The sequence below is a fragment of the Punica granatum genome, chromosome 4, assembly GCF_007655135.1.
Source record: "Punica granatum isolate Tunisia-2019 chromosome 4, ASM765513v2, whole genome shotgun sequence".
Taxonomy (NCBI): Eukaryota; Viridiplantae; Streptophyta; class Magnoliopsida; order Myrtales; family Lythraceae; genus Punica; species Punica granatum.
The window spans coordinates 38,675,211-38,793,158 of record NC_045130.1 but is presented as its reverse complement, the minus strand read 5'-3'; the positions used below and the strand labels follow the sequence as shown (position 1 = coordinate 38,793,158).

The following is a 117,948-nucleotide window of genomic DNA, read 5'->3' as shown; positions in this document are numbered from 1 at the left end:
CAAAACTTTTTGTACCATTTCGTTACATCCTAATAAAGTTTTGTATCCATTTGTTACATCTTAATAAAGTTTTGTACCAATTTGTTACATGTTAATAAGGTTATGTACCCATTTGTTATATCATGCTCAAAGTTTTCAGCCACGTGTCATAAGACTTGCCACGTCACGTGTCACGTCAGAAATTCTTAACGGCGTCGACATAAATTGACGGATTGTACTTGATTGAAACAATTTGATAAGTTTTGTATCAAATTGTTACAAAAAAAAAATTTTGTACCGTCCGCGTTATAACTTAAAAGCTTTTGTATCATTGAAGTAATTTTCCCAGTGAGCTATGCATACACCTGTGTTGGAAGTTCTTGCATTGTCGAAGCACTTGTTCTTCCTCCTATCTTGTGTTTCATCTGCCTGGTTGTTTCTCAATAAAGCATAGAACTTTTATCCTTTTTATTTTGGCTGAATACATCGAACTTTATCTAATTTGGCCAACTGTCCATTGTCCTTTTCATTAATGCGCATCCCCAGTGGGAAAGAAGAGAGTTGTGAATGTTCTCTTGCTCAACATCTTGTTCTTTTCTATCCGATGAGACTCTGATAACGACGAAGGAAATTATGCCCGAAATATGCTAGATCTCTTCCTTCGATGGGCATGGGGAATTCCCGATGCCAGCACAACCGAGTGCGTCTTTCCGCGTCGTGCGAGCATGCCTCCACCTTGCCCATGCACACACCCTCGACGCGCTCGCACAACGCCTACCAATCTAGTTCGATCCCCTGCGCCCTTGCGTTGAAATTGCGAACATAGTTTGCTCCTTCATCGTTCCCCTTTTCCCATTGCAGGAAATAACTGACAAGAAAGCAATCTGAATCCCAAACGACCACAATCGAGACAGGAAACACTTCTCTGCTACCTCTTTGAACTCCAAACACTGAGGACCGACCCTCCCTCCACGAAAAATCACAGGCGACAACTCCGACGAACGGAGCATGGCCCTGCCCACCCGCCACGGGAGTCATTTGCACGGTCACACCTCTGACCGGAGAATGGGCCCACCCCACCCTCCGCTGTGGCAACTAACCAGCCACCGGGGCAACACGCACTCTTCCTTAAACTCTCTTTTACATTTATATGCATTCACAAATGGGTTCCTGGCATGAACAAACCTTTCAAGTGGCACTAGGACCGTCCCAAAAACGCCATATTGATTTTGTCGGATATGTTCGACTCGTCTGTCCTCTTGGGACTCGGCTCCTCGAGCCTTCCCTAGGACGGCTGCGCATGCCAACCGGCAATCGGGGAAAGTACAACTATGCGGTCCCCAGTCACAGTCTAACCGCTCCAGCGTGGCGATGACCGAACTCCCGGAATTGAGTGTCCCACACGCGCGGCACCCCATGGGTTGCGCGCTGGATGAGAGAACTTCCCATGGGTCCACCTTACTTTTTTTACCACATATTCCACCATATAATCACCTAATACATCATTCTCTTTGTCATCCTTCACAGGGAAGCGCCGACTACAGGCAAAGAGCGATGTGCGGGTTCACACTTCCTCGAAAACTCTATCGGGCCCTTCACACTTTTACTTCGATAGGGAAATGGTCTGACCATGAGGTACCCCCCTACGAAGCCGAAGATGAGGACAATCGATCGAATCACTCAGCATCGATGCGACCGTCTTCCTTGAACATCCGACAACTTCAACAGCGTGCACCCTCCAAGAGGCACGCACTGTAAAGAACAGCAAGAAACGATCGGGGACATCGCACCAGGAGCCTGCCACGGGCTAGTTTAACAAATGAAGACCAGGGCATCCCTGTCTAACATTCATACAAGGGCAACATCAGTTGTTTATTCACGGAGCAATCCTACATTTTCTTTTCTTAGACAATAAGGGAGGTTCACTTGTAATGCTTGCAAGGACAAATGACACGAAGTTCGGCTTCCGAGTGCATAAGAGTCAAGCTTCCAAGAAAGCCGGCCCTCACAAAATGGGATTGGATCAATAACATGCGACAAGTCTCCACCTAGTGAAGCACACCAAAGCGGCCTCGGCGATGCAAAGTCGAGGAGTCTCAAACAAAGACACGGGGTACACAACAAGCTCCAGCTGCAAGAAAAAAATAGAGCAAAAAGAAGTGGGAAAAACCCATCAACAAAGAAGAGAAGAGAGAGGGAAAAGAAGAGAAAAGAAAAACCGCCGATAAAAGAAACGGGGCAGTGCCAAGGTTCACCGAAAATACCAACGGCGCTAATCCAATCAACAAACCCCCGACGAAAAGGGAGCAGCAGACACAATCCCTCGACGGAAACAAGACGCAATGCACTCGGAGGTCGAGTCCTTCGAATCATATGCATTTGCAAGCTCGAGAGATGAAAGAAGGTTGAAAACCCCTCTTAGGGGCGGTTTAGGCAAAAGTTAGGGCAAAAGAGAAGCACGACCGGAAACCCCTTGTGGGCGGCCGTGGCAAAAGGAGAGCTCATCCCCTTTAGGTTGAGAGGTACGGCCCCGAAGTGGGTGACCGTAGGAAAAGGAGAGTAAAACGAGAGATAAACGAAACAGTCACCCTAGGCTCTCGCACACTGCGTGGACCAGGGATCCCCAAGGGAATGGCCAGGTTATCTACTCCAACGCGATCCCCGATCGGCTCTTCAACACAACTCAACTTTCTAAGACGGATTCTTTCTCAAGCATAATGGGCAACCGAGCACACCATCCAAGCAGTTTGGCGCAGCCCACACCACGAAAAGACAAAAAGGGGGGTACATCTCGCTACAAACGTGAACCCGTGTATCCTTTTAGTTTGGGACAACGTGCTCCCCGTGATTTCTCTTCTCTCTCTGTCCATAAACAACTCTAAATGGGTAATAGCCACCCTGCAATTGGCTACCACAGAGCCAAAGTTCCAGACATTCCTTTCCGGAAGTCTAATCATAACACTCTGGAATGACTAGATCGAGATCTGATCAAATTTGCATATAACTCTCTCATGCGGGTCACAAACGCAGTTGCCCTGCGCTACCCTGACGAGAAGGGTCCTAAGCTGATGGGCGCGTTGAACAGTCGATAGAGTCGCTAGGGCATCACTAAGGACGTCTTAATATGCCCATGCATGGCCGACAAAAGCCCATGATGGCCTCGCATTGAGGCGTTCGAAAGCGGGATCCAGTCGTATTTGTCAAAGCAAAATTCTTCACGAGTCACCCAGGGGACCCAAAACTGAAGCATCGTGCGTCACAATGACGTTATCTTCATAGCATTGATACGTCCATACATCGTTAGTAACTCACTATGACTTGCTAATGATGTTAGGATCACAGATACCAAGCGGCAAGAACTATGACAGACTCTGATTCCCGGTTTCACAAGATACGTAGGCGCACACTTTCAAAGCTCGAGTTCCTCATCACAAAATGAATCGTGATCCTAACAGCTAGTCCAACCCACAACATCATCACCATTTTGCAGGGCCGAGTCCCATTTTTACTTTCATGCAGGGCCGAGTCCTGTCTTTACTTTTATGCAGGGTCAAGTCCCACCACTACTATTCTGCAGGGCCGTGTCTCATCCTCACTTTTCTGCAGGGCTTTGTCCCATCATTACCATTCTGTAGGGTCGAGTCCCATCTTTATTCTTATGCAAGGCCGAGTTCCATCTTTATTCTTATGTAGGGCCGAGCCCCATCATCACTATTCTGCAGGACTAAGTCCCTTCTTTACTTTTCTGCAGGGCTGAGTCCCGTCTTCACTTTTATGTAGGGCCGAGTCCCATCTTTACTATTCTGAAAGAGCTGAGTCCTATCTTTACTTTTATACAGGGCCAAGTCCCATCACCACTATTCTGCAAGGCCGAGTCTCATCTTTATTCTTATGCAGGGCCGAGTCCCATCATTACTATTCTGTAGGGTCCATGCACTTGCACAATTCTCTCGCACACATCCGAAACAAAAGAACAAGTGGCTACTAGGAGGGAATCAAGACAGTCGTCGGGACACAACGGGGTGCTTCTCATAGTCTTTGGTTGCACCCTCTATCCGAGCACGCAACCAAAGAGGGGCAAGCTGTCAGCACCCAATTTTGGTCCACTGGCTCCAGAGGGGCAAAATCGTCATTTTGCCACCCGTGAGGGAAGTATTTTCGATTAATTACTCGAGTATTCAAGACTTTTCGGAAATAGCGCATTTTCTTAATTTTACACCAATTTTATGATTTTTCAAAAAAATATACTATTTGGGACATTTTTGAATTTCGCATACATTGACGTCAGTTTCCAAAATTCGAGACAAAATTCGAGATTGAAAAATAATTTTACCGCATAATATCGATCAACGAATTTTTCTAAGCACGATGGCGGTCTCGAATTATTTTTCCGACGTCCGATCAAGAAGACGGAATTTTTAATTTGTACGCGCATCGAATTTTAAAAAAAAAAGAAAAGAGAGAAACGGTCAGAAGTCAAAAGTCAGACTTCTGACCGTTGCTGCTATTCCCCATCCCCTGTTCTTCTTCTTCTTCTTTCCTTTCCTTTTTCTTTTTTTCTTTCCTTCCTTCCTTCTTCTTCTCTGTTCGTTCATTTTTTTTTCTTTTTTCATTTTCTTCTTCTCCTTCTTTGCCGGTTGAACTCGAACCTGCCGCCCCTCTGCACACGCCAACCCCACTGCACACGCGCAACGGATTTCGTGCACGCCGACTATCTCTCTCTCTCTCTCTCTCGATTTTTTTCGAACAAAAAACGGCAGCTTGATTTCTTCGGATCTCTCGAGCTCACGGAGGCCCTAAAGAAAAACCCGCAGCTCGGGTGGCTCTCCCTCAGCTCGGACACACAGACAGCAGGTCGGACGGCTCGATTTTTTCGAACTCTCTCAACTCTGGGAACACACGCCAACTCTCTCTCTCTCTCTCTCTCCCCCTTTCTGAAGGAAAACCCGGAGCTCACAGAGGAGAAAACCGGCAGCTCGTTCGACCGAGACTCCTTTAGCTCGTCCACAGACACACACGGCCCGCAGCTCAATTTTTTCGGACGACTCACGCTTTCCCACAGCTCGCTCATTTCGACGAAAAAAGAAAACCTCAGCTTGGACTCTCAGCTCCCCGATCCTATTCCGCTAGCTCGACCCTCACCTCACCGGACTCTCTCCCTCAATTCGACTCTCCCTCAGCTCACACCGCACTCTTGCTCTCGGGCCCGAGCTCGGACCACCCCTCAAATCGTTGCCTTCGGCGGTCCACCCCAGCCCCGGCGATTAACGGTCGTCATCGAGCTTCGTCTGGTCTTTCCCGGCTATTCGCGGACGCACATCGGCCCAGCGGCCCAGTCCAGCAGCAACCCCGCCCGCGGCCAACGGCCCAATCCGGCCCAGCGGCTCAGTTCAAATTCCAGCGGCCCATTCAACCCAGTCTGAATTCCAACGGCCCAGTCCAGCTCAGCCGGCCCAATTCGGCCCAACTAGTCTGGCTCAACTCGTCCAACATTTTTTATTTTTTTTTATTTACAGAATCACCCCTCAACTTCCCGAACTAGGTAAATCTCCTACTTCGTGGCATGTTTAGGGCTCCATTTCTGAATATTAATGTTTGCTTGGATGGATATGATGTGAAATGAGCGTTCTTGGGTTGCGTGGGTGATCAGATTTGTCCCGAAATCAATTTTACAAACTTTCCGTTTTGTTTCATTTCAGTCCTGAGGATGCATTTTTATTTTTTTCAGATCTGCCCAGAATTTAAAAATTCGTTTCAGTCAAGTCCCAGCCATTTTTACCATTTTTCAATCAGTCCTTGAATTGTCCATAATTTTCCAACCAATCCTAGGAACTTTTGAAGTTGTTTCAGTTTAGTCCTGGGGCTATTTTTCACCCTTTTCAGATCTGCCCCGAATTTTAAAATTCGTTTCAGTTGAGTCCCGGCCATTTTTAGCACGTTCCAATCAGTCCCTGAATTTTTCAGGATTTTTAAACCAGTTCCGAAAACTTTTAAAGTTGTTTCAGTTTGGTCCTTGGGGCACTTTTTCACTTTTCAAATCAGCCCGAATTTTCAAATTCGTTTCAAACAAGTCCTGGGATATTTTCAGTAATTCTTACACAGTCCCCAATTTTTCCAAAATTTTCAAATCAGTCCCCTGAAACTTTATCCGAATTTTTAAATCAGTCCCTGTTCTTTTAAAATTGTTCACATCAGTCCCTGGACATTTTCCAATGATATCCAACCCTTTCCTACTTGGATCCCCGACCGACAACGTATGTGACCCATTAAAATATTTTGTTTTCTATAATTATATGTATGCAACATGATAATACGTGCTCTTTGCGTGATTTTCCGCTTCCATAGTCGGTGTCATTTTATCGATTCCGTTAATATTATGTTTGTGTATGTTTGTATGTGTTTATCGTGATCATGGCGGCACCGATTGTGTAAAATATGTATGTTTGTCGTGCTTGACGTGATAATGTGCTCTTGATCCGTGTTTAAGCGCTTTATTTTCCTCGTTTTAATCGAAACCTCACATGAATCGGTTTAATCATGCAAACTCAACCTAAAATTAATTTTTAAATCCCAAGGTGGTCGGGAATTAGGATTCGCATCGAACGGTCCATCAATGATCGGCTCGACGGTCCGAAACCCGCATATTTAGAGCATTTGGTAAAACATTAATTAATTTAATCAATAATTCCACTAACGGGATAATTGGGACGTTCATGCGATTAATTAACTTACTCGGCCCTAATAATTTTGCACGAATTGGTAATAAATTGGTAACACGCGTTGATAAGTTGCAAACATGCGTTGGTGCCCTTCTCAAAACTTGTAAATTTTATAACACTCGAGACACGTGGCTCGATGTGACATGGATGTCTAGGAAGGACTAGCGCGTCTTGACTCGAGGCCTCACTTGATTTCAGGAAACTCAGGTCGGGGCGTGGAAGTTCTTCTTAAATCACTTCCAGATAGATTAATCGGTCATTTGGTTTTTTAGGGTTCTTGACAACCCTGGAAGGTCTAGGGGATCAGTTAGCGCCGGTCACAGGCCGAGGTGGCCCGCGCCGCGTAATCTCTCTTTTCCGAAAGTAATTTTCACCTCAAGGGCAAAATTTTCTATTTGCAACTTAGCGACACCCCTAGTGTTAGAATAAGAGAAACACTACGGTATCATGATAGGGATGGGCTACCTGTCTAAGCGCAGGTTCATCTGCATAGCCCGCTCTATCCGACCGATGAGTTTTTGTTATTCTAGCATAGTCTTGGCTAAGACAAAAACGGGCAATAGCAGGATAGGCATTAGCTTCTAGGATTTACGGGCGGAATCCATGTTCGGTAATAACTTGTAACAACCGTAGTGTCACAACATAGAACAATCATAAAAGCAACCCACAAATACAAGACTTGACAACAGACACCACATCGGAAAATAATGCCAAATGCGAAATACCTTCCCGAGGCGATCCTTGATCGATACACACCCTGTACCCACTTTGTCTGTTTTAGGGTATGATTTGCATGCCAAGATATCCCGGTTAATAATCGGTTAATTCACGTAAATTCGGCAATAACAAAACCTCATTGTTTTGTTTATTTGTGCTCGTCTTGTTCTTGCACTTGTTTGTCATGCGGATCGAGCCCGATCCTTTAGGATACGATCCATAGGGGGTCCAACGCCCCAACCGTAGATCACGAGTCCAATCCCCTAACACTGAGCGCATATCTTAATTTCAATTCAAGTCGTTTTAAACCACACGGTGAGCACGAGTGGAATAATAACCGAATGCGAACCGACCGGGATTCAATTGTTATAATTTGTATTTTATTTGAGAGAACAATGGGAGGGTTTATGTTGTACATTTATTTATATAAGAATCCCGGTCGGAGAGTGGACGGTCAGAGTGTTTCTTCGAATTTACGGTGTCAAAATGCGTAAAATGAGCGAACTCAATTAAGCGGTAATTAAATTAAAGTGGCAAACCTAGACAAGCTAGAGTACCAATAGGGCGTGCGAGATATAGGCTCGCATGTAACAGAACCCCCGACTTCGGAACCTCTGGTTTCGTAGACCATATGCCTTAGCAATTAGGTGTACCCCGTACCCCTAGATCCGGGTAACTTGCCGGCCCTCGACCTTCGGATCGTAAAATGGCAAGTGGTGACTTATTCTCACATGCGTCCGTCGCGCGTCCCCGGGAAGGTGAACATTCCCAAGCCGTGTTGCATAGATGCGCGCATGCGTGCCCCAACGAGATGAAATTCGGGTGCGCACAACAATGATAACTTTTTAATGATTATTTTCTTCTTTTGCAAGATTTCGTTTTATGTGCACAATTGGTGATCGAAAATCGACCTCGATTAATCCAAATTTGAATTGGTTCGACTTTATCAAAGGGTAAATCTTTTTCAATTGTGAATTTTCACCATTTACAAGATAACTTTAATTAAGGAAACTGTGTGACAAACCATGTGAGCCAATATCCGCTTCGATCAAGATTTAATTTGAAATCCCTTAAACAGTTAGTGTCCTCTCCTCATAGATCAAATTAAGGTCAGTAATTTTCTGTCTTTTTCTTTTTTCCTTTTTTTAATAAAACAAAAAATAGTTTAATTTGATAGCTAGGAAGAGTGGGGCCGTATTGTAACCGATAACTATTTCAATTTTCACTGTGTTGCCAAAGGTTTAATTTTTTTAGAAATCCATTGAAAAGATATGGGATAGGATATTCACTCAAACAGATTTCTCTAAATATCTGTTTTCGGTTTGAAAAGTTCCGATTATCTTTTTCTTTTGTTAATGAGAGTAAAGATTATTCTTAATTTTTGGGTTGGGACTAAATCCAGTGACTTGGTTACAAGTTGAATGTGTTCGAAACCCTATGCAGCAAAGACCTCGTGCTTAATTAATTACTGAGCACTAGTGATGCATCGATTCTCTATCATTAGTGATACAAGTATAATAGACGCACAGCAGTCGGACCACGAATTTCGGGAAGGGAATTAACTATCGCACTACACACACGCGCGCACACACACACATATATATATATCAACTATATATGACCGACACGTGACAAAACAACTTATCATCAACTCTGCGGAGTACTCTGGAGTAGGTAAGACACCCCGGCCCCCAACCGCACATCATCAAATTCTCCAGATAGTTTCTCACTGCTTCCATATACTTCTGATCAAATTGTTTTCCAGTCGTTCAAACGGCAGACCGATCGTTCGAAAGCCCAACTGTTTGACAATCATGGACTCCGCATTGATGGAGTATCGCTACGAAGAGCTGGTGCAATCAACAGAACAGTTCAACAAGGACGGGTTTATCGGGAAAACCCAGTTCGGTAAAGTCTACCGGGGAAAACTCGAGTCCCGCAACTCCAGGACGACCTCCAGTCGTAAGGATGAGGTCACCATCAAATTCTGGCGGTGGCCTCAGTTTTTTGCCGAATTTTGTCACTGGGGAGAGTATGCAAGCGACAGGTTAATGATCAAAGTACGTACTCTTTGCTTCTAATTAAATTGATGAATATTTGCTTACCGAAAAAAAAATGATGAGTATTTGATTGCTTCGCAAATTACAAACTTTTTATATACACAGAATGAAAGACTTGTCCACGAAGAGATTAGGTCCCATCCAAGTGTGGCAAAATTGATCGGATACTGTGACGAAGAAGGTCGTGATGTGCTTACTTACGATCTCAGGCCACTCGACAGCGTTTATAACCTCATAACCAAAGGTCGTAGCATCAATCATTTAATTTTCATCGTTCCCTGTTGATATAGAGTGGAATTTAATTACGTTTCATCCACTCTTTGCTTGCAGATAATTTCGGATGGCTACACCGTGTGAAGGTGATTATTCACATGGCATTGTTTATCGAGTACTTGCACGCCCACAATCCACAATACTTAATTCGAAATATAGATGCACGCCACCTCATGGTCGACGAGGTTATTGCTAGTTCTCACCTCACCGATGTTTGATTAGTAGATTTGTTGATTGCTTCCGATCGTGATAGTACTGTATAACCTGAAAACTTTTGATTGTACGAGCAGGGATGCAATCTGAAGGTGTTAGATTTCCGTATGTTTCTTGGTGGAACATTCCAAGATTTGGTGGAAACTCCATTTTATAGGTTTGCATTCGTTGGAAGTTTCGGATACAAGGATTTTCCTACTTTATGTGAGTAGATACATTCATACCTTGAGCACTTTTTTTCTTTCTTTCTTTTCTTCGGTAGATTTGAGCACTTTTTTCTTAATATATACAAGATTTGTACCTGCCCTATGCACGCTTCATACGATTTTTTTTGTTATTTTAAAATTTTTGTTTAAATATATCGATTCTTTTATATAAATTTATAGAAGGTTTATTATTATTATTATTATATATATATATATATATATGCTTTTCATCCGCCAATAATTATATATCTAAAAGAAGTTAAGACCATGTCGGCTCCATATTTTATGTGGCAGATAGATCAAAGGAACTCGGGCCGTGGTCAGACATCTTTGCATTTGTAAAAGAAACTATGATCCTGAAGAAGAAGGGATTTACCATGAGTTACATCTTCATGTATGGGCCGAAGAGCAATATGAATGGAGAATAAAGAGAGTAGGGAGAAACAAGAGGTGTCCGAAATACTCCAAGGTTTCTCTAGTCCACAAAAGTTTGCTATCGAGTAATGGGTTTTCCGGTCGCGATGGCTTTACTCTCGCAAAACTGGCAATGCAGTGTGTGGATAATTCACTTTATGAACTATCCGCTGGACGTCATGGTTCTGATCTAGGCATCGACCATCTGCTTTGCCTTCGCAAGCAATGTGCTTAGTGGGCTTCTTATGTGAAAATTAAAATATAATTATTTGATATTTATAGACTATTATTTAATTTTTGATAGTGCACTTTAATTTGTACTTTTTGAAAAAAATTGATGTCTCTACACGAATCAAGACAATTTTTTATTTTGTTGGAAGGCTTTTAGTGTTGACTCTTATATACACTAATAATTGATTATCATAATTTTATTTAAATTAAAATAAAATATTCAAAAAATAAAAAGATTTTGGAGAACTGGGAGATAATCAATTACCCCCCTTTTCTCTTTGCACTCCCTCTCTCTTTTATCATAGTCCTATTTTCTCTACACTCCCTCTCCTTTTTATCTCTACTAGTTGATACCCACACATTGCGTGGAATTTTTATATAACCGAAATTAGATAATATTTAATGGATATGATGTACAAATGAATATAGATATAAATAAAATGTATGATCAAAAGATAAGTGGATATAATAAATACTAACAATTATAAAAGAAGTATATATTATGATGGCAAACAAATACATAATTTAGTCCTATGGAATGAGAATAACGTATGTATAGAAATTTAATAGTCCTGTAATATTATCCCAATAGGATTAGCTTGTAATAAAAAATAAAAAAATCTTGAAATATGCATCGACGAAACAAAAAAGGGTAATATAATTCATGAGTTAGGACATAGAAAAAAATTATAGCAGTAAAAGATGACTGAAGGAAATGAATTTTTGTCTTGTATTTATAGAAAATTTGGTACATTGAATTTGAAAAATGACTCAAGGAGCTATTTTAAATTATCGCGAAAACTTTTTATTTTTTTCTTAAAAATTAATTTTACATTATTACGTACAAATAGTATAGATGAATAATTTAAGTACATCGAATATGCCACAAACAAAATAACTAAAAATTCAATGATTAAATCGAAAGGTCAATACAATGTGGATTTGGGAGTTTCATTATGAAATGTAAAGTCACTCAACGTGAAGTTAAGGGTTTGCTAACCGAGCTTAGACAGCGTGTCCACCTCGCCCTCTTCGGTTTTTATATATTTTATTATGATAGATAGGTTCATTCTCCCTTTTATATTTCTTTCCTTTTGTTTTGAATCTTATATTTTCCCTTTGTCAGCACCCCATTTTGGCTCATCGGCTCCCAGACAGAGCAACAACAACAACTCCGGTAATAGGCCTCGCACGCACAATAGAACAAGGTCCTGAATACCCAAAAGGAGCCATGGCAAGCAAGGACAGACAGTCACTGAAAGGAGATACATCGAATCAAAGAAAGTTCAAGCTCATCAGACACACGATTCACATCTCCCACTAATTGCCAGAGGGATTCAAGCACCCATACAGAAGGCAAATCAAGGCTCGCTCTCAACGGAACAGAGCATTCAGTGAAGAACGGGCACATCAGAAAACACAGGCACAAATTAGAAGCCTATCCCGAGCACATTCAGGGAATCAACCATAAGGCTTAGGAAAAGCCGAGAACAGTCCAAATGCACGGGCTTAACAGACAGAGCAAGGCTTATTTTGACAGAACAGAGGATGCAGTTGTCTTCAGCACGTCAAATATCTCCATAATTCCCACTGAAGTGCAAGCTACACATTTAAGGGCAAAATGGTCATTTGCCTCCTAGGGGCAAAATGGTCATTTCCTCTATATAGCAAGGGCAAAATGGTCATTTGGCATCAGAAAAAGGTTCCTGGGCCCACTGTTCTGCGAAAACGGCAAAATACGCCAAAACGACCGGCACAGAGCGTAGATGCGTGATCTGCAGACAGAAATGGTCAATTCAATTCTGTTTTACCGGAATGAGCAAAAGTCAACCCTCGACCCTTGGATAGGGGTAGAATAGTCACTCGGCCCGAATAAAATGCAGAACAGGCAAAAGGAGCAGAATAGTGTGCAAACCACTGAATAAGCGTCGGAAACAGTCAATTTCAGTTCAAGGCCTCCGACTCGAGCAAAATTGGCCCGAACTTCACGAGACATATAAAATGTCTCAAAGTACTCAAACACGACAAATTCGGATCAATTCGATTCATTTTACGTGCACATTGATCATTCAATGAACATTCACTAAGCATTCGGTGGAAAAACGTATAATGCACGTAAAACCGCACCATAAATGTCCCAAATTTATTCCTCGAGTCATGTGATTGCTCAAGACAATTCAAGCATTCATGAGAGGCAATTCGAGCGTTTCCAAGAGGACAAAGAGGTCAATATTGGGGTCATTTGATTCGACATACACATACTTCCAAATTGTCTGTCAAACAAATCTCAGATAACAACCGGCATAATCACGTAAACTCGGCGTAAATACACCGTTTGCTTGCATCCATGCATCCACATGCACTTATCAGTTAGCATGCTTTATTTTCTGCATTACTTACCGAATATACATGCCTGTACTTGTCTGTTATTTGCTGAATTCATCGCGGTTCAAGCCTGAACTCATAAGAGACGATTGCATGGGGTCCAACGCCCAAAAAAAATATAATTATCGATCACGGGTCCAACGCCCATGCACACTGAGAGCGCGCAACCCGAGGGCGGCATCAGGTCTTGCCTCGACTCAACGTCCCAATCTTAGTGATGTCTAAGTGGAAAGACAACTCGGATAGGATGAGTGAGTCGTGGTCAAGACATGACTCGGAGCTCGACCCGTCCCACGGCTGTCTCGAGAGTCAAACGACTCTTCTGCTATCCGTCGGTCCGGTCGGACCCGACCCCCAGCTCCATGAGCCCGCGTTGCATTAATTTCGGTTTCGGTCCTTCAAAACTCACGGCATGCATGAGTGGAATATTTGGCTTGATGCAAATTGACCAGGTCCAAAACACTGTACAGCGTCTGTATCTTCATTTATGCAAGCATTTCTGTATTTTCATTCAGTCAATGTAAGGACCCCGGTCGACAAGCAGAAAAGGCCTGAGAGTGCTTACGAATTTACGGTGTCAAAACGGGCAAGGAGTGTCAACTTAACTCACGCGGTGAATAAACAAAAACGGCAAGCCATAGACAAACAGAGTACCGAAAGGGCGTATGGGATATAGGCCCAAACGTAACCGAATTCCCGGATTTGGAACTCAGGTTCCGACAGACCATATGCCTTAGCACCCTAGGTGTATCCATACCCCTAGACCTGGGTACTTACCGGCCCTCGACTCCGAGTCGTAAAATGGTAAGTGGCGACTCCTTCTCACGCGTGTCCGTCACGTGTCCCCCCATGGGAAGGTGGACACTCCCAAGCCGCGCGATCGGCTCGCGCGCATGCGTGCCCCGACGAGAGTCAACATTCGGGTGCGCACAGCTTGGCGACTCCACTGGGGACATTTAGAGAGTTCAGGCTCGATTTCGTTTGTCTGCTTGCTTGTTTATTTACTGCTTTATGCAAATTACTGCTTATCTACTTTATGCACATTTATGCCATTCTGCATCGCACATCATTTAGTCTTAAGTACCTATGGGTCGCGTCCCACGACCGGTAATAGGAAGCCGAGGTTAGATAGGGGTTCCGAGTAAGGGTACGTCGCACGGTTGGACCGTCGATTAAGCCCCCAAAGATCCCCGTCTGATTTCAAGGAATTGATCCCCTTGAGTCGGGGGCCCCCATCCATTGGTAGCACGGTCCTTGTAGGACTAAACCATGCATCTTGCAGGAGCCTTCATATAATCCTTCAACAGGTTCAACATTGGTCCGTCGAGTCGGCCTGCGTGCCACTTCGAGTCTTTTCCATTTTAGAGAGATGAACCTGTACCTTGTATCAAAACATTAAGCCATGGGCATTTATCTTTCTGCACACATGCATCATGCAATTTCCAAAATTAGGATGTCGTTCGCATTGATGAGTCCTAAGTTGATCTTCCTTTCATCTTGGTAAGGGATGTCGCATTCAGTTGCCTGTCCACGCCTCGAAAGAATCACGCCACCTCTCGAGGAAATTACTCAGATATGGACAACCCTGCGCCAAGTCGATCGGGACTACATCACCGCTTTCATCGAAGACGTACCTCTGTTGGCCACCCGGAGCATTGATTGGAACTTTCTCGAAGCAGCCATTACTTTTTGGAACCCGGATCATGGTGTCTTCAACATCCAGGGCAATGAGCTCACGCCCACAATCGAAGAATATCACACCCTCCTCGGTCGCACTGTGTCTGCTAACGATATCATAAAGCCCAACTTCTGCACAACTCGACCTACTTTGGTTTCGCGCCTACTCGGGGTCCGCACCTCTCACTTGCATGCAGAACTCGCGTATTCAGGAGGTACGGAGATAGCAATCGAGAAACTTATTCTTTTCATTAAAACCCGGGCATGCAAAGTTCAAGGGAATTTTATTCGGAAAGATTTATGCCATGCTTTCTTACTGTTAATTTTTGGGACCATTCTGTTCCCTCGTTCGCGTGCTTTAATCGATGCGACATTGGCTAGCGTTGTCCTCCAAGTGGCCGGAGGACATGGGTATGAGGTGGCCCTTGTAACCGAGACTATTCGGTCCCTCGACCGTGTATTGAAAACACGCGACCGAAGGATAAGAGGATCCCCAATCCTTTTGCAAATTTGGCTTCAGAGTCATGCATACCCCTTTGGTCTTGTACGCCCGGTTATGTATTTTGCAAACCAAGAATCAATCATTTCTCGATTGCTACCTTTCGTGCGAGTGGAAGAACGCAAGATTAATGAGTGGATGAAGATTTTTCGCAAGATGTCTCCTAGGAGCTTTAAGTGGCGTGCCGCGTGGATGCCACCCGGACCCATGGCTCTTAAATGTGCAGATTTTCACGGAATCCCACTCATTAGTCATGCAGGGTCCACCACCTACTTCCCATCGCGGGTAATGAGGCAGCTCGGTGGTTTACAGACAATCCCCGAGGATATGGCACGAACCAAGTTCGAATACACTTGGCGGGAGGACCAGAAGTCCGTAGATCGTCAAAGTGAGATCAAATAGGCATTGGCGGCATGGCACGCCATAATTACTGAGCATCCATATTTCCCTGAATTCCCCACTCAGGATGAGCAAGACTTCCAGGCTACGGAGGAATACATCTTGCACTTCCACCGATGGGGTCCTCCTGCGCAAGATGATACGTCACAACCCGCGGATCAGACGTCACTTGGAGCACCTTCCGTGGCCGTTCGGATCGAACTTGCTAGTCTCAGGGCTGAAAGAGATTCCCTTCGCCGACAAGTTGCAGAGAAGGACGAACAACTCACTGACCAACGCCAACTCCAGAAGGAGCTCGCTCAGGCCCGCACAGAACTGCAGAAACGCGAACAGGAATTGGCACGGGTGAACATTGCCTTGGAAAAGTCTAGAAAGAGGGCTCGAGAACAGGCACACCCAATCTAGGATAGACATCGGGCCCTAGCCTAAGATTGTCACTTTCCATAGCAATGCTCATCCGTTCCCTGAATGCGATGGAAGATGAACTTAGGATTTGTTTTCCTAAAAAATTGCATTGTATTTTGAAGTCCTTCCAATCAGTGCGAATGACAGCATTAGGTTTCGAAAATTCATGCATAGCATGCTTTCCATTTATTTATTGTTTTACAACTATCATGCATTCCTTCTCGCCAGGCAAGTTGTGCTCGCATTCCCAATCAGACCCAGTGTGGTCTTTACGTCAAGATGTGCCATGACTAAAGGTAGAGTCCATCCCTGTCACCCGCCCCGCACCACAAGGCGCGTCATCGCATAGCCGAGCACATGTCTCCCGGCGCAATTAAGCATTTCCACCAGCGCAACTGAGTACGCCCTTTCGCGTCGTGCGAGCATGTCTCTACGCTCCTGACACCCCGGTGCATATCCCTTCCCATGCTCGCATGACGCCTACCAGGCGAGTTCGATTCCCACCTCTTTGCGTCAAAACTGTGAACCGTTTTTGCTCCTTCATTGTTTTTCCATTCCCCATTGCAGGAAACCCCAACAAGAAGGCAGCTTGAATACTGAGCGACCACAATTGAGATAACAATCGTCTTTCATGCAGCTCCTTGGGATTTCAACACTGAGCTCCCACCCTCTCTCCACAAAGATCGCAAGCAAATCACAGTCACCGCTTTGCAGCGCCCTGCGCTGTTCCTCAGCATTGACCTTTGCTTTCGCATTTCTTGCACTTTCCTATCATGCATGCATTTATCGCATTTACTGCATCGGGCTTCGGCCCTGCATTTACTACATTGGGCTCAAGCCCTGCATCAGGCTCCGGCCCTGCATTTACCGCATTGGGCTCAGACCCTACATCGGGCTCCGGCCCTGCATTTACCGCATTGGGCTCAGACCCTGCATCGAGCTCCAGCCCTGCATTTACTACATTGCGCTCCGGCCCTGTATTTACAACATTGGGCTCAGGTCCTGCATCAGGCTCCGGCCCTGCATTTACTGCATTGGGCTCAGGCCCTGCATCGGGCTCCAACCCTACATTTATTGCATTTACTGCACCGGGCTCCGGCCCTGCATTTACTGCATTGGGTTCAGGCCATGCATCGGGTTTCGGCTCTGCATTTACTGTTTTCGGGCCTTGGCCCAGCATTTATTGCTTCCAGGTTTTGACACCATGCACTTACTGCTTTTAGGCTCATTTAAAGTCCAAAATCGACTTGGATTCCAATTCATCCAAGCGATAATCTGAGGGGCAAGTCTAATCCTTTCACTGCAAAGACCGAAAGTGACAGCTCTACAAACAGAGCATAACCCACTCGCCTGCAACAGTGGGAACCAGCACCGTCGCGCTCCCGACCAAAGAATGGGTCCTACCCGCCCTCTGCCGTCGCCACCGACTAAACACTGGGGCAACACGCGCAATCTTCTTTAAAACTCTCTTTTGCTTTAATCCACTCCCACAAACGACATGAACAAATCCTTCAAATGGAGCATTCGGACAGTCTCGAAGACGCCCTATTAGTTTTGATAGACGTGTTCGACTCGCTTGTCCCCGTGGGACCCGGCTCCTCGAGCCTTCCCTAGGACGACTGCATATGCCTACTCGCAACTAGGGAAAACATACTTATGTGAGCCCCAGTCACGGTCTAACGACTCCAGAGTGGTGATGACCAGATTTCCGGAAACAAATATCGTATGCACGCGGCACCCCATGGGTCGCGGGCGGGACAAAAAGGGATTTTCCCATGGGACCACCCCATATTTCTTACCACATATTCCCCCGCATAATCACCTAATGCATTGTCTTCTTTGTCATTCTTCACAGAGGCACATTGACCACAGGCGAAGAGCGATGCGCGAGTTCACGCTTCCCCGAGAACTTGTCTCGGACCCTTTCCTTATACTTTGACGAGGGAGGTGTCCGACGATGAGGTACCCCCTATGAAGTCGAAGACGAGGACATTAAGCGAATCACTCAGCATTGATGTAACCGTCTTCCTTGAACATCCAGTGACTTCAACAGCGTGCACCCTCCAAGAGGCACGTACTGCAAAGAACAACAAGTGATAATCAAAGACATCACACCAGACGCCTGCCACGAGCCATTTCAACAAATGAAGACTGGGCCATTCCCGTTCAACATTCGCACCGGGGCAACCTCGGTTCCCTATTCACGGGGCAATTCTACATTTTCTTTCTAGTCAACAGGGGAAATTCACATGCAATGCTTGCAAGGGCAAATGACACGGAGTTCGACTTCTGAGTGCGCGAGAGTCAAACTTCCAAGAAAGCCGGCCCTCACAAAATAGGGCTAGCAACATGCAACAAGTCTCCACGAGGCAAAGCACACCAAAGCGGCCTCGGCGATGCAAAGTCGAGGAGTTTCAAACAAAGACATGGGGTAGAAAACAAACCCCAGCTGCAAGGAAAAAAACAGAGCGAAAAGAAGCGGAAAAACCCGCCAATGAAGAGAGAGAGAAAAGACGTGGGAAAAACCCGCCAATGGACAAAACAAGGTACCGCTGAGATTTAAAGCACCGGCGCCGCCAATCCAGAGAAATCAACAAACCCCGACAAAAGGGGAGCAGCAGACACAACTCCTCGACAGAGACAGAAAACAATGCACTCGGAGGATGAATCCTTCGAACCCTTTGCCCTTGCAAACTTGAGGGATAAAAGAATCGAGCCCGCTAGGTCGAAAACCCCTTTTGGGGCGGTCTAGGCAAAAGCTAGGGTAAAAGAGAGGCATGACCGGAAACCCTTTGGGGCAGTCGTGGCAAAAGGAGAGCTCTTCCCCTTTAGGTTGAGAGGTGCGGCCCCGAGGTGGGTGACCGTAGCAAAAGGAGAGCAAAACGAGAGATAGATATAATTGCCCCCTAGTCTCTCACGCATCGTGCGGACAAGGGATCCTCAAGGGAAGTGGCCAGTTTATCTATTCCAATACGATCCCCGATCAGCTCTTCAATACCATTCAACCGTCCAAGAGGGAACCTTCCTCAAGCATAGTGGGCAACTGAACACGCTGTCCAAGCAGTTCGGTACAGTCTATAAAACAGAGCGACAAAGGAAAATGGGGGTACATCTCGCTACAGGCGTGAACCCGTGTATCCTTTTAGCTTGGAGCAATGTGCTTCCCAAGCTTTCTCTTTTCTCTTTGTCTTTGCATACCTCCAAATGGGTCACAGCCACCCTTTAACAGGCTACCACAGAGCCAAAATCCCAGACACTCCTCTCCGGGGGTCTAGTCATAACGCTTTGGAAATGGTCGGATCGAGTCCGACCAAATCTGAACCGAAACCCCAAACGGGTTGCAAATGCAGTCGCCCTACGGCATCCGAATGATAAGGGTCCAAAGTCGACGGGCGTGTCGAACAAACGATAGAACTACTGGGGCATCGTCGGGGAAGTCTCGATATGCCTATGCGTTGCTAACGGGAGCCCTGAAGGCCTCGTATCTAGGCCTCTGAAAGAAGGACCCACTCGCACTGTTGGAGTAAAATTCTTCACGGGTTGCTCAGGCGACCCGAAACTGAAGATCTGTGTTGCAACAACCTCTTATGCCCACCTGAGTCTATCTTGCATTTGTATTACAGGTACCGCACGGCAAGAACTACGGCAGACTCTGATCCCCTATCCAATGGGGTACGTAGGCGATCCTCCATGGAGCACGGGTCTCGCATCACAAGCAATCGCCCCAGGTGGAGCAATGAGCTATCGCACCATGTGAAGCAATGAGCAATTGCCTCAACAAACTAGCAAGCAACTGCCTCAGTGGCGAGACCGGGGCCATCCCAAGCAAGCAATCGCCTCAGCGGCGTGACCAGCTTCCAACAAGAGCAGCAAGCAACCAATCTTGTGGCAAAAGTCAGCTCCCCCAGTAGATCACCACGCAAATGTCCCAGCGGCGAGCCCAACTCCTAGTAGAGCAAAAAGCAACCGCCCCAGCAGTGAGATCGAATTCCTACGAACCAGTAAGCGACGCCCAAGCAACGAAAGAGGCTTCAAGCAGATTTATGAGCAACCGCTCCAGCAGCAAAATAAGCCTTTATTCAATGAGCGAGCAAATACCCCAGTGCAAAGCCAGTTTTAGGCAGATCAACAAGCAGTTACCGCAACAGCAAGCACCCATAGTTCTCACTCTCCCTCCAACAAGGCGAGTCGCAGTGCAAGGGTTGACCTAGTCCACAACAGCATTGCCCTACGGCCACATTCAGAAGCATACAGAGCACCCGAGGTTGGCAGGGGCATTCTCACCAAGCCTATGGCTGGCCCCAGCAAAATAAGCAACGGATAGCAATCTCAACCCGAGCAAAAAGCCCACAAGGCAGCACTCGAACCAAATCATTTGACAAGGACCCCTTTTTCAATGCAGCCTAGTCGCATGACAAACAGCAAATGCCCAGCAGCACTGTTCACAAATCGCAAGCTCAATAGAAAGCAACTGCAGCAAACCTTCTCGCGTTCTACGCAATCCCTTTTGCATTAGCATTTTGCCTCATGCACTGCTTTTCAATTATGCACAGCTTTTCAATTATCCAACTGCTCTTCAATTAAGCAACCTCTTTTCAATTATGCATTGCCTTACAAGACTTGCGTCAAGCAAATCAAAATTGCACATTTCTAGCACTCGACATACCTAGCACTGACCTTTGCCCTGGTATTGTCTGCAGGCAAGTGTCTTCGCATGCCCGGATTGGCGCACACGCACGATCTTCTCCCATGCAAGTCCCTAGGCCAAAATCGCTGAACTGCTTGCAACAAACGCACTGCAATCTTGCAACAAGCCGCAAAATATCCAATCTCAGCATCATCCACAGCAAGCACAAGCAAATTGCAATTGTTCCCTCCGCGCCCCATGCGACACTTCAATTATGCAACTGCTTTTCAATTATGCACTTTTCAATTAGCGTGCACCTCCTCCGGGATGCAGTGCATATTTTCGTTTCTGCAACGCACTTTTCAATTGGCGTGCACCTCCTCCGGGATGCAGTGCACATTTTCATTTATGCAACGCACATTTCAATTGGCGTGCACCTCCTCCGGGATGCAGTGCACATTTTCATTTATGCAACGCACATTTCAATTGGCGTGCACCTCCTCCGGGATGCAGTGCACATTCTCATTTCGGCAACGCACATTTCAATTGGCGTGCACCTCCTCCGGGATGCAGTGCACATTTTCATTTCCGCAACGCACATTTCAATTGGCGTGCACCTCCTCCGGGATGCAGTGCACATTCTCATTTCCGCAACGCACTTTTCAATTGGCGTGCACCTCCTCCGGGATGCAGTGCACATTTTCATTTCCGCAACGCACATTTCAATTGGCGTGCACCTCCTCCGGGATGCAGTGCACATTTTCATTTCCGCAACGCACATTTCAATTGGCGTGCACCTCCTCCGGGATGCAGTGCACATTTTCATTTCCGTAACGCACTTTTCAATTGGCGTGCACCTCCTCCGGGATGCAGTGCACATTTTCATTTCCGCAACGCACATTTCAATTGGCGTGCACCTCCTCCGGGATGCAGTGCACATTATCATTTCCGCAAGCACTTTTCAATTGGCGTGCACCTCCTCCGGGATGCAGTGCACATTTTCATTTCCGCAACGCACATTTCAGTTGGCGTGCACCTCCTCCGGGATGCAATGCACATTTTCATTTCCGCAATGCACTTTTCAATTGGCGTGCGCCTTCTCCGGGATGCAACGCACATTTTCATTTCCGCAATGCACATTTCAATTAGCGTGCACCTTCTCTGGAATGCAGTGCACATCTCCGTCTCCACAATGCACCTTTCAATTATGCAAAGCACTTTCGATTCTGCAATGCGCTTTTCAGTTATACAATGCACTTCCAATTATGCACCGCACTTTCAATTACGCAACGCACCTCTTATTTATGCAGTACATTCTCACTCTCGCACTCTTCTTTATGTAGGCATCATTACCAAAGGCAAGCATCATTCGCGCACACCATTCTCAAGCGTGACAACCGGGCAAGTTTGAGGACGCAAGGAGGACGTAAGAGTGGCATTACGATGGTCGCCGGAACCAAAATAGGTGCTTCTTATAGTCTTTGGTTACATCCTCTACCCGAGCATGCAACCAAAGAGGGGCAAGTTGTCAGCACCCCATTTTGGCTCATCGGCTCCCAAACAGAGCAACAACAACAACTCCGGTAATAGGCCTCGTACGCACAATAGAACAAGGTCCTGAATACCCAAAAGGAGCCATGGCAAGCAAGGACAGACAGTCACTGAAAGGAGATACATCGAATCAAAGAAAGTTCAAGCTCATCAGACACACGATTCACATCTCCCACTAATTGCCAGAGGGATTCAAGCACCTATACAGAAGGCAAATCAGGGCTCGCTCTCAACGGAACAGAGCATTCAGTGAAGAACGGGCACATCAGAAAACACAGGCACAAATCAAAAGCCTATCCCGAGCGCATTCAGGGAATCAACCATAAGGCTCAGGAAAAGCCGAGAACAGTCCAAATGCACGGGCTTAACAGACAGAGCAAGGCTTATTTTGACAGAACAGAGGATGCAGTTGTCTTCAGCACGTCAAATATCTCCATAATTCCCACTGAAGTGCAAGCTACACATTTAAGGGCAAAATGGTCATTTCCTCTATATAGCAAGGGCAAAATGGTCATTTGGCATCAGAAAAAGGTTCATGGGCCCACTGTTCTGCTAAAACGGCAAAATACGCCAAAACGACCGACACAGAGCGTAGATGCGGGATCTGCAGACAGAAATGGCCAATTCAATTCTGTTTGACCAGAATGAGCAAAAGTCAACCCTCGACCCTTGGATAGGGGTAGAATAGTCACTCGGCCCGAATAAAATGCAGAACAGGCAAAAGGAGCAGAATAGTGTGCAAACCACTGAATAAGCGTCGGAAACAGTCAATTTCAGTTCAAGGCCTCCGACTCGAGCAAAATTGGCCCGAACTTCACGAGACATATAAAATGTCTCAAAGTACTCAAACACGACAAATTCGGATCAATTCGATTCATTTTACGTGCACATTGATCATTCAATGAACATTCACTAAGCATTCGGTGGAAAAACGTATAATGCACGTAAAACCGCACCGTAAATGTCCCAAATTTATTCCTCGAGTCATGTGATTGCTCAAGACAATTCAAGCATTCATGAGAGGCAATTCGAGCGTTTCCAAGAGGACAAAGAGGTCAATATTGGGCTCATGTGATTCGGTTTTTCACGAGCATTGTCGATTTAGCCATAACTTGAGCTACGGGACTCGGAATCGCTTCAAACAGGAGCCAGAATTTCACCAATTTTCTTCCAAAACCTGTGGGACCCTCCCTTACCTCATGGCTGACCTCAAAGGAGTCGGCAGCCTCCATTGCTCCTCTTGGCCGAAATATGCAAATTGCATCTTCTTCCTTTCCCATTCAAATTCAACTCATGCCAACCCATTGCCAACCAATTTGGACCAGACCTAACACTTCATTTGACCCCTCTTGCACCGGCCATGGCAATTTGCAAGGCTAATTGCACTTAAATCCACTCAATTTTGCAAAATGGCCCTTAATCCTCCTCTATAAATACCCATGGGTATTCTTCATTCAAGACAACCATTGCCATCAGCCATTCTCTCCCAAAATACTCCCAAAACACTCCCAAAATCCTCCCAAAACTCTCCAAAAAAATTAGAAGCCATTAGCCTTGTTTTCGGATCAAATGGAGTGAAGATCGTCCTTCTCGGGTGGTGTCCGTACGCCCGCACGCTGCCTCGCGCGCACGTCCGCCCCCGCGCTTGCCGCTCGCGCACGTCCTCCCGCGCGCGCACGTCCTCCAGCGCACGGGCCCGCACGCCCGTGCGCACGTCCTCCCGCGCACGCGCCCGCACGCCCGCGCACGCCCGTGCGCCTGCCTGCGCGCCCCGCGCGCCCGCACCCCCGATTGCCCTCTCCCGTGCTCGAAGCCATTCGTTTGCTCGTTCGTTTGCTCGTGCTGATTTGTGCCAACATTCAAGCAATCACTTTACAAATTTTCCATAAATCCCGAAGCCAGGTATGCTCCTCCCCGACTCAGAGAAGACTAAGACTCTTAGTCTTTAGGCTTGTGGGGCATAAGGCGGGATTTATTTATTCGCTTACAAGTTTCGTTTATGCACTTTTATTCCGTTATTCCGAACATGTAATGATGTATGCTCGTGGATGAATGCGTGTAACTCATCATGCTTTACTTATCGCACTGTTGATGCATGAGTCGGTGCCATTTTATCGATTCCTCCCGAATGATTGCATCAAAATACACGAGATCATGGCAGCACCGGCTACGCTAAAATGAACAGTAAAAACGTGAGGAAAGACCACAAACTTGAGCAAAGATAACATTCCTAACTCAAGGGAACCAAGAGATCCCGAGGGCATACCTTTTAAGGGGCCGGGACATTATCGGTTTCCTTAGGTTATCAAGCGATCTCTTTCCTTCGGTTTTAGGCCGAGTCTCACCAAACCATAACAAACGGAAACTAAAAGACTTTCACAAAGCCGAGAGCAAACATGCAGTAGAAGCACATATGTCGGTAATGAACTAATCGTGCACACGACAGAAAACCAAACAGAAGCAATCTAAAACAGACATACACATACTTCCAAATTGTCTGTCAAACAAATCTCAGATAACAACCGGCATAATCACGTAAACTCGGCGTAAATACACCGTTTGCTTGCATCCATGCATCCACATGCACTTATCAGTTAGCATGCTTTATTTTCTGCATTACTTACCGAATATACATGCCTGTACTTGTCTGTTATTTGCTGAATTCATCGCGGTTCAAGCCTGAACTCATAAGAGACGATTGCATGGGGTCCAACGCCCAAAAAAAAAAATTATCGATCACGGGTCCAACGCCCATGCACACTGAGAGCGCGCAACCCGAGGGCGGCATCAGGTCTTGCCTCGACTCAACGTCCCAATCTTAGTGATGTCTAAGTGGAAAGACAACTCGGATAGGATGAGTGAGTCGTGGTCAGGACATGACTCGGAGCTCGACCCGTCCCACGGCTGTCTCGAGAGTCAAACGACTCTTCTGCTATTCGTCGGTCCGGTCGGACCCGACCCCCGGCTCCATGAGCCCGCGTTGCATTAATTTCGGTTGCGGTCCTTCAAAACTCACGGCATGCATGAGTGGAATATTTGGCTTGATGCAAATTGACCGGGTCCAAAACACTGTACAGCGTCTGTATCTTCATTTATGCAAGCATTTCTGTATTTTCATTCAGTCAATGTAAGGACCCCGGTCGACAAGCAGAAAAGGCCTGAAAGTGCTTACGAATTTACGGTGTCAAAACGGGTAAGGAGTGTCAACTTAACTCACGCGGTGAATAAACAAAAACGGCAAGCCATAGACAAACAGAGTACCGAAAGGGCGTATGGGATATAGGCCCATACGTAACCGAATTCCCGGATTTGGAACTCAGGTTCCAACAGACCATATGCCTTAGCACCCTAGGTGTATCCATACCCCTAGACCTGGGTACTTACCGGCCCTCGACTCCGAGTCGTAAAATGGTAAGTGGCGACTCCTTCTCACGCGTGTCCGTCACGCGTCCCCCCATGGGAAGGTGGACACTCCCAAGCCGCGCGATCGGCTCGCGCGCATGCGTGCCCCGACGAGAGTCAACATTCGGGTGCGCACACCCTTCAATATATTTAATTAACTTTCATTATAAAATTGATAAACCGAAAATCTCTCGATTTGAAATTTTTAAAAAAAATGTCTAGAATTAATAAGTTTTTCAGTATATGTTTTTGTTCGATTTGTAAATTTTGCGTAGCATGGGTATGCCCTCATTATGATTGAATTCCCAATAATAATATTTTAAACGATTTATCACATCATAAAATAAAAACTGACCGAATTCATGTAATCCACAGTGATAAAAGTTTCCTATAGGCTAGAAATTTAAAACTTGAATCAAAAGATGGTGTAGCGTAGTGATGCACACCTAACCTGTGGACCTAGAGATCGCAGGTTCGATATTTAGTGGGACTATCCGTGTCTTCTTATTAGTTATTTAGGATTTATCTTTCATTACACTATGCCTTGGCCCTCCTTGGTAACAAAAAAAAGAAATTTAAAACTTGAGAACCAGATCTGAAAAATTAGGGAATTAGGGTGCGCATATCATGGAGATAATGAATTCTCTCTCTCTCTCTCTCTCTCTCTCTCTCTCTCTCTCTCTCTCTCTATTGAGCTCAATCAGACTAATCCTCGTTCATGTATTAGTTTTGGCCCTACGTCCTTATGAATAATGAACTTAAATTATTCCTTTGTATAATTAATTAATGAATTCAAAACTTTGAACGACGCATAATAAATTATCACATTGCTACAGTTGTAAAAATCCTGCATCAATCACGTGCCTCCCTCGTGAGTCTCACGAACCTTGAACCTCCACGAAGACAAGTAATCCTTTGCTTTCTATTCTATGACATTTAAACAATAATGCAATAATGACATAGTCACACTGCTGATGTAGTACAATTAACCTCCAAGAAGAGGAGGCTAGGAGGGAATTCCGATTTTCCTCCGCAATGCTTATTTTTATTTCATTTTTGTTTTATGTATTTTTATTTTTTTTGTTTATTTGTTTCAAGTTTTTAATATTTATTCTTGAAAAAATGTCAAGTCAACAGTCATGTAGGAGCCACACAAGCCACACGAGAGCCATATATATTGGTAAGAGTTAAGGGCGTTAGCCGAAAATTGACGGTTTGCAAGGATGTTCCTACTTTAATAGGTTAGATAGATTAATTCAATTTACATTTACACCTCTCTATTTTCGTGAAATTAAACCCGTGTCCTTTCATGTACAAAGCACGAGTACTGCTTTAGCATTTACGTGCATGGGTAAAAACACAATTTGATGTTTTGGTCTTATTTTATCGAAATAATCAAACTCGTGATTTGGCTCGAACATATTTACATAACAAACTGGTCGTTTAGGACTAAATCAGTGCTTACTACTAATTAGCTTGTATACCTATTCATATGATCGACAAAAGTCAGTTTGATATGGCCTTAGTCCTTAATTCGCAAAAATGATATTTAACGGATGTTGCCTTTTTTTATATCAATTTGAAGTAGTCCAGATAAAGGCTAAACCAATGAATAGACAATTTGGAAGAAAACCTCAGCAAGTAGCCCGAAACCTGAACCACTGCCGGGTCTTGCACTACATTAGACTACATTAGAAATTCATGTCGCGATGGAGCAATGACCAAGCCTGAAGGGATGATTACAGGACAAGGAGCATAGACTCATTGAACAAGCGATGCTTGAACATAGACGGCCGGAGAAGAAACCGAGATGAGAAGCCGATTTCCACGAAGGACCCAACAGTTAAGATATTCAAGGGCCTTACAAAAGCACCAGAAAGAAATTTCTGGAGAACCAGTTTAAATCGAGAAATACCATGAGTTGTAACCTCATGTAGAATGTGAACCCAACATCAGAAGGAAAATTTGCATATTCAATTACACAAATCATCTATCAATAACCGAGTTGCTCTCGCACTGATTCATCACAAAACAACTAAATGAGCCGACTGATTTGCGTATATTGTTGAAAACTGTTGCTTTGGAGAATCATCATAGAAATGAAACAAATGCTCAAGCTGAAAATGCAGTCTAAGAAGGGTTGCGCTATGAACTTTGTCAAATCTGAAGAAGTGAGAAGAGAATCAGAAAGGCCCCGTTTCCTTTTGCTTCGACTATATATTTTAGTCCGATTAGTTGAACAATTACATAGCTGTCCAGTTTCTTACCCACCCAATCCATTGGATTTCTATGAACTAAACATAAGAACTTCTCTTCAAAATTTCTCGCCAAAAGTTCAATTACACATCATGGAAAGGATTCTGCCACTGTGAAGATTATCACACCGAAGCGATATTGATGCGGCAGAAGTAGCGGCAAATCGGTACCTGGAGAAAAATAGGTTCTGATGACTCTATCTTAACCGTGATTTTTCGATATTTAAGGCAAATTTCATCGTTTAGGACCTTAAACGGGCATTTTATCGTTTTTTGGGTGTTTTTGCAATTTTAGGAAAGTTTATTTCTTTTCGTGCAATTTAGATTTTTTTAATCCCAATTTAAGCTTTATAAACCCTAAGGCTAAAACAGTTGTCTTTTGATCAATGAATAAAATTCAGAACTTTCGTGCTCTTTCCCCAATCTCGGAGTCGATTCGAGTTTGATGCATATTTCCTGGTATTCGTAAAATCAACAGGTACTAGAAGGTCGTAGTACCGGTATTCGTGCTCAAATTAACAGATTTGTGACGGGTTACTTGCGTGAACGCTGCGTCAGATATTATGAAATACAACATGATTCCAATGCTCCCGTACGATCTCTCATTGCAAGACAACTATGGTGAAGTTTCATTTCATCCATATACACTTCATTTTCATTCGTATACATTTTTCGCGACATTGTCCAGATTCGGTGTAGATAATGCATATATACTTATTCGGTGGTCCAAAGCCAAACAGCCATCAAGATAAAATCATTTTTTATTGTTAATGAGTAGACTTTTTTGCCGTGGACAGTTAAGAGGATTCCCTGGGAAGTTAATTGCCAGGGGTACACCACGAAGAAGACCCAAAAAATTTCCAGCATGAAATTACCAAGTGCCTGCCACGGCGGGTCCAGAGCCGAATCTTCAACCTTCTCTCAAAGCAATAACCTTTACTAAGCCGTCGAAGCAAGGAGAAGTGAGCACCCCGGCCCCTTTGCTATGAAAGAATTCCTGCAATTCCCTTTCCTCGATTAACACAACCATGAAGAGAAGAAACACAATCGCGAATAACCGCAACCCCACAAAAGAATTGGCCGTCTCTGGATCGAGAGCTGATCGTGCAGGATCGAGCCTATCAGTTTAGGAGCTGTCTTGGTCCCGTGAACCAGCACAGATATTTCTTTCTACGATGTAGAACATTATCATAGATCCGCAGGTAGAGCAATCGATGAGCGGAGGATGCATGCAAATAATGAATAAAATCGACAATCCCATCGGAGTTCGACGAGAAGGGTTCCTATAGAACAGGGATTTCAGTTTCCAGAGGCGATTACAAAAGGCTGAATTGGACTATAGTTTGTGAAATTTATTCTCTGTTCCCGACGAAAAAACTCCAACTTTGGCAGTACTAGAAGAGCAAGGGAAATGCTTGGGGCTCCAAAATATCAGATCCTCAAAACCCGAAATGAGCGTTCACGTTGACGACATGCCAGTAATATCATGAGCCACTGGGATTGATCGGGGAGATCGGACCGACTGAAAATCCCCACCGGCCACGCATCTCTGCCTCAATATCATTATATCAGGCCAAGTGGGTACCTCAACGCGGTGATAGATACAAGCGAAAGCCTGATCTCAATTGAAGGGCGATGAGTAGCTGCACAGTTGGTTGCTAAGGTATGAGGGATTTGGCGGGAACGAACCTTTGGGCTTTGAGTAGAATTGGGCTTGGGCTCTGGACGGTTTCGGCCCGAACCATCAAGAAAGTATGTAACACATTCTTCATATTCAGTATTCGAATGGGGCCAATGGGCAACTTGCACAAATGAACACATCCTAAATCTTAAATACTTAATAAAGTTGTCCGATTTCGAGCATCGGAAGAGCGCATAATAAAACATTTCACACTCTCACAATTTTTTTAATTCTTCATTATTCTAATAATTTAATTTATTATATTATATATATTAATTTAATCTTTAATGAATAAAATAAGAAAAAAAGCAATTATGTTTGTATTCCTGTTTTATTTCATTAGTCAATTTAAAATTTAAAATAAATATATTATTTAATTAATAAAAAAGAAAACGAAATAATCAGTGTACTACTTTCTCTCTTTGTGCTCGATCCCCTTCATGACTTTTCTCATCAAAAATGAAAAATTAATAATAGTACATGATAAATCTGAGATGAGATCAAAAATTAATTATTTTTATGTAATTTGCCATAATATTTATTTTTCTCTATCCTATCCTATAAAATGGATAAATATTTTTTTCCGTTAGTTTTGAATATTACAACAAAGACTTCAAGTAAGCTCTTGACATTAAATTTTTCACTATTAATTGCATCAAATGATGTAATGTAAATACAATGTTTATAGATGATAATATCATCCATGCAGTTTACCAAAAAAAAAAAAGGTGCATGCACGGGCATAATACTTGTGCACACAGATATGTTACCTTCCTGATAGAAAGTCTTGGCTCTATCCATACGGGTAATCCCAAAATGAAAATCGAACTTACAACCTCTTGATTGGCAAGTGAGAACGTGTGCCGCTATACTACACCCTCCTTCCCCGAATGTCATCTATATATATAGACGGATGTATTCCACACATTAAATAGGGTTAGAAAGGTAATTTTTTAAATATTATAAGGTCCATAAAAGTAAATGTGTACGTATATATATAAAGTTGTAACCCACACATTAAATAGGGTTAGAAAGGTAGTTTTTTGAATATAGGTCATAAAAGTAAAAGTGTAAATGATATTGAGAATTAAAAATTACTATCTCAAAGAAAATAAATACTATATTAATGATATATTTACATAAATTAAATGTAAATAAAGAGTGATGTAATTGTAAATATATATACAATTAAGTCGCATATATACTAAAAATGACAAAATTATTTTTTAAAATTATTCTCAAACCTCAAATAATTATATGATATTTGATTAAAATAAATAGACCTTGATCCCTTATGAAAATAATTGAGTCATTTTAGTTAAAATTATACAAATTTGAGCTAACTTTATATGAATTTAGATATATAAACTTGAGTAAAATTAATGCATTGGAGTGTATATATGCCTTACGATCAATATATATATCTTAGTGGTGAGATGTTATCTTTATATGGGAGAGAAACAAATTAAGATCAATACTTAAAATAGTTAAATATGATACTAAAAGATATTGACTTTCACCTCTCAACATTAACAAATATGTTATAAAAGATAAAATCTACTAATTATTTGCATCAGATGGTTTCATAATAGTACTTTTACTATCAATACTAATGCCAATTCAATGTAAATCTTACCGTCAGTGTTGTATAATAAAAGGGGTATAATAGTTAATGTATTGTAACTCATAGATTAATATGTTAAATATAAACTAATTAACAATATATATTATTATAAATAATAGTAGCAAATGTGAAAATGAAGAATACATTAATTTGAATCATTATTGTTATTTCAATAGTAAATAAATATTCATAATCGTAGGAAAATAGAAAAGTTAATTATATGAATTTAAACTTTATTGAATAATGTTTTAAACTATTGCAAATCTTATAAAGCCTTAATTAAGTAAATCTCTCATGAAAATAATTGACTCATTTTAGCTAAAATTAATCAAATTTACGAAATTTAATATATACAATTTGAGTAAAGATAGCACAATAAATAGTGAAATTTGACTTTTTAAAAAATAAAAAATTACCTCAATTTTTTTGATAACTCATCAGAAATCTCAATTAATAAAATATCGTCAGCAAAGAGGTTAAGATCTCAAGAGCGGATCCACGATAACAACATATAATACGAAAACAAGTGCAATGAAAAAAGTTATAATTACTAATTTTTATCTGAATAGAAAATTCATAATTTTGAAAACATAACACACTATTTTTTTTGCCTTTTCAATATATTTGTAATACATGAATTGATGAAAATTTCTAGATATTTAGATATAATTAGTAGATATTTATACTAAATAAAATGGAATATTTTCTCATGAAATTTTTGAAACTTAACTAAAAAAATAAGTTTAAATTATGTAAATAAAAATATATTTGTTGTGAAAGTACCGTGCAATGCACGGACTAAAAAACCTAGTATTAATATATGAATCAAAAGTGAATAATAAATATCCGATAGTTGGGCCAGCGAAACTACCCTCCTTTTGCCTTTCTTGCACGGGTTTGAAACCCTTTTCCCTCAATTCTCATCTTTGCCTTTCTTTTATTAATTGTACTTTATATTAGAAATGCATTTTAATATTCAAATAATAGGGGCATGAGGATTCATTGTGCTGCCATTAGTTGAAACTAAAGCTAGCGGAAAAACTTAATTTTTACATAAATAGAATCATGACCTCATGTTTTATACCACCGCAATAAAGATGAGTTTTTTTTTTTCCATATGCAAGTAAAAGATTATGCGTGAATCATGATATATCTATATTACAAAAGGAAGAAAGAAGTTGCTTGATGTTACTTTCCTTCTCCTAAAAATTAAATATCTGCTATAAAATAGTCTTTTAAATTAAGATTCATTGAATATGGAGAAAGTTAATGCTAAATTGTTAAATTCATACACTGTTTTTAACTATTAAATATTTAATTCATAATTCTCCTATTCATAATATATATATATAATATTTCTCTCACTCTCATCTCTCTCCTTTTTTTCCTAACCTCACATTTACAGGCCATCACTTCTCTTTTTCTTCTTTTGTTTTTTTCCTAAATTTTTTGGTTTATTTAATTATTACATATTCTTAATTGAAGAAACAATGCTTTTTTCAATTAAAAAATGGCACAAACTGAATTAAAAGCTACTCACATTATGAAAGACATAGTATGTGACCCAAGGAATTAAAATGACTTTAGAAATATACTTCTAAAAATAATTTAGTTTGAGTATAATTTAAAAAAAATCATTTATTTTTGTGCGTAGTGCAAATCCTTCTATAGTAATATAACATATTGGACATTTAGTTAATTACTTAGCACGCATATTTCATAAGTTAGCTATGAAATTTTTATATTCCAGAGCCAATAAAAATAAAAAATGGGCATCCGACGAAGTGTGGGCCCTTTCACTGGTTGACATAATAAACACATAACATCCATTGGATATCATTTTCATGAATTATGTAACGCATAGGGGTTAGAACCTCGTAGAACTTACTTTCGTCAATCATATGAAGATGTACGAGCAAAATCAATCGTAAGTATTGATTCAGTCCAAAGCTAGTTAGTACCTCCGTAAATAAAAAATTAAGGACAGAAAAAGTTTAAAAAACAAAGGTTCAAGTTGATAAGAAAAATTATTAACTTAATTTATTAGTATCACGGAAGCCATTGATAAAACACATATATTACTCGACAGTTTTATTGATCAAAACTCTAAATTGTAAGTGGTTTTACGCATGGAACACTAAAGGAGCCATGCACATTTTATTTTACTAAATTAGAAGGGTGTAAACATAAATTGAATTAATTTCTTAACTCGTGCAAAATTGAGAACTAACAACTGAACCGGGATGTTTGAATCTCATGTTCTTTGAAATAAAATAGGTGTGAGTTTTGATCATGCAAAATGTAGGATCCCAATATCACGTCTAACTCATTTCTCATTTGCATAAATGTTTGAGAGGCTTGTCGACTGTACATATCGCTCAATATACGAAAGAATATACTGCTAATAGGAGGTTCAAATTAGGCAAAACAAGAGTTAATGGCTCCACGAAAGTTGGACGAAGGCAACATCAATGAGTCAACTTACAATGGTGAAATTGGCAGCGGATGTTTTGGAGTAGTACAAAAGAGCGTTTTCAATCATAGGAGTGTTGCCATAAAAGTTTCGGAAGGAAAGTCTACCAACTAAAGGCAACAGTTTGAAGTAGGTGAATTAATTATATAATATTGATTATTATTCTTTTATTAAATCTATGATTATTGATTGAGGCGACATGATTAAGCTGACTTCCAGCCAAAAGAAAAAAAGAAGACATGATTAATGACTATTTTTTTTTAATTCATAGAATGAGAAGATGGCTGGAGAGAAGTTTCGACATGAGAATATTATGCCTTTGATTGCTTATGGGGAAGACAATGATAAGTATTATTTAGTCTACGAGCACATGTCTAGCAATCTTGCTGATGATATAGCAGGTTAATTCTACTCTATATGATTTTATTATTATTATTAGTGGTAAATTTTTTATAATAAAAGTACATGTACACTAGTAATTCATAAAATATTATCGTCCCTCTTAGGGTTAAGTTGGAATCATGTTGTGAGAATCCTAAAAGGCATTGCTCAAGGATTGCAGCACATCCATGGGAAAGGCTATGTGCACGGGGATTTTAAGCCTCAAAATATTTTGCTCACACAAGTAAGTCCATACAACGACTGATAATTAATGAATGTTCAAAGAACCTCATATTTTTTAGAGTATTTTACTTGTCGAAATTCATAGGGAAAGGAAGCAAAGATCACTGACTTTGGGACCCTCTCAAGGGATGATGGTAGAGGTTTCAGCAATTTTACAAGGGGCTATTCTGCCCTTGAATTGGCTATAGGTACGACTTATGTATGTCAATTCATCAAACAATACATTCTTTGAAATATTTTGATATTTTACAAACATGACTTGTAATATAGAATCGCCTATATTTTACTTTGTTTTTTTAATTAACTTGTGTATATTTTTTATAATATTTTACAAAACATGAGGATTTATGTATATTTTGCCTTTGCTAGGTGCTCTGCCAACAAAGAAATCGGATGTTTTTAGTTTTGGGATAATATTGATTCAACTACTATCTCGAAGCATGGACCTAAAGAGGCAAGTGTAAAGGGGGCGAAGAGAAGGAATTGCAGGAGTGGGCAAAAGTTCTATTTGAAATAGCTAGAAAACATATGGTTCACAATAACTTCATAACTGTTGAACCTTGTGCTAGTGAGGATAGCGCTTTAGCTTTGACGGAGCTTACAATCAACTGTACCAAAAAATGCCCTGAAGGCCGTCCCACTATGAATAAAGTGATTAGAACGCTCAATGATTTCATTTGAGAATGTTGTGGATCGAGACCGATAGAGCCCATTTGATCGCTTTTGTTTTTCCCGTTCTGCCCGTTTGATCACCTATGTTTTTTCCTCTTTCTTTAATTCTCTTTTCCTAGTCCGTTGGTTTTGGGTCTACTCCATTAATAAAACTTCGGTTGTCCGCAACAATTAACTGTCCACCTCATATATATATATATATATATATATATAATTTCTCAACATATGTTACTAAAAAAAAAAGGATCACCAGCTTAATAAAGTGAATGACATATCAAAGCTGCCAGTACCAATAAAAAAAGAAAATTACAAGGGTTCCATGATAACCAATTTTTTTGGGTTACTGGTCATGACAACCGATTCTAAAGACTTCGGTTCTATGAACCGTATAATATGAACTGTATTTTTGGGAGAGGGACGAGGAGGAAATTAGGAAGCAGAAAATTAAATTGCAGAAAATTGAAAAGCAGAACCATAACATGATCTTATTAGCCATCAAGCGTAACTAAGCGTGTTCCTTGCGGAGGCAAAGCAGATGGTCGACGCCCAGATCAGAACCATAATGCCGAACAATTTTTAACTTGAGTAGAAAGTTGACAACTTCATTGATCGAGGGCCGGGAACAAACTGAATCCTCTACACACTCCATTACCAGCCTTGTAAGAGCAAAGCCGTCGCGACAGGAATAGCCTTTACCCGATATCAGGCTTTTGTGGACAAGGAAAAACTTGGAGTACTTTGAATACCTCAGGTTTTTCCTCACTCTTTTGGGTCTTTCTTCGTGCTGTAATTTGGCCCACACATCAAGAACCAACTCATATCGAATTCCTTCTTCTTCAGGATCATAGGCTCTTTTACTGATCAACGCGAGAACGAGGACACCAAATGCAAAGATGTCAGACCACGGTCCCAGACCCTTTGAATAATCTGCCACATATAAAACCCGGAGCCATCGTCTCGACTTCTTTTAGATATATAGTTATTGTTATAAACCAATTATCATGCAACAAAGTCATTGCAAAATATTTCGATGGGATGAACAAAATAGCGATAAAGAAAAGGAAAAGTTTCTACGTACTAACATAATAAAGCAGGATAATCGGTGTAACCAAAACTTCCATTGAGAGCTCTTCCAGTATCTGGTGCTTTCACCATATCTTGAAAAGTTCCACCAAGAAACATACTGAAATCTAATATTTTTAGATTGTATCCCTGCACATACAATCAACAGTTTTCGGGTTAAAGACTGTCACGATCGGAAACAATTAACCACCGATCTGCCAATCATGAGGCGAAAAATTAGTAATAACCTCGTCAAGCATAAGGTGACTTGCATCTAAATTGCGAAGAAAGTACTGCGGATTATGGGCGTGCAAGTACTCGATGAAAAACGCTAAGTGTATAATCGCCTTCACGCGGTGTAGCCATCTGAAATTTTCTGCAAAGAGAAACTTAATTGATTTCTTTTCAAGATCGACGAGTGAACAATGAAAATAACGAAAGACGCCCTTAATTAGGTAGAGTTAATTCAAATCCTAAATAAAGATTAACATAACTAGCAGGCGAGATTGAGGAATTGGATTATTCGTATTAACAACTGATTAGAAAAAGGACGAAATCAGTGACACCTTTAGGTAGTAGGTTTTGGACACTGTCGAGTGGCTTGAGATTGTAAATAAGCACGTCATGACCGTCTTCGTCACAGTATCCGATCAGCTTCGTGACGCTTGGATGGGACCTAATCTCTTCGTGGACGAGTATCTCATTCTGCATACAAACTTATAATTCGTACCGGAACGGAAAAAATACTTATTTTGTGAAGCAAAGCGAGTATATATAATAGTCAAATCAATAGGAAAGCAGCGTACGTACTTTCATCGCCGGCCGAGCACTTTCCCATTCTCCAGACCAAAAATAATCCGTATACAGCTGAGGCCATCGCCCGACTTTAATAATGATCTCATCGGCGCTCGGGCTTGTGGAGTTACCTGATTCGAGTTTTCCCCGGTAAACTATTCCGAACTGGGTATTCCCGAGGACTTGATCTGTGCTGAACCGATTTGTTAATTGCAGCAGCTCCTCATTCTGGAACTCGATCAATGCCGAGTCCATAATTGTCAATAACTGGAAAAAAATTTCAGCAGTAAACAAACTATAATGAGAATGTGTTCGAGGATGTTTGACGGGTTGTCCTACCTACTCGGGTGTTTCGGTAATGGGTGCAGTTTAACACTTGATAATATATTTGTACAATCCGATAATATACTTCTATACGCAACTTTTTTCGTTGATCCTTTTTTTTTTGGACCATTAACTTTTGATACATAATTTATTTGAAAAATTATTTCAATTTAGAAATCCAAAGTTAGGGATATATCAGAAGATAATTATCTTATGATAGATCCCTATATTTTAAAATATAAATTGTAATTAATGCGTGATCTTCTGATAATTTATATTTTAAAATATGGTCTATAAAAAAATGTGTTTAAACTTATGAACAAAAGCAACTACTAGTAATCAACATCAATTGGTTCAACACTTGTTTCGTTTAAGTAAGGTTTCGGATTCAAGTCCTTGTGAATGCAAAAAATTTACACCGGAGATCTTTACCCCTTAACAGGTCGACCCGGCTCGACTGAATTAATCGAGTCCCAATTGAGTTTCTGGATATTAGGGTTCACATCGAAAAAAAGAGAGCAACTCCAAGCAAACTAGGAGTATGTAATAGATCAGGTAATTAGAGATGACAACCTAAAAAAATATCCATAGAGAGAAAATGGGAGATTCCATTTCATAATGTTCAGAAATGGGTTCATCAATCTCATATCCATATATGTATTTGTAAATAGAAGCAACACTACTAAAAAGTGTGGGTATATATTTATTTTTTAATAAGGCAAATCAAATAATCGTTTTATAAACATAGACATGATACGTTATCTATATTATATTTTATATGTTACATTACGTTATAAATAGTAAAAGTACCGCACATCAACCGTGATCAATCCGTTTATGAAAATATTGTTACTACTAGAATTCTTCAATTTTTCCACACACTCAAGTTTGTTTTAGTACTGCTACAATTAGACTTCAAGATGAGCTCTTCAATTTTTTGCTTTTTCTTGCACATAAACTTTTATATAAATTTTGAGCTCACCAATTTTTATGTATTTAATTAACATAAGACAAAGTATACACCAAATGAATCTTGACTATATTTGAAGATACAAATTCATTATGCCGTGATTAATTTTTTGCGCAAATCTTAACAAATTATATTGAATTCTCGTCTTTTATAGAAATTTTTTCCTTATCTTGTTTGTGAAATTAAGTTATCACTGATCTTTTATATCTAATAACTATTCTTGATTGTATATCATTATTTTCAACAATTTATAAAATATAACTCCAAGGGATTTGGCTTGGTGACTAAGGAAGAGCCCATATGTTCACCCAAACCCAGCTTCGAAATCTCTTAGAGCTATCGGAGCGTATTTGGTGTGATTACCCACTCAGTGTGCCGCCGGAGGTTTATGGAGCCTCTCAAATTAGTCTGGCGAAACTCGGACACCCTGGATTAGCAAAAAAACACCGACTAGACGATTACTTGCACAGTTGTCAGCACCCAATTTTGGTCAACAAGCTCCAGAGGGGCAAAATCTTCATTTTGCCACCCGTGATAGAAGTATTTCCGATTAATTACTCGAGTATTCAAGACTTTTCGGAAAGAGCACATTTTCTTAATTTTACGCCAATTTTATGATTTTTCAAAAAAAATACTATTTGGGACATTTTTGAATTTCGCGTACATTGACGTCAGTTTCCAAAATCCGAAACAAAATTCGAGATTGAAAAATAATTTTACCGCATAATATTGATCAACGAATTTTTCTGAGCATGATGGCGGTCTCGAATTATTTTTCCAACGTCCGATCAAGAAGACGGAATTTTCAATTTGTACGCGCGTCGAATTTAAAAAAAAAAAGAAGGAGAAATGGTCAGAAGTCAGAAGTCAGACTTCTGACCGTTGCTGCTAAACGGGCAATAGCCACCCTGCAATCGGCTACTACAAAGCCAAAGTCCCAGACATTCCTTTCCGGAAGTCTAATCATAACACTTTGGAATGACTAGACCGATGTCTGATCAAATTTGCACATAACTCCCTCATGAGGGTCACAAACGCAGTCGCCCTGGGCTACCCTGACGAGAAGGGTCCTAAGTCGACGGGCGCGTCGAACAGTCGATAGAGTCGCTAGGGCATCACTGAGGACGTCTTAATATGCCCATGCATGGCCGACAAAAGCCCCTGATGACCTCGCATTGAGGCCTTGTGTAATTTACTTAATATTTGAGCTAGTTTAACTATAATTTTAAGTACATTTACACGCATGGTACAATCACTTTAAAATGATTACTTAAAACCTTTCTTATATATATATATATATATATATATATGGTAAATTGCACTGGTGGTCCAAAATGTTTTATAAATATTTCATTATGGTCCAAAAAGTTTTTTTCATTACATGATGGTACAAAATGTTTTAAAGTTGTTTCATGATGGTACAAATCGTCAACTCGAGCTTGACGCCGTCAAGCCGACGCTGACGTGGCTACTACGTGTCACCTCCTTACTGAAGTGGCCGAAAAATTTTAAAACTTTTAAAAATAATTTTAAATTTTAAAAATAATTTTAAAATTTTAATTTAAAATTTAAAATTTTTAATTAAAATTTTAAAGAATTTTTAATAGGAAATATTAAATATTAATAATTAAATAATATTAAATAAAATTAAATATTTTTATAAAAATTATTTTTAAAATTTTAAAAAAAAAAAAAAAAAAATTTAAATTTTTTTAAAAATTAAAATTTTACATTTTTAAAATAATTTTAAATTTTCAAAATTTAAAATAATTTTTTTATTTTTTCTAATTTTACCTCTTTTTTGTATTTTTATTATATCTTATATTTTTTAAAAAAAATTAAAAATTTTATATTAAAAAATAATTTTCAAAATTTTAAAATATATTTTTTTTTTTTTTTTTGAAAATTTTACTCTTTTTTGTATTTTTTTAATTATTTTTTTATTTTTTTTTGACTTTTTAAAATTTATTTTCTCTTAGATGACGTGGCGCACTATGATTGGTTCCACGTAACAAAAGTGACACATAGGACGCGCCACATCAGTAAAATGTTAACGACGTCAGGGCCAATTGACGGTTTGTACCATCATGGAACAACTTTGAAATATTTTATATCATCGTGTAGCGAAAAAAACTTTTTGGACCATAATGAAACATTTGTAAAACATTTTGGACCACCAGTACAATTTACTCTAATTATTATCTATATATTAAATATTAATATTTTTATTTCATTATAATACGGTCTATAAGCCTTCCTTTGAAAAAAATTTGTTACTGGACGCCTACCAAAAAAAAGAAGTGATTCGGCCAAGAAAAAGTAAATAAATAAAGACTAACCAAGTTTGTTCTTTTTTCTCGTAGTTTGTAAGAGGCCGCAATAATCAGAACAGTGAACAAAAGTCAAACATTTTGTCGTTACACTAAAGAAAATATGAGTTGGTCTTACTAAAGTAATTCTTATTAGCACTTCCATACAGAAAAACAAGCCATTGCAAATCTAAAGAAATTTCAGAGGAACACCATCCAATTACATGCTTATAGTCAGAATATTAGGATTGCAAGCATGTTCGACAACAAATATGGGACATTTCTGTTGGGCTTCCCTCCAATTTGGAGGAAGTTGGGCTCAAATTGTATTGGGCTTTTATTGGGCTTTAATAAGCCCAATAACCCATTTTTATTAGGGTTACTGGCAGAATATATATAAGTAGCAGATCAGCAGCAGATTAGGGGGGTTGGTGAGCCGCAGCAGCAGAGCAGCAGCTGCAGAAAATCAGCACAGAATAACAGAGGGAGCAGAGCAGAATTCGGACAAAACAGGGGCAGCGCGCAGCTGGAGATCAAACCTCGATCGGGACGTCAAACGAACTCCGATTGGGACGAAATTTTGACAGCAGCTTCACAACACGTGGGGCTAACTTCTGAACGGTCAGAATTTCTATTCGAGCTCTGTAGGTGCTGTTTTAGCTGATTTTGTGAACCACCCGGTGTGGGTGACGAATTTGGTGTTTGGGTGATCCAAGAGTGTTTCTCTTGAGGTTAGGTGATCCAAGGGTTTACCCTTGATGAAAGACATTGTATAACCCTCATTCATAGTGGATCGTTGATTCGGAGTTGGTCCCGTGGTTTTTCCCCACATCGGGGTTTTCCACGTAAAATTCTTGGTGTTGTTTTACTTTACTGCTTGTTGGTTGATTTGATTAGTTCCTATCTCGATTACACTAGTAGGGGAGGAAGATTAATCGCTGCGTTATTATTTGGTTGAGTACATCCCCTCCCCCCAACAAGTGGTATCAAAGCTTCGGGTTAGAGAAGTTTGAGTTTTTTCGGTGTTTTCGAGATGGAGGAGTCTACAGGATCTATGTTCAAGTTGAATGCAACCAACTACTCTATATGGAAGTCTCGGATGGAGGATCTTCTATTTTGCAGGGATTTGTACGATCCTATTGAAGGGGATTCCGCGAAACCCAAAGATAAGGATGACAAGGCTTGGGAACGCACAAATCGGAAGACTATTGGTTTGATTCGGCAGTGGATAGACAATAGTATTTATCATCATGTTGCTCAGGAGACAAATGCAAAAGCTTTGTGGGATAAATTGACAAATCTCTATGCGAGGAAGACACCACAAAATAAGGCATTCCTCGTGAAGAAGCTGGTTCATCTTCGTTTCCAGGATGGAGGTGATATGGCTGCTCACATGAGTAATTTCCAGGATATTATTAACCAGTTGACGAACCTGGAGATAATATTACCCGATGAGTTGCAGGCCTGTCTACTTTTAGGGACTCTACCGGATAATTGGGACACACTTGTGGTTGCATTAAGCAATTCTGCGCCAAACGGGAAGCTATCGTTGGCCACGGTGACAGACAGTTTATTTAATGAGGAGACTAGAAGGAAAGGCACGGGAATTTCCATTCAGTCTGAAGCTTTGGTTACTGAACAACGGGGGAGAAGTCAAAGCAGAAATTTCTCTTCCAAGCATAGTAACTCACGTGGCAAATCGAGGGGTAGATCAAAGTCGAAGACGAGGAAAGTGGTCACTTGCTATCACTGTGGAAAGGAGGGACACTACAAAAGGGAGTGTAGAGCTCTGAAGAAAAATCAGAATGGCAACGGTGAGAGCAAGAAGGAAGAAGGTACTACAGCAGTGGCATCTGATGGAGAGACCTACATCATTGTGATGAAGCCTATGTGAATTTCACATGTCAGGACTCTACCTGGGTTGCAGATACAGGTGCCTCGTTTCATGTCACTCCTCATCGGGATTTCTTCTCATCTTACACTACCGGAGACTATGGTTATGTGAGAATGGGGAATGGACAGTCATGCAAGATTGTCGGTATTGGTGATGTCTGTCTAGAGACCGAGCTTGGCTGCAAGTTGTTTTTGAAGAAGGTGAGGCATGTTCCAGAAATTCGCCTTAACCTAATCTCGACGGGTCAACTTGATGATGAAGGCTACAGTAATGAATTCAGCAATGGGAGATGGAAGCTCTCCAAGGGTTCGTTGATTGTGGCACGGGGTCAGAAGACCGACACTCTCTACAGGCTGCGTGCCAAACACAATTCCGGTCAGGTTAATGTTGCTGAGGATTATCCTATCGAGCTATGGCATAGGAGACTTGGGCATATCAGCGAGAAAGGTATTCAAATTCTTGCTAGAAAGCAGTCTTTGCCCGTTAAAGGTATGCACTTGAGCACTTGTGATCACTGTTTAGCTGGTAAGCAGAGGAGAGTTTCTTTTGTTAGAAGTCGTCCCTCTAGATGCCATCATATACTTGATCTTGTGCATACAGATGTTTGTTTTATGTCGGATAGATCTCTTGGTGGTGCTCTCTATTTTGTGACATTTATAGATGATCACACCAGGAAAGTTTGGGCTTACCCTATGAGAACTAAAGATCAGGTGACTGAGATTTTCAAGAACTTCCATGTAGCAGTGGAAAGAGAAACAGGCATGAAGCTGAAATGTGTCAGAGCTGATAATGGTGGTGAGTATAGAGGTCCTTTCGAGAACTATTGCAGGACTCACGGTATCAAACTTGAGAAGACGGTACCGAAGACACCACAACAGAACGGGCTTGCAGAGAGAATGAACCGCACAATTGTTGAGAGAGTTCGTTGTATGCTTTTTCAAGCGAAACTGTCTAAGCCTTTCTGGGGCGAGGCAATGAGGTCAGCGGTTGATCTTATTAATCTTACACCGTCAGTTGCACTTGATGGAGATGTACCCCAGCAGGTGTGGACCGGCAAGAAAGTATCATACAAGCATCTCAGAGTATTCGGGTGCAGGGCATCTGTTCACATTCCTCGAGATGAAAGATCAAAACTTGATGCCAAGGCAAAACAGTGCATCTTCTTGGGTTATGCACATGAAGAGTTCGGGTACAGGCTTTGGGACCTTGATAGCAAGAAGATCATCAGGAGCAGGGATGTTGTCTTCTTTGAGGACCAGACAATCGAGGATTTGCAAAAGTTAGAGAAGGCCAGTGTAGGCAATCCTCACGAGATCTCTATTCCTGTACCGGTTGATGTAGAGCATCCAGTGGAAGAGGTACCTGGTGAGTATGAAGAAACCACGACTGGGGGTGAGATTCCTCAGGTAGATGATGATGTGACTACGGATGATACAGGCTCGCGGTTACAGTTAGAGCTTGCAGATCTACCTAGACAATCTGATAGAATAAGACGACCATCTACAAGATATCCGCCTCATGAATATGTGCTACTGACTGACGGGGGAGAACCTGAGTGCTATGATGAAGCTGTGGCACATGAGCACAAGGAGCACTGGTTGAAGGCGATGAATGAGGAGATGAACTCCTTGTCTGAAAATCACACGTATGACCTAGTGAAGCTACCGCAAGGTAAGAGAGCATTGAAGAACAAATGGGTCTACAAGTTGAAGACAGAGAACTCGCGACCTCGATACAAAGCTCGACTGGTAGTGAAAGGTTTCAACCAAAAGAAAGGAGTTGACTTCGAGGAGATCTTCTCGCCTGTTGTCAAGATGTCATCGATCCGAGTTGTTCTCGCACTGGCAGCTAGTCTGAATTTGGAGATCGAGCAGCTCGATGTAAAAACAGCTTTCCTGCATGGTGACTTGGAGGAAGAAATATATATGGAGCAGCCTGAAGGATTCCGAGTTAAAGGTAAGGAGCATTTGGTGTGCAGGCTGAGGAAGAGCTTGTATGGGCTTAAGCAAGCACCTCGGCAGTGGTATAAAAAGTTTGACTCTTTCATGTTGAGCCATGGCTACACACGGACAACTTCAGATCATTGTGTGTTCGTGAAACAATTCTCGAATGGTGATTTTATCATTTTACTGTTATATGTGGATGATATGCTACTTGTTGGTCATGATATGAGCAAGATTGCAGAGTTGAAGAAAAAGCTCAGCAAGTCCTTTGCCATGAAGGATTTGGGACCGGCAAAGCAGATCCTTGGGATGCATATTTCTCGTGACAGATCAAGTGGAAAACTTTGGCTTTCTCAAGAGAAGTACATCGAGAAGATTTTGGATCGGTTCAACATGGGTAATGCTAAACCAGTTTCATCACCACTTGCTTCTCATTTCAAACTTAGCTCGAAGCAATGTCCTACAAGTGAGAAGGAGAAAGAAGAAATGAAGAAAGTTCCTTACTCATCAGCTGTAGGAAGTTTAATGTATGCCATGGTCTGTACAAGGCCAGATATTGCTCATTCTGTTGGTGTGGTAAGTCGTTTTCTCTCCAATCCGGGGAAAGAGCATTGGAATGCGGTTAAATGGATCCTGAGGTATCTCAGAGGAACATCCAAGGTGTGTTTACACTTTGGCACTGGTAAGCCGGAGTTAGTGGGCTATACGGATGCGGATATGGCAGGAGATATTGATTCCCGGAAATCCACTTCGGGATACTTGATGACTTTTGCAGGGGGAGCTATCTCATGGCAATCAAGGCTTCAAAAGTGCATCGCTTTGTCTACAACGGAAGCCGAATACATTGCGGTGACCGAAGGTTGCAAGGAGATGTTGTGGTTGCAAAAGTTTTTGCAGGAGTTGAGCTTGAAGCAAGAAAGGTATGTTCTACACTGTGATAGTCAAAGCGCCATTCATCTTTGCAAGAATCCCACTTTCCATTCGAGGTCGAAGCATATCGATATCAAGTTTCATTGGATTAGAGATGTGTTGGAGTCCAAGCTGGTGAAGCTAGACAAAGTGCACACTGATGAGAATGGAGCTGATATGATGACAAAACCTCTCGCTAGGGAGAAACTTCATGTTTGCCGAAGTATAGCCGGTATGCTTGAAGCCTCCAAATAGTCGGGAGGGGGAGTTTGTTGGGCTTCCCTCCAATTTGGAGGAAGTTGGGCTCAAATTGTATTGGGCTTTTATTGGGTTTTAATAAGCCCAATAACCCATTTTTATTAGGGTTACTGGCAGAATATATAAGTAGCAGATCAGCAGCAGATTAGGGGGGTTGGTGAGCCGCAGCAGCAGAGCAGCAGCTGCAGAAAATCAGCACAGAATAACAGAGGGAGCAGAGCAGAATTCGGACAAAACAGGGGCAGCGCGCAGCTGGAGATCAAACCTCGATCGGGACGTCAAACGAACTCCGATTGGGACGAAATTTTGACAGCAGCTTCACAACACGTGGGGCTAACTTCTGAACGGTCAGAATTTCTATTCGAGCTCTGTAGGTGCTGTTTTAGCTGATTTTGTGAACCACCCGGTGTGGGTGACGAATTTGGTGTTTGGGTGATCCAAGAGTGTTTCTCTTGAGGTTAGGTGATCCAAGGGTTTACCCTTGATGAAAGACATTGTATAACCCTCATTCATAGTGGATTGTTGATTCGGAGTTGGTCCCGTGGTTTTTCCCCACATCGGGGTTTTCCACGTAAAATTCTTGGTGTTGTTTTACTTTACTGCTTGTTGGTTGATTTGATTAGTTCCTATCTCGATTACACTAGTAGGGGAGGAAGATTAATCGCTGCGTTATTATTTGGTTGAGTACATCCCCTCCCCCCAACAATTTCCTCCTTTATTTCCTCCCAACTTTCAAAGTATATTTGAATCGCTAACCTAGTATTTGCAACATTAGCGCATTGTGATATCACACTCTCTTACCAACCATCAAGAGTCGAAGTTACCTTTGAATAGAAGTGGGTCGCATCACTGCACTGCACGACGGTGAAATTACTTATGCACTCTTATTTATTTAGATACGACCATTGCTTGCAGAAGGCAATAACTCGTCGTGATCTATAATTGTGTATGTGCGTGTGCGCGCGCGCGTGTATGATATACAATTCCTCCAAGCAAACTTCCTTCTGCTCACACTCAAATATTTAATTGACTCCCAGAAATCTCAGCTTTTCGGAAGCCAGAAGTCGGAAGATCACATGCCCCCCAACAGCACATTTGTCAATTCCACAACCCAATGGGAGACGGACACGTGGACTGTGATGTTATCTAACTAGATGGGATCTAACGGTCAGGATTCTAGCGGCATCGAAAGTCCACTTCCAAGCCGAAACCTCAATTACGGCGCTCAGTGAAAAGCAGGCAGAAAGTAAAAGCAGTGCTGTCAGCAATATACGGTGGGCCCCGCTAAACTGCTGAGGATTTGACAGCTCAGAGCTCGACGGAGGCACCGGCTATCAGAGGTTCCCGGTTAAACCTCGCACGAGCAACTAAACTCAGGCAGCTTCTTTTTTAAAAAAATTTAAAAAAAATATCTATACTTTTTTTTTCCGGTTAGAAATTTCTATACTTACTATATTAGATGAGAAAGAAATTTGCAGAATTCGGCAATACATATGTTCCTACTGATGCTCTCGTTAACTCTACTTTGAAGAAATTATTGTCCTTTATTAGAAGATGATATATTTGTTACTTCTATCATCAAGATGTCATAAGTTTACGTGTATAAAACTAATCTATGTATCTTTTTATTCAAAAATATCTGGATAACTTTACTGTATTGTATAGTCTACCGATAGGAAGTTTTCGAGAAGAAAACTGAGTTTCATTTTCGAAGATGAGGTTGAAAGTCTATTAATCTATCATATATGTGGGGCACTCGACATGATTAAATTAATTTTATAAGTTCGATATTGTATTCAACACGAGTTAAAAAGTTAAAGCTTCAATTCTTTCTGCAATTTGGCTGGGAGTTAAGGTGTACGTATGGCACGTGCGAGAATTTGGAGTTTGATTTCGTGCGAGTTATTGGGTTTCATTATGACGGGATTTATGGGTCAACTTGATGTTGAAGAAGAACGCATTTTCAAATACCAAAACAAAATAAAAGGATTAATAACGAAAAATAAAAATCAATTGGCCACTATAATGAGAATCCAAAGAAAAGGAAAATTGTCGCCACCAACAAAAGGTTTTCGAATTCACAGTACCTGCGTTTTGATATGAAATGACAATGCTAATTGCCACGTCGCATTCCTGAAATTAATTTTCCTATTAAATAATTTATACAATTCCATATCTTATATATACATATATAGCAATTGCTATATATTCATGTCATTTAAAACACGTGTGACATTTTACCCCAAAAAACCACACATGTATGAGTATGATATATGTGTACATGTATATAGTAGGAAATATAATAGTTTATAAGTTCCAGACCAATCTTGTGTTATTCCATGTCCATATGTATAAATTAAGGGAAATCCAGCATTGTGTTAAAATAACACCTAATTACCCAAAAAAAATTTATTACCCTTGCATTTTCATAAAAAGAAATACAATGTTCTACATCCAAGACTAATAAATAAGTTAATTTTTTGCATATTTTGACCATTGATTTGGTAGTAGTACGAATTTAATGTAGTTATTCTTGTTGAATGCTCCTTGATTTTTAATAGTCATCGCCAAAATTTAATGGAATCTACTTTTAATTAAGTGGGAAGAGTGTCTCAGTATAATGTGGAAATCATAACAACATATTTCAGCTCAATGTAAAGATCACGTGTTTATATAATCTACATATATGTATAGATATAATAGTAAAGTTCCTATCAAATCAAATATTATTGTATGCGAAGACAAAAGGCAAGAGGGAAGGGGAATTTCCTTTTCTTATTCAAAGGCCTTCATAAGGTATGAACCTTGTGGTATTTTAAGAACTTTGTAACTAATATAATGAAAAACAAACACCGTATTCATTCGAGAATTTTTTGGGTCTCATGTAATTGTCTGATCAACTTTTTTGTATCCCGAATAAAATAAAAATAAGATCGATCCAACAATTAAAAAGAGCCTAAATCCGAATAAGCTTTTTTTGATAGGAATCGTGCGGTGTAATCAGATGAATATGATATTGAAGAAAAAAAAAGATGGATTTAATTTAGGATTGGAATATTTAGGAACATATTAATTTTCTTTATTTATTATTTCCTAAATGCCAAGAAAACAGCACTGAAATGGGTCCCGCGCAAAGAACTTTTGAAGAGGTGTCGTGACCTGTCGTCCGTGGGAGCGTGGGCTTCCGTCCTCCGGCGACGGCGCGTGGTTCAGGTGATGGTCACAGCTGCAAAGCGGGGCCAGCTATTAGAATGACATTAATGCCCTTCATCCCTATTGGGAATGAGTTTGGAGTGATTCGTTTTCTGTTAGGCAGTCTCCACCAACATCCTTTAGCTGGGGCAGCTTTCCCCGTAATCCAAGAGAAATTACCCGAAATGACAAATTAGCCCTGGCACATCAATTATTTGGTCGTTCACAAGGCTTGTATTTGATTGGTAAACCATCTACACTGCACGCAAATGATTAATTAAGGTCCCATCACTCTTTGACATAATCGGAGTAAAAGTTTTTAATTCGATCTTGTCTCGATACGTGACGTGAAAAACCACTAAAAGATTCATTCGTATAACAATAATGGCCCGTCAAATATATATGTACATGTGTTGTCAAGGTTTTAGATAATCAATTGACTTTTTCACATGGCATTATTATCGTTACTCTCATATCAAATTTTCAAAGTACACAATATGTTTGAATTTGTATAGTTATATTTCATTCGCCGAGGAAGTCCTCTTTCGCTTTTAGGCCCCGTTTTTTATCTTGTGGAAAATCCTCCAGCTTTGCGTGAGCATCAGGGTTAGCAATCATATGTAGAAAGTCGTATTACTAATTAAGACCCTGCGTAAAAGCCCCTATATTTATGTACATGGTTGGTTACGTCTGATCAACCAATTGCTAGCCAGGATCCAATATTTGGGTTGGGGAGATACGACGTAATCAAGAGAATTTCCAATCATTTGCTCATCTTCCGGCGAAGGATTATATGCATAAGTGTGCATGCATGATCGGATTGGTTAACCTTGTTCTTGTTCTATGCCAAATGTCAAGGAAGTGGGGCTATAACTCCGAAAGATACCTTAAAAAGGGATACCACAGGTCATTCTGTATAAAGCTCAATTAGTTTCTCATTCCTATCCCACTTTGGATTCTCCCTTAACACTACTTAGATAGAATTGATTTGGGAGTGTGGTTGGAAATTTCATAATCATTTTTTCTTATAATTTTATGCATATTTAGTATTTAGTGTGAGTTTTTGAAACAACGGGTTGAGTGATAATTGCGGTTGTAAACGTGATTTTCTCAAACAGATTAATAGATGCTTATAAAATCTACTTTTGCTTATTCTATTTCAAATATTAATAATTTTTTTTTTACTTTAGCAGTTTTTAATTATATTTATTCCAAACACTTTAATTTATATTGAAATCAATAATTATTTTTCAGTAATTTTGTTTCAAGAATTATTCATTATTAATAGCACTCCCAAACTAAGCCTTAATAATATTACTTAATTATTTAACCAACTTCCCTACAATATGTAAGCACTGCAACCAATAACGGTAATGTTTTTCTTTTTGCGGTCTCTTTATCTGTTGATGAAAGACATTGAGAAGAATATGGTAGATATTGATAATTTTTTAGTGGATTAGGATTTTAAACGGTAGATATTGATGTTTCGTTTGGTCTGCCAGTCCAATCCACCGGTTTCGTAGAGTCCCAATGAATCAGGATACGAAATTTGTCATGAGCTCATGGTTATCACGAATTGTGAGTAAGTTAAAATCACAAAAAATTTAACTTTAACTTTAATTCAACACACTATACAATTATTTATCATTTTTCACAATCAAAATCAAAATTACTTTAACTTTAAAACCAAACGCACCAAGATAATTTTTGGCGATTTCTTCCAAATGGATGATATTGATAATTTTTTGCGATTTCGTACAAATGTATGGCAAAGAGGGGGTTCGTGAGTTAGGTAAGGAGAAGCTGGCACATCCCTTTAAGAAACACACGTGTCGGCAGAAGGTGTTTTAAATAAGTCACTTGATTAATTTCTCCCATGAAAAAGGGAAAATATTATAATATAAGAAAAGCAAAATAAACAGTACCATGGATGGGGTGGAAGAAATAATTGATCTTCTTGCAAAAAGATACTATTCACGAACCTTAGAAAATGGAGGAAGTTTTCGTTAAATCAAAGAGTGTGTAGTGCTATTTTCGCTTATAATTAAGATATTTTAAATATAATATATATCGTAGACTAATAGTGACAATTTTTATAGTTAATAGAATTTCTATTTTATTATACTGGATCTTTGGACCTTTTTTTTGTAACTAAAAAAGTTTTAAAATTGTCATAGATGGATTGATCCAAATGATTAACGCTTGTTTTCCTGTAAATTCTTGGATTCGAATATTGTAAATATAAAAAAATTCATAATTGGAATAGTTTTATTCTTTAATGGCTCGACTTGTTTAGAACTGAATTAGTACATAGACTTCCGCAAACCAAAAAAAAGTAAATAGATTAACGAAATTATTAACACGTCATATATTGATAAATATGGTGGCCAAGAATTTGTATCATCGAGTATTTTAATTAATGTTTTCTCATTGTATCATATTGAGAATTGACCAATTAAAATTTTTTTTAGAAAAAGACGCGACAGTTCTCATTAGACACGTACAGTTTCAAATGAATCATTAATTATAGTCGGATTGGGTAAGAGATCATATTAATATGATTCCCTTCTTCAAGTAGTCATATTATTGCGAACAAAGAGTGTGAATCCGCTCATTGTTGCGAACTAGTTATATATATCCATGTTCAGATTTTTATTTATAGAATTTTGATCCATAGATATTCTCAATAATCCTGACTCGATAAATTATCCTTTTAGTCTTGTCAAACGAGGATTTCAGACATCAAATGAAAAATCGATATCAAGATTGAAGAGCGAATACCTACATTACATATGGGTACGTTTGGATTGAGAGTTAAAGTAACTTTAATTTTGATTTTGATTTTGATGGTGGAAAATGATAAATGAGATGTGATTATAAATTTGACTTGGAAAATATGTGTTTTTGTTGTGTAGTGTGTTAAGTTAAAGTTAAAGTTAAAATTTTTGACTTGAGAAATGTGTATTTTTGTTATGTAGTGTGTGGAGTTAAAGTTAAAGTTAAAATTATGATATGTTTGTTTTCAGGGTTAAAATCCCAAAAATTTTAACTTTAACTTTAACTCAACATACTACATAACAAAAATACACATTCCCTAAGTAAAAAATTTTGACTTTAACTTTAATTCAACACACTACACAACATTTGTCTTTTTCCATAATCAAAATCAAATTACTTTAACTCTCAAACCAATCGCACCGTTGAAGTGTCTTTCGATCCAAACAGGGCCATAGTTTTGAAAATTTGTTTCCAGAAATCTCGTCCGTGAATATGTATACGAATATATCTTTTGTTAAATGCTGGACCTTAGGCCGACATAGAGAAAAAAAAAATGCCCCATACTGTAAGAGATGAATCGAGGTACGCACGGAAGAAGACTTCTGAAGAACAATGTTGAGTGTTGATGTAGGGAATTGGTACACAGCTTAACTGCATTTGCAATGCTTTTCTTCTCTGTTTGGTTTGCAGTTAATATATCAAAACATAATGCCGATAATAAAGAAAGAAGAGAGGAAAGGAGAGGAATGCCATTAAAATGTGGACAGACAGTAGGTAACATGCAGAGTCAGGTTATCGACTGACTCATTAAAAAATGATCAGATCAGATGTGAAACCAAAATTTAAATAAAATCGATGAAATCACGAGGTTGTTCTTCTAGTTAATTGGTCCGACAATGTTATGTGCCATGTGTCAAATTCGAACTGCATATGAGGTAGTTTGAAACAAATTGGAAGCATGCACCTGATGATTATGGTCGATATGGCACTTGAGCGAAGATTAGTTTCAACGCCTAACATAACGAGGATATCTCGTGGTTTCACTAAAAACTGAAAATAGGTAAATTAATAAAATTACGGAATAAGTATATTCTCAATGGAAATTCCCCATTTATATATGCATGCATACGGTATGCGCACATCATTTTCTCCTTGATAGGAATATATTATAGGAGAAATTCCTAGGTGATCCTATTCACTACATGGCATAGGAAGCATCTATTACATTGTAATAAATGAATGAGCAAATGCTAATCCTGTGGACAATTGCCATAAATATTATTAAATACATATAGCAATAATATTATAGTTTTCTTTATCACATCCTTATCGCATACACAGCTGTTTATAACTCTGTAAATATAAAGTTGCCAATATGAGAACATTTTCCGGTGCTCCTATCTCGAAGTGTCAATCAAATTCAAATTATAATAAATGGAAAAATGATTATTAATTAATCAGTTGAGTAATCGGTATAATTATTTTTTAAATTATTGCAATTATATTGATTATTCCTGACAATATTATTGTAAGGTTTTCTGTCACATACGTGGCACCTCAAAATAGAAAAAAACCATTGCTTATCTTAATCTTAAAAGAATTATATATCTTAATATTAATTGATTCATTATTCTTTTGGGGGGAACTAATTAATTAATTATTAATTAATTAAGATGTGGGGGGCGAAACGAGAACGATAACTTTGCTTTTTCTTTACTTTATATGGACAATTTGAAATGTTAAGAAGAGACAATTGCCCTTTTTCTGTTATCTAACTTTCCTATGAATTAAACACCACATCACCAGCCCAGGGACCTCAACACGCAATTAACCCCTCCTTTCCAAACCACTATCTACCACAAAGTTGACCAATTTCTAGTTCTCTTTTAGTTTATTCGATAATTACAAGCGATTAATTGCGAAAGTTCATACTTTATAATTATACTCATGTGAAGATTGCGATGATTCGATGAAAAAGCTCGTAGTAATAAAATTCATTCCATCCTAGTGAACCAAAGTCCCATGATGAACCCAAATGAAACCCGACGAAGATGCTAGCTGTTGTCAGCGAACCATACATGATCAGTCTTCGAGGATTCCTATGCTTAAAGATTATCCATCTATATGGTATGATTTTAAGTGTAATGGCACTTTGGTCATTTCATTAGATGTATGTTCTTAGATGAACTGGTTACCTTTATTTCGAAGCAATTTCCAAGCAGAAAGTTTCATTCCCAATTTCCCATTCTTCTACTCTTTTCTTTTTTTTCCCCTCCCAAAAAACTATTCTGAATATTATTAAACTCTATGCAGTTGACAACTCGCAACCAATATAAACAGACTCTATTTGCACAAAAAAGAAAAAGAAAAAGAAAAAGAAGACTCTGGCTACATTGAACAGGTTTGAAATATGCTGAAACTATTTCATGATTGGAAATAAGTTAATGTCATTGTGAAAGAATTAATCTTAATTAATAAATTAAAAATATTTCTTATTATTCTATTATTACCAAAAAAAAGTTTATGAGTCTAATATAAAAAATAAAAATTTAAATACAGAGGCATGTATATTTTCATTCACCGAAATCGAATGGGAGAACTTTTTAATTTCTAGGTGGTGGTATCTATTATTACACTAAGATTTTTTTATCATGTTTTTATATATATTTTTAACAAGAGTGGGTGTGTCGGAGGTTGAATATCTAAATGGCTGGGGCACGGCCAACGAAGACAGCTTTCAGAGGGGTTCCTAATTCCTAAATTCTGTTGCCTTCTGATCTGACGTGAAGCCTGGTGACTGCCACGTGGAGGTTGTCTCTGAGGAATCCACCGGGATTCTCCCGTCTCCACGAAACAGCTGCTGGAATTTCGAATCCCATGGACAAGCTTAGGAAACTCTGATAGGGAAACAACACTGTGACCCGATGATTCGTCACAGCTCTCACACATCCACATTGCCCATCGGTCGGACGTAATGCTTTTGCTGGTATCATCAATTTTAAGTCGCGTTTTCTGAAATGGTATCGTAAACTAAGGAGTTGCAGTTCTTTTATGACGATGCAGATCTCACATATTCACACATACGATAATGCTCGAGGTTATAAACTCCCACGTAGTTATCATTATCGATAGTAGATTGATGCTAAAACCATAATCTCTCGATTCCACTTTCAATTAATTAAATATCTGCCCGAGTAAAAATGCGAACCATGAATTTTTACATATAAATGGATCTTTGGCGTTACGCTTGATCATGAATAGAGGAAATTCGATGATAATAGACATAATTTGAGCCTCTAGAACTTAAAAAAGGGAGGCAAATCTAGTTCTTAACGAGCTGAAGAGTAAAATTGTTGGATGGATCACTCCATTTTACAATCACCGACACCTCGCCGTCTTCCTATGTTTGTTATGATATCAATCATCCAATTAGCGCGCCAAATTCACAAGCACTCGATAGAGTGGTGAAGGAGCTAAAAGCTGGAGCCCTTATGGGATGAAGTCCATCCCTCCAAGCTAATCGCGATTGTGGCCGTGAGCCCACCGCAAATATTCAATGGGTATGCACTGGCCGATCAAACTTGAGATGTACATACTGTGAGACACGCACGCTTGTAAATTAAGTGGTCCCATAATAAATAAGATCTAGGGTAACCACGAGCATGATACAATTGCTAAAGTGCATTTCAATTGAGCATACATTTCTTCGGCATACATTCTGACATTTGAAAGCTTAATAGGCTCGGTTAAATCCAGTTCGGCCATGAATGGATAAAATTCTCTCGGCGGACCAATATGAATTATTCTCATTCATAATACTCGAATTTAAAATCGGACTTTATCGATATTGCGGATGGGACGTGAAGTGGTAATAACCTATGGGCTGTAACCATGTCGTGATCGCCGTTAAAAAGACAAAAGCCGGACCACACAGGAGATCTGCTCTTTTTATTATTATTAGTTTGGAAACGGCGAAACCCCTCTCTCCTCTCCTCTTCTCTTCTCCTCTTTTCTTTTCTTTTCTTTTCTCTTCTTCTTCCATTAGAATCAATTCAGTCATTCATTCAATTTCTTCTTCACCAGAAATCACCAAACTCTCTCTCCCCCCTCTCTCTCTCTCTCTATGCACCAACTTCATTGATTCACCCCGTTTCCCTTCGCGCGAGCTGTCTTAATGTCGTCGGGATTCTCCGGCGGCGGTGCCCCGGAGTTCTACGCGGCCACCGGCGGAATCCGTCCCAGATCCGCCACCGCAGGGCCTCAGCAGCAGCTATACAGAGCGGCCCAGCAACAGTTCCAGGGAATCTTTCTGGACCCTTCCGCCTCTCAGATCGCCCAACAACCGGCCCCACCACCACTTAATCTCATCGGCAAGCGCACGCTGTCTGAGTTCCAACAGAACCAGGCCCTCAACAACCTCCTCCTCCGCTCTGTCAGGCCGAGGACTTACCTGCAACGATCCCCGTTGGAATTCTCCGGGGCTCTTCCGGCTCAGAGGTTCGGCGTGCCTTTGCTCCAGCAGCTGAGGCCACAGCCCATTAATCTCGCCAATGGGGGGACCAACCCCACCAATCCGACTCCCGCTCCTGCGCCGATCAACCAGGGGGTGGAGACGGAAACGAAGATGATGAATCGGCTACAGGAGCTCGAGAAGGCACTCCTCGACGACGACGATAACGGGGACGCCGCCTCGGTGATCACCAACGCCAACAGCGAATGGTCTGAGGCGATACAGAGCCTCATAAGCCCGACTCAGAACCCGATTGCTTCTTCCTCCCCGTCTTCTTCGTCGTCGTCGTCTTCTCCGTCCTCATCTGTATCCGTCCCATCTCCGGCTGCTATTATTTCGAAGCAATCGTTGGTCGAGGCCGCGACCGCAATTTATGACGGGAAGAACGACGTCGCAGCGGAGATCTTGGCCCGTCTATCTTCGGCTTCAAACCTGAGAGGCAGTTACGAGCAGAGGTTGATGGATTATGTGCTATCTGCCCTCAGAGCGAGGGTTTTCCCGGCGGAGAACTCGCCTCCGGTGACCGAGTTGTTCAGCAAGGACCACGTCCTGTCGACTCAGCTCCTCTACGACCTCTCCCCCTGCTTCAAGCTCGGCTTCATGGCCGCCAATTTTGCGATCCTGGAGGCTGCGGCGGAACAGCCCGCTGCTAACAAGCTCCACGTGGTTGATTTCGATATCGGGCAGGGCGGACAGTACGTCAACCTCATCCACGCGCTTTCCACGCGCCAGGCTGGGAGACCCTCCGCCATGAGGATCACCGCCGTCTCCGACTTCGCCGGCTGTGAGGAACGGCTGACAGCTGTCGGGAAACAGCTGAGCAAGGTTGCAGCCGACGTACGGTTGGGGTTCGAGTTCCGCGTGGTGAACCAGCGGCCGGCCGAGTTAACTAGGGACTCGCTGGGTTGCGGCCCTGACGAGGCACTCGCAGTGAACTTCGCGTTCAAACTGTACCGGATCCCCGACGAGAGCGTCTCTATCGAAAACCCCCGGGACGAGCTGCTCCGGCGAGCCAAGGCGTTGGAGCCACGTGTGGTGACGCTGGTGGAGCAGGAGATGAATGCGAACACGGCCCCGTTCGTGGGGCGGGTGAACGAGGCGTTCGGGTACTACGGGGCGCTGATGGAGTCCATCGAGTCGACGGTGCAGAGGGGCACCTCGGACCGTGCGAGGGTGGAGGAAGGCCTGAGCAGGAGGGTGGCAAACTCGTTGGCGTGCGAGGGGAGGGACCGGGTGGAGAGGTGCGAGGTGTTCGGGAAGTGGCGGGCGCGCATGGGGATGGCGGGGTTCGGGCCGAGGCCGGTGAGCATTCAGGTGGTGGAGTCGCTGAAGGCCCGGCTCAGCTCAGGGAACCGGGTCAACCCGGGTTTCACGGTTAAGGAAGAGGGTGGTGGGGTCGGGTTCGGTTGGCTCAGCCGCACTCTCACCGTCGCATCCGCTTGGCGTTAACTTCACTCTCCCCCGCCCATCCCTCTCTCACTTTGTTCGTTAGCCATTATTATTATTATTATTATTATTATTATTATTGATGATTAATTAAAAAAAATCATCATCTTATATTTTGAAGAAATATGATTAATATTACCAGTAGAAATGTAATATTTTCGCAAAGCATAGACGGTTCGGTTCTGAGAAATTTTCCCGGGAAAATGGAATTGGGAAAATATTATATATATATATATCTATGAATGAATATATATATATATATTAGAGAGAAAGGGGAATGAAATTGAATGAATGAATGGAATAAAAATCCTCGAGAGTTTCTCTTTGTTTGTTTTTTCTGCATTTATTATTATTACTCGCTGATAATTATTATTGGGCGGGTGGGGAACGCGCGCGAGGGCGTTTGGTAATATAATTAGCTGACGTGGTGTATTGATGCATTGTATTGTATTATGTAATTGATGGAAGGGAACCCTCAACTTCTAACCGTGGGGGGCTCCACAGATTAGATTATCTTCTCGAGTTCGTGTATTTTGGAATTTTTTTATATGATTTAAAATATGTGAAATGAAACGTAAGCTGTTGTTTTCGCAATTTTTCGAGGCCAACATGGAGCTGCTTGGTGGCCAACATGTCGAGCTGTGATTGGTCTGTCATGCAGCAGCAGCAAAGCACTTTTCGCTTTCCAGGGAGTAATTTGCGTTTGGGATAACGTGTGTGTGTGTGTGGATGGGATGGGGTCGGGTGGGGTGGGGAGGATTTCACGTGCACGTGTTTGAGGGAGATAATGTTTTTGACTGCTTATATGGGTTTCCATGGGTGCCCAATTATCTCCTTAATTAGCAAGCATATCGTCGAACGTATTATCAATCTATAGCGTATTATTATGTATACGTTGGTGTTTCCGAGATAAAAGATTTCGCCGCTTAAGATAATCGTCTGACCTTTCTCCCGTCGTGCTCCTGGCTCGCCTGCAGCTTTTAGTTGAATTTGGTGGAGACCGAAACCGAAGCGTTTGGGCGCCTAAAGTTTGGTATTAGCAGGTTGGACAAATTGGTGTAAAAATCAGCGCTTGGAATTTGGTTCCATACGTGATGAATGATGTCAAGATATGTCGCGTGTCGTATGCTTGCCAAACTTGTATATATATTCATAATTATATTGGCTTTCCTTCGGTTCTTATATAAGCAAATCCCTATCACCAGTGACAACCGTTTATGGGAAGTAATAATCCTTATTTCTTTAAATGAAGTTTTGGTACTGATCGTTCTTGTTGCCAAAATATTACTTCAAAGTTTCATAAACATATAGTATATTTAAATAATATATTAGATTAATTATTTTACAAGACAGATTAATGTTCCTTCTTTTACACGAAAATATATATTAACCCGAGTTAGTTACAAGTCACAATATAATTACAAGAAAAATATTAGACAAAAAATGGGATATTATGTATACTTAACGATGAAGCTGGAATGGGATATATATATATATATATGTATATATACTTTCTTTTTTTTCTTTACTTTGTCTAACTAGAGAGATGATTCTTCTTAGTTTGCTGTGTATATATTGGCATACGTATATATGCATATATTGTGCGGGTGAGGGAAGCGATGGAGACCATATCACTCTTGGATACGTCTATTTTGTAGCTCAAGTGCATGCGCAAGCATCGGGATCATTTCCTCCTTCATCTGGCATGCTGGAATCTGGTTATGTCCTACGGCCTGATTCCTCTTCGATTCTTAGGACTCCTAATAGTCCTAAATTAGCTTCTTGGGAAAACAACTCAATGCCAACAATCAACTTACCGCATACAACGAAAGGTGAAGTGAATCTATACTATATTCTTCCTAATGAGGTTAAATAGGCTCAATCGATTTTGCTGATAGTTAAAACACTACTTGGGCTAAATCAGCACAACGTATCATAATTAACCGAGTTGTTTGTCCTTTGTAGGTGCAAATGTGGTTAATAACCGCACTAGCAGTTCAGAGAGCACCCAAAGAATGCGGCCGGTTTGTGAGCCAACTGAGCAACCCCGTAACAATCATACGCCGAGGGGTAAGAATTCAATTTCTTTATCCTTTTGATATCCACTAGCTATAAGCTTAACCCTACATATGGAGTCTTGGTAGTCCTTCAGATAATCATGTATTCTTTTTCCCCTGTTCAATGGTGAATATATTTTGTGAAGCAATTGGCACTGAGGTGCTCATTGCTCTTACGAACAAGTGGTTCTACATACTACTTGCCTAGATAATCACATTCATGATGCCTTTGCCTGCTATTGCTTCGACATGAATATAACCAAAAGATATTGCTTCTACATGCATGACTTGATCTACGTTCTCGCCATAATTCAGCATACAATTAACTAAGAAGAATGATCTCTTATACACATGGAAAACATAGAGGAAATTATTTATACGGATGTATATAGAGAGACATGGCTTGCAATGAACTCTCTTCGGTCTAGCTGTCCGGTTAAGTACAATGCAGTACTCCAACCCTCTCCACATTAAATGGATGGATTAATTACTCCCAACTTTAATAGGCATTAATGCCCAAAAAGATAATTTAGAAAAAATGGATTGTAAATCTACCGAAAGATTTTCCGATTCTCCGATTTTGGAAAAAAGGATCGTGAAATGGAGAATTTCCTCCCATGAATTTCACAGAATAAATTGCATTTATTCACACCTATATCTAATACATTTAACCATTTAGATTTTTCACATTTTGCGAATAGTGGAGAGTTGGGGAAGGTAAGAAAAGAAAGCCTACAATTACTATTTTTCTTTTAAAGGAAAAGATTATATATATATATATATATTTTATGTGTGTGTGAGAAAGAGAAGCATTAACTAACCGTAATCGACGTTCTTTTACCATTGAAAAAGTACACCAAAATTATGGCATCCAATTCATTAATCTCGAACTATAGCTAGCAATCATAGAAAAGAGAAAAAAGTTGCTCCAGCTTTATGTGTTTATCTAAAATATATTACAGCAACTTTTAAGGGCCAGTCAAAAGAAGTTTACAAATGTTCACCGAACAAAAAAGGTTTAAAAAGATAATTGAAATATGTGGAAGAAAAGTATTATTATTATTATTATTAATGATAAAAATAGGATGACTAAGAAAACCCATGTTTTCTTTTGGGCAGAAGAAATCCTTGCTTCTTAATATTAGACTAGAAACTAAGTTCGTATTTTATTGCATTTTCATTTGAGATTGTTGGTAATTTATTTCCATTAAATAAATTCACATTTTTAAAATTAAAGGCAATATTTATTATCATGTTTGGAATGGACGGTTGAATAAGTATATTATCTACTGAGTGAAAAAATAGATTATCTCCAACATTCAGATACAGTTTTTAACTAAACACAATAATTTAGCGGATCAAGAGAATTTAAAATTAGATTTCTAATAATCTACATTGATTCTCTACCGAAAAAAAAACCGTATAGATTACCTCGTACGAAATCCTCAAGCAAACCACAACCGGGCATTTATACCTGCGAGTCACCCTTTGCATGATAGATGCACCATTTATTTATTTATAAGATATTTGCGAGGAATGGCAAATTACACGACGCCCCAATTGGGAAAAAGTAGACAGAGACCAATCATTGAGATTGGTGGGGGAAATTATCTAGAATTTAGGACTATGTTCCCCAAAAACAATAATGAGCATAGAGCTGATCCCCCATGATACATAGAATTAGCAACCAAAGGAAAAAAAAAATATATATATATAAAATATAATTTATCCATAATATATATATATATATAAGAAAAATAATTAAAATCTCTAATTCGAATCATCGTAAAATTACATAGTAGAATAATTTTTATTGGGTTATATGTACTATCTTTATGGAGGGACTATCATGTCTAGTGGACTTAAAGAATGTTTACATGATTTAGGAATCGGTCGGACTAAATCTGGACTAAATCTGAACGACTTCTCGTCATATTAAAAAAAGAAAGTATCTAAAGTCAATGTCTTGTGAACTTTTTTTTCCTTTTAAATTATTAAAGAATGTCCAAACTTCATTACTCTAAAATAAAATGTTTTATCTTAGCCCTTTGCATGAGGGGTGTTCCTCCTTGGAGCCTTGTGATTGTCAAATTTCAGTCAAAAAATGCACTGAACTTGGCTCCCATCTGATTCTCATCTTTTTGCGTAAAATACGTTCAATTCACATGTAAAAAGGGCTCCTTATTTATGATCTTTAAGGTTCCTTTTTCCATTTAAAAAAACAAAAAGTTACATATTTTGTTCTTATTATATGTTAAATAAAATCGATAAAAGAAACCTCTTAATTTCATTCTCCCAAAAAAGATTTATAAGCATGAATTTCTAGTTCACATAAGTTGTTCATGCTATAACTCTTTTTATATATTATGACTTTTTATTGATGAAAATTTTATTATTACGAGATAATCAGAGCTAATTATTTTACATTTTGGTTATTTTCAATGTAATAAGATGGTTTTCATATGATGTGCAAGTATCATTGCCGTATGACGATATTTATGATTTGGAAACATCAATTGTCTCTCCTAGTTTCCTGTTATTATATTTTGATGATTAGTAGGCCATGAATTACAATATGTCACCTTGTCCAAACTAGTCAAAATCGACTCATCAAAAAAAGTAGTCAAAATCGAAAGCTGCCACGATCTAGGTAGGACTCCCCCAATGGAAATTGTGCAATTAAATTAATTGAGTTGACAGTCAACATATAAGTACACATCAGCCCATATGCCAAAGATATATTAACAAATCAAATATAATTTTTAACCCTTGTTAAATATAATTCTAATATAGTTAACTACGATGTGTAATGTATTTAGCAAATCATATGTTGCTAATGGACGAGTATTACTTGTCAATGCAGTGCATATGAGGAACTCAAAATGCATAAGAAACACTATGTGGTCAGAGAAATCGAGAATTCAACGATTTGAAAATGTTTCGCAGTTTAATCAAGAAAAAAGAAGAAGGTAAAATACATCATATGATACAACCTTTGCATTTCGTGTCAAATTTAGTACAAACTTTAAAAATGATCTAAAAATGCACAATTTCTTTAATATCAAATATGGCACGCGCTGATTTTTTTCGTAAAATATTTCTAGTTTCACCTACTTTGAGTGCTACTTGGCTTACGAAGCACCCGTGGCCCCTTGTTTGGATGCAATCTTTGCACGCTACATCAGCAAAACAATTATGTTTGGACGGAAAAATTACAGCGAGCAATATTTTAGACAAATATGAAAGATTGCACATTTTGAGAAAATTTTTGAAAATTATAATTATCTTAACATAAAATTTAAAAGTTGCGCCATGTGATATATTTTTCAAAAAGAAAATGTCTAACCCAGTTTGGTTGCAATCAGTAACGGGAGCACTGACGCCATATAGCACTAACGTGGCCTTCTCTCTACTTCTGCCTTTCTTTTGTCCATATGGAAGCATCATTTCTCTGTAAAACAAAAGGGATTCTTTTCATAGGTCACACATAAAGCTTCGCTAACAAACCATTGAAAGAAATGGGACGATGTTGGATGGCTCTTGAAGAGATAAAGGCCATCGATTCATTTATTGGTACCCCACCTGAACTGGACGCACCGACCAAGGATTTGGATCGAGATAGCCAGCGGCATTCTCAATTAAGAATGCGAATAAGAAGATAACTTGTACAAGCTAAGGAGATTTGTAAAGTGTTAAGAGTAAAAAATCCCACATGAAAAAATTAAGAAGAATCTAATGGGTTTATAAGAGATTAGGTACCACAATCTATTATATCGAACTTTTGGGTTGAAGATGGGCCCAATCGCTTGTAAGCCCAATACATATTTTACATAAAGTGGCTTGACTGCGCCCTCTCAACTCCAAGTCTCTCCATCGTGCACTTGATTCATCCAATTACTACCAAATTCATCTTCAAAGTTTATGAGAAAAATGTTTTCTAGTGTATTTTTTTTCTCAACTATAAAAGACTAAATAAAAATTTAAATAGAGGAACATTTATAATTTAATTTGCGAAGAATCAAAATTAAAATCTCTTAATTTATAAATAAGGGCGTAATGCTACTGTAGTACGCCTCTTTTCTGAGGGTTACTGGGATTTTTTCGGTCAAAAGGGTTAGTAGGCTTTTTGGCCTTTTCCTTTGGAATATATATGACTAATTGAATGATTGTGGAGAGTGGCATCAATTATAGACAGATTCTAATTTCATTCTAACTTATTATTATGAAATTTCCATTTCCCAAATAATTCATGATTGACGAGAATATAATAATTGAAATTTTTTTGGTAATCTTATTTTGTCACGTGACGTGAAAAATAATTAATTATAATATAATAAATTCGTAAATGGAGTGTTAATTACGTAAACAATTGCCATAAGTATTGTGTATTGCCGGATTCCTATTATTTCTTTCTCACCGTATTAATTAATTAAGAGTTTCTCATAATAATTAAAATACAATCTTCATGTTCATTTTGCTCACATTAATTCCACATATATAATTATCAGGCAAACGCCTCGAACTTCAGTACCCGACTTTCGTCAAAGGATTCTGTCATTCTTGTGACGGTAGCACTACCATATTCGTTTGCATACGCCCCGGATAATAATCAATCGTCGAACATGAAATTTGAAGATCGCTCTGTCTTCAATGTTAGAAATAGATATGCCGTAGAAATGACATTATCGGCTTGCATAAGTACTGAGGACTTCTATGGGCCTCCGACCAAATCCTTGATGGACTTCATGGGCCTCTCTGCTAACTTATCAAAGGGCCTTTATGGGCCTTGATATTGGGCTAACATAAGAAAGAAGAAGCTGCTGGACCCGGACAAGAAGCCCATTTGGTCCCAGTCCGTATTTCATTGACCGTCGATTGGATGTCATCCAACGGCTGTGAAAGACTCACGACCATAACCGTTCCCGTGCAATGACGCAGCTTCTGTTTGGTATTAGAGTTGAGTTAAATTTTGATTTTAATTGGTTTATAATGATTGTGTTATTGAATTATGAGAAAATATATGAAAAAGTAATGAATAGTTGACATAAAGTAATGATTGTGTTGTTAAATTGTGAAAAAAATAATGAATAGTTGAAAGAATTTAGTATTAAAAATTAAATTGAATGGTTAAAAAGTAAAAAAATAGTAAGAAAAGTAATAATTGTGTAATGATTGTGTTATTAAATTGTAAAAATAATAATAAATAATTAAGAGAATTTTATTAAAAATTAAATTGATTGATTAAAAAGTAAAAGGGTAGAAAAATAATGGAGTTGGATTGAAAATACGCGGAGTTTAGGATTAAATCTAAAAAAGTCTCTACCGAGTAGAAGGCTGCTGCCAGAGCCCGAGTCCGTACACCGCGCGACAATGGCGGCGTCACTGAGACTGCCCTCACTCACCTCCTTCTTCACCTCTCCCTCCGCCACTATACGCCGCCGCTCTCCCGCCGTCCTACGGTGGCGGCACCGGCCGCGGTACCCGCTGACCGCCGCCTTCTCGTCCCAGAGCGCCGCCGCTAGTCCTCCGGGGACCGAGGAGCGGGTCGCCGGCAAAAAGCCCCAGTCGGACGACCGAGTCGTCACACCCCGGTCCGTTGACTTCAATGCCTGGTACCTCGACGTGATCGACCACGCTGAGCTCGCGGACTATGGTCCGGTTCGCGGGACCATGGTGATACGTCCCTACGGTTATGCCATTTGGGAAGCTATTCAAGTAAGGGTTTTTTTCTTTATTTTGAAGCATAGGAAATCGTTTGAGCTGCAATTCTGATGAAGGGTTCTGTTCAAATGCAGGAGTATTTGAATGTTAAGTTCAAGGAGACTGGTCACAGCAATATGTATTTTCCCCAGGTTTGATTTTTGGACGCCGTTGTTATCAAAGCTTGCCTTGGTGCTTGGATTACGTTGAAACATGTCTTTTAGAATGTTAAAGACTAAATTTTGCTGCTGCAAATTGCAGTTCATACCGTATTCCTTCATAGAGAAAGAAGCTAGCCATGTGGAAGGTTTCAGTCCGGAGTTAGCTCTGGTAACTATTGGGGGAGGAAAGGAACTTGAAGAGAAGCTCGTGGTACTTATTCTCTTTGTCGTATGCTTTCCCTTAATGTTGGTCTTAATTCTCAGGAAATGAAAATGGTTGGGACTTGAGCTGCATTATTTTTCTGGTTCGAGCGTAGAAGTATGGCCTGAATTTTGGCTTTGATCGTTGCCCTTCTTGAGGTTCTGGCAGGTTCGACCTACAAGTGAGACCATTGTTAATCACATGTTTACTCAGTGGATTCATAGTTACCGTGATCTTCCTCTCATGGTAAACCAGGTGCGACATCAGTCACGTTCTTTGACTCCTCTAGTGGAATTATTTGTGAATACTTGTTAATAATAATAATGTTACTTACTTTGTTAGTGGGCAAATGTCACAAGATGGGAGATGCGGACGAAGCCTTTTGTAAGGACCCTTGAATTTCTGTGGCAGGAGGGGCACACAGCCCATGCTAATCCAGAAGAGGCTGAGAAAGAGGTTTGCATCTTTTCATGAAGACAAGCTTTTACTATGTTAGACATCCTAATACTATCTGATGATAGGTACTGCTCACTGCAGGCTATGCAGATGATTGACGTCTATACAAAATTTGCTTACGAGCAAGCTGCAATACCTGTTATTGCAGGTCGGAAGTCAAAGGTTGAAACATTTGCTGGTGCTTCTAGGACCTATACAATAGAGGCTATGATGGGTGATCGTAAAGCTCTGCAGGCCGGGACAAGTCACAATCTTGGGCAGAACTTTTCTCGAGCCTTCGGGACACAGGTATCAACACTTCCGATGGTTCCCTTGATTCTTACTTTTAGGGCAAGCCTTATACTCTGATGCATAAATCTGGCATGCTTTCATTGTGCCACTTTGGCCATGAATGGAGCAGGGGATTCTCGCAATTATTTCAATGAGAAATACAGTAGGTTCCTATCATTTAGTGTGACATATTCTTCAAATGGCTTTTGAGAGTACTTCCATTTCTTCTGATGTTAGGTGCTTCATTCTTCAAACAAAATTTGATGGGCATTTCTGGTAGTGCAGTTCACTGATGAAAATGGGCAAAGGCAGCATGTGTGGCAGACATCATGGGCTATCAGCACTCGCTTTGTTGGTGGTATAATCATGACTCATGGAGATGATGCTGGGTTAATGCTTCCACCGAGGCTTGCACCTGTACAAGTAAGTTTCTCTGTGGCTGCATGATGTTTGCTTTCCAAAATGGTAATTCCTTAGATGTGCAAGCGGCACATATGTGCTTCATAGCAGTAGCTTTCCTTTTTGTGAATAGAATGCTCATTATGGGGAAATTTTGTTTAATCGTGCATCCATATGAATTCCAGGTGGTAATTGTACCAATATGGAAGAAAGATAGTGAAAAGCAAGGGGTCCTAGCTGCTGCATCATCTGTCAAAGTCGTTCTGAAATCTGCGGGAATAAAAGTGCAACTCGATGACTCCGAGCAGAGAACCCCAGGATGGAAATTCAATTTCTGGGAGATGAAGGTCCCTTTATTCATCAAATCTATAGTTAATTTATGTCGATTGTTGCTTATGTTTTAAATTTAGAGTTTATAAATCAACCAATAAGATATCAGAAGAATGACAGTAAATGATCATGTCTCACATTTTACATTTTCACCCCACTGGAGTGATAAGCCCCTTTTATAACCTTGTCCATCCTTTATTTTCTCATTTGCTCGTTGTGGCCATGGCACTTTTTTTTTTCCTATATTTGTTCATCTGTGTTTTTTGTTGGCAACAGTATGAGTTAATTACAGTGTTTATATTGCATATTATTCTTGTCTAATTCTTAACACCGTATTTTTGTATCGCAGGGTGTCCCTCTAAGAATTGAAATAGGTCCTCGTGATGTTTCCAGCAATAGTGTGGTTGTATCCAGGCGAGATATTCCTGGAAAACAAGGCAAAGTGTTTGGAATATCCATGGAGCCTCCTGTTATAGAGGCTTACGTAAAAGAAAAGCTGGATGAGGTCCAGTCTTCTCTACTAGAAAGGGCAATATCATTTAGAGATGGGTGCGTCTTCCATACTATCTTTACCTATTATTTAATAGTAAATGAAATCATAATGGTGAAGAGCAACCGCCATGGGAATTTCCTTCTGTACCCCCTGAAAATGAAATTATCTTAGGTTCCACCCTAAAAAATTGTATCATATACAGACGCGGTTGGTGCTCCATAAATGAGAGTTGCCTAGGCTAGAAGTGCTCCATGTAGCGCAAACTTGACATCATATCACTCACATATCTTTGATTTTGCCCACTTATCTAAAAGTTTCACTGCCACAACTTTGCTTCGCTAAATCTCTCTTCATTATCTGGTGGTCGTCTGAGAAGATATATTTTTGCAGAAACATTGTGGATGTGAGCTCATATGATGAACTCAAAGATGCAATTTCCCAGGGAAAATGGGCTAGAGGTCCTTGGTCAGCAAGGTAGTTTATGTTGCCATATCGTTCCCATCTTGAGATTTAAATTGTAAACAAGTCAGCATATTGCATATCAAAGTTAGAATCCTATTCATTACAAGACTTTGTCTTATTGCCCCAGTGACCAAGATGAATTGAAAGTCAAAGAAGAGACTGGTGCAACTATTCGGTGCTTTCCTTTTGAACAGCCTGAAGAGGTCAAGACATGCCTTATGACTGGAATTCCTGCCAAGGAAGTTGCCATTTTTGCGAAATCCTACTGATTCTTTCTGCTCTTTTTCCAAGGATCCTCATGATTTCTTGCTATCTCGGTCAACATTGGTAAAAGATAGTATTGTCTCCGCACTGCGATTGATAGATTTGATATAATGGGTTGGGAAAAGGTGTACCATTAATAACTATACATTCCTGAGCTGTTAGAGTGGCACGTTGTAATATCAATCGTTTTCTACTTGTATGATGGTTTAGTTAGAAATCTTTCTTATCAATTGCCATTGGGAATTCAGAGGTAAGTTGTCTGAGATTGGATATTTGATCATGTACTCGTAGCTAATAAATGAAAAGTTATATGCTTGCAGAAAATCTACTTTGAGTACATGACCAATTGTCTGGAGGAGTTGGGTGAAAATCCTTTCACTGCCTAGACAACTTTTTGGCTAGATCACAGCCTATACATTGAATCAACACTAATATCTCTTCTTGTTTCGATCTGAGTTTTGCAAGAAAGAACTGCCCTCTTTGGCAATACTGCTCGGGAAAATTGCTAAAAGAAGGGAAGGAGATCCCGCCATTTCCCTTCACCTTACCAGCTGAAGCTGATGGATTTGAAGTGCAGATTATGTGCTGATTCACAGGAACAGATTTCTGCCACCTCTTGCCTCATCTTCTTCGGGCCACTAACTAGAACTCCTATGCTTGATCCTTCACAGTCCAAAAGAATCTCTGCAAGAAAATCGCAAATAATCATCTTTCAGCTACCAAAATTTCTATATGCAGTGCCTTAAAAGGGTTTTCAGTTCAGATGAAAGTTCATACTCTTCAGGTTTGGTCGTTTCCCATGGTGCGCCATAGTGGCTTTGCTCAAAGTTTGACGAGGAAGGCTTTCTAGCTCCCAGTCCATGTCATGGAAGACTGGGCTTGGGGACGTCATTGGAGGCGTCTCTGTACTCTGAACCTGTCTGATTTCTTGAGCACTCTGCCTCTTGTTCCAGAGAAATCCCACAGTTGCTGTTGAGGCTATGGAGATGCAGATGAACATCATGTATAGAGCTGCTCCCGAAGAATCAGAGTAAGCTTTGTTGGGTTTGTGCTCAATTCGATGTATGTAGTATCGCGTAAGGAATCCGATAGAGAGTAGGAATATCATGAATGATGATGAGATTATCAGCCCAAGCCACAGCCAGCTCCAAGGGCCTAAGACTGCAGAAATTGGTGCATCTCTCAAACTGGGTTTGAACAAGATGGTCCTAAAGGGACTCTGTTCTTCTCCTGCAGGATTGGTCTCTCTTGTCACGAAGGCTTTAATCTGTATCTCCAGGCGGGAACCATCAAGAGCTGTGCCAGAAACCGGGAGGAGGAGGTCGAGCATGGAGAGGTCAAGGGATGTCTTGAAGGCACATACAAGGAGCAGCCTCGGAGTCTTTTCACAGGCTGTGTTGGCCCTGTGGAGGAGCTCCCTCGTTATTGAGATGAATGGAGTTATGCCGCTTCCTCCACTTATCATGACCAGCTTGTCGTGCCTGCAATTTTGTTTCGCAACCGAAATAGAGGAAGTAATCTAGGCAGATCAGATAGAAACCTATGACATTGATAAAGAATATGGAGATTCTGTTCTTTTGCTGACCTCAGAAAGTCGGTGAAGGGAGGGCCATAAGGGCCTTCAACGGAGACCTGCAGATTTTCAGCGGGGTTGTAGGAGGAGAGTCTCTGATACAGGCTTTTGGACCAACTCCCTTCACTCTTGATGAGGATGCTGAGCCTATCGGGCTCTGTGCTGCTGCTCGAGGTCACTGTGAAAGGGTGCCATTGCAGCTTTGATAGTGTGGGGATGTTCACGAACACAGAGCTCGTCGGAGTATAGCTTAGTCCTGTCACAAAAACAAAGCAGCGGGAAGTTAGTCCTATGTTTGCTTCAGCAGAACATAAATAAGGTGAAAAGGAACTGTATGAAATATCTGGCTCCTCAATGTTACCTGGGGACTTGGAAAAGTTAAGTTCGATGGCTCGACAGGGTAGAATGCGAGCAGAGACCAGCTGGACCTGTTGCTGAGATTGCAGGAACCGGAGGTAACGATCAATCACGAAGAGGTAAAACCCGGGAAGCATCGTGCAGGCAGTGGACAACCCGACATGGAGAACAAAGAAGACCACAAACACAACGTATAGGTAGTGAGTGTAAAAAAAGAGCTCGAATAGCTTTCTCCTTATACGAGGGAACGTCGTGGCCCACATCACCAGCCCAGCAAGCAGCGATATTTCTCCGGCCAAGTTCGAGACTCCGACCTTGTCCCATTTCAGCATCTGCACCTGACGAACTGATCAGACGTTTTCCCAGAATGATTAAGAGGAATGAGTTAGTGTAAGATCTTGAACGTTGTTTTACCTCTAAAACGCGACGGGTTTTGGCCCAAAAGATGACGTAGCAGAGGCCGTGGGCTGTGAAGAAAGTCATGGCCGTGTGGCCGATCCATATGTGGTACTTGATGCTTGCCTCGGACGTGAGGCCGATGAGTCGTAGGACTGATGATCCTCTCGTTACCGGAAAGAACAGTAATGCCAGGCACATGTTACCGATGAGGCCCAGCAACAGAGCGGAGCTCTTTAGCTTTGCTTCCGACCTGATCAGACGATTTACGTTGATCAATTATATAAAAAATCTCGAAAGAATGAGATAATTACTTACACTGAGATCCCATGTTGCGTGGCTTCTGCCCGGGCATACCGGAACATTGAATGCATGTAAGAATAAAATGACCAGACCAGGAGCCCCGCGAACATCACTAAGAATGACAACTCGGTCCACGAAATGATACCGAGAGGTCCTCTCACTATCACGGGCCGTCTCCACGAATCCCAACTGCCACTTCTGGCATCACTGCAGCATTAGAAATTGCCAATAAATTGATTAGCATTTTCCTTCGATATGATAAAAATCTTTCGGGTTAATGTCGGAGGAAGAAGTAGGCTCGATCAGTACTGTTTTCCGTAATGTAGGTAGAGACATCCCAAGGCAGCAACTAATAGGATTGGGAATGTGTAGATCAATATGCTTCCTCCTGCAAAATCCAAGTTTAAAGACACACTTTGACAGCCCAAATGCTAATAAAACTAAACTTTATTCGGAATTTTATCGATATCTAATCGGTAAGTCGAAAAACTAATACTGACCTTGCTTTCCAAAGTATGTAGAATTAGTTTTCGACAGAACAATCGGAAACCAGTGCAAATAATATGTGTTGGTCGGGATCATAACCCAAACAAGCAAGTAACCCAACAGTATGATCGTGACGAGAAGCATTGTCAGTGATTTGACAAAGCTCTTGACTCCATTTCCATAAGATGAAGAGGAAGAAGGATTAGTTTGTTCCATAATTTCTTGAAGAACTTGACACCTGTGTTTTTGCAAAAAATTGTGGGCATTATGATGGCTTTTATATGTGGAAGGACTGTTGGAAAGAAAATTAAAATCTCAATAAATGAGCCAAAAATGGTAACGTAACGTAGTCGTACGGTACTTAATGCCCATGCAAAATCTGATAATTGTTTTTCCTTTTACAAGTAATTACTTCCCAAATTCAATACATATGGACTATGTCCGTTTGTTTTCAGGGTTACAATCACAAAAACTTTAACTTTAACTTTAACTCAACCCACTACACAACAAAAATACACATTTCCCAAGTCAACTTTAACTTTAACTCAACACACTATACAACATTTGTCCTTTTTCACAATCAAAATCAAAGTTACTTTAACTCTGAAACCAAACGCCTCATCATGAGGCGCAATTGGTAGTCTTCACTCCATACAGCCAGACTCTATGGCTTGCAAATTTACTAGAAATACCTCATGGTGAGTCTAGTGACGCTTAGAGACATGAGATTAATTTAGTTAATAAACTTAGAATAGTTCAAAACTTCAACAGAATACCTTGTAGTGAGTCTAGTGATACTCGAATGAGATTAATTTTAGTTAATAAACTGAAAACATTATATATATATATATATACCAGGGATATATTCATATATATATATATATATATATATATTATTTAAATGGGATAGCCAAGATAAGTGTCAGCTTTCAATCAATGTTCATTGGACTACGGTTCCTCCCTATGCGACTGTCATGGAAGCTATTTGTGACCCTTTAGTTCAAAGTTTGGCCGCTTGTACACAGATATTATATACATACAAACATACATAGACTTAAATTACTACCTAAATACATATATAATATTTGTCCATTTTGAGCGATTCTAGATGAAAGGGAGAGTTCTATTTTAACTTTTGGTGGAGGAGTTCTAATTGATTATAGCATAACTACATGTTATTGTTCCTAAACACGAACCGTGCAGTGTGAATATATATTGCGTGTGAATTGAATAGTTGGACATTCAACCCTTGGATCATAAACTTAATTTTTTCGAAAAGGTAGAGTAATAAGATCTCTATAATTATAAGATCATAAAAAAAAAAACTTAAAAATTGTATGTGCCTGAGTTGTATTTTATTTTTTAATTTTTAATAAGGGATATTGAAACTCATACAATAATTTTAAATGTGCTAAAATACAACAATTTTGAACTCATACAACAATTTTATGGTCTGCTGACTAGAGCTTCATCCTATTCATACCACAATTTCCATATGATTACATATTTTTCATTAACATTAATTATTTGCTTATGAAGCGCAAATCAGCCTCACAATTAATTGAATATGGATTTCAAGGTTTAATCAAACATGATGATGATTCAAAAATTCCATATTGGAAATCGACCTTATAAATTCTTAATTTCAAGTCAAACATTGAAAAACAAAAAGTTCATTCGGTTTTTCCCAAATTGCCATTAATAAAAAACATGAGGCACTTACAATTTCCTATCCCACAATTTGCAAATCATATACTCATCATAATCAGCACACTCACCAAATTAAACAACGGATACAACGAGAAAGACAACAATTTTTTTTTTTTGGATAAATAAGAAAGACAACATTAAACAACAAAACATAACACAATAAAAAACTATCGTGTCATCATACACACATAACACAACCACTCTATATATACTCTTTTCGTTTATTGCACAATTTTATTTCGATCTAATCCTGCCTTGTACGTGAGATCAGAATCCGATAATTGGTCACCAGTCGAAGCTGATGGACTCGAAGTGAAGGTTATTGGCCAAACCCGATGAACAAATCTTTGCAACTTCCCGTCTCATTCTCCTTGGTCCGCACACGGACACTCCTATATCGGCCGATCCTTTGCAATCAAATAATATCTCTGCATATACATAAGCACATATCTTCATGATCAATCCCAAAATCTCAAAACGTTCATTTGAAATAAACAACTTCTATATTTTCCTTCAATTCGAACTTACTTTTGAGATCGGGCCTTGTACCATAGTGCACCTTAGTCACTTGAACGAGCGATTGTTGGGGGAGGCTCTCGAGCTCCCTCTCAGCCGGCCCCACGAACCAGGACCCTGGAGATGCTATCGGACTCGGCACGTCCAGGCTCTTGACCTGCCTCATTGCTTCCCGGCTGCTGTCCTTCTTTGTCCACAGAAACGCAATGCTCGAAACCGTGAACATGCTGGCACATATCAGGAACATGTCCCACAGGATCCAATATGAGAAGTGGTACTTACTGGGGTCGCTAAGGCCCCCCGGTTTTATGATCGGGTATATGTAGTAGAGCGTCACGAGGCCCAGGAGGATCAGGAACAAGAGAAACGAGGACACGATGATCAAGCCAAGCCAGAGCCAGGAGTCCCGCCCCAAGGCTGGGGCAATGGCACGGTCTATGGTCAGGTCAGGCTTGAACCAAAGGGTTTGGATGTTTTTATCTTTCGGGTCCTGTGATTCCCGGTCGTCATGGTCTTGGGTTATGTAGGCTTCGATGTAGAGTTGAGTTCGTGAAATAAAGTCGGAGACCGAAGTCTGGGAGCCGATTGGAAGTAAGAGGTCAAGGATTGCGAGGTCAGTGGATTTCTTAAATGCGCACACTAGCATTATTTTTGGGAGCTGAGAGTCGGGTTGGTTATTGCTTTGGTAGATTAACTCCCGAATTATCGAAATGAAGGGAGCTATGCCGCTACCCCCGCAAATCATGACTAGCACCTCGTGCCTGCAGCATTCATCAATGCGACATAACTTTCTCAGACCATATGGAGAGTCGAGATGACATATAATTGCGAGTTGAATTTGAACATATATGAAAACCCCAGTATATACACATATACCTCTATTCATAATTTATTCATCGCATACCTTAAGAAATTCATAGAACTCGGTCCATAGGGTCCTTCAACTGAGACTTCGAGGCGGTCCAAGGGAGGAGAAGTAGAAGACATCAATGTTTGATAAAGCTTCTGAGACCAGCTTCCGTGACACTTGATGGCAACGCTCAGGGTCTCAGACTCCAAACTGCTGCTTGAGATGACCGTGAAAGGGTGCCATTGAAGCTTCGAAATGCTCGGTATATTCACGAACAGTATGCTTGTCGGATTGTACTTCAGTTCTGCAGATCATATACCACTTGATAATTAACTTTATTGGAGATGTAATAATCCGATCCATCAAATAAGTGTGTTCGACAGTCTAAAGGGACTTTCTCGCTGCGCTTACTGTTACTCTTGGCAAAGTTCAGTTCAACGAGGCCAAAGGGAAGAAGACGAGCAGATAGGAGTGGGGCCCTTTTCCTGGACTGCAGAAACCTCAGGTACCGGTCAATGACGAAGAGGAAGATGCCGGGAATGATCATGCAGAAGTAGGCCGCTCCGACGTGAAGGACATAGAAGACGATGTAGAGAATGTAGAGATGGTGAGTGTAGAAGAACACCTCAAACATCTTCCGGCGGACTGGGCGGAAGCTAGTCGCCCACATGGCGATAGCGAATATGATTGCTATAGTGCCGGCCAGGTTCGATACGTACGTACTGCTCCATTCCAGCAACTGCATCGGTCCACCCAGTTAAGACTAATTTTCTAAGTATATCTACTGGTGATTGGTTTATTATGAAGCAATAACATATACGTACATCGATCATTTGATTAGTCATGGCCCAGTATATGATGAAGCCGACGGTGTGGGCAACAAAGAGGACTGATGAGATATGCCCTAACCAGATGTGATACTTGATGCTCGACTCTGACGTCAGCCCTACTAATGGCAGAATAGAAGAGCCTCTTGTCACTGGGAAGAAGAGGAATGCCCAGCAGATGTTCCCAACGTACCCTAGCCTCAGTGATACACTCCTAAACTTTGCTTGCCACCTGATACGTACATATACATACATACATACATATATATTACTCGTTATAGCATGATTAAGAGAAAATGGTAAAAGAAATTTAGAAAAAATAAAAACACTTACACTTTCGCCCCGTCGTGGTTATGGAGTTGGCCAAAACTCACGTACAAGTAATTCGAGAGCGACCAGATCAAGAGAGTGATGAACATCACTCCGAACACGAGCTCTATTGCGCTCACTACTCCCAGAGGAGCCATCACAACTGCCGGCCGTTTCCAGAAACCGCCTAGTCGAACACATTTTCCATCTCTGTGCATGCAAGCAGTCCCATGCATGTTCATTTTCAGTACCCCATGCAATATGAGATCATCTGTCTTTGAAATGTTTATAAATACCAATTCATACCTCGGACTGAGCTTAGGCTTCTCGGAATTTTTCTTGAGGTGGAGATAAATGCAGCCGAAAGCGGCGATGAACATCACCGGAAAAGTAAAGAGCAGCAGATTTGTTCCTTTTGTTTTGCCCATAAGAATTCTCATATCAGGAAGATGATATCGGGATTCGAAGAGAGAAGAGAGATGGGACACAAGGACTGAAACAGATAAAAGATGAATGCTCGGCACACTTAGATAGTTATATATGTACCTTGATCCGCGAAGTAAGATGAGTTGAGCTTGTTATCAAGATACGGAGTCCATATATTCTTGTAAGTCTTAGTTGGGAGCATGATCCAGATCATTATCCACCCGACGAAGGCCACAAGGAAGCTCATCTTCAGAACTCTTTGAGCAATAACTCTCTCCATGTTGGCTTCCGCAATTGTGGCTAGCGGGGCTGTCTATCAGTTTGTTCGATCTGCAGTTGAAGATCGATATGATGAATTATCAAACTTATATAAGCATGTGAAATTGGAGAGTAGATCTATACATAGCAATCGTCGGTATAATCCTACGTCAAGTCTAAAGCTGCAGCATGATTCATGCCCTTCTGTTTGTTCATTAATTTCTCTATTTCTTGATATATTGTTCAGTCTCTGAAAAGTCAATATCATTCTGAACGGATGTCGTGATCGTGACAGGATTTACCTAGGCCTTATAACAAGAAAGGGCCGCTCTTAACTGTACTACCGAGATATAGTGCAATTGATCAAATCTATACATTTTATTTATATGAAACTTAATAGCAGTGTAGAAATTTGAAATCTTCTAAAAGTATCTCGTGATCAAAATCATGCATTCATGTCAACAATATGATTATATGTGAAATTAGTCTCGACTCATAAATTGATGATATCTAGCGATTCGCCCAAGGAAACTATACATATAAACTCAAACGCACGCCCAATCTCTAGCATGTGGAATTCTAAGTTTTGTTTGATTCGTACACATGTAAACATAGACAACACACTCATATAAATACATATGCAATACTAACGATATTACATCGTTCAAATTGAGTTTGGAGTAGTTGTTTTTTTTATCATATATATGTATATATGATACACACATATTTGCTGGCTGAATATTTTTTTTTTGGTCAATGTCAGTGTGTTAGAATGATTTGATTAACAAACAAATGATTTGTCGTCGTTTTAAAGTAGAGTTGACAATTTATGAAATGCCAGTACAGTTGACTTGTGGGAATTGGGTAAGTCTTGATGTATCGTACAGGTACCATACATTTGCTCCAACATGCAACTGTCGCTGCAAAAGGGATTCTTTCTCTGGTTTAATACGTCAGAAGGACTAACAAAAATTATCGAACGAAGTTCAAACCATTTGATCGTAAGGTAAGAACTGCAAATACCGTATCAATTTACACAGTATTGAGATCTGTATGTAGGACTGTAGGAGGCAGTGGCTTCTACATATATCTAAGAACTGCGAGTCCTAGACCGATACCAAGAAAAGTCGCGATGGAAACTCCCAGAATGCCGGCAAGTATCGCAGGAATGACCAATGAGTGCCATCCCTTGGCAGTGGCCATTCCGCATGCTGTCGTGGGGCCACCAATATTAGCATTTGACGCCAAAAGTAGAAGCCTGAGATCGAACCGGAATAGTTTCCCAAATCCTAGGATCACAAGTAGATGAACACTGACTTGGATCAGAGCGAATGCAAATATGCTAGGAGTCGTGTTGATGACATTCCATATGCTGCCACTTGCACCCACAACGGCGAAAAAGACCTGTGTCAGAAAAAGCCTCAAATCAATCATATGACTATTATTAAGCAAGTGCAAATCGAATTATGACGGGGGCTGCAGCAAGCGTTTGTTCATAGTTACCATAAGCACATGCTTCCATTGTCTCTTGGGAACTCTTACTGTATAGATTGCCGGAAAATTAATATGACAAGAAATTCGAGTTTCTTGAACGCCCTAATGGTATATGGATTACCTGCATCAGGACCAGAGAAATAGCATCCCCAGCATGAGCAAGATGACCAAATTGCGAAGGGAGAACGGTAGCTAGGACAACCACCATAGCTGTTGTCGCTGGAAGGTTTCCTCCTCGAATACCAAACAACTCTGTGAGGTGAGTGGCTGTCTTACAAATAGCAAAGGATGCTGCAAGAGCCATAGCGATTTGTGGGGCCGAGAGTTTTGAAGCAGAATCTGATTGCAGAGCCATTGGATCATCTGCAAAAGACTTTTCATGACCAACTTAGTACTTGTTATAGGAAGCTAATTATGCATATAAATGCTCAAAATCTGCGCATACCACAAGGTGACATCGAGGGCTCAGCGGGTATTCTTGAGGCACATGCGAAGAGCAACATGAAATATATAGCGCATATCACATTGTCTGCAGCAACTCCAGCAGCCAATACTGATGGAGTAACACCAAGCGCCTCAGAGATCGCCACATAATTAACAGCTGCAGGAATCAACAAGGGCCCAGATCTGTCAGTCGCGGTATGAAGATTTGTGAATAGAGACGGATAAGTCAAGTGTGATATGTGCAATATATCAAAAACCAAACTTCTGAGAATTTCATCAACAATTGGGAAAAGGAAAAGGTCACTGTAACTACAAAAATCAATAGCTGGTTTTTAGACCTTTTTTCAAGAGCCTAAAGCAGTAAATACCATAAGCTAGTATGAATATGTACTCACATCCACCGATATAGCTTCCCATGAGAGCAGCAGCAATTTTCCAATTGTCTTGGCCAAGTGATCTCATTGGCACTATGAAAAATGCCACAATCGTCCCAACAATAGTTGCCACTACAAGCAAGAATGGAACAGAAGGTTAATGTACATCACATAAGACTGCTGCAAACTAGGAAGCTCCAAGAAGTAAGCCTCGCTACATGGTAATCCCTGCCTATGATTGCAATCAGTTCAAGTTTTTTCAGCAGCAAACAGGGAGAACACTAATCTATAATCAACGGAGCTATTTGGAAGACAACGATGTATATGCAATCACTTGCATTACCTGACCCGAGGAGAAATGCCAAGAGCAAGCCCCCAGTCAACCTAATCACGCTGCGCAAGTCTGCTCTAAATAACAGGAGCGGAATAGTCAATGGAAGTAGGAACTGCAAGACAACGGCATAAGCAGGAGCTTCGCAGGGAATAATTCCCAAATTGCTAGCAGCAAGACCAACCAAAGTGCTCACAAGGGCAGCACTCACCATGCTCCCGAGCTTCGTCTTTTCGGACCTTCCAATACATCACCAAGTCAATCAAGATTCGTCCTTTCACAGCAAGATTTCCACAATTAATTCGTAAGGTAATCAATACTTATTGCTACCTCCAGTTCGAAACATCACCGCATCAAAGCATTTAACTTTACAATTCAACTTCATTCACTTTCATTTCCGCTCCTTCGTGATGAATGCCACTTGAAAATTCATACTCGTTCCAATCTCCCGGCTTTTGGGGAACAAACTAAACCATTGACCATCTAAGATTTGCCAAGATAAGTCCTTTTTACTCCCATACACACTCATGAACTACCGATATCAATGCAAAACACATGAGATTAGAGCCCAAGCAATTCATTCATCCGTCTCAGAGTGGGTCTGTTCTTATGCAGATACAATCGTTACATACTCATAGAAGTATTCGTAAATGTACCAGAGACCAAAAGCGCCAATTCCTAACAGAGCCGTCCAAGTCCCCCACTGGTCGTCGGAGGAGACGATGGGAAGCCTCATCTGTGATTGTGCACGAACCTTCACCGAACTGTCTAAACATCGCCGTCGTTGATCTGCGGTGGAGTTAGCTAGTGGATGACGGAGGATTCTCTCCGTACTGTGAAGTGAGTGCGTGGAAGTTGGAAAGTGAGCTCTGAAGATGAGGTGATCTCGGCCTCCTGGCGGCAAGCTGAGGCGGCAGAGTGGCCAGGGTGCAGAGAGCGGTCGGAGGAGCGACGGTGGCCTGACGTAGGACGCCATTGACGGCGGAGATTTAGTCGGACGGGGCACTGTCCAGTTACCCGTAGGCTATCCGCGGAAAGCTGATGTGGCATGTTATTATTTGTCTAACTGTGAGAAAATTAAATCAGATAGAAGGCAGAAAGACGATGTCGTGCAACTGCAATACCACAAGCTTGCCTAGTCGCATGGTGAGATTATTTATACTGTTTCAGTAGGTTTTTTTATCCTTTATTTTTTTTTTGTATATATGTACGTCTATATCAGTGTTATCAGAACCAGATCGGATGGTGACCCAGAAGGGATAAGGGTTCATGGGTTTATGAGTCCAACGAGGATTCGATGGGTCGGACCGCAAGTTTAATTAAAATAAAATAAATATTTATATTATTAAAAAATTATGATAATTAAAATAAAAATATGATAGTTTCAAATAAATATAAGGATAGTGTAAGAAAATATATATATTTAATATTTCTTATTTCAAAATAAATATTGAATTTTAATAAGTACTTAAAAATAAAGTTAAAAGAACAAGAAAGTAGTGATGGTTTAGTTAGTAGCATGTTAGTATGAGAAGTAATAGGTCATGAGTTCAAATCCTTATACAACTTAGCAATTTTTACATTACATAGGAAACTCATACAACCATAGAACCAATCGGTTCGATGAAATTTTACTCAAAAACCGACCGATTCAATGGGTATGACAATTCAACTCTGCCACTTGGATTTTTAGATAGATCGGACCAAACATAATGCTGATTTTCAGTTCGACCGGTCGAACAGGACGATCCAGTCCGAATTTGATAACAATGTGTGCTAATATATATATATATACACTAAACTCATGAGCTCCCTTCTTACCTGGAAAAAAAAAAGAGAAAGACAGCATGATTTTTACCATATCTCCATGAGCTAGTAGGTTTTGGAACTTAGATAATTTCTAACAAGAATTTTCATTTTCTCTATCAAGTATCAAGTCCAGTAAACTCTTGATTTTTCATCTAAAAATGACGAAAAATTGACTACTACCATTAGAAATATGACATCGCACACATCAAGCAAATCTCTCATTACTTGAGCCAATAGAATGTTATCCCACGGAACCGTCCATGGCGATATATAAAAATGATCGATTAATCTTCGATTATATTTTAGACATATAGTTGATAGCATGTTAGATTTGATGGAAAAAAAGAAAAAGAAAAAGAAATTTCGTACTCACAGTGGATTTTCAAAACTGTACTAGCACATGGAGAAACGATCATGCTATTTGGTTCACTCCGTCAAAAGGTATTACTCCATGCACCCGAGTACACAAACTCATCTTACATCCCATGGATACATTTCATCGTAGATATGTTATCCAATCCTAAGCCAAATAATAGTTCCTTAGCATTTCGGGACTATTGGATCAATAACCAAGAGTGGCCCTTCCGGCTAAGGGGTGGAGTACGGAAGTTCAGGACTTTCATGCTCTCTTGGAGTAAAAGGAGCCAAATCATTGGAAGGCTATTTAGACTCGCAAGATTCGACTTGGGGTTTGTTTGAGCATGAATCGAGCTCGAAAGCCAACCAAGTCAAATTCTAGCTCATCGCCTTCCATTTCGATAAGATGTTTTCCGGAGTACAGTCTGTTGATTAACAAAGTAGGGAGGATTGAAGTTGAGCATGGCCAATTTCTGCATGGACGTCAAATTAGATGGATTGCTACCCAAATGGGTTGATAGAAACCATTTTTCGGTAGGAGGGTTGATAGAAACACCTTTAACTGAAGCGGGAGGAGTCAAAATGTTACATAACTAATAATAATGACAAAATTTAAGGGCACCTAATGAAGTAAATAGATGAATAGACGAGGGGCATTTCGGTCAGCTAAATATACCGCCTGCCTTTTACTGCGTCTCATCCTAATTCCAAGTCGTCCTCGCATTTTCTCGTTTGGTTTCCCGGGAAGGAAAACGAAAATCGTTATATATATTCAATCACCGCTGCCAAACACAAATTGGGAATGCCGAGGCAAATCTCTTCCACGCCGGAGACGGAATTGAAGCCGTAGCGGCAGCCGGAATCAAGTGCGAGCGGCTTTAGCAGCTCAGTCGGTGTTCGCTAGGTTTCATTCGATTCAGTCGCCGGAGGGGATTGAAAATCTTCTCTCGGCGATTCGGTGTTCGAGGAAGAGAGATAGAGGTTGGGGTTACGGAGGGCTAGGGTTTTTTTGGGCCGAGATGACGGAGGTGACGCTGCACATATACGATGTGACGAACAGTGGATCCGACAAGACCAACAACACCATTATGCAAATCAACAAGATCTTCAAGGACGGCATAGGTATCGGCGGTATCTTCCACAGCGCCATTCAGGTTCTCCTCCCTCTCCAATTCCTATCAATATGCTAGCTCGTGTGCAATTGGGAGGATTTGATTAACCATGGAGATGAGATCGGAGGGTTCTGAGCTGAATACATCCTTGTTGAACTAGTGGCTAGCTTCTGTTGGGTTGATAAATGCTACTTTCGCCCTCCCCCTTTTCAGTTGAATTTGTTTTTTAGTTTCGAATCTGTTAGAACTGTCAAAGGTTTTATGGTAACAGATCGCTTTGAAGCTAACTAAGATCTGAGATTGGTGTACTTTTGACTCTTGTTGATCTCGTCAATGAAGCAATTTTGTTTCGAATTTCTGCCGAATTTGGTTTTGTTATGAAAAGTGTTGGGACAAAGATCTTTGGAGAAGTACATACATATGGATCCCGATACCCTTCTTAGTTCTTAGGTTAAAAATGGTGAATGCCACGAATCTGATGTAACGGCACTGCATGGTTACATATGTCTCGGCTCCTGCTTTTGATTGCACTCGATGAAGGTTAATGGGTTGGTTTTTCGTACTGACCAGGTCTATGGAGATGAGGAGTGGTCCTTTGGGTACTGTGAAGACGGAACTGGTGTTTTCAGTTGCCCTTCTGGAAAGAATCCAATGTATACATTCCGTGAAACCATAATTCTTGGAACCACAAACTGTTCGATATTCAAGGTGAATCAGATTCTTAGAGAACTTAGTAGAGAATGGCCCGGGCATACGTATGACTTATTATCGAGGAACTGCAATCACTTCTGTGATGAGTTTTGTGATAGGCTTGGCCTGCCAAAAATTCCAGGTAAACTGTACAATCCAAATTTTCTCTTAGGGTCATTTGAAGTGTAATAGTGTGCTTGAAACCTGTGGTTCAAACTGCATGGAGATCTATGCTATTTCTGATGTGCCATGTGATGCATATTGAGGATCATTCTCCTTGAATTAAGGGGAAAAAATAAGCGGTTTACTGCCAGAACTTGTCATGTTGGAAGTCCAGGGATGTATACAAAATGGCAATGAAGGATCAAAACGGTGGGTTGTGGCCATTATTTCTCATCCATTCGCACACCATCCTCATGTACAATTTTTGCATGTTAGTAAAAATGTCTAACAAACAGTTTGTTTTAATTGGAACTTAACTTTTCAGAAATCGTTCAATGGGGTTATGGGTTTACTTGTTCACCTATTCAAGACTCAGAGATAGAAGTTCGCCATCAATATTTTCTGTTGTATGTATACTCTTTTGCCTGCAAGGGCTTATAAAATTACATTATTTATTCTGGATACTGTCTTTGACAGCTTGGGTCAATCGATTTGCTAATGCTGGAGATACAGCTTTGGAAGTAGCAGAAACCACCGCATTACGGGTGAGACACGTTATGGAGGATTACTTTTCACTTTATGTTGCTGTGTATATACATATATGCATATATATATATATATATATATATATATGTCTTTTTTTTTTTTCTTTTTTTCTTTTTTTGGCTCAAGGCATATATATGTCTCCTTTAAGTTTTTGCAGAAATTTCATTGATTTCCCAAGGATATAGTTTCATGTTATTGTCCAGATGCATATATTGCTCTGATTAAGTCTAATGGAACTTTCAAATACTTGGAGTTGTAAAATATCAAGTGATTAGGTATACCTTTTCTCAGGAACCACTAGGTGGCCAATCCAATCTAAAGATTTTTTCTGGGCTTTCACATGCAATTGCCCATTGAGTTACTAGTTTTAGCAGAGCACGGAATCAGAGTCCCCTAAGATTTGTTGCATGGTGAAGTTAATGGAATATTTATTATTCAAATATCAATTGCTAATCCGAGTGGTTTGTCCCCTGTGATGTGATCGTATAATCCAATTCTGTTGTCCTTATCTTTATTCATCTACTTAATGCTTGATCAAGTCTTGCGTGAAAGATCTGCTCGTATTGATAAATGACTGTTCATCTGCCACAGCTGAGGCAAGCCAAGACAGAGATATTGTCTGCCAGCAAAGTAGCATATCGTTTCCTCCTGGGTGCCACGACAAATTCCTCTCCTGATCCCTCCGGAAGTTCAGGTAGGGGGAGTCCTCGGTTCCAAGCTGCATGGTTTAAAAACCTTATCACTGCCGGTGCAAAACCATCTACGACTCCGGAGGCAGATAATCTGGATGATAAAGACGATAAGCTTCAACAGGATAGAGAAGATGATGAATCACCTCTCCAACAAAGTTCGAGGCCCGACTCTTGAAGTTGCCCAACTGTACTAGTTGGAATCATGCAGTAGAAGTTTGTAATTCATCTGTGTACTAAACAAGCGTGCATCTCCCAATTGTAATTCATTTGTTGATGGCCTAATGTTGTCAAGCCTGTAAAAATGATCTTGTGCTATTTTACACGTATGATACATGATGTAATGAGTTGAAAAAACTCGTCGGTAGAATTGTTCAAGGGGATGATTGGGTGTCTTCAGATTGCAATTTCAATTCCGCAAAACTGAAATCTTGCACAGATGAATTTATGATTCAGAGGACGTTTCTCTTGGCAGTTGAGAGTGGATTTAGGGGCAAGACTTCGACTATGCAAATACAATGGTGCGCTTGGTTTTAGAGTTAAAAATAATTTTAATTTTGATTGTAAAAAAAGATAAATGATTATGTAGTGTATTTAGTTAAAATTAAAATTAAAATTTTTGACTTGAAAAATATGTATTTTTATTATGTAATGTATTGAGTTAAAATTAAAATTTTTATGATTTTAACTGCAAAACCAAACGGAGCGAAAATGATCTAAAGGAATCATTTCACAAACACTAGGAAAACTTAGCAGGGAAGACTCATCACTGCAAGAGGGGGTAAATGACCATAAGAAAGGTTCAGTGTTTGTCAGTCAAGAGAATCACTTCAATCCATACAAAGCTTATATTTGTCCATCACACAACCACTGAAAACACAACCCACAACATGAGTAAGGAAAGGAGTTCACAAGCATTCACATGTATATACACGACAAAACAGTTTATTGCGAAACACGAGAGAAGCACGACAGGTGATTCAGACACTGTAGGAAGAACTCAAACAATGCAGCTACCCTCTTAGCATCCCGTCCACAAAGATAGTGTCCACGTGAGCGTCCTCGCGGATCCGGAGAGATGAAACAGCTTGTGCCGCTATAAGTCCCGGGGATGATTCCGCATCTGCCCAACCTGCACAGTCTATGTTCAGTCCGTATAGATCCCTTCCATGGATTCCTGATGCAAAAGACCAGTTGCTGCTTCCAAGACCGCCCCGCCTGAATCCAGGTCCATGAGCACCAGGGAAAAATTCAATTCCCTCGAGCGAACACTTTGGACTGCTCTGATATAGCGAGTTTGTATGCCTCCCACCCATCACAAAGTTGACGTGATTCGGATAATCCCAAGGTTTAGAACCCTTGTACTTGTTCAGGACGATTTTGTGGGAGTCCTCCGAGTCCTCACCAAGTAGAACATGTAAAGCAACAGCCTCGGCAATTGCAGCGCCTTCTTCGTCGAGCCTCTGCTGTTCTTCTTTCTTCTTTTGTTTCTTCTTCTCTAGCTCAGAGCGGATAGCTGCAGATGTAGCAAGGGCTTTCTCTAGACGTCTCTTTTTCTTCTCCGCCTGTTTGAGCCGATCCATCTCATCTTTCCCCGGTTTCTTCTTCACTTTTCTCACGGCAGGCTGTGCTTTATTGCTTCCCAAGTTATCCATGACAACTAACAGCCTCTTAGGTTCTTTACTGCTCAGTTATGTTTTTTTGGACTCCTAACTGAATAAGAATTCCTCTAAAATGTATTCATTCCCTGTACTTATCTATGATCGTTTGTCACCTATCTCCCGCTAAATGTATGTAAAAGTCCTAGATACTGTATTGAAAGCTAAAGAGCCCTAAGACAAAGACAGACTACACCCACTCAGGTCTGTAGGAATACCTCATTTTACGGACAACACATTCCCAAACAGAAACAACAGGAGAAAGAAGAAGAGCAAACTGGTGAACACTGACATTTCCATCCCTTGCCATCATTCTTCCTAATTTTCCACAGCCCTTGCATTTGTCCATCTTTTGTACACCAGGTAAACCAATCCAATAACAATTATAGCACCAGTCACCGTCTGTTTTGGGAAGCTCACATGGCCCCACTTACTGCAGTAAGGAGAAGAAATAAGTTACAAGGAGATGGAAAAGGATGCGTCCCAATATCACAACAGAAGATGTTGATAACACTGCGGTAAGTCAACAAACAAACAGCACATTATAGTTCTTAACCCCAACAACCTTTACGTTACTTCATCGTATACTCCTACCTCGGGGAACTCTCACTCAAATGATGGACTGATAATTCAAATCTAATTTAGCAATCATTTACTCAATGAACTTCCGATCTTCGATAACATCAAAAGAACAAAAGAAGTCGAGAAATACCGTGTGCAAACTAAGCAACTTGCATACAGATTATCACTGCATAGAAAGAGCACTTTTTTTCAAGATCACAGTACCGAAACCACACATTCGACCATCATAACAAACTAATCAACAATAAACCAGATCAAAATGCTTCGTAATCATACCCGGAATCGACTACTACACCAGTGTGAGCTTCCCTACACGTTAAGCTACGAATATTAACATCCAATTACAGATCAACACTAGATCCGATCCACAAATTGCATGAAAGCCCCAAATTCAAGTCCAAATCAACTCAAAACCAACAGTTTACTCCGAAGGTCAAGCTGAAGCCGATCCAGAGGCATCAGATTCACAAAATTAAACCAATTCTACGCGAAATCAAACAACAGATCTAGAACGTTCGGAAAATAGCAATTCGATCCACAACCACGATCGCAGCAGCAACAATTTAAACAATCCGCACCTTAACGATGTTGGCAGAAACGAGTACGGCCCTCGATTCGCCTCGTCGGAGCAGTCTGTCAACAGGGGCAAGAGGAGAAGACGTATTCTTCGAGCACAGAGAGAGAGAGAGAGAGAGAGGAAGGAGGAAGAAGAAGAAGAAGAAGCGATAAAGTAACTGATCACAGGGAGGGGAGAGAGAGAGAGAGAGAGAGAGAGAGAGAGTGGGGGGGAATGGTAAGTATGGTGTCAATGACGAATGTGGGGTGGACACGTGTCTAGTGTGCGTGGGATTGATGTGATGTCGAGGGTTAAATCTAGAAAATCCGACTTTGCCTTTGCTTTGGTGGCGGTGGTGGTGGTGGTGGGGACAGAGAAGGACGTGGGGAGTGTTTTTGCAGTGTCCGTGATCTTGTCTCCACACGTGGCTTAATCTCCTTCGATCAGGAGGTACTGTGGGCCCGTGATCTTACTTCAGATCCGATGACGGACGGCCCTGATGTCTCGCTGAGAATTTTGCGTCAAATTTCTACTTTTCTTCTTCATCCCACGTTCGTCCTGAGTTAACATAATTGCGTGATTAAATTGGTTCACAGTGCGAAAACTTCTCGAGAAATTAAAGAGTGATAAAGCTCAACATATCACGAATGATAGACTCGACACGCCAGTGGAGATTGTGAGGTGAACTCTGTGATTGAGGGAAAAAGAGTTGTTTATGTCAGCCTGAGATATGAATCTACACGTCAAACTTTTCCTAGGCTCCAGCTTGGGCTTGAGCTTGATCGAGCCTAAAAGTCCGAGTTTGTGCTCGCCTCATCAGACAAATCAAAGGCTTGGACTCGGTTCGTGTAAGGATTGGCCAATGGGCCAAATCTAGTAGAAAAGTCGGGCTCGGGCTTAGGCTTGAGTTCGAGCCCGTTTAGGCTCAAAAGAAAAAAGGACTATAAAATAAATTATAAAACAACAATACCAGCTTGAGCCCGAGCCAAGTTTGAGTTTAATAAGAACGAAACGAATTCGAGCTTTCATCGTGCCAAACTCGAACCATTCCTATGAGTCGCCGGCTCATTCTTTAACAGACACGCGGTCACAAATAATCTCGTTTCATTTACACTCTTATACAGCACTCAGCAGAACCACACACATGATACAAATTCATTGGACCTGAAGAGGCCCGATTACTTGGGGCCGAGAAAAGGCCCAATTGTGAGCCCATAAGCCCAATAGGAAAAATCTCGCTGCACCCCCACCCTCTCCCCTCACTTCACTCCTCAGTCGTCACCCTTTCCTTCTTCTTCTACTTCTGCCATTCGCTCAGCTCACCGTTCTTCGCTTCTCATCTCTCTCTCTCTCTTTCTGGAATTCCGCCATTGTTAGTCAACCCAAATGCTCTCTCTGCAGCTTCTCCCTGCCTCTCCGAGCTCCTCTTCCATTCGATTCTCAGCCCCATTCAACCTCATCTCCAGAACCCTTAAACCCCATTCCTCCAGAACAAGATTTAGAACCGCCGCCGTCCCGGTCCAGTCAGTCCTCCAATGGAACCGCAAGCCTCAGCTCGCCGGCGAGACCCCGAGGGTGGTGGTCATCACCTCTGGCAAGGGCGGAGTCGGGAAGACCACCACCACTGCCAATGTCGGCCTCTCCCTCGCCCGCCTTGGCTTCTCTGTCGTCGCCGTAGATGCTGACGTGGGCCTCCGCAACCTCGACCTTCTCCTTGGCCTCGAGAACCGAGTGAACTACACCCTCGTCGAGGTCCTCAACGGGGACTGCCGCCTCGACCAGGCCCTAGTTAGGGACAAGCGCTGGTCCAATTTCGAGCTCCTCTGTATCTCCAAGCCTCGGTCTAAGCTCCCGATCGGCTTCGGGGGTAAAGCCCTGGTATGGCTTGTGGATTCCTTAAAGTCCCGCCAAGAAGGTTGCCCCGAATTTATCCTCATCGACTGCCCCGCGGGAATCGATGCAGGTTTTATCACAGCGATCACGCCTGCAAATGAGGCTGTTCTTGTGACCACTCCCGACATCACGAGCCTCCGGGACGCTGATCGGGTCACAGGACTGTTGGAGTGTGACGGGATTAGAGATATAAAGATGATCGTGAACAGGGTTCGGACTGATATGATAAAGGGGGAGGACATGATGTCGGTCCTCGATGTCCAGGAGATGCTGGGACTTGCTCTCCTAGGTGTAATCCCTGAGGATTCGGAGGTGATCAGGAGCACGAACAGAGGTTATCCCTTGGTGCTCAACAAGCCGCCCACATTGGCCGGGCTGGCCTTCGAGCAGGCTGCCTGGAGGCTCGTTGAGCAGGATAGCATGAAGGCTGTAATGGTCGAGGAGGAGCCCAAGAAGCGCGGGTTCTTCTCCTTCTTTGGAGGATGAAAAATTTTAACAGTCTGGAAACTACGGGAGGTTTCAGATTACTAGCCGAAGGAGGTACTCAGTAAAGGAGAGGAGGTAATTGTGAAGATTGTACAGTCTTTTTCGGGTTTCAGGGATTCTTCTGGTTTGGTGTTTCTACATTTTGACTTGTTAGTAGCAAGATTTGTTCAGGGTTTTAGCGCTTTTTACCTTTTGCTGCTGAGATTGGTGTAGTAGGATGATAGCATGCTCCTAGTCCAAGGGAAGAGTAGTGTATGTTCTCCATTAATGGCAAGATTTTGTTTCTCCTCCAATATGTATGTGAAAGTGTTCAAAGTTCTGTCAGTAGTGTCCCAGACTGTCATGGTTTTAGTAGTTGATTGACGTCTCTCAATGCCGAAATGTGATCTATAATTAATAGAATGTAATGAAACCGTAGCAGAAGTAAGGCTTTATATACAGCTGTGTTAGATCACAAACACTACCACTTCTATCGCCAAGTAATGTGATGATGGAAGAGGAAACCAATTCAAACAAATTCACCCAGTAGCTAATTGTTACCAATCGCGTGACCGACTTTCCTCCGGCAATATCGGATGCTCTTCATTTTCATTCAATTTTGACAGTGGTTTCGTCTTCCCATCCGTGGACTGTAGATAGAAGAAGTGTCCCTTTCTTGATTGGGTCTTGCGCGGGTGATTTCCTAATGGGAGGATCCAACTTCAGATTACTATTGTTGAGATGATGGAGGAGCCAAGTTAACTTACATGTGATATATCCCTCCAGTAACATAGCATGATTGGCTTCGAATGAGGATAATTACCCCCCTAAATCCTGTCACTGAGCAGCCTCAGCCAACCAAATGGATGTTAGGATCGTCGAGCCAACGTTTTGAACTGAGATATCTGCTCTTGCAAAATCATACTTTCGACTAATAAGAGATGTCAGCATTCGGGTATAGGCTCTCGCATTTTAAGAAGTTCGAACTTAGCGTGCTTTACTGATTTCAACCTGGAGAGCAGTTTAGGGCCCAAAGTAGTGATATCACCTGCATTCATACAGGGCATTTTTGGCACTTTTAGAGGGATTCATCTGTAAGTAATGATGCAGCAGCAAACCAGGATATAGAAATTCATATTAGTAAAATGAAAACATTGCTAATCTAACAAGAGCACTTACCTGCTCCAAGCGTGAAGACGAGAATTTCACGATGAGGGTCCTCAGATATTTCTTGAACCAATTTATCAACCACATTATCCTGAAAACCCATTAAACAGCAGTCATATCATCATATCGAAAAGCTTTCAATCAGTTGGCTGTGATTGTAGGGGTGGGCACGGGACGTTTCAGTACGGTTTTTGGCATAAACTGTAATCGTACCGAATTTTCGGTTCAAGAATGTTAGAAACCGTAATCGTATAAGAATGAAAAAATCGTCATGAAATATAACCAATTTTTCGGTTCGGTTAACCGGACCGTACCAATATTCAAAAAATTTTAAAAAAATATATGAAATGAAGAACAAATATACTCCAAACCATTCACCAACTATTCAACACATCACAAAGACAAAAATGGGAATTAGCCGATTAGGGATTTAGATTATATTGTTTCACATTTCTTTAATTAATTATAATATAATATTATTTTATATATATAAAATATAAAGACATAGAAATGGAAATCACTGAACCGGGATTAGGGACTCAAAAGACAAAGATTCCATTGACTTTTATATTATATTAAAATTAATAATAATTAATAATAATAATAATAATATAAACTAAAAATATATATATTCGGGAAGGAACGGTTAATTGCGGTTTTTAATTTTAAAAACCGTAACCGTCCCGACCAGTTTTCCCTTCAAATAACTGAACCGTATTATTCCCGAACCAATTAATTCGGTTTTTTCCTGTTCGGTTCGGAACGGTTCGATTTTCGAGAATTTTTGCACAGCCCTACGTGATTGTAACTGATTTTCCAAATAATGAATATGAAGCTAGCAGACGATGATCGTGTGCTTTCTGTACTAGTGTTTTCATCAACCGTACGTATGGCAACCTTATAAAGTTGAGGTTAAATTTCTGCTTACCAGAAAAGGGACGTATTCTGATTCTATGCCACTTAAGCGAGAGGCTAAATCCCTTCCACTGACACCCCAAACATCTTTTTCTCTGGCAGCGTAGACCTGAAATCACAAAGCTCCCAGCTGTTGAGAGCATATTCGATAATTCAAAGCAGCCAATACAAGGACAAAAGATTTACCGCTGTAACGACAACCCGATCAGCCCCCCTAAGTGCAGTAGCAAAGTTGTCTATAAGTGCTGCTAGTCGACTGCAACAACAATCATCACAGCCCTTTTTAGAAACAGTTAAGGATTACGTATGGAACTTCAATGACAAAAAGTATGGTACGAGCTGTGTAAGTACCTGTATACATACAGGCAAGAGCTGTATAAGGATTTGTTTTATTATGCTAATAAGTACCTGTATGTATGAGGTTGAAAAACCACCGTAAGAGTCTTAAAAGGAAACACGGCACGAGCTGCTTGAAGAACTGCACGGATCTCTGTTGGGTGGTGGGCGTAGTCATCGTATATATCGCAACCACAGACAGAACCAACCTTCTCAAAACGTCTAGAAACCCCGGCGAAATTTCTCAAGTGTGATTTTGCGCGGTTAACTAAATCAATTATACGTATTTGGTCACCAAAAAGCGCTTCTATAGTGGCAATAACCTGCACAGAGCAACAAAGTACCAAAATAAAAAAACCATGATTCATGGTAACATGGACATAAAGATAATTTCGAACACTACTTATGATTAGAATCAGAAGCATCGCTCAACTGAATTTGGATATACTGCTGGGTGGAAGCCCCAGTATTAATCATATCATGTGTAACTAAAAGAGAGACGTTGCTGTAGCTAAGATGGAATGGAATCAATTATTTTACTCACTGCCATTGAATTGAGAACATTATAAACCCCTGGAATCTGTAAGCTGATGTCGGCCACTGGGAGTCCTTCATAGAACTGCAAGAGATTTTAAATTCCCTGTTGTTCATAATACATTTCTACATTGGTCCTTAAAATAACAAAAGTTATTAAACATAGCTGTCCGTTGAAATCAATTGGAAGACTGAACGCGTAATTCTGCTATTAAGTTAATATTTCAGTCTTAACAATACATGATGCTATTTTCCCGAAACAGCAATATGAAAGCAATTGACAGGAGCTTTTGCTTTGCCAGGCAAATATAACGAAGCAATAAATTTACCAGTGTATAATCGCTGCCCCCCTTTGAATTTGGATGGATACCCGATGCACTCCATGCATTGGTAATTGAAGACCCATAAGTTGTTATTCTGTATCTGTTCTTTGACCTAGAAACTGGAATCGTACCTCTTGATTTATCTGATCTGACAGCTCCTTCCCCACAGCTAAGCAGAGAACGCGCACCTGGACTGTGTTGTATTTGCAGGAAATTCTTAAGTTAGAAGTATCCACTTATAAAGTGACAAATGTAACAATACAGTCCTCCATTTAGCCATGGGACCTGTGCACAAAGAAGTCTGCTCTTAATTGCTTAAGCTTCAAATCCTCCTTCTCTAGAATTAAAGAATCAGGATTCTCCAGATCAAAAAGGCAAATCCATAAGCTCTAAATAGAAACACGAAAAACGGTGCATTGAAAAAACCAAAACAAAAACGATGTTAAGTATAAGATGTATAGATTGTTGAAAATTTCTTCGGAACCGAGGTGATATTTTTGACAGGCCTAACCTCTTTGTCAAGTATAAGATGTTTATTTTCTCGTCCTTGTTCTGTAAAAACACCAGAAAAGAATTCAGGTGATATTATTCTTCTTTCCCTTTCTGATAAATATTATTGTTCGTCCTTGGTTCTCACTTAATTTACATACCAACCAGGAAATCACCAGAAAAAGAATTCAGGTGCAATTATTCTTCTTTCCCTTTCTCATAAATATTATTGCTCGTCCTTGGTTCTCGTTTAATTTACATACCAAACCAGGAACACTTTGCTGCGAGGAAAAGGCAATCGAAGATGATGATTATTGCAATTCAGCAGAGGCAAAGAAAATCACATGCATTTCCCTGACAATCCTACAGGGATCAGGGATATGTCAAAAGGCCTAGAATTCCTAGGATGCTTAGAAGACATTACATTGGAGATGGTTCAGGCATCACACAAAACCCATTATTGGCCAACATACCTATCTCCAAACAGAATGAGATGTCCACCTGTCTTGATTTGCTTCAGGAACCTCCTGAAAGTTGTCTCAACTGCATCCTGAGTGAGGGTTTACATTACATCAGTCTCAGGAATAAGATATATAAGAGAATCAAGTTGCCGCATTAAAGATCATAATTTGCTAACCTCATCAGGAAACTGATCAACATGCTCCCAGTCCAGGTTAGTCACAACAGCAATATAAGGTGATACCCCAAGGAAGCAACCATCGTATTCATCCGCCTGCCATCAGAAACTCAAAAATGTTGCGTGATCCTTGGCACACAGTCCTGCCAAGTAGAGGAGTAACCTTGAGATAAGAATATCAAATACCTCTAGAACGAAATTCTGACCATTTCCAGCAATAATATTTCCTTCTGGAAACTGCAAAAAGACAGAGTATCAATGTGATCCAAGTACTGAATGAAAAAGCCATGGGTTCACAATCACAGCATAATAAATCTCCTTAGTTAAAGTATTACCTGAGGCACATGAGCTCCTATTAGAGCTGTGATATCATCTCCCATGGCTTTTAGCACATAGGCCAGCATACTGGCTGTCGTACTCTTCCCTGACATAATGCATAAGCATCAACAAGGTTAAAATCTGTCATCTTTAGAAACTTAAGATGGGCAGAAAGATCACTCACCATGGCTACCACTGACTGCGATGAGATTATGATTCTCCGTCAGCTTTCCCAACCAATAATCGCGCTTATACCTGAGAAGGTTTTAATTAAACATCAAAACAACAAGGAATCAATATTTGAAAGGTTCATCTGGATGACCAAGCAGTTCCAGAATTGAACCAAATTTTGCTATGAAAAAACACAAAATACACTCTCATGTAAGAGAATAACGGGGCAAAGATGAGAAGTGGCAGCACTCACACTGGTACTCCAACAGATTTGGCATGTAAAACCTCGGAATTATCCAGAGGAATAGCACTGGACACGACTACGGAATCAGGATATATTAACCCATTGTCTCTCTGTATATTTGAAGCCGAATGACCAATGCACAAGTGTGCACCCTCCTGACACAACCCATCCATGAAGCTACTCCGAGCAATATCGGAACCACTGACCTGAAACCCCTGAAATAACATTACGAAGAGTGTCACTACAAGAGCTTTACCTGGCCAACCTACCAATCACCATTCTTGAAAGGGACGGACCCCCTCAGAATGAGGCCTCTTATGATCCTTCAACAGTCGAGACTCCGACAAAGCCGTATAGAAAGTTGAATCGGCCCAAGTATAATCATGAACAGCTAAGGAATCAGCTCGTTACGCATAAACTGATTTCCCCTATCCCTTTCCCTCCATTTGTAGTGACTTAGGAGCAGAGTTCACCTGGAGCTTCGAAAGTGCTTACTCGTTTCAAAGCGAGCTTGGCGAGGGCAGAGAGTCCGCAACCTCCGATACCGACGAAGTGAACCCAACGCCCATTCCCATTCTGCAGCTCGAGACCCGTCTCACGATCTCCCTTCCCGCCCAACCCAGCAGAGACAGTGAAAGCAAAATTCTCTCTCAATCTCACGTTGCGTGCAGCAATGGAGGCATTGACGGTGGCCGGGAGCATCCGCGCCGGAGCTCCGAAGAGTTTTCCAGGAAGATGGGGTTTGAGTTTGGCGGGAAAATAGGCCGGAGAGTAACCGGAGATTGAGGGTATGAACGCTGGCAATTCCATCGGGGGATTGTTTCCCGGCAAAATGGCGGTTTATTAGGGATGTAGATCACCGTTAAATAGGACACGGAACTTCTCAGCCGTTAGGCTCAACTTGGACACATCGGCCCATGGGCCGAATCACAACTAGTCGTGGGACATGATCACAACTAGTCCCGACGATATTCTGCCTTCCTGGACTGGGCGGCAGGGTGCTTAAAGATATGAGACCTCAAAGGCAATTATAAACGATTTATTGACCGTGTATGCGGTACATTATTATCCAGCCAAAAAAAAAAAGAAAAAGTGTATGGTACATTATTTTGGAATAAAAAGGTATGAATATTCTATAGGCACGGGAGGAAGGAGTTAATGATGTGGTGTGATAGGCAAGAACCCAACTCGATTGCCATCACGCTCGTGATCGACGTGGAGCTAAGTTCTCGATAAGGAATCGGTGAAGCGATTAATTGATGATGTCCGCATTAGCTTTTTGTTTCAAAATCTACAAATTCAAACCATCAAATGATGGTTAAGAAACACACACGACTACTTTTCCAAATTACTTTTGAATAGCGATAACCACATGAGAAAGCAAACATGAAAGTATGGGCACGAGGAAAAATATAAAATAGCTCTTTTAAGTTATGAATGATCCTTAGATAGCTAACTCTACAAATTACAGCATATATATTGTCATATTTCAAAACCTAATTTTTTGTAGCTTGTTCGATGATAAGAAGCATAAAGGGATATATTTCTTAGGTGACGGATCCATCAGTGTAACGGAAATGAAGGTATCGTTGCAAAGTACGTACACGGAAGGCCATCATTTTTCCCAAGGCTAACAATTAAATCGAATATTTTTCGTCGCGAAAATGTGAAAAATTACCAATTATTTTTCTTATAAACAACCTATTATTCATTTATGGAAACTCAAGCTGACAATTCAAGGAATTACCAAATTATCATGTTAATCATGCTCGTGATTGGAAATTACAGCCCCACACTCACAAATACACAATTATCTATGATTCAAGCGATTCGAAAATTGTTCTCTTTAAATAAGATTTTGAATTCGACTCTTGTGAATATAGAAAATTCATGTTGGCGGAGTTTTATTCTTTAGTGGACCGATTCCGCTGAAATTGGATTAGTTGGGGCATTGGGCTTCCAGACATCGAGGTGTACGCCGAAAAAAAAAATGTAGCATAATATCGCAAGGTAACCAAGAGGTTCCAAGTTCAATACTCATTGGGATATCTGTGCTCTTTTATTAGTTATTAAATTTTTTATTTCATTGTATTAGACTTACAAACCTCTCTTATAATCGAAATGGAAATATCGATAAAAACATAGATCAACTTAAGTCCTTTTATAAGTAATTATGAGAAAGAGTAAGGAAGTTCTAGTACTCTGTAACTTTTTATCTTTGTTATTTTAAAATTTCAATTTGTGATATTATATATTTCATTTAATCTTCGTTTTTATCAAATTAAAAAAAGAAATTCATCCGTATATATATTGTTTTTATCAAGATATTTAAAATTAGACAACAAATATTATTATTAATTTATGAAAAGAAGAAGAAACCCATTGCTCTTTTATGCGCTCGAACCCCTCAATAGAGCTCATCACATTACAAAAATACAAAAATCCATGAATACTTGTATTATTTTCGATTTAAGAGAAATTTTCTTTTAATTACTTTCATAATCGATTCTATACTTTATTTTGTTAATATTATATTCTTTCTCTATCATACTCAAATCGACTAAACACATATCCTTTAATAACTCTTAAATATTACAATAAAAAAACTTCATTAATAAATTAGCAACATAGAGAAAAAAAAAAGGCATGACCTCTGCAAAGGCGGGCCAACTTCCCATGTATACATATTTTTTCAGCTATATAAGGGTGATCATGGTTTAGTACAGTGAAATATAAATCATAATAATTATTAAATGACATATGTAGTCCTATTGAATAACGAATTCGGAACCCGAAATTTATCAAACGACTTCCAAAGTATATATAAGTGAATGCATGATCAAACTGATAAAATTATATATATAAGACCACGAATGTTCCCTGGCCGAAGTAAAAGTCAATCAAAATTTGCCATATAGATGTTAATTACATCAAGTACAATGATTGGTTCAAGAAATTTGGCGTTTGTGTCCATTAAGTAATATCTCAGATTCGAGTCTTGCGAATGGATAAAAATCATTAATTGGAATAGCTTTATCCCTTTAGTCGACCGACCCAGTTCGAACTGGATTAGACATGGGTCATTGAGCTTATGAATACCATGGTACACACCGAAAAAAAATTGCATCATCAACAAAATTCATGAAATTCCAACTACCATCAGAAGTTGGCCCAAATAAAAGAAACTACAATGAGAATATCCCACAATATATTCTTATGATATCACTAATTAAGAAAAAGTATACGAGAGAATTTATTATAAAATTAGAAAAAAAAGATAAAAAAGTAATGAAAATATTGAGAGAAATTAGTATTAAAAAATAAATTATAATAATGATTAAAAATAGTATATGACATAATTTATTATTAAATTAAAAAATATATAAAAAGTAATGATTGTATTGTTGAATTGGGAAAAATATAAAGTAGAGTGAAGTAATACTCCATTACCAAAATAGCCAATATATTTATATAGTATAATAATATAAGACTTCTATTTTCTTCCAAACTTGGTCGGTATATTTTGTTTCTCAAATTGTCGGGTACATTTATAGTGTGTTTGGTTTCAAAATTGAGTTGCGTTGAATTTTGATTTTAATTGATTTATAATGATTGTGATGTTGAATTATGAAAAAAAATGTAAAAAAATAATGAATAGTTGAGAGAATTTATTATTAAAAATTGAATTGAATGGTTAAAAAATTTAAAGAAAAATGAAAATGTTATAATTTTATTGTTGACTTTTTTGTGTAGTGAATATAGTTAAAGTTAGAGTTAAAATCTTAAAATCAAATTATGAAATCAAACGGGTTATTAATTTCAAAAAAAATAAATCCAAAAATCTATGGATTTCACGAGGATTTCGTTCCAAAATGGTTCAAAGATTAATTTCTCTCTCTTTTTTTTTTGGGAGATATGATAAACTGCCCAAAAAAAGACGGGTGTAAGTGATTCTATATAAAAACTAATTTCTTCCCAAGACAAAAAAACTCTCACATTTCAACAATGAAGCCCTTCGTTACCTCCCATGTAATCTCTCTCTCTCTGTGTCATCCTGTGTTTGAAATTGGCATTTCGCAATATCTCCATTATTTTCCCGTCATTAATTTTCTTAGGTATGTTATTATTGTTCTTATTACTCCGCAGGTTTTCTCGATAATTTGGAGAGTCCTGATAGTGGCCCTGCTGGGCCTGGGAGGGGCGGAATGCCGAGAGGAGTACTCGGCCATAAGCTGCCGCAAGCACAGCGCATCGATCACTGACTTCGGAGGCGTCGGAGACGGGAAGACGTCCAACACCAAGGCCTTCAACAAGGCCGTGGCGAGCCTCAGCAAGCTGGCTGCCGATGGTGGGGCCCAGCTCATCGTTCCAGCCGGGAAGTGGCTGACCGGCAGCTTCAACCTCACCAGCCACTTCACCCTGTATCTCCATAAGGACGCCATCATTCTTGGTTCCCAGGTATGGTTAATATGATACATGGGTGAATACGAGGGTTGTTCAGGTTTCGTCCGCCTAACCCGCAATAGCCTGTAAGCTTACGGGATCGTATATTTTATTATGTGTACTGCTTAAGCAATCAGTCCATTGTTGCATAGGACGAGTCCGAGTATCCGTCTATTCCGGTGCTTCCTTCATATGGAAGAGGAAGAGATGCCCCTGACGGAAGGTACGCCAGTCTAATATGGGGTACGAATCTCACCGACGTAGTAATAACAGGTAAAACATTGGCGGACCGACCCCATCAGGTGGCTTTTCATTTTAGATTGTTGTTTTGATCTGACCAGCTACCGCGAAATCACCGGAATGTCGTCGTGTATTTCATCAGGAAATAATGGAACTATAGACGGACAGGGTGCCTCATGGTGGAAGAAGTTCAAGTCCGGGAAAATGAATTTGACCCGACCATATTTGATCGAGATCATGTACTCGGACCGCATTCAAATCTCCAACCTCACGCTCATCGACTCGCCGATGTGGTTTGTCCACCCAATTTATAGCAACACCATCGTGGTTCAAGGACTGACTATTCTAGCACCAATTCATTCTCCAAATACTGATGGAATCGATCCAGGTACATATATTTGTGGCCTAGTCCTAGCTATGGCTCACTGGCCCCACGGGTCTGACTGCCATCCTCGTTTTGTATAATCACATCGGCCATTCATCACAGACTCGTGCTCGAACGTAAGGATCGAGGACAACTATATAGTCTCTGGAGATGACTGCATTGCAGTGAAGAGCGGGTGGGACACGTACGGCATCAAGGTCGGGATCCCGACAGAGCACGTGGTTATCAGGAGGTTGACTTGCATCTCCCCTTACAGCGCCACCATTGCTCTGGGGAGTGAGATGTCCGGCGGGATCCGGGACGTGCGGGCCGAAGACATCACGGCGATCAACACTGAGTCAGGGGTTAGGATCAAGACTGCCGTGGGTCGCGGCGGCTATGTGAAGGACATCTTTGCCCAGAACTTGACCATCAATACAATGAAATATGTCTTCTGGATGACCGGCTCATACGGCTCCCACCCTGACCCGAGTTTCGACCCGAAGGCTCTCCCGATGATACAGAACATAAATTACAGGTATTGGTCGGCCGAGAATGTGACTTACTCCGCCCAACTGGACGGGATCAAGGGTGATACCTTCAGGGACATTTGCATCTCCGATGTCTCGATTGGACTCACTGAGAAGCCGAAGGAGGTCCAGTGGAACTGCACCGATGTGTCGGGGGTCACGAGCAATGTTACTCCGAAGGCCTGCGATGCGTTGCCAGAGAAGGAGGGAGTCAAGTGCAATTACCCTACCGATCGGCTCCCAGTCGAGGACCTCCCTCTCCTAAAATGTAGCGCTTGATTCCGACCTCAGTTAATTAAACCGATCAATTAGATTGCCAACAATGCAAGTGTTTGCATAAGTTTTGCAGGATATACTAAACGAGCTGGTGATTTAAATTATTCGAGTAGAATAAAATTGTCTCTTCTCAATTTCCCTAGTTTCATGGGAATTGAAGCTAGTTATCATCCAAAAAAGGCATTATATGCTTATATCTTTGAGTAGTGCTAAGCTCGGTGTCTCGAGCATCCGGACCACATGACCAATCTTAGGCCTCTGAGCTAGATCCGGGTCGACGCACATCATCGCAATCAGAAGTATCCACTTGAGGTCTTTCAGAGGCGGCATCTCAGGGATCCGGGGGTCCAGCAAATGTGGAATCTCTTGATTCGCAATCATGGACTTCACAGAATCGATCAAATACACCTGATATTCGCGAAAAAATAAGGGAAGATATCAGTCATCGGTGTATATACATATCAAATGGCGAAGCTTGATCAGTAGAGGACTGACTGCTTGAGGTTGGCTCTCATCTACCGGAAGCCTTCCAGTTACTATCTCCATGACCAGTATCCCAAAGCAATAGACATCGGTACTCTTCTCGGCCGAAATCTCTCCAAAAGCTGTTTCTGATGCTTGATGACTTGAAAGCCGAAGCAAAGCCTATGTGAACTTCAGTAGATATAATTACTTAAAGATCGTCGTTTAGACTAGCAGGTTACCTTGGCTGGAGAGGCGTTCTGGGACTCCACCCAGAATTGAATAGCAGAGCTGAACCGATATCGGAGATCTTAGGATTCCACTGCTGGTCGAGCACAATGTTACTCGATTTTATGTTACCATGGACGATTCCTGGGAGAAGATCCTCCTGAAGGTAAGCCAGTCTGTGCAGATAATGCCCTTTTTATGTTATATATAACAAAATAAGTCCTATTTTTTTTTAAAAAAAAGTATGAAGATGAACTATAATATGATGCAGATAAAACAGTGTGGAGAAAACTGCACCAAACTGTAGAAGACCAAACACGAAGATACCCTCTCAAGAAAACGAAGTAATATCAACTTATCATATACCCTTTGGCTGTTCCTCGGATTATAGTCATCCTCCGATCCCATGTCAGAGCGCTGGCTTCCACATCACGTATGTGAAGCCACCGGTTTAGGCTACCGTTATCAATGTACTCGTATACAAGCATCCTGATGTATCAAGCACCAGAACATACATAAGAAACGCGTCACAAGATCATGCTTTGGCCTTAACTGGATACTATATTGCATAGGCCAGTCTGAAAGTGATCCGGATTCTCGATACCTGTCTTCTCCCTCGAGGCAGTACCCGAGCAGCTTCACGAGATTCTTGTGTGTGATGTTTGTGATGGCGTCCAATTCTAACTTCAGTTCCTCATCATCCTCGTAACTAATTGGGTCGGAAACAGAGACGATTAGTGTTTGTGATACCATACATGGTTAAGTTTGCCATAACTACATCATGAGCCCCGATGCATGGGCCAAATGCATTGGGTCTTTCGCGCAGTAAGCCAGTCACTTATAATACCTGTTATTGAGCAATCTCTTCACTGCTACTCTCGCGCCATTGAACAGAACCCCATGATAAACAACACTGCTCTCTCCGTACCCGATCAAGTTCCTTGTACCATACGTATTTGTTGCCGCCTCAATCTCATGCGCCGAAAACCGAGTTCTTCCCACATTAGCCAACGGCAGTTGGAACCCAAACGCCTCCACATCACCCATAAAGCTCACACCAGGAGGTCCACCCTTGTGAGCAGACCACATGGCCTCCAACTCCATCCCCTGCTTCCCTGGCGAGAAGTCCCTCTCTAACTCTGAGGCATTGAATGGCCTTCGAAGCAAGGAGTTGGAGAGGCGATGTCGTGACTGGTAGGGTTCTCTGTGGGGGCAGCAATGGAAGAAGGGGATGCAGAAGTAGAGGAAGGTGAGGATGAGAAAGAGAATGAAGAGCACAGAGAGGATTACGATCCACAGCCTGATCCCGAAGATAGAGGTGTGCTCCTGGAGAGCTTCGGTGATCGAAAACGATATGTTGGACGACGACGACATGCCGAGGTGCAGATGAAAGAAGGGAATGATGGCTGGGTTTTACCTCCCAATCCAAAGCTCAGTCTTCACTCTTCAGTGCCAGCAGAACATAAAATCATTCATTTTGTTTGTTGGGAGGATTCCGGCAATTATGGATATGGCCGTTATATGATATTCCACCTGGGAACTAGGTAAATGCACATCACGGGTCCAGAGTGATGTGGGCCCCCACTATATTGTGGGCAAGCCACATCCAAGCACGGCGTAGGTAAGCCGGGACCATGGCCCAATCACCTGACTACGGCATTTCGAAACAAAAAGGAGAATATGTTCAAACAGATGTTAATTCAACAGAACTGCCATCTCTAATCTTTCTTGCAAAGCTATATATAATCGATAACAGATCGCTGTCTGAAACCCGGGGGCCTCGCGAGCAGAAGCAAAAAGAACCAAGGGATGATCACCAGTCTGTTTGTTGGTTAATGAGACACTGGAACTTTCTTAATTAGTCTAACTGCTCTGTATCATACACTGCGTTTATGGTTTAACAAAATTGAATGGCTTACGTAAACAAAGTTGCTGGACAAATTCGTCATCATAGTTATTCTGCATTCTATGTAGCTTTATCTCATAGAGCTTCGGCCACAGCTTTCCTGTCACTGCATGAAAAATTGGGGGCAAAAGGAGAAAAAAAAAAAGAATTATAGATCAGCAACAATTTTAATGTATCATTTTTAAGACGAGGCCAAGAAAAGTTTCGGGACTTACCAAACAGGCGCTTGTTTTCACCATCCCAAGCTATGCCATTTAGAACATCAATGCCCTACAGGTCAGGATGCACAAGAGGTAAGTGAATAAAGGCAAAACGAAAAGGTGAGGATTGCGTCTTTCAGCATCTTCACTCTCCGAAGAATATATAATCGAGAACAAGGAAATTTAATGCAAAAACTTACATGATATCCAGTAGCTATTAATCCTTCCCTGCAAGACAGAAACATAACGATCTGATTAGCTCATATGAAAGGAAAATACGAATTTATTCCAAGGGGATGGAGTTAAAACCTTAAATTGGGGAGGAGAATCCATCCAAGCACCTTCCCTTCTGTATATGATATTCTTGCAATGCAGTCACTCTGCGAAAACACAGAAACTCAGACGGGAGTCGTTCCAAGATATGAGAGCCTATTATGTTCTTCAAAGATTACAGTTCATGGGTCGAACTCTAAAATAGCGATTCTCTGGATTAAGTTATTGTGGTGTATTTAATAGGTTCATGGAAAACTAGATTGACGAAAGCTACAAACTTAGCATGGTGAACTGTATGAAGTCAGCCAATGGACATCCATGACGTGACTTCTTGGTCCAGGTTATGTAATTAAGGAAATCAGAGGCATGAACAAGTACCTGCCAGATATTCGCCCAAACTTCACCATTTACATACTCTAGTTCATTAAGGCTGTGTACTTCATGACCATTATGTGTGACAATCCTCTTGCTCATGACTGCAGCAAACATTTTAACTATTTAGAAACCAAGGAACCGTTCTTTAGTGGGAGAAGCTGAAGAGCATTGGTGTTGGGCATGAGTTATCATCAAGAACTGATATCAATTTCACTAAAAAGATATAGTTAGGCAAACCTTTTAGTGTTTGTACATCTAGCTGATACAATGTCGAAGTCCCATCACTTCCGATTAAGGATTTTCCATCAGTTGCCAGGCCCCAACCATCTTGCATTTGATGAGTGAATTCCTCAAACTGCAGCAAAAACGAATTCAAATTAATCACTTACAGATGAGTGGCCTCCACCAAAACTTAGCGAAGGTGCATCTACGCCAGAGCTGATGGAACACGAGCAAAATGGATTCAATGAACAGGATGTAGGGCAAAGAATTATCAATCAGAACATCAGATTCTTCACACGTAAAAAAATGTCCGATATTTTGTTCAAATGCAAGGTGGTGCAACACCGACTAGTATGGTTCCTGCTTTGAAAGCTACCACCAGAGTCACATTTAAGCATGGTATAAAATTACTTTCTTAACCATTGGCCAGTTCAAAACTTCTTTTGCCTTCACTTAGGTTAATGGTCTAAACGATGTAGCCAGCTACATTACAATGAGATCTCTCAAATGCCATATATTGTTTTAGAATCAATTGCTTAAACAAATGGAACAAAAGCAAATGTTTGAAAGAGCAATGGCAAAGAACAGCAAAGTGTCACTCTTAAGTTCTCTCAAATGTAGCTAATGTTATCACTCACAATGCACATATCATGGTTACCAGAGTCATAGCCTATCTCTCATAGGGTTCCAGCAATCCATCAGTGAACTTCAGTATTATGCTTCAATGTGATCAGACATATTGCAAGTTTGCATTTTGAAGTGTGATTTCAGACAGAATATGCATATAGATTATGCCATGACACAAGCATATGGAAGGTATAGAATCCAAATTTCCATGTCACGCAATCATATAATAATTCTATTACTCTATTTTTTTTTGTCCAACACCTGATGACAACAAAGTGCTTGTTCCAAACGAAAATTATGTGGGAAAATGTGAAGCACAAACTTTGCTTAGATTATAACGGTCATATATGAAACCAGTTTTCTTCAACCAAGTTACTTGGAACAGCCTACAAAAAGAATAAAAGAATAGAATTAGAACTCTTATCAGGTTTTCTGTATTGATAGTTGCATATCAAACAGAGAAAGCTCAAAAGAGAATACACAAAATGATGTCCAAGAAGGAGACCGGGTGCAATCAAATTTAAGAGTGAGAGAGTGAGAATGCCTAATGGAGTCTTTCAAGAGTTTACTGAACCACTCTTCCACTCCCCCCTCCCCCCCCTCTTTTTGGTGTAAAATAGCCTAACGAAGATTGCAGATATCAAAAATTGCAACGAGTTTCCTTAGTATATGAACCATCCAGATCATCTAATTTCTACTTTAGCGGACTGGTTTTCCCGCATACCTATCTCCAAGAAGAGTCAAACCCTCCCCAAAGTAAGACCAGTCCATCTTGTGAATTGCCTCAACCTGCAAAATAGGTGAACCGCCACAACGAAAAACTTGAAAACATCATCAGGTAGACAATTTAACAAGCAGATCGAGCAAGTTAATACAATAACTGGCTACTACTCCAGCGTTGGCTCTCAATTCTAGTCGCTTTATTTTGAAAGAGGCTCACTGAAAACACCATTTAACAAGAAAAAATGTAAAACTCTACCTTTCCAGTCTGTAGAGCGACTTTCCGAACTGATGACTGCAAAGTTTAACAAAAGGTCAAGAGATGTATGTATTAATGTATAAGCAACCGAAGTGTGACCGCAAGGAATCACAGTCATTCTTACCTCCCCACTAAGGCCAGTAGACTCGAACAAAGTGTCATTTCCTGCATAAAGAAGCCCCTGATATCAAGTATCAAGACAACAAGCCTCAGTCGGTTAACAAGAACAAAGATAATGCAGAAACAAGCAACCATCTTTAAACTTAAACAACTTCGATTATGGAATCAATCTGCAATCCCCAATTTGGACAGGACGAAATGATATGCTATAGATGATATTATTCCACACAATTCAACTGAATACTCAGAATGATCAAATGCAAGAGCTAACAATCACGGAATGAAGCGATGAAATTTCACGCTCAATGATCGAGGACGGCTCGAGTGTAGATTCTGCTTACCTGAGTAAAAGCTTGGGGATCGTGAGGAAACTCGTTGACGACTTCGATGGCGTACAGGACGGGTGATGAATGATCGACCGTCAATTTGCTCGACCAGCTCCAGAAGATGCTCAAAAGGCCGAAGAAGCAGAGGACCGGAAGTGCCGGAGCGAGAAATGCGAGCTTCCCGCAGCTGAGATTTGGACGCCTAGAGGGAGCCATGGACGTGTTGGTGGCGGTGGTTTGGGGATGGATGACGGATCGCTTGTTGAGCTTCTTCTTACTTGCCATGAGCTTCTTCTTACTTGCCATGGCAATTCGGAGATCTCATCGCCGGCCGATTAATAGAGTAGGAGCGGTGGTTGGCGGGCGGCGAGCTCGCCGGAGGGAGATAAGCTGGCCTTTGGTCACCCCAGCCCCAGAGGAATTGACTTTCACTCTGCCGATGTAGCTGTGATCTTACTGGAGGGACGAAGATCAAAAAATAAAAATTACATTCTGGACACTAATTTTGTTTCCGTTGTAATATTGACCGCATAATTAGTCAACAATCAAAATTTACATCTTAAAATCAATAAGACAGTTATCCTATAGGACAGTAAATTTTTTATTTTTCTATATTTGGCAAGACAAATGTCTTCGGTCAATAAGAAAACATTTTCCTAAAAATAATTGAAGAAAATGGAAAATGTATTCATTTCAAGAACAGAAGGAAATTCATTAGCAATTCGAAAATAAACAAATAAATAAAAAAATTAATATTTATTATAAATTATAGATATTAACAGAGAGCGTGAGATTATGCTTTTGTGTCATGTGTCAATTCTATTATCGTATTATTATATGTTTTATCACACTGGAAAAGGAATTAATTTAACATAATTCATTTCTTAAAAATTCATTTTCCTTGTGAACGTACATTCAATGAAATAAACGAACTTTTCAGAGGATACGAGTCCAAATAACGAAAATTATATTCTTGACCCTAAATTTAGTGCCCCATTAATTTTCACCATATAGTCAATCAACAATCAAATTTTACATTCCAAAATTAGTCAAACTGGACAGTGCACATCACGCATCCATACTACGGAGCTTTCATATTTTGATACAATAAAGCATAGCTATCGCTATTTTACAACTTATTTCCATCCAAAATCCGCGAATTTAAATAAACTCATCGTATTTTGGGCTCGTAAAATATTATGCAACCGAAAAAATATTATTATATTATGTATATTTAACCGTGAAGTCCTCCTTCTTATCTTTGGGGATAGGGTCGAGTTTCAGCCGAATACCGTAAACTAAAGCCTGTATAGGCGATGTGTAGCTTATACACGATCTCTAGGGGCAAAGTGGTTCCAAATCTGAAATTACAAGGTCCAAATTGGCCAAATAAAAACTCGGGGGTCTTAAGTGGTTCAGAAGCAAAGATCCAGGACGCAGGGTGGGACCCCCTCTCTTCATATTGGGACCCACATGCACCGTCGTCAGATTCGTCACGTGCGGCAGCGAGCAACACAATAGGGAAACGGCAAGAAGGCTTCAAGGCGGCACGTGCCAGAAAAGGGCGGGAGCAGGGCCTGGCCCGTTAGGGGAGAAGACGAGCTGGAGGAGCAAGAAGAAGACGAAGAAGATTCCAGACTTCGCGAGTTGGACAGAACCTTCTGGACTCCTCACTGTCTCCGACCAACTTCTATGGTGTTTGGTCTCTCCGATGATCCCTCCCTTCACTCCTCTCTCATACGACGCCGTCCCGTCGAACAATCCAGACACCCGTGCCCCGACCTATATAAAAGACTCTGCCATTGCCGCGCTCTTTGTATCAGAAGCAGTGACAAAATCCAAAGCTCTCGCGATCAATCGTTCTCTCCCGTGAAGAAGAGCTTACCGCATTGTCGGAGATATGACCGCGGAAGTGCAGATGGCGGATGCGGAGACCTTCGCTTTCCAGGCTGAGATCAATCAGCTGCTGAGCTTGATCATCAACACCTTCTACAGCAACAAGGAGATCTTCCTTCGCGAGCTCATCAGCAACGCCTCCGATGTATGTTCTACCATCCTTCCTCGCGAGTTCTCTGCGTAAATAGTGAACAGCGAGATATGTTTTCTAGGATGTTTTGCAATTGGGGACAAGTTTTGTGGGAACTAGAGTGATTGACTTCTCTGGGATTTATTGGCAGGCTCTGGACAAGATCCGATTCGAGAGCCTCACGGACAAGAGCAAGCTCGATGCACAGCCTGAGCTCTTCATTCGGCTCGTGCCCGACAAGGCCAACAAGACACTCTCCATCATCGACAGCGGCATCGGCATGACTAAAGCAGGTACCTTTCATTGAATTCGCGCCAATTTCCACTCCTTGTCCTGTTTCTTTCAGTCGATTTAGGCGATAGCTGATAGTGGGACTGGGCGTGCCTGTCCGATAGATCTTGTGAACAACTTGGGTACGATTGCGCGGTCGGGAACGAAGGAGTTCATGGAAGCACTGCAGGCGGGAGCTGATGTTAGCATGATCGGACAGTTTGGTGTCGGGTTCTACTCGGCGTATCTCGTTGCTGAGAAAGTCATTGTGACAACGAAGCACAATGATGACGAGCAGTACATCTGGGAATCTCAGGCGGGAGGTTCTTTTACTGTCACAAGAGATGTCAATGGAGAGCAACTAGGCAGGGGAACCAAAATCACCCTCTTCCTCAAGGAAGATCAGGTATGGAGGAAATTCTACCGTGACTGCGACCGTTGTTTCGCTAATTCATGCCTAAACGTGCTTTAGATATGCCCCAAAAATGAAGAATTGAGAATGTGGTTTCGGTGTTGGCTTCCTTGTTGATCTCATGGAATTTGTGTCTTACCTGATGCAGTTGGAATACTTGGAAGAGAGGAGGATTAAGGACCTTGTGAAGAAGCATTCTGAGTTCATTAGCTATCCCATTTACCTCTGGACCGAGAAAACAACCGAGAAAGAGATCAGTGACGACGAGGACGATGAGCCCAAGAAAGAAGAGGAAGGAAATGTGGAGGAAGTCGATGAGGAGGAGGAGGAGAAGAAAGGCAAGAAGAAGAAGATTAAGGAAATTTCCCATGAGTGGCAGCTCATCAACAAGCAGAAACCAATCTGGCTGCGTAAACCCGAGGAGATCACCAAGGAGGAGTATGCTTCCTTCTACAAGAGCTTGACAAATGATTGGGAAGACCACCTTGCTGTGAAGCACTTCTCTGTCGAAGGGCAGCTCGAGTTTAAGGCCATCCTGTTTGTCCCGAGGAGGGCGCCATTTGATCTCTTCGACACACGCAAGAAGCTCAACAACATCAAGCTCTATGTGAGGAGGGTCTTCATCATGGACAACTGCGAAGAGCTTATCCCGGAGTATCTTGGATTTGTGAAGGGAGTCGTGGACTCGGATGACTTGCCTCTCAACATCTCCCGGGAAATGCTGCAGCAGAATAAGATCCTGAAGGTCATCAGGAAGAACTTGGTGAAGAAATGTATCGAAATGTTCAATGAGATTGCAGAGAACAAGGAGGACTACAACAAGTTCTACGAGGCATTCTCAAAGAATCTGAAGCTGGGCATTCACGAAGATAGCCAGAACAGGGCAAAACTGGCAGATTTGCTCCGGTACCACTCAACTAAAAGTGGGGACGAGTTGACAAGCTTGAAGGACTACGTGACACGAATGAAGGAGGGGCAGAAGGAGATATACTACATCACTGGGGAGAGCAAGAAGGCGGTGGAGAATTCTCCGTTCCTGGAGAGGCTGAAGAAGAAAGGCTATGAGGTACTCTTCATGGTCGATGCAATAGATGAATATGCCATCGGACAGTTGAAAGAATATGATGGTAAGAAGCTTGTCTCAGCAACAAAGGAAGGCCTAAAGCTGGATGATGAATCCGAGGAAGAGAAGAAGAGAAGGGAGGAGAAGAAGTCATCATTCGAGAGCCTGTGCAAGACGATCAAGGACATCCTCGGAGACAAGGTGGAAAAAGTAGTTGTCTCTGACCGGATTGTGGATTCCCCCTGCTGTCTGGTGACGGGAGAATACGGGTGGACAGCAAACATGGAGAGAATCATGAAGGCGCAGGCGCTGAGGGACAACAGCATGAGCTCATACATGTCGAGCAAGAAGACTATGGAGATCAACCCCGACAATGGCATAATGGAGGAGCTGAGGAAGAGGGCCGAGGCAGACAAGAATGATAAGTCCGTGAAGGACCTTGTGCTGCTGCTTTTCGAGACTGCCCTTCTGACCTCCGGGTTCAGCCTCGATGATCCCAACACATTCGCTGCGAGGATCCACAGGATGCTGAAGCTGGGCCTGAACATCGATGAGGATGAAGCCGCTGGGGATGATGCCGACATGCCTGCCCTGGAGGACGACGGAGCTGAGGAGAGCAAGATGGAGGAAGTTGACTGAATGTCTCTCTCTTATTCGAGTGTAGAAAAACTGCTACTGGCCACATTTTATTTTTAGTTGTCGTATGTTTTGGTCGAGTCTTGGTGGGAAGTTGTTGATATTAGTCTTAAGCTGTAATTTCGAATGGTTGGTCTAAAAGTGCTTTCCCATGGCGTGTATTCATATATAGTTGTTCATGGTGTCTCAGAAAATTGCGATGTTCCAATTGCTGGTTCAGACAGTTATGATCCAATTGTTCAAACTCAGAGCCGATGTTATCCGGGACATTATCTTATATAAATCCCTTTGACACTGAGAATTGAATCAACACGAATTTGCTCGACGTGCCTCTTCATGGCTACAAGTAAAAAAGACAACCCACGTTCCAGAGATTGTTTTGGAGTGCATGACGCATTCATGTAACTACATGATATTGTTTTGGAGCACATGATGTAATCATGCAAGCATTTGATTAAGAAAGAACAGTATGTAGCAAAGATGGACTCCGATTTATTCTAATAACTTCCGGCCAGGAAATTATGGGACTAAGGCTGCATGTTTATTTATATCTACTATGATCCAACGGCAATCCAGGAGCTGTGAATACATACCACTGGATGTCTCTAAGGGAGGTCGGAGGGTGACCAGGACCGACGACTGCCATCGCCACCACAACCAAAGCCAGGGCTTCCACCTGAACCCTGCAAAATACAAAGCCACGAGTTTAGATGATCTGCAAAAGGGTCAGTAATTTTGGCAGATACATATGCAAGATAAGAGAGACGTGTAAAATCAATTTTTTCAAGGAGGCAAATGGTTTGTAACCCTGAATCAGCAATGTCTCAAAATCGCGTGAGTCGCATAATAAACGTCACTCTCTTGAAATCACCATACAATGAACCTAATTGATGAGATAGCATCAAATGTACCTGAAAAGTAGGCTGGAAGTCCGCAGGAAATCCTCCTTTGTACCCTCCCAAAACACCTCTGCGATAACCATCGCGATCCCCAGACCTCGTACCGTCTCCCTCAAAACGTCGTGGACAGTCAAACCCACATAAGGATGGAAAAATAAATAAAAAAATCGGACCTAGACTAGAGTGACAGAACACTCATCAACTGTAATGATCAGGGTGAGTTATAATACAGTGGACGATCGGCAGGGGATCCATCCATTGGTTGAGTAAAGAGGCTAGGCGGTCTCTTCATGGTAGCCGGCACAATATCGGATGGAAGATTGAGGTGAGTCCTCAGAAATTCGGCACCATCATTCGTAATGTACCAATAGTAGTGCATCCATGCGAACGTCTCCAGAACATACGCTCTGGATTTAAAACTCTGCATAAGCTTAACGACCTGCAGGTTTGGGACATCTATATTCGGGTGGATCGCCAGACTGCAGCTCTTCTTGGCATAGCAAACACCCTCTGGTGGCCAGAAACGATTCTCCGAGTCAGATGCATGCATTCATCAGTTCACGGTATTGTCTGCAAAGGATATGCAAAAATTTCAAGTGTACGCAAGGCAAAAAGAAAAAAGGAAGCGAAACGAGCCCGTATCAACCAAGGCTTTACCGCACGTGCGACTAATTGCTGCTAGTGCTGGTCATCGCATCGCATATTTTCACTTCGGAAATTCAGAACCAACAGGACCTCTTCCATTCTCAGGTGCTTTCTACTATTTAGCAGAACATAATATATCGACCAATCCACCATTACTCATTGGTCCCAACTAGCAGCTTGTTTGCAAATGATACCGCAGTTCATGGTCTGATCTCTTTGGTCAGTTTTATCGGGAAACAAAAGCGAACGTGCTAGATAGGACATGGAAATTGTCAAATGTGAAGGTACTGTATTTAGAGAACAACCTTGAAAGAGGTACTTGGAGATCGCTCTCCGGTTTCTCTCCGGAATGATCTGAAAACACAGAAATGCAACAACCATCACCGATCAGGCCTTAGTATAACGAAAGTTAACAACAGTTTTGCACGTATGATCGAGAAAGAGGCGGAGAGAGAGGCCCACCATGGCTTCCGCAGCCAACAGGAGTTGCTTCTTCTTCCTCAGCAGCTGCAGAGAGAAGCGAACCCTAGCTGATCAACAATCTGGAGAAGGAAGGAAGGTTGGTTTATATCCTTCACTCAATGGACTGAATATTTGAATAGGAAAGTCTCCATTAATGCCGCGGGAAGCTCATATAGTATATTCGCCTTCACAATAATGCACATATCACTGAAATATAACAGCTATGACCTTTTGAAGATTATTATTAAACGTTCCCCCTTTAAAAAGTAAATATATTTTTCCCCTTTAAATTATCACAATTGATTATGGATGTTATTTAATCTTTTGTCTATATTATGGATATATTTATTTGAAGGTTCGTCTGAATTTTTTCAGTTCTGCGTAATTGATCATTTAAGAAAAATTTGATAGATAATTAATGTATTAGTCGACTTTTCTCTTTGGTTAAGTGTAATTATAAACCTTTTCACCTTTCAATAGTCTCATCACTTATCCAAGTATATATATATATATACATATATATATATATATTAATGGAGATGCGTATGCCTATGAGGAATCCGCTTATAAGTATGCAACATTGTCGAGTTCCAATTCAGACGTACATGATAATTTAGGATCATGAGCTCTAGTGAAGCACGTTAAGTTGGTAAACGAGGCAAATTCGAATTTTCAACTCCGTCCTCTAAAATTTGAATAGGATAAATCCTTTAATGTATGTTTGATTTTAGAATTAAGTAGAGTTGAATTTTAATTTTAATTGGATTGTAATAATTGTATTGTTGAATTATGAGAAAAAGTGTGAAAAAGTAATGAATAGTTAAGATAAAGTAATTTTTGTATTATTGAATTGTGAAAAAAGTAATTGATAGTTGAGAGAATCTAGTATTAAAAACTGAATTGAATGATTAAAAAAATTGAAAAAAAAAATGTAAAAATAATAATTATATTGTTAACTTTTGTTGTTCAATGAATAGAGTTAAAATTACAATTAAAATTTTAAAAATTTGATAGCAAATCTGAATGGGATTAAATTCTGAATCTCTCGTAAATAATAATATGTCATGAAAAAAAAAAGTTTCAATGAAAATGCAAATTGTAAGAGAATAGACAGTTAAGCGGGCTACTGACTAGACAACAATATTTTGAAATATAATTTGATTGTCAAGCCGTTAGAATCACCAGAGATTTTTCTCCTTTATAGGAACAAACGGTGGGAAAATTCAAAAGACTCTTCCCTTAGCAACAAATGACTAAGATCAACGAGCATCAATACATGGAGCGACGAAAACATCTTGTTCTTCATGTTTACAAGAGGTCGATAACACCAGACTGAACGATATTCTAACCCGTAATTGCGCGTGCACATTCTCGTGAACAGAAATAAAACTATTACATGAGCATAATTATTGCTACAGCTACTCGAATAGCAGAAACTTGCTAGGCTAGAGAGAGTCAAAACTTTTCTTATGATGAAGAAGAGAACTGTACATAAAACAGAGAGAAGACCTCAACTCCAGTATTTCCAATTGTAGCCTCCAACTTCAAACTAAACTATACACAGCCACCTTATTAATCGACCTCGATCTTTTTTCTTGCTTTTTTTCCTTCCTTCTCCTGGGATATGTATACATACACATATAAAAGACAATATAACACTTATTCACGAACTGTGCACTCTGCAGCCAAAGGCCCGACAACGTACCCCAAACGCTGCTTACAATCTACAGAGCCTTGACATCGTGACCACATATTGAAAACTCATGGTTCACGGACAAAATTGAAGTAGCAAATAACAGCTGCTGGCACGTAGAATTGGATACGCCTTCTTCTGCCACGTATTCCCAGATTCACACGACGTTCTTGCATTGGAAGTCTTGAAAAGCCCTGCTTTCCTTCCCCTGGTTGTTTATCTCAAAGTCCGTCTCGTAGGTCGAAAGCAACTTCCTCTGAAAAGGTTTAGTAAATCATAAGAGCGCAGTTGATATACACACAAGAAGTAGCAGAGACACAATGTCGTCAAAGATATCAGCACTAGGGAGTAGATTCTAGTCGTGTGAAACAAAGTGAATGTACGATGCACTGGGAACTACTCACTTGGGTAGAGATACTTTTACCATTTAAGCAATACCAAAAGGTGAGACCACAACTCACAAAGAAAGCTAAAAAGGCACCGACAAACACAATTTTGCATTGGCTATAGCTGATTGCGGTCTCATTATGACAATCCTTTTACCAACAATACATTTACTATATTCTTTTACAATATGCAAGATTCTCAAGAAGGGAAGCAGAGGAGAAGGGAAGCAGAGGAGGAGGGGAAGCTTACATGATCCTCAAAGTCTGGGCTTGTAAGATTGATGGATAAATTTCTCATCAACAATAGAACCTGTTAATAGGTAAATAAGTCATGTATTGGTAAAATCCTTTAACTATTTCATGTATAGGTAAAATCCTTTAACTGAGGGTCACATGCTAATGCTATACTACATATTTCAGAGGAACATACCGTTTCGACATCGATTGGATCCATCCTTTTCAGTTTCTGCAGGTGACCAGTGACATCTGGGTCAAAGACACTGCCAATGAAATCATATACCTGAGCAAAATCAGGTAGAACTGCAGCAAAACAAAGGCTACATTGTAAGTTAATTGCATGCTGAATTATGGCGAGAACGTAGATCAAGTCATGCATGTAGAAGCAATATCTTTTGGTTATATTCATGTCGAAGCAATAGCAGGCAAAGGCATCATGAATGTGATTATCTAGGCAAGTAGTATGTAGAACCACTTGTTCATACGAGCAATGAGCACCTTAGTGCCAATTGCTTCACAAAATATATTCACCATTGAACAGGGGAAAAAGAATACATGATTATCTTAAGGACTGCCAAGACTCCATATGTAGGGTTAAGCTTATAGCTAGTAGATATCAAAAGGATAAAGAAATTGAATTCTTACCCCTCAGCGTATGATTGTTACGGGGTTGCTCAGTTGGCTCACAAACCGGCCGCGTTCTTTGGGTGCTCTCTGAACTGCTAGTGCTGTTATTAACCACATTTGCACCTACAAAGCACAAACAACTCGGTTAATTGTGATACGTTGTGCTGATTTAGCCCGAGTAGTGTTTTAACTATGAGCAAAATCGATTGAGCCTATTTAACCTCATTAGGAAGAATATAGTATAGATTCACTTCACCTTTCGTTGTAGGCGGTAAGTTGATTGTTGGCATTGAGTTGTTTTCCAAAGAAGCTAATTTAGGACTATTAGGAGTCCTAAGAATCGAAGAGGAATCAGGCCGTAGGACATAACCAGATTCGAGCATGCCAGATGAAGGAGGAAATGATCCCGATGCTTGCACATGCACTTGAGCTACAAAATAGACGTATCCAAGAGTGAGTGACCACCATCTGATACCAGGAAAAAATTCTCTATATCAATGCAACTTGCTCTCACCATTCTTCGAGGCTTTCTGAGGATATGGATGGGCCGCCTTCCTTTTAGGTCGTGGAGGAGGTAAATGTTCATTTGTGCCATTCTTTTGCACCTTTAGAAAGTATTTCTGAGCATGACTCCGTATCTGCACTTACATTGATTCCATCCAGAGATCAGTCACTGTCCTCTAAACAGTCATGCAATGTTCGAACTTGCTCAGACGGTAATAAACTGAAGTTGCAGCATGGCCCATTGCCTCGAGTAAGATACTGTAATTGGGCCATTCACTAAAGTTCTTCTAAACCAATGGATATGAACTGAAATCCAAAGTGCAATGCATTTGCTCTACTCACATATGGTTAATGAGAAATCCTAAAATAAAAGGCACAATGTGGAAATTTTTCCGCCCTACAAGATTCTGAAAGTAGCATCCAACTGCAAAATACATAAAATATGTTCAATTAATTAGTTGACAGTATAACATGACTACTGAGGTACCTGTATGACTGTCTTCGACCCGACAAATGCTTCAATCTTTTTCCAGTCACGATCAAAGCTGAAGAAGATTAAAAAGCACGTCTTAACATTGACCTATCTCAGACAGCAAAATCACATCCTGTGCGAGAATCAGATGAGTCTTAATATTAATAAACTCTTTTGCAAGGAAAAATTTTTGACCGTGTATCCTTTCAATGTCAGACCAGACTCTGAACCTGAACTACCCTGCGCAGCAAGTAGTGACTTCATGAGAAATAAATCTACACTAAAAACTCCATAAAATCCACCAGATATGTCACATGAGCCCTCATCGACCAGTGATGTATTCATGTTTGAAACAAAGTCCACGGCTCCTCTTCGTCTTGTTATGACAGCCTTAACCGACCAGTTTAGGTTATGCCATTTCTACTGTCATGGTATGAGAAGACCTACACGGCATTTCTTCTTGCACATGTTACAACGTCATTCATTCGACAAAGAAGCAGACCGAACCCTAAAATCGGCGAGCTTGTTGCCACAACTTACAAGCATGTGAACTGAATTTACTGGAAATGGCATAAAGTTCGACTAAATAAAAGGACCGAAAAGTAGAAAATTTTAGCAAAAGTACGCCATACTCGAGCAGAAAATTAGGCACATTCAACGCCAATTTCCGATTTCTCCACGGTACAGCTAAAAAACAATCGATGCTGCTCAGCTCATAAAACCCTATACTAAAAGCACAGGGGCATGCCATTAACTCACAGCTGAAGGGCTTCGAGGAACTTGTCGTGCTCGGGCTCGGTCCAGCTTTCCCTCGATTTGGTGATGGTGTAGGGTTTCCGGACTTTCTTCGCCGGATCCTCGGCCGGGGGGGCGGTGGTGGACGCCGCCACGAAAGGCCCGAGGCCGGGGAGCGCCATTCCGTTCGGATCCAGGAAGAACCCCTCTCCCGGGTTCGGGTTCTTGGACACCATATGGATGAAGACCAGACCAAACCAAACCAAACCAAACCAGAGGCGGTGTCTCGTCTCTATGTGGACTCGCGTCTGTATCAGTGAGAGCTCAGAGCTCTGAAATTGAAATTGAAATGAAATGTACGAGAAAATGCGGCTCTCGTGAGCTAGAGCGAGCGCCGCATTTATATAGGGACCTGAGGGTCGGCATCTGGTACGACCGGCTGCCTGTGGCCCTGTCGACCAATAAGAACGCGCCACGCAACAAGGGGCTTTTGTGCGCAGAGGGACGCGTGCCCGCTAAACGAGCGTGCGTATTAGTTTATAGTTAAAATCTCGTCCTCCTTTTTTTTTTTTTGGTGATTAATTAGGTTTGTACGAAATATTGATTAATCTTCTTTGAGCGACTTCTAGGCTTGTTTATGAATTGACCATTGAATAAAATTGAGTGCATTCATGACATAAACATTAAAGTTTTTAACTTTACCGAGGACCGATTCACTTTTCCATCTATAACG

At 40.8% G+C, this 117,948-nt stretch overlaps 17 protein-coding genes and 1 long non-coding RNA gene across 21 annotated transcripts; 8 read left to right on the top strand and 10 right to left on the bottom strand.

Annotated features, from left to right (window-relative positions):
* The first annotated feature begins 9,008 nt into the window (after positions 1-9,008).
* Positions 9,009-10,942, top strand: LOC116205615 (serine/threonine-protein kinase-like protein ACR4). 2 transcript variants are annotated; one of them, XM_031538248.1, is made up of 6 exons: positions 9,009-9,089; positions 9,181-9,475; positions 9,581-9,719; positions 9,806-9,933; positions 10,039-10,165; positions 10,462-10,942. In XM_031538248.1, exons 2-6 carry the CDS (start codon positions 9,230-9,232, stop codon positions 10,593-10,595), a joined length of 774 nt encoding a protein of 257 aa, XP_031394108.1. In that variant the 5' UTR covers positions 9,009-9,089; positions 9,181-9,229; the 3' UTR covers positions 10,596-10,942. The 2 variants fall into 2 exon arrangements, with proteins under 2 accessions (XP_031394108.1, XP_031394107.1); XM_031538247.1 differs by lacking the exon at positions 9,009-9,089 and having other exon boundaries at positions 9,098-9,475.
* A 23,128-nt stretch (positions 10,943-34,070) lies between these two features.
* LOC116204411 (putative receptor-like protein kinase At1g72540) lies at positions 34,071-35,095 on the top strand. The gene is made up of 5 exons (XM_031536483.1): positions 34,071-34,191; positions 34,297-34,415; positions 34,500-34,602; positions 34,784-34,868; positions 34,984-35,095. Exons 1-5 carry the CDS (start codon positions 34,071-34,073, stop codon positions 35,093-35,095), a joined length of 540 nt encoding a protein of 179 aa, XP_031392343.1.
* Positions 35,096-36,405: 1,310 nt separating this feature from the next.
* Positions 36,406-37,143, bottom strand: LOC116202283. Its single transcript, XR_004156040.1, has 3 exons — positions 36,959-37,143; positions 36,715-36,853; positions 36,406-36,524 (listed from the first exon to the last, which is right to left on the bottom strand). It is a non-coding gene; the product is annotated as an uncharacterized LOC116202283 (long non-coding RNA).
* An 18,345-nt stretch (positions 37,144-55,488) lies between these two features.
* On the top strand, positions 55,489-57,809 carry LOC116204827 (scarecrow-like protein 8). The gene has a single exon (XM_031537145.1). It carries the CDS (start codon positions 55,695-55,697, stop codon positions 57,477-57,479), a length of 1,785 nt encoding a protein of 594 aa, XP_031393005.1. The 5' UTR covers positions 55,489-55,694; the 3' UTR covers positions 57,480-57,809.
* Positions 57,810-64,836: 7,027 nt separating this feature from the next.
* On the top strand, positions 64,837-68,594 carry LOC116204903 (proline--tRNA ligase, chloroplastic/mitochondrial). Its single transcript, XM_031537267.1, has 11 exons — positions 64,837-65,248; positions 65,329-65,385; positions 65,495-65,605; positions 65,765-65,851; positions 65,939-66,052; positions 66,134-66,340; positions 66,608-66,745; positions 66,907-67,068; positions 67,401-67,600; positions 67,935-68,018; positions 68,134-68,594. The coding sequence occupies exons 1-11, from the start codon at positions 64,904-64,906 to the stop codon at positions 68,273-68,275; spliced, it is 1,647 nt and encodes a 548-aa protein (XP_031393127.1). The 5' UTR covers positions 64,837-64,903; the 3' UTR covers positions 68,276-68,594.
* Positions 68,595-68,799: 205 nt separating this feature from the next.
* On the bottom strand, positions 68,800-71,601 carry LOC116204410 (ferric reduction oxidase 2-like). The gene is made up of 8 exons (XM_031536482.1): positions 71,400-71,601; positions 71,209-71,287; positions 70,915-71,106; positions 70,615-70,849; positions 70,205-70,538; positions 69,856-70,099; positions 69,048-69,751; positions 68,800-68,954 (listed from the first exon to the last, which is right to left on the bottom strand). Exons 1-8 carry the CDS (start codon positions 71,599-71,601, stop codon positions 68,815-68,817), a joined length of 2,130 nt encoding a protein of 709 aa, XP_031392342.1. The 3' UTR covers positions 68,800-68,814.
* Positions 71,602-73,060: 1,459 nt separating this feature from the next.
* LOC116204902 (ferric reduction oxidase 4) lies at positions 73,061-76,348 on the bottom strand. The gene is made up of 8 exons (XM_031537266.1): positions 76,144-76,348; positions 75,904-76,009; positions 75,622-75,807; positions 75,286-75,520; positions 74,873-75,200; positions 74,516-74,765; positions 73,624-74,372; positions 73,061-73,523 (listed from the first exon to the last, which is right to left on the bottom strand). Exons 1-8 carry the CDS (start codon positions 76,301-76,303, stop codon positions 73,381-73,383), a joined length of 2,157 nt encoding a protein of 718 aa, XP_031393126.1. The 5' UTR covers positions 76,304-76,348; the 3' UTR covers positions 73,061-73,380.
* Positions 76,349-77,196: 848 nt separating this feature from the next.
* Positions 77,197-80,039, bottom strand: LOC116206442 (uncharacterized membrane protein YjcL-like). The gene is made up of 6 exons (XM_031539318.1): positions 79,581-80,039; positions 78,937-79,163; positions 78,615-78,725; positions 78,221-78,376; positions 77,897-78,138; positions 77,197-77,685 (listed from the first exon to the last, which is right to left on the bottom strand). The coding sequence occupies exons 1-6, from the start codon at positions 79,898-79,900 to the stop codon at positions 77,362-77,364; spliced, it is 1,380 nt and encodes a 459-aa protein (XP_031395178.1). The 5' UTR covers positions 79,901-80,039; the 3' UTR covers positions 77,197-77,361.
* A 1,765-nt stretch (positions 80,040-81,804) lies between these two features.
* On the top strand, positions 81,805-84,729 carry LOC116205935 (deSI-like protein At4g17486). Its single transcript, XM_031538633.1, has 4 exons — positions 81,805-82,244; positions 82,773-83,034; positions 83,532-83,599; positions 84,192-84,729. Exons 1-4 carry the CDS (start codon positions 82,110-82,112, stop codon positions 84,465-84,467), a joined length of 741 nt encoding a protein of 246 aa, XP_031394493.1. The 5' UTR covers positions 81,805-82,109; the 3' UTR covers positions 84,468-84,729.
* A 346-nt stretch (positions 84,730-85,075) lies between these two features.
* On the bottom strand, positions 85,076-87,289 carry LOC116205114. Its single transcript, XM_031537597.1, has 2 exons — positions 87,108-87,289; positions 85,076-86,380 (listed from the first exon to the last, which is right to left on the bottom strand). The coding sequence occupies exon 2, from the start codon at positions 85,942-85,944 to the stop codon at positions 85,303-85,305; it is 642 nt and encodes a 213-aa protein (XP_031393457.1). The 5' UTR covers positions 85,945-86,380; positions 87,108-87,289; the 3' UTR covers positions 85,076-85,302.
* Positions 87,290-88,364: 1,075 nt separating this feature from the next.
* LOC116203451 (putative septum site-determining protein minD homolog, chloroplastic) lies at positions 88,365-89,757 on the top strand. Its single transcript, XM_031535183.1, has one exon. It carries the CDS (start codon positions 88,472-88,474, stop codon positions 89,462-89,464), a length of 993 nt encoding a protein of 330 aa, XP_031391043.1. The 5' UTR covers positions 88,365-88,471; the 3' UTR covers positions 89,465-89,757.
* Positions 89,758-89,837: 80 nt separating this feature from the next.
* LOC116203448 (UDP-N-acetylmuramate--L-alanine ligase-like) lies at positions 89,838-95,422 on the bottom strand. Of its 3 annotated transcripts, XR_004156256.1 has the most exons (15): positions 95,073-95,422; positions 94,587-94,792; positions 94,347-94,417; positions 94,180-94,268; positions 94,031-94,081; positions 93,845-93,940; positions 93,681-93,757; positions 92,725-92,911; positions 92,406-92,480; positions 91,934-92,184; positions 91,712-91,781; positions 91,539-91,634; positions 90,623-90,701; positions 90,211-90,491; positions 89,838-90,146 (listed from the first exon to the last, which is right to left on the bottom strand). XR_004156256.1 is itself a non-coding variant. In XM_031535179.1 (14 exons), the coding sequence occupies exons 1-14, from the start codon at positions 95,385-95,387 to the stop codon at positions 90,388-90,390; spliced, it is 1,767 nt and encodes a 588-aa protein (XP_031391039.1). In that variant the 5' UTR covers positions 95,388-95,422; the 3' UTR covers positions 89,838-90,387. The 3 variants fall into 3 exon arrangements, 2 of the variants coding, with proteins under 2 accessions (XP_031391039.1, XP_031391040.1); XM_031535179.1 differs by having other exon boundaries at positions 89,838-90,491; XM_031535180.1 differs by having other exon boundaries at positions 89,838-90,491; positions 95,051-95,183.
* A 3,117-nt stretch (positions 95,423-98,539) lies between these two features.
* LOC116203449 (probable polygalacturonase) lies at positions 98,540-100,584 on the top strand. The gene is made up of 5 exons (XM_031535181.1): positions 98,540-98,606; positions 98,724-99,035; positions 99,173-99,293; positions 99,403-99,648; positions 99,748-100,584. Exons 1-5 carry the CDS (start codon positions 98,583-98,585, stop codon positions 100,431-100,433), a joined length of 1,389 nt encoding a protein of 462 aa, XP_031391041.1. The 5' UTR covers positions 98,540-98,582; the 3' UTR covers positions 100,434-100,584.
* On the bottom strand, positions 100,584-102,494 carry LOC116204409 (probable serine/threonine-protein kinase At1g01540). The gene is made up of 6 exons (XM_031536481.1): positions 101,968-102,494; positions 101,725-101,829; positions 101,487-101,609; positions 101,135-101,296; positions 100,926-101,055; positions 100,584-100,838 (listed from the first exon to the last, which is right to left on the bottom strand). The coding sequence occupies exons 1-6, from the start codon at positions 102,492-102,494 to the stop codon at positions 100,614-100,616; spliced, it is 1,272 nt and encodes a 423-aa protein (XP_031392341.1). The 3' UTR covers positions 100,584-100,613.
* Positions 102,495-102,815: 321 nt separating this feature from the next.
* Positions 102,816-106,636, bottom strand: LOC116203450 (glutaminyl-peptide cyclotransferase). Its single transcript, XM_031535182.1, has 11 exons — positions 106,164-106,636; positions 105,827-105,883; positions 105,703-105,738; positions 105,448-105,512; positions 105,046-105,109; positions 104,112-104,229; positions 103,878-103,975; positions 103,536-103,606; positions 103,427-103,454; positions 103,242-103,296; positions 102,816-103,132 (listed from the first exon to the last, which is right to left on the bottom strand). Exons 1-11 carry the CDS (start codon positions 106,452-106,454, stop codon positions 103,011-103,013), a joined length of 1,005 nt encoding a protein of 334 aa, XP_031391042.1. The 5' UTR covers positions 106,455-106,636; the 3' UTR covers positions 102,816-103,010.
* A 1,111-nt stretch (positions 106,637-107,747) lies between these two features.
* Positions 107,748-110,724, top strand: LOC116205081 (heat shock protein 83-like). Its single transcript, XM_031537540.1, has 4 exons — positions 107,748-108,189; positions 108,326-108,467; positions 108,570-108,850; positions 109,005-110,724. The coding sequence occupies exons 1-4, from the start codon at positions 108,049-108,051 to the stop codon at positions 110,556-110,558; spliced, it is 2,118 nt and encodes a 705-aa protein (XP_031393400.1). The 5' UTR covers positions 107,748-108,048; the 3' UTR covers positions 110,559-110,724.
* A 132-nt stretch (positions 110,725-110,856) lies between these two features.
* On the bottom strand, positions 110,857-112,557 carry LOC116205082 (40S ribosomal protein S10-1-like). The gene is made up of 4 exons (XM_031537541.1): positions 112,405-112,557; positions 111,686-111,964; positions 111,467-111,594; positions 110,857-111,238 (listed from the first exon to the last, which is right to left on the bottom strand). The coding sequence occupies exons 1-4, from the start codon at positions 112,478-112,480 to the stop codon at positions 111,161-111,163; spliced, it is 561 nt and encodes a 186-aa protein (XP_031393401.1). The 5' UTR covers positions 112,481-112,557; the 3' UTR covers positions 110,857-111,160.
* Positions 112,558-113,998: 1,441 nt separating this feature from the next.
* On the bottom strand, positions 113,999-117,729 carry LOC116205426 (protein REVEILLE 6). The gene is made up of 8 exons (XM_031538035.1): positions 117,240-117,729; positions 116,496-116,553; positions 116,019-116,142; positions 115,761-115,934; positions 115,523-115,627; positions 115,071-115,180; positions 114,891-114,950; positions 113,999-114,510 (listed from the first exon to the last, which is right to left on the bottom strand). The coding sequence occupies exons 1-8, from the start codon at positions 117,449-117,451 to the stop codon at positions 114,412-114,414; spliced, it is 942 nt and encodes a 313-aa protein (XP_031393895.1). The 5' UTR covers positions 117,452-117,729; the 3' UTR covers positions 113,999-114,411.
* Between the last annotated feature and the right edge of the window lie 219 nt (positions 117,730-117,948).

Coding starts and splice junctions, on each gene's coding strand:
- LOC116205615 (XM_031538248.1), top strand. CDS start 9,230: ATGGACTCCGCATTGATGGAGTATCGCTACGAAGAGCTGGTGCAATCA. Junction 9,720..9,805: donor TTATAACCTCATAACCAAAG/GTCGTAGCATCA, acceptor CTTTGCTTGCAG/ATAATTTCGGATGGCTACAC. Junction 10,166..10,461: donor CAAGGATTTTCCTACTTTAT/GTGAGTAGATAC, acceptor TTTATGTGGCAG/ATAGATCAAAGGAACTCGGG.
- LOC116204411 (XM_031536483.1), top strand. CDS start 34,071: ATGGCTGGAGAGAAGTTTCGACATGAGAATATTATGCCTTTGATTGCT. Junction 34,192..34,296: donor TCTTGCTGATGATATAGCAG/GTTAATTCTACT, acceptor CGTCCCTCTTAG/GGTTAAGTTGGAATCATGTT. Junction 34,416..34,499: donor AAAATATTTTGCTCACACAA/GTAAGTCCATAC, acceptor CGAAATTCATAG/GGAAAGGAAGCAAAGATCAC.
- LOC116204827 (XM_031537145.1), top strand. CDS start 55,695: ATGTCGTCGGGATTCTCCGGCGGCGGTGCCCCGGAGTTCTACGCGGCC.
- LOC116204903 (XM_031537267.1), top strand. CDS start 64,904: ATGGCGGCGTCACTGAGACTGCCCTCACTCACCTCCTTCTTCACCTCT. Junction 65,249..65,328: donor CCATTTGGGAAGCTATTCAA/GTAAGGGTTTTT, acceptor GTTCAAATGCAG/GAGTATTTGAATGTTAAGTT. Junction 68,019..68,133: donor AGAGGTCCTTGGTCAGCAAG/GTAGTTTATGTT, acceptor TTATTGCCCCAG/TGACCAAGATGAATTGAAAG.
- LOC116204410 (XM_031536482.1), bottom strand. CDS start 71,601: ATGGAACAAACTAATCCTTCTTCCTCTTCATCTTATGGAAATGGAGTC. Junction 69,752..69,855: donor CCCTTCACCGACTTTCTGAG/GTCAGCAAAAGA, acceptor ACAAAATTGCAG/GCACGACAAGCTGGTCATGA. Junction 68,955..69,047: donor GAAACGACCAAACCTGAAGA/GTATGAACTTTC, acceptor ATTTTCTTGCAG/AGATTCTTTTGGACTGTGAA.
- LOC116204902 (XM_031537266.1), bottom strand. CDS start 76,303: ATGGAGAGAGTTATTGCTCAAAGAGTTCTGAAGATGAGCTTCCTTGTG. Junction 76,010..76,143: donor ATCTTACTTCGCGGATCAAG/GTACATATATAA, acceptor GCAAAACAAAAG/GAACAAATCTGCTGCTCTTT. Junction 75,808..75,903: donor AAGCCTAAGCTCAGTCCGAG/GTATGAATTGGT, acceptor TTGCATGCACAG/AGATGGAAAATGTGTTCGAC.
- LOC116206442 (XM_031539318.1), bottom strand. CDS start 79,900: ATGGCGTCCTACGTCAGGCCACCGTCGCTCCTCCGACCGCTCTCTGCA. Junction 78,377..78,614: donor GGGAAGCTATATCGGTGGAT/GTGAGTACATAT, acceptor TGATTCCTGCAG/CTGTTAATTATGTGGCGATC. Junction 78,139..78,220: donor GCCCTCGATGTCACCTTGTG/GTATGCGCAGAT, acceptor AGTCTTTTGCAG/ATGATCCAATGGCTCTGCAA.
- LOC116205935 (XM_031538633.1), top strand. CDS start 82,110: ATGACGGAGGTGACGCTGCACATATACGATGTGACGAACAGTGGATCC. Junction 83,035..83,531: donor TGGCCTGCCAAAAATTCCAG/GTAAACTGTACA, acceptor TGTCTTTGACAG/CTTGGGTCAATCGATTTGCT. Junction 83,600..84,191: donor CAGAAACCACCGCATTACGG/GTGAGACACGTT, acceptor CATCTGCCACAG/CTGAGGCAAGCCAAGACAGA.
- LOC116205114 (XM_031537597.1), bottom strand. CDS start 85,944: ATGGATAACTTGGGAAGCAATAAAGCACAGCCTGCCGTGAGAAAAGTG.
- LOC116203451 (XM_031535183.1), top strand. CDS start 88,472: ATGCTCTCTCTGCAGCTTCTCCCTGCCTCTCCGAGCTCCTCTTCCATT.
- LOC116203448 (XM_031535179.1), bottom strand. CDS start 95,387: ATGGAATTGCCAGCGTTCATACCCTCAATCTCCGGTTACTCTCCGGCC. Junction 94,793..95,072: donor CCAAGCTCGCTTTGAAACGA/GTAAGCACTTTC, acceptor ATGTTATTTCAG/GGGTTTCAGGTCAGTGGTTC. Junction 90,492..90,622: donor CGTCTTCACGCTTGGAGCAG/GTAAGTGCTCTT, acceptor GTATGAATGCAG/GTGATATCACTACTTTGGGC.
- LOC116203449 (XM_031535181.1), top strand. CDS start 98,583: ATGAAGCCCTTCGTTACCTCCCAT. Junction 99,294..99,402: donor CACCGACGTAGTAATAACAG/GTAAAACATTGG, acceptor GTATTTCATCAG/GAAATAATGGAACTATAGAC. Junction 99,649..99,747: donor TACTGATGGAATCGATCCAG/GTACATATATTT, acceptor CATTCATCACAG/ACTCGTGCTCGAACGTAAGG.
- LOC116204409 (XM_031536481.1), bottom strand. CDS start 102,494: ATGTCGTCGTCGTCCAACATATCGTTTTCGATCACCGAAGCTCTCCAG. Junction 101,610..101,724: donor TGCCTCGAGGGAGAAGACAG/GTATCGAGAATC, acceptor TTGATACATCAG/GATGCTTGTATACGAGTACA. Junction 101,056..101,134: donor AGAACGCCTCTCCAGCCAAG/GTAACCTGCTAG, acceptor TCGGCTTTCAAG/TCATCAAGCATCAGAAACAG.
- LOC116203450 (XM_031535182.1), bottom strand. CDS start 106,454: ATGGCAAGTAAGAAGAAGCTCATGGCAAGTAAGAAGAAGCTCAACAAG. Junction 105,739..105,826: donor CTACTGGCCTTAGTGGGGAG/GTAAGAATGACT, acceptor TAAACTTTGCAG/TCATCAGTTCGGAAAGTCGC. Junction 103,297..103,426: donor TAATAGCTACTGGATATCAT/GTAAGTTTTTGC, acceptor CCTGACCTGTAG/GGCATTGATGTTCTAAATGG.
- LOC116205081 (XM_031537540.1), top strand. CDS start 108,049: ATGACCGCGGAAGTGCAGATGGCGGATGCGGAGACCTTCGCTTTCCAG. Junction 108,190..108,325: donor TCATCAGCAACGCCTCCGAT/GTATGTTCTACC, acceptor ATTTATTGGCAG/GCTCTGGACAAGATCCGATT. Junction 108,851..109,004: donor TCTTCCTCAAGGAAGATCAG/GTATGGAGGAAA, acceptor TACCTGATGCAG/TTGGAATACTTGGAAGAGAG.
- LOC116205082 (XM_031537541.1), bottom strand. CDS start 112,480: ATGGTTGTTGCATTTCTGTGTTTTCAGATCATTCCGGAGAGAAACCGG. Junction 111,965..112,404: donor CTCCAAGTACCTCTTTCAAG/GTTGTTCTCTAA, acceptor TCTGGCCACCAG/AGGGTGTTTGCTATGCCAAG. Junction 111,239..111,466: donor ACTTCCAGCCTACTTTTCAG/GTACATTTGATG, acceptor TGTATTTTGCAG/GGTTCAGGTGGAAGCCCTGG.
- LOC116205426 (XM_031538035.1), bottom strand. CDS start 117,451: ATGGTGTCCAAGAACCCGAACCCGGGAGAGGGGTTCTTCCTGGATCCG. Junction 114,951..115,070: donor ATCCAATCGATGTCGAAACG/GTATGTTCCTCT, acceptor ACCTATTAACAG/GTTCTATTGTTGATGAGAAA. Junction 114,511..114,890: donor GCCCAGACTTTGAGGATCAT/GTAAGCTTCCCC, acceptor AAACCTTTTCAG/AGGAAGTTGCTTTCGACCTA.